At 31.5% G+C, this 121,925-nt stretch overlaps 16 protein-coding genes, 1 long non-coding RNA gene and 3 pseudogenes across 26 annotated transcripts; 10 read left to right on the forward strand and 10 right to left on the reverse strand.

Moving 5' to 3' along the window:
• The first annotated feature begins 1,871 nt into the window (after positions 1-1,871).
• On the forward strand, positions 1,872-3,375 carry LOC114162624 (UPF0481 protein At3g47200-like; annotated as a pseudogene).
• A 2,734-nt stretch (positions 3,376-6,109) lies between these two features.
• On the reverse strand, positions 6,110-7,875 carry LOC114162965 (UPF0481 protein At3g47200-like). The gene has a single exon (XM_028046986.2). The coding sequence runs from the start codon at positions 7,676-7,678 to the stop codon at positions 6,170-6,172; it is 1,509 nt and encodes a 502-aa protein (XP_027902787.1). The 5' UTR covers positions 7,679-7,875; the 3' UTR covers positions 6,110-6,169.
• A 1,686-nt stretch (positions 7,876-9,561) lies between these two features.
• Positions 9,562-15,034, reverse strand: LOC114162676 (uncharacterized). Of its 3 annotated transcripts, none has more exons than XM_028046630.2 (8): positions 14,833-15,034; positions 13,798-14,201; positions 13,141-13,620; positions 12,906-13,055; positions 12,614-12,691; positions 10,875-10,922; positions 10,364-10,806; positions 9,562-10,264 (listed from the first exon to the last, which is right to left on the reverse strand). In XM_028046630.2, exons 2-8 carry the CDS (start codon positions 14,162-14,164, stop codon positions 9,671-9,673), a joined length of 2,160 nt encoding a protein of 719 aa, XP_027902431.1. In that variant the 5' UTR covers positions 14,165-14,201; positions 14,833-15,034; the 3' UTR covers positions 9,562-9,670. The 3 variants fall into 3 exon arrangements, with proteins under 3 accessions (XP_027902431.1, XP_085522431.1, XP_085522432.1); XM_085666305.1 differs by having other exon boundaries at positions 13,798-14,145; positions 14,833-15,016; XM_085666306.1 differs by having other exon boundaries at positions 10,875-10,916; positions 13,798-14,145; positions 14,833-15,015.
• Positions 15,035-16,510: 1,476 nt separating this feature from the next.
• LOC114162766 (14 kDa zinc-binding protein-like) lies at positions 16,511-19,100 on the reverse strand. The gene is made up of 6 exons (XM_028046739.2): positions 18,945-19,100; positions 18,786-18,869; positions 18,190-18,276; positions 17,536-17,683; positions 16,793-16,910; positions 16,511-16,691 (listed from the first exon to the last, which is right to left on the reverse strand). Exons 1-6 carry the CDS (start codon positions 18,974-18,976, stop codon positions 16,624-16,626), a joined length of 537 nt encoding a protein of 178 aa, XP_027902540.1. The 5' UTR covers positions 18,977-19,100; the 3' UTR covers positions 16,511-16,623.
• A 665-nt stretch (positions 19,101-19,765) lies between these two features.
• Positions 19,766-23,115, forward strand: LOC114164420 (UPF0047 protein C4A8.02c-like). 2 transcript variants are annotated; one of them, XM_028049090.2, is made up of 7 exons: positions 19,766-20,060; positions 20,728-20,800; positions 21,085-21,179; positions 21,283-21,316; positions 22,003-22,057; positions 22,151-22,193; positions 22,840-23,115. In XM_028049090.2, exons 1-7 carry the CDS (start codon positions 19,776-19,778, stop codon positions 22,909-22,911), a joined length of 657 nt encoding a protein of 218 aa, XP_027904891.1. In that variant the 5' UTR covers positions 19,766-19,775; the 3' UTR covers positions 22,912-23,115. The 2 variants fall into 2 exon arrangements, with proteins under 2 accessions (XP_027904891.1, XP_027904892.1); XM_028049091.2 differs by having other exon boundaries at positions 19,771-20,060; positions 20,740-20,800.
• A 5,524-nt stretch (positions 23,116-28,639) lies between these two features.
• Positions 28,640-32,273, forward strand: LOC114163053 (putative receptor-like serine/threonine-protein kinase At5g57670). Its single transcript, XM_028047106.2, has 7 exons — positions 28,640-29,069; positions 29,318-29,572; positions 29,747-29,904; positions 30,005-30,084; positions 30,173-30,308; positions 30,475-30,624; positions 31,914-32,273. Exons 1-7 carry the CDS (start codon positions 28,892-28,894, stop codon positions 32,070-32,072), a joined length of 1,116 nt encoding a protein of 371 aa, XP_027902907.2. The 5' UTR covers positions 28,640-28,891; the 3' UTR covers positions 32,073-32,273.
• A 4,104-nt stretch (positions 32,274-36,377) lies between these two features.
• On the forward strand, positions 36,378-40,849 carry LOC114163051 (putative inactive cadmium/zinc-transporting ATPase HMA3). Its single transcript, XM_028047102.2, has 9 exons — positions 36,378-36,653; positions 37,005-37,262; positions 37,377-37,474; positions 37,729-37,984; positions 38,065-38,202; positions 38,336-38,660; positions 38,760-38,962; positions 39,287-39,489; positions 39,668-40,849. Exons 1-9 carry the CDS (start codon positions 36,473-36,475, stop codon positions 40,640-40,642), a joined length of 2,637 nt encoding a protein of 878 aa, XP_027902903.1. The 5' UTR covers positions 36,378-36,472; the 3' UTR covers positions 40,643-40,849.
• A 539-nt stretch (positions 40,850-41,388) lies between these two features.
• Positions 41,389-42,975, forward strand: LOC114163052 (rust resistance kinase Lr10-like). The gene is made up of 2 exons (XM_028047105.2): positions 41,389-41,547; positions 41,659-42,975. The coding sequence occupies exons 1-2, from the start codon at positions 41,469-41,471 to the stop codon at positions 42,855-42,857; spliced, it is 1,278 nt and encodes a 425-aa protein (XP_027902906.1). The 5' UTR covers positions 41,389-41,468; the 3' UTR covers positions 42,858-42,975.
• A 3,190-nt stretch (positions 42,976-46,165) lies between these two features.
• On the forward strand, positions 46,166-48,275 carry LOC114163054 (G-type lectin S-receptor-like serine/threonine-protein kinase At1g34300). The gene is made up of 2 exons (XM_028047107.2): positions 46,166-46,266; positions 46,685-48,275. The coding sequence occupies exons 1-2, from the start codon at positions 46,236-46,238 to the stop codon at positions 47,857-47,859; spliced, it is 1,206 nt and encodes a 401-aa protein (XP_027902908.2). The 5' UTR covers positions 46,166-46,235; the 3' UTR covers positions 47,860-48,275.
• Positions 48,276-48,743: 468 nt separating this feature from the next.
• Positions 48,744-51,271, forward strand: LOC114164104 (LEAF RUST 10 DISEASE-RESISTANCE LOCUS RECEPTOR-LIKE PROTEIN KINASE-like 2.2). The gene is made up of 2 exons (XM_028048628.2): positions 48,744-49,041; positions 49,598-51,271. The coding sequence occupies exons 1-2, from the start codon at positions 48,912-48,914 to the stop codon at positions 50,890-50,892; spliced, it is 1,425 nt and encodes a 474-aa protein (XP_027904429.1). The 5' UTR covers positions 48,744-48,911; the 3' UTR covers positions 50,893-51,271.
• Positions 51,272-52,645: 1,374 nt separating this feature from the next.
• On the reverse strand, positions 52,646-54,019 carry LOC114162625 (rust resistance kinase Lr10 pseudogene; annotated as a pseudogene).
• A 541-nt stretch (positions 54,020-54,560) lies between these two features.
• Positions 54,561-56,093, reverse strand: LOC114164452 (G-type lectin S-receptor-like serine/threonine-protein kinase At1g34300). Its single transcript, XM_028049128.2, has 2 exons — positions 55,977-56,093; positions 54,561-55,864 (listed from the first exon to the last, which is right to left on the reverse strand). Exons 1-2 carry the CDS (start codon positions 56,014-56,016, stop codon positions 54,663-54,665), a joined length of 1,242 nt encoding a protein of 413 aa, XP_027904929.1. The 5' UTR covers positions 56,017-56,093; the 3' UTR covers positions 54,561-54,662.
• A 2,715-nt stretch (positions 56,094-58,808) lies between these two features.
• Positions 58,809-61,075, reverse strand: LOC114164824 (rust resistance kinase Lr10-like). Its single transcript, XM_028049598.2, has one exon. It carries the CDS (start codon positions 60,311-60,313, stop codon positions 58,955-58,957), a length of 1,359 nt encoding a protein of 452 aa, XP_027905399.1. The 5' UTR covers positions 60,314-61,075; the 3' UTR covers positions 58,809-58,954.
• Positions 61,076-61,193: 118 nt separating this feature from the next.
• LOC114164291 (rust resistance kinase Lr10-like) lies at positions 61,194-63,499 on the reverse strand. 2 transcript variants are annotated; one of them, XM_028048898.2, is made up of 2 exons: positions 62,626-62,731; positions 61,194-62,506 (listed from the first exon to the last, which is right to left on the reverse strand). In XM_028048898.2, the coding sequence occupies exons 1-2, from the start codon at positions 62,651-62,653 to the stop codon at positions 61,383-61,385; spliced, it is 1,152 nt and encodes a 383-aa protein (XP_027904699.2). In that variant the 5' UTR covers positions 62,654-62,731; the 3' UTR covers positions 61,194-61,382. The 2 variants fall into 2 exon arrangements, with proteins under 2 accessions (XP_027904699.2, XP_027904700.2); XM_028048899.2 differs by lacking the exon at positions 62,626-62,731 and adding an exon at positions 63,386-63,499 and having other exon boundaries at positions 61,305-62,506.
• On the forward strand, positions 63,362-65,088 carry LOC114164292 (uncharacterized). 2 transcript variants are annotated; one of them, XR_003599525.2, is made up of 4 exons: positions 63,362-63,639; positions 63,757-63,822; positions 63,959-64,222; positions 64,884-65,088. It is a non-coding gene; the product is annotated as an uncharacterized LOC114164292 (long non-coding RNA). The 2 variants fall into 2 exon arrangements; XR_003599526.2 differs by having other exon boundaries at positions 63,959-64,162.
• A 1,164-nt stretch (positions 65,089-66,252) lies between these two features.
• On the reverse strand, positions 66,253-73,733 carry LOC114164290 (adagio protein 1). 2 transcript variants are annotated; one of them, XM_085666239.1, is made up of 3 exons: positions 73,232-73,733; positions 68,342-68,451; positions 66,253-68,237 (listed from the first exon to the last, which is right to left on the reverse strand). In XM_085666239.1, the coding sequence occupies exons 1-3, from the start codon at positions 73,500-73,502 to the stop codon at positions 66,846-66,848; spliced, it is 1,773 nt and encodes a 590-aa protein (XP_085522365.1). In that variant the 5' UTR covers positions 73,503-73,733; the 3' UTR covers positions 66,253-66,845. The 2 variants fall into 2 exon arrangements, with proteins under 2 accessions (XP_085522365.1, XP_027904698.1); XM_028048897.2 differs by having other exon boundaries at positions 66,253-68,451.
• Positions 73,734-74,715: 982 nt separating this feature from the next.
• Positions 74,716-79,844, reverse strand: LOC114163200 (adagio protein 1-like). 2 transcript variants are annotated; one of them, XM_028047359.2, is made up of 3 exons: positions 79,421-79,844; positions 76,785-76,894; positions 74,716-76,680 (listed from the first exon to the last, which is right to left on the reverse strand). In XM_028047359.2, the coding sequence occupies exons 1-3, from the start codon at positions 79,581-79,583 to the stop codon at positions 75,289-75,291; spliced, it is 1,665 nt and encodes a 554-aa protein (XP_027903160.1). In that variant the 5' UTR covers positions 79,584-79,844; the 3' UTR covers positions 74,716-75,288. The 2 variants fall into 2 exon arrangements, with proteins under 2 accessions (XP_027903160.1, XP_027903161.1); XM_028047360.2 differs by having other exon boundaries at positions 74,716-76,894; positions 79,421-79,803.
• Positions 79,845-84,646: 4,802 nt separating this feature from the next.
• On the reverse strand, positions 84,647-87,383 carry LOC114164362 (Tetratricopeptide repeat (TPR)-like superfamily protein). Its single transcript, XM_028049002.2, has one exon. The coding sequence runs from the start codon at positions 87,205-87,207 to the stop codon at positions 84,712-84,714; it is 2,496 nt and encodes an 831-aa protein (XP_027904803.1). The 5' UTR covers positions 87,208-87,383; the 3' UTR covers positions 84,647-84,711.
• Positions 87,384-90,231: 2,848 nt separating this feature from the next.
• Positions 90,232-93,891, forward strand: LOC114162629 (homogentisate phytyltransferase 1, chloroplastic-like; annotated as a pseudogene). Its single transcript, XR_014984471.1, has 12 exons — positions 90,232-90,343; positions 90,461-90,731; positions 90,886-90,969; positions 91,145-91,219; positions 91,334-91,417; positions 91,624-91,713; positions 92,052-92,153; positions 92,317-92,412; positions 92,489-92,560; positions 92,643-92,741; positions 93,413-93,517; positions 93,749-93,891. The product of XR_014984471.1 is annotated as a homogentisate phytyltransferase 1, chloroplastic-like (transcript).
• Positions 93,892-97,535: 3,644 nt separating this feature from the next.
• LOC114162799 (lysine--tRNA ligase, cytoplasmic-like) lies at positions 97,536-103,638 on the forward strand. 2 transcript variants are annotated; one of them, XM_085666364.1, is made up of 16 exons: positions 97,536-97,648; positions 97,732-97,807; positions 98,327-98,392; positions 98,496-98,661; positions 98,751-98,844; positions 99,413-99,498; positions 99,936-100,057; positions 100,142-100,201; positions 101,055-101,180; positions 101,261-101,543; positions 101,649-101,748; positions 101,836-101,992; positions 102,691-102,834; positions 102,917-102,985; positions 103,087-103,230; positions 103,308-103,638. In XM_085666364.1, exons 1-16 carry the CDS (start codon positions 97,590-97,592, stop codon positions 103,344-103,346), a joined length of 1,791 nt encoding a protein of 596 aa, XP_085522490.1. In that variant the 5' UTR covers positions 97,536-97,589; the 3' UTR covers positions 103,347-103,638. The 2 variants fall into 2 exon arrangements, with proteins under 2 accessions (XP_085522490.1, XP_027902575.2); XM_028046774.2 differs by having other exon boundaries at positions 97,559-97,648; positions 98,323-98,392.
• The last annotated feature ends 18,287 nt before the right edge of the window (positions 103,639-121,925 follow it).

Raw genomic sequence — 121,925 nt, forward strand, 5'->3', positions numbered from 1 at the left:
CTTCTATATATCCTAATCTTCTTTCTCTTTGCACTTCTTTCGTTTTCTTACTTCTCACAGTATCACAATCTAAAAGGTAAAAGGTAGTTCAGAGATTTTTTAACAGTTAAAACAACAACAAAAGGAAAGGATTTTGTTGTCGATCGTAAGGAGAAGATGAGAGGCGTCTAAAAACTATATCAGAAAATGGAATAAAGAGGAGTTCGGGATCTATATATAGAACACAAAGCATAATGTTGTCCAAATACTTAGCCACTTAGATCTAACCAATACTGTATTTACCTCCAACATGTAAGATATTCTAAGACCATAAACATTGATTCATTAATCTCAAATAACTAGGGTTAGCCAAACCGACACTAATTCATTACTAAATTTAAAATTAATTTTTGATTAAAAATCCACACTGATATTTTTTTATTTAAAATTAATTTTTAATTAAAATTTGACTCTAGTATTATTTATTTTAAAATATTGATTAACTCACATTAATATAAATATTTTTACTTCTTATTTTTTTTCCTAAAATAGTTAGTATTATTTTAGAATTGACTAAATCTATTTTATTAGTGTCTTTAAAGTAAACGCTATTATTTGACAACTAATTTTTCATTTACTTATGCTGGTTATCAACTTAATAACCAACTTACACATAGTACAAATTAAAATAAAAATAAATTTTATATTTGATAACTTAAAAAAAACACATTTTGCGTCTTAGATTAGCGTTGCTTCTAATAACATCACGTTTTGTCGGTATTATTGTTTTGAAAACTAATTTGCAGTTTTTTATAATGTATATAATAATTTCTAATAAATTTATATCATTAAATTAAATATTTACATATAAAGGTTTTTTAATTTTTTAATTATATAAGCTAGATGGAGGTTTTAATGGTCATAGGCTACCATATAATGCAATGGATCGATACTTCAATCTAGGTTATTGATTTTATCAATAAAGTATTTAATTTATAGAATATTAGTATCTTTATGATGACAGTAGTTTATAATTGTTTAAATCGATAATCTTGATATTTATAATTTTAATTTGGATTCACATAATAACAATTATATATTTTTTATGTTTGAAAGAATTATTATACTTTTTCAATATGAATATATCATATATCGTATCTTATTATTTTTAAAATAAACGTACGGGACATGTCAGATGGGACATGTACAGTATCTAATACATATGTATTGTATTAATGTATGGTAGATTTTACGAAATGTAAAAATTTTGGATTTTATTTACATTAAATATGTTAATAAAATATGTTTTTTATGCTTAACTAGTACATGCAGGGGAAAAAAGAATTTGTGATAGCTTAGGTTTAGATCACCGTTTCCATATTGCTCCTAAACCTACTTTTCACCCTATTATAAACAAAAAACACTCTCCTTGTAACGCACTTTGAACTACATTAAGCTCTCCCAACAACATTGATTTAGCTTATTTGCAATAATGTGATTAACGAAAAAATGTTCTCCTATTTTAGATTTCAACACAAACGGAAAAGGGAAACAAAAACGTGTAGCAGTAGAACAGTTTAGGAAACAGATTTTACGAAATAAGTTTATATCTTTATTTTTAAAAAGCGGAAAATTGTTTTTAGAAACTGTAAACAACCACAACCTGAATCTTAATAACAATGTCGTTCCCTTTCGAATTTCCTTCCTTATATTTGTCTTACATACCCTCACAGTTTTCCGTGTTCTGCTCTATCTGTCACTGTTTTTCTCTATGCCTGTTCTTCACGGCCATAGGACCTTCATTCACGTTTTCATTTCCTTTTACTTTGAGTTTGCTCTGCTCTATATTCTTATTGGAGCTTAAAATTTGCTTCTCATTTTTCTACGATAAAATGGCATTTGCAAAACTCATCACATTGGTTTATCACAGATTCAACACAAGAAAATTTCACGGAACTGCCAACAGAATGAGCTCAAATTGGAGAGATGTTATGAAGAAAGAGTTAGAAAATGGAAACCGTGGAAAGCAAGAAGAAAGTCACCACCCAGTTTGCATATACCGTGTCCCATCTAGCTTACGTCAGGTCGAACCCAAAGCCTATGAACCCAACAACATCTCCATCGGTCCCTATCACCATGGAGCACCCCACTTGAGAGACATGGAGCTTCTCAAGAGAACATTCTATCGCCGCCTCTTCAACAATCATGCTAATCAACCCAAACTAGACCAGGCTTTTAAGTTCCTTGAGGAACAAGAAACCAGAGTTCGAAGATTTTACAACGAAGACATCAAATTGAGCAGCGATGAGTTCCTACAAATGGTGCTAGTTGATGGCTCTTTCATCGTTCAGCTCTTGAGGGATCTATCAGCGTGTGATTTCCAAAATGTCACTCCTTGTCTCAGCCCATGGATGTTGCCCATCATCCGTCGCGAGATGATAATGCTTGAAAACCAGCTTCCCATGTTTGTTTTGAGCGAGTTGTTCGAGTTAACTAGTGTTGTTTCTGCTTCTTCAAGACCAAATAACTGTCTCAAAGATCTTGCTCTTCGATTCTTTTATCCTTTGCTGCAGGTGGATTCCGATTATGCACTGGATACTAAGAAAGCTGGTGAGTTAAGAGGACTTCACTTCCTCGATCTTCTTAGATCAGCCATTAGGCCAGATCTGGAGGGAGAAAAACCAAAAAACTTTCAACCTCACATGATTCATTCTGTAACGGAGCTCATAGAGGCTGGTGTGAAGATCAAAGTAGATGAGAGTAAGCAGTTGCTTAACATAAGCTTTGGGAAAAAATGGGGTTTTCTAACAAGACAACTCACTATTCCTCCTTTGTACATCAATGATCACAGAGGCACTGTGTTTCGTAACATAGTTGCTTTTGAGAACTGTCACAAGGATTGCAACCCTGATGTCACAACCTACTTGTTTTTCTTCAACGGACTCATCAACTCTGCTCGTGATGTCTCTCTTCTTCATTACAAAGGGGTGCTTCACCATTCTCTTGGCAATGATAACACTGTCTCTGAACTAATCAACAACATCACCAAAGAAATTGTTCTTGACAAACATAAGTCATACTTATACAAAGTGGTCAATGAAGCAAATAAGTACTTTGCTTCCTTCTATGCTAGAAACAGAGCCTCCTTAGTGCATCACTATTTAACCAGCTGGGTGGTGGGAGTCTCAACAATTGGTTCGTTGATGGCGCTTTACTTCACTTTCATTCAGAGTGTGTGTGCATTTGCAGATTCGTTCAAAGCCTTTGAAAACCAAAGCCTTGGATCTGTCATTGTAGATATTTTTTGTGTGCCAGTTCATGGTATTCCTACCACTGGTGATGAACGTGAAAACTGAAGATGCTGCAACAAAATTAAAATGGCGAACACAAATTTAAACGTCTGCTTTGTCTTGGTACTGAATAAGATGGCTAGCTGGTTGCTTGAATTGGTCTTGGCATCAATTTTTCCCCTCTTCATTTCAAGAATAAGAACATAGAAGATTTAAATAACTTATAGTAGTGTAGTCCATAGTCTACCTTGTAGTCTTATAGAGAATGTTTTTGTTTTAGCTAGTTAATTAGGATCTTCTGTTATCCTCTAGGTCTATATATTGAGACACATTTTACTCTTTTGGAGTATGTTGTGTTGAGACGAATTCTCTATGTGTAGAACCCTTTGTTATAATAAAATTGTTTTCTTGATTTTATGATTTTCTTATTACCCAACAAAAACAACAATTAGATGCATGAATACCATTCTTCAAAAGATGTTTGGCTTTTAAAAAATTTTGTCGGTAACATATATTGAATTATTTTTTTTTATCGGTAAAATAAATATATTAAATAAATACAATTGATTGTTCTAACTCATATTTACACACAAAGTAATACAAAAAAGAAAATAAAAAAAGAAATAAAAGGCAACAATATAACACTTCCCTATCTATGAAGTATTAATATCTCCCACAAGGTTGTTTAAGATCTTTCTCAAACAAAATGCAATTACCATCTCTACGAAATGGTGTAGAGAGTGTTACAACGAAAATATTTTATTAGTTAAACTATAGATTTGTATATCTATGTAATATACTGTAGTATAATTAGAACTTTTTTAGTCTTGATTGATTTGTAGGAGTAAAATATTACAAAATTAGTTTTTGTATATACAAAAAAATACGAATGAAAGTCATAGAATAAGTTTATTTTTCAATTCGATATCAAAGCTTAACAATTTTGTGAGACTTTTTCTTCCATCATACAGGAAGAACAATGACTCTTGATATGTGTATTATTTTTCTTCGAGGAAATTCATCGGAGAAAGATTATACAAATAAGACATGATGCTAACTTGTATAAGGTATTATCTACATTTAATCCAGAAAGATTAGATTTGTGAATCTTTTATTTTTATATAGTATTTAATTTTATTATTTTTATTCAATATAAAATTTAAACTAATACTTGTATTATATTCTCTCCATTTATTATGACATCGTATCATGAAAGCTCCGGGGGGAGACAATACAAAAGTAACAGAATATGAGAGAACATGAAACATCGTATTGATGAAGGGAAGATAATTTTTTCGGTATATGATCTCAATTCGAGTGATGACTAGGGAAATGTAATCATCCAGGTGTAGTATCAGTGAGAGAATTATGAAGAATGGGCGTGTGCAATAAGGACTTGATTGTGTGTTAGAAGAAAATGGGGATTTGTTGATGAAACAATTTTCCAATAGAAGGAATTGGATCGTCCTATATGGAGGAATATGGTGGAAATGCAACCTTGAATTTGCCTTCTGCATTTTCTTATACGAAGAATGTCAAGGACTCATGAGAAGACAAAGGAAGAGAATGTGATATGCAGAAATTGCAACAGAGAGAGACCTAAAATTGAAGAAAATAATAGCGCACGATGCAAGGCAGAACAATTGATCTGAATAGGACGCTAAAGAGTAGGAAGTGTCTTTGCTAATGTTACCGAAAATGAAACAGCGGGGAGCACGAACACACCCTTCTTCCATGCAGACAAAGAGTGGTCTTACTAGACTAACCACTTTCTCGTCATTAACAAGGTGAATATGAATAAAAGAAAACTTCAATGAGTTTTTCATTTAATAATAAAGAGAACCTCAATCTCAATATATAAGATATAGTATAAAACTTTTTCTTTATGCTAGCTGATGGATTAAATTTTTTTGTTATGATTATAGAAAGATTGTGGATATATATATATATATATATATATATATATATATATATATATATATATATATATATATATATATATATATGTATTTAATATTATTTTTATTTCAAAATCTTAACACAATGATGTTATAGATCTTTACTCTTATATAGTTTCTAACTTTGTCTATTCCGTGTAATATGAGACTTTGACTCATATTTATACTATTTCCAACACTAATTTCTCTACAGATTTATATATGATAAATTAATTGCTCGCTTCTCTATCATGCATATTATTTATTCAGTAAGGATTTAATTTGAATTTTGATTTCACTTGTTATTTGTTAATTTTTTTATATTCCCAAAACAACGTTAAATACTCTCGAGACAATACAATGTAATTAAGAAACAAAGTTATCTTCTCCTTATACTGTTTCTTTGGCTAAACAAGAAGAATAAGTACAACAAAACTTTGATTCTGTCTCAAGGTGCTCTCAGACTACAACCAATAGTACTAATGCTTTAGATTCTTTTAAATTGGTTAAAAAATTGTCCAGAAATTTGGAAGATCCAAGTCCAAATCTATGGCTTCCTTGGGAAAAGATCGCTTCAGTGTATAACATGGGAACTTATCCTATGCATATTTTAAAAAGTGCTAACTACTGTGTGGTAGGCCTGTTAAGAAGAACCACGTGGATCTGCTAACAAATTTTTTGTTGTTTTATGATTTATTTTTATAAAATTTAGTCATTAGGAAAAAGATTACCATGTTAAATAGTATAACTGTACGCCGTGAAGTAAAACTAATAGTAGTTTCAAAAACACGGGTGAAAGTTAGAAGCTTTTTTGTCTCACTGCTATTTTCTTTGATTTCTCAGGACCACTAGATGAACTTCTACTCTTTATTAGATCAAAACTAGTTCAAGCAATTACAGAGTTATCTTATTCAGCGCTACAGCAAACTTCCTTGTACAAATCTCAGATTTTCCTTCAGAGGTTTAAAATTGTGTTCCCCTTTCTAATTTTGTTGCAGCATCTTCAGTTTTACTATTTTCACTTTTCCTATCATTGGTAGGAACGCCACGAACTGGTATACAAAAAACATCTATGAAGGCAGATCCAAAGCTTTGGTTCTTAAACGCTTCGAATGAATCTGCGAATGAACACACAGTCTGAATGAAAGTGAAGTAAAGAGCCAACAACGCACCAATTGTTGAAACCCCCACCACCCAGCTGGTTAAATAGTGATGCACTAAAGAAGCTCTTTTTCTCGCATAGAAGGAAGCAAAGTACTTATTTGCGTCATTCACCACTTTGTACAAGTAGGACTCAGTTTTGTCCCGAACAATTTCTTTGGTGATGTTGTTGATTAGTTCGGAGACAGTGTTATCATTGCCAAGAGAATGGTGAAGCACCCCTTTGTAATGAAGAAGAGAGACATCACGAGCAGAGTTGATGAGTCCGTTGAAGAAAAACAAGTAGGTTGTGACATCAGGGTTGCAATCCTTGTGACAGTTCTCAAAAGCAACTATGTTACGAAACACAGTGCCTCTGTGATCATTGATGTACAAAGGAGGAATAGTGAGTTGTCTTGTTAGAAAACCCCATTTTTTCCCAAAGCTTATGTCAAGCAACTGTTTACTCTCATCTGCTTTGATCTTCACACCAGCCTCTATCAGCTCCGTTACAGAATGAATCATGTGAGGTTGAAAGTTTCTTGGTTTTTCTCCCTCCAGATCTGGCCTAATGGCTGATCTAAGAAGATCGAGGAAGTGAAGTCCTCTTAAATCACCAGCTTTCTTAGTATCCAGTGTATAATCCGAATCCACCTGCAGCAAAGGATAAAAGAATCGAAGAGCAAGATCTTTGAGACAGTTATTTGGTCCCGAAGGAGCAGAATCAACACTGGTTAACTCAAACAGTTTGCTCAAAACAAACATGGGAAGCTGGTTTTCAAGCATTATCATCTCGCGACGGATGATCGGCAACATCCATGGGCTGAGACAAGGGACTTTTCCGAATTCAGAAGCTGATAAATCCCTCAAGAGCTGAACTATGAAAGAGCCGTCAACTAGCATCATTTGTAGAAACTCGTCACTGCTGAATTTGATATCCTCGTTGTAACATCTCCGAACGTTGGTTTGTTGTTCCTCTAGGAACTTAAAAGCCTGGTCTAGTTTGGGTTGATTAGCATGATTGTTGAAGAGGCGGCGATAGAATGTTGTCTTGAGATCCTCCATGTATCTCAAGTGGGGTGCTCCATGGTGACAAGGACCGATGGAGATGTTGTTGGGTCTGTAGGCTTTTGGTTCGACCCTCCGCATGTTATGTGGAACCCGGTATATGCAAACTGGGTGGTGAGTTTTTTCTTGCTTTCCACTGTTTCCATTTTCTAACTCCTTTTTCATAAGATCTTTCCAATTTGAGCTCATTCTATTGGCAGTGCTGTGAATTTTTCTTGTGTTGGACATGTTATAGGCTAATCTGACGAGTTTTGCACATGCCATTGTATTGTTGGAGTGAGAAATTGAACTGGTTTTGCTCTCTGCAGAGAAAGATTTTATCCTTTTTCACTTGCAGTTGGTCAATTTTTCATATTCAGGTCAAGTCTTCTGTTATAATATAAATAAATAAGACTGCTTGCAAATGAGAAGCTACTTGTGAGCTTCAATACATAGAAGAAAGGAGGACAAACTCAAAGCAAAAAGAAAAATGAAAAATGAAAGTGTGAAAATCAATGAAAGTCCGAGGCACGTGAAGAACAAACAACTATATAAAATAGAGACAGATATAGGAGAGAATATGGTAAACAGTAGGGTCTGTCGGAAAAAATAATGAAAGATTTCAAAAGGTTACAAGATTGTTGTTTACTGTTTCTGAAACAATTTCTGTTTTCTAAAATTATAAAATAAACTAACTTGCTTTATAAAATCTGTTTTCTGAAATTCTCACTGTTATTTATAAGTTTTGTTTTCATTCTCCGTTCTCCGTGTTGAAACTTGTTTTCCTTAATCACATTCACATACTTGTATATAAGCTTAACCAGATATTGTTGGGAAATTTTGGTTTAGCTTATAATAATGTACTTTGAATGTTCAAAGTGTGATAGAATAAAGATGTTGTTTGTTACTAGTAGGTTAAAGGCTGTTTTCAGAGCAATAACGGTGATCTAAACATTAGACGTTGTAGAGCAAAAACTTTGTTCAGTTAGAGGAATCACCAGTATATACATACAAATTATGGAATGGCATCGTTCATAATATATTTTTTTTTTAAATAATAGTACTATTTTAACTTGTGTTACACTTTTTATTGTTTTTTTTATATAGAAATATCTTTTTATTCAAATGGTTACTATTATAAGTTGTTTTTAGAAAGGAGAAGTCATTATTTTTTATTATTATTTAATCATTCTATTTGCTGTTCTAAAATTATTACACCGAATTATATATTATTACTAGTATAATATCATATAAAAAGTATTTTTAAAGTAGATACCACCAAAGTTTATGATGTAATTGACATTACCATAATTCTGTTTTAAAAGCAATATTAATAGTATAACATTTTTTAATTTTAATAACAATGCATGACAATATAAATTGAATGAATTTGATATGAGCACAACCACTAGTTGAATGAATAATTAACTTGTGTTAGTTATGTTGGAAATAGTGAGTCAAGAAGATAGAATAAATAAAATTAAACATACGAATAAAAACTCATAACAATGTTACTTTAAAGTTTTGAGCAAAAGTAGTGTGAAATACTGTATATTTGTATAATCATATATATATATATATATATATATATATATATATATATATATATATATATATATATATATATATATATATAGGAAAAATATATATAATCCAACAAATTTTATATATATATTCTATGAAAACAAAATTTAATTTGTTGGTAGAACAGAAATTCAGTGAATGAAAGGTAATTCGTATAAATCAGAAAATCAATTGGTCAAAATTTAAAACAAAAGCAATAAAACTAAAACTAGTTTAAACGAGTCAATGAAGAATATGTATTCAATGTTACAATTTCAAGGAATACTAATCTAACTAGGTATCTTCTTTTTGTTTCATTATTTTACATATCAGATATATTGACCTCTCTTTTCTCTAAAAAGTTAGAGTAGCTGCCAGATTTTTCGAAAGCCACAAAGCTTGTAGTGCTTTCTCAGTGATTTGGTTTTCTACATTGACTTGTAATGCACATCTATTTTTTGAGTAAACTTGAGAAATTGGATGGTTTGTTCTTCCTACCTACCACGCTCTTAAGCAATAAATTTTGCATAAATATCGTGCAGCCATTTCTAAAGGGAAAAATGAAGAAAATATAAAATAGAGTATTTCAGGAACACCAGCAGAAATAAAGCAGAGGCAGAGTTAATTAGCAGGCATAAACTAAGACTTCAAAACCAAAATGAAAACTAAAACTGTAGCTAATCACCTAGGATGAATAGTATTTACCAAATTGTCTCAACGAGCAAATACACCAGCTCCGTAAGTACAAGAGATTGTATCAACAAGAAGAGGAAACTGTAAAAAGGCGAACAATATTGCTGGGATACATGCAACAAGGGTTGTTGGAATGAAAATCCATGCCAATTGATGGCCAAGTACAATGAAAAATGTTGCACCAAAAGCTATGAGCATTGTGATGATGGAGAAGAAAAGGGTCGCAATGCCAACACTCAACCTTTTAGGCAGTGACACAAGGAAATCCTCCTGTGCATACCTTGAGGTGAGTATTGACAAAAACATCAATATAGATACTACTGAGGAGAATAATCCAATAGCATCTGAGAGAGCAAAAACTTTGAAGGATGTAGTGTGCATAAAAATAGGATATCCATTATTGTTGTTGTTCCCACCTGGTACCGTAAAGATTGCTGCAAACATCACAGTGGTAATAAGAGTTGAAACCATCATGCATGATGAAGCAGTGTTCTTCAGCCATTTTTCCCCTTCTTTGGCCAACCCCTTGTGTTCTTCGGTAAATAGCATTTGAGGCGTCCTACCTTCAGAATCCTTCGTCTCCTTCAATAGAGGCTGTATGATCTTTTCCACCTCCTGTAAATTCAAGAAATTAAGTGTTTCAAAATAACCTTAAATACTCAATGAGCAACTAAACTGAGAAATCTGACTCCAGAATGAGGATTGAACAATGACCTTGAACCACAATAATTCCCTTTGCATCTGCAGTGCTGCACCAGATACAACATGAAGCTTATCTGAAGGTGCCAATTTTCCAGCCAAATGCAGTATGTTGTGATTGTTATTGTCTCTGTAAGAAGTTATCAGATCCTTATGTGCCCCTATTTCATAAATCAGGTTAAATATTTTTTCCTGACGATACACGATTGCAATGTGAAAAAGACTTCTATTTTGGCTGTCAACTTTCCAAAGTAGATCGGGATATGAGTGAAGAAGCTCAATTACAATCTCAGGTATTCCAAATTCAGCAGCAATAAATAGGGGCCGTGACAAAGGGCTTTTAATCAAGTCTCCATATATTTCGTCTGATGACTCTATTAGTTCCCAAAGATGTTGCACTAACTTTAAAGCCTGTGAGTTCAATATCTTTTTCTTCTGAACTGTTTCAAATCCTGGCACTATAGGTATAGCAAAATTAGCTCAAGTCAAACTAAACTAAAGTAAGACAATCAAGTTGGCAGCATACCAAGATATTTTACAGCACGACAGAGTCCAGTCACCAATAGGTCTGCAACTTCAATCCAATAATACATATATTAGCAATGAATCACATGACAAATGTCCTGATTTATAGACATAATAGAGAAGCAATATCTCATTTATGATGAATATTCATGTCTGTTGGTGACCATGGAAATATCTTGTTGATGTCTATATATTGACCAATATTAATCCATTCCCTGCAAGATTCATTTTTGCTGCTTTTAATGTCATTACTGAAAGAGGTTTGAGAATGATTATCAGATCATTGTTAAATTAATAGGCTGTAAAAGTCTTTTTTTTCTACTATTTAATCATGTTTGCTTATTTCAGTTAGTTTGTTTGTGTCAGTGGTAATATTTTGGCATATATTTACTCTGATTTTGTACATATTTGTACTCTTAAATGTAGAGGGTACAAAACTTTTTGTTCACAGCATGTATAGGTGTGATGATGGACTGTCATTTCTCCTGTATTTGACCTTAGATACAATTCGAGTATGAAATACAGAATGGTTGGGCTTTTGAATCTTAAAAGAGAGTTTGAAATACTGAAAATGGAGGAGAATGAGTCTATCAAGGAGTACACTTCAAAGTTGTCCCATTTGGTGAGTCAAATGAGGCTATATGGTGAGGTTGTAGGGGCAATAAGACTGTAGGAGGAATAAGGTTGCAAAAAAAATGTTGATTAACCTACCCAAAATGTTTGAAGCCAAAGTTGTTTCTATTGAAGAGTCATGGAATCTCAAGAAAGTAATATTTCTGATATGGTTAGTAAATTGCAACTTCAAGAGCAGAGGTTCTTTGTGAGGAAGAATGATTTGATTTGTGTAGAATGGGTTTATAGAACAAACTTACATCCTATAGATTCTATTCACAAACATAAAACGAGACTTGTTCTGAAGGGATATTCTCAAATGGATGGAGTTGATTATGGTGATACATTTGCACCTACTGCTAGGCATGAAACAATTAGATCAATTGTTTCTTTATCATCACAATATGGATAGAAAATCTTATACTTGTTAATTCATCTTTTTTATATGGTGTTTTGGAAGAAGAAATTTATGTTAAGACACCTGTTGGTTGGTTTTATTGTTGCAAGTCATGAAAAAAAAATTGTGGTCTTCACAAAGTCTTAATGAGCTGAAACAAGCTCCAAGGACTCAGTATAGCAAACTTGACTCTCATTTGTTTGCAAAATAATTTCAAAAGTTAAAATGAGCCACTCTGTTCGTGAAAGATTGTGACAAAGTGGGTAGAAAATTAGAGTGTCCCTTTAAGAAAGAAAACTCAAAAATCTATTGTCTTAAGTTTTTAGGTTGAAGGTGGTATCAATCCTTATGTGGATTTGGCTCATTCTCAAGCGGTATCGCAGAGCTCTACTGATGTAATTATGTTTACTTTAGTTTATGTAATTATGTTTACTTCAGTTTGTTTGTTTGTGTCAGTGGTAATGCTCAGGCATGAACTTACTATGATTTTACACAGAAAATAAAGAAGTTGTTTTGTTTCTCTTCATTACTCTTCTCTTTTCATGTTATGTGTTTTATGTTTACATAGTTTAAGCTATATCTTAATTTAACAATCATCTTTCTAGTGATGTATCATGAATGTGATAAAAAAAAAAAGAAAAACTTCCTACAAAAGCTTCCTCTGAATGTGAAAGCTCGTTTCTTTGTGAATGATACCCCATATATTTGGCTGCAGACAAAATATAACATACCTCGAAAGGTTGAAGACGCCTGGGATTGCGAGTTGTTTGACTGGCATTTGTACTCAGTTGTTAGTTTGACTTGGATCCCTTCAACAAGAAATTTCACTGTGTCATTCCTTTGAAAACGGAACATCTTATCGGACTCATTTTCTTTAATGGTATTGGCAGTTCGTCTCGATGTGTAGTGTTTGAATTATAAATACGACTTGCAAAAGACAGACCAAACAATCTTTCTACATAAAGACTTTATAAAGATGACATTCAAAGCAACAATTTCACAATTTCATGGTGTGATACCCACATGGATACATGCATCTTTCCCAGATGCCTAGTTGAATGCCGCTACTAAATGATGAAGCCTTTTTTGCCAACACATGTAAAGCTGTCTCCCCATTCAAGCCATGACAAGTCGCTAATTGTGGTCGACACTCCAGTATATGTAAAGCAAAATCTGAGAAACCAAGTTCATGAATGATTAATTACCACTTCTAAGTCTCTTAAAAGTAGTCATAACATAACCAGTTTTCGAAAGTTACCATATAAATCCGTAGATATAGCAGCAATCAGTAGACTGAAATAGTCTTCTGTTTTTAGAATCTCATGATCGGTCACTGAATAGAGATACCAAACCATGTCCCTTTGGCCCAGTAATGTGGCTATGTAAACTGGTGTTACACCTTCACTACCTCGTATTCCAGGTAAGTTTATATTCCTTTCCACCATTAGTTTTGCTATCTTGGTAACCCCAGATGCAGCAGCAAAACAAAGTGCAGTGTTCTTATCTTTATTTTGAATTTCCAAGTCTGCAATTCTCATTCTTTTGACCAGTTCCTCCACAAATTTGGTGTGTCGAGCACCAGCTGAAATATGAAGAGCTGTTTCCGACCCTTTTGAAATCCTGGCATTCTCCGCACCTGGATGCAAATTTAGGAACTCGTTGGCCTTCTCCCAGTCTCCTTTCAAAGCAGCTCTATATAAGGGCAAATACATGCGAAGATTCATTGGCATTCTATCTCCTGTCATGAAAACATGGAATATCAACACATTTTAACCACCAATTCCTTACCACAGCAGGCAGAGTGCTACACTATTCTTATAAATTTATACTAGAAACAATGAGTACCCAAGATGCTTAATAATGGATCAAGGAGTACAAAACTTTAAATAATGTGCAGCCAGCATGTGGAACTTACGAAAGACAGGAGATGAACTTGAGGGGGATTCCGAAGAACAAACGTGATCTTGATGATCAACTTGAAGAGATGAAATTACAGAAGTACTTGGGCGATCAACTTGTTGATGTACAGTTACAGTATGTTCAAGGGCATTGGAAGGAACAGAAGATGTGGAATTTCTGGGGCTAGGAGCCGCATCTTTTAACAGAAGTGGTTTTGAACCATAGCACTCATGGGCTATGGTTTCTGGCGTGTTACATTGATGGTTGATGGACTGAACGGAGCATGTGTCAAGTCCATTGCTTTCCGCAAGATTTTTGGGTGGAAACAGCTGTCGAATGCTTGGTGCTCGATCGAACTTTTTACCTGAGATTTCCATTGTCATGATCTTCTTCAATGTGCAGGTAAGCTAAGCTACAGAGCTAACACAAATATGAAATAATATCAGTGACATTGTGTTTTCCCGACTTTAATTTCTACCAAGCACAACTCTTAGTACAAAGAAAGATGCATTAATCAATTATGTGGGGGTTGCTCCAGCAAAAAAAAAATATGGGCTAAAATCTGAGTGGATACAAAAGCAGAAAAGGGGTTGACTGGTCTAGGCAAAAAATTAGTCTTTGACTTCTAAATACTCAAGGATCGACATTCTTTGCAACGTTTCAAGGGAAAGAAAACAACAACTTTCACCATCAGCACGAGTTAAACAGATTCCAAGACCAAAGCAGAGTGAGCATTGGAATATGCTCATGAACACAATTAGTAAAGTTTGGGAATGTTTGAGATACTACTTGGCTGCTAAGTTTCTCCCAAAATAGTTCTGTTTTCTTCATAATTGGTTAATGTACTAAAAAGTATGAAAATCATGTTTCATACTTACATGACCAAGTATCACAAAGCAAAATATAAGGCCAGGGACCAAACAAACTTGCCAAATTGTGAACTGCAGATGGCCCCTATTTCATGATCCAATAGGTTACGGGAAATATTGCCAAATACCGTTGTAAGGACACTAAGTTTATAATTTATAAATGGAAAATGAAAATATAGTACCTTGATTTGAGGCAATGCTTGGAAGTAAGCTAAATTTCATGTTGAAAAAAAAATCCTTTGTAATCATGGTTATAAGGATCCCGAAGCTTTTAGTGAGAAAACAGAAGTGATAATGCTTGGCCACTTTTTTATGTGGAAACGTAAAAGTAAACGAATGATGATAAACAACGACTTGAATTGAAACAGTATTGTTGTGACAAGGAAAGAGGAAACTGCTTAAGCAGATTGTAAAGTAGGACGCGGTTCCATGTGGCAAAAAGTCCTGTCTAGGCACTGGTTATAGTTTTCTGGGTGAAAAAATATACTTGTAGGAAGAACTGGTTATAAATGAAAATATGTAAAGTTTCTCAACATGATAACACAATTAAAAATCGAGTTTGATCTTTATAATTTTCAAGGAGAAAGAGAAGCAATGTACCACTCTACACTTTTTTATAAAATCAAAGAGAAAGAGGGAGTTAAGTTAAAAAAGAAGAGAAGTGAGTGTAAGAAAAGGTTAAAAGTAAAATGGTTAGATATGAAAGGAAGGTTTTTTATTGGTACTTCTTATTATTATAGTATTATTAGTACAAAGTATTTACTTGTGAATAAATATCAATTTTTGTTGCAAATATTTAATGGAATTTTTTTTCCATCTTTTTTTTATTTTGAATGTGTAAATAGGAAAGTTTATTTAAAAATTTTGAGTTAAATATCATTTAGACAGATATGTTATTTCTTATTCTAATCGACGAGTAATACAAATTTTGTCCTTTGAATAGAAAATCTGTGACTCGGGTCCAACGAAAAGGTAACGCCAAACGGGAAGTTCTGATCTGAATATAGAAGCAGAGTCAACAACGAAAATATGAAAAAGTCATTGAGCGCGTTAGATTTTGGTGAGAACATTAAGGATTGTATACTTGATTTTCAGTCAGAATTTAACGTTAATGATTGAAGAAATGATTTTCAGTCAGCAAAGGCAGCTATGAAAATGGGGTAAACCTTAAAATTAATCTCCCTAACAGAGCAAGTTAATCCATCAAACATAAAGTTCAGGTCTTTCAGAGGTGGCAAAGAAAAAAAAGCTTCAGTTGCTATTCTGGAACCTTAAAAATGAATAACAAATTGGAAATGCCTTCATGTTGATAACAAATTGTACTCACTACTTTGTGACGGATCATCTCCCAAATTTCCCAAGCCAAAACCATGTTTAACCATAATTCTAAAACGATTTTTACACTTCATAGTAATAACTTCATGTTAATCAGTATTTGGCAACAACGAATAATAGGAACAAAAAAGAAAAATTACAAACATAGAGATTAAAACCCATTTTTTTAGAAGTTCCAAATAAAAAATGTGACATTATAGCACCAAGAATATTTTTAACTTAAAATGGTGACAGTTTCCTACATCAAAATGAGGTTAATTCATGGGCTAAAATATGCGAGAAGCGTTTTTCTACTATTGCAACAAAACAGTCTACTTTGCTTACCACAGAATTAATCAATCACAGTTGAAAACCATGAAAAGTTGATGGAAGTTATGTAATAAAATCCATTCAGAGGCAAGATGGCCAAATATTCTACCTAATAGTATTATTCGAGATATAAAAAGGTTAGGTTTTCCTAGTAAAAACTAACGACCATTTCACCATTTCTATTTGATTACAGATAAGCTTCCGCTGACCAAAAACTGAAGAATTACTTGTTCCTATATTATTTATACGTAGGTCACAAAAGTACAACTCTTGGAGGAGAAATATCCATGAGATTCATCCGAAATTTTCATGTTATAATTTACAAGAATTCAACCTGGTGGCCAATTCATCTGTCTCCCACCTAATACATGCAAGTGCAGATGATACACAGATTGACCTAATCAAATAAAAGAGTGAGAAGAGGAAGTTAGTAGGTTGTGGCACCACTATAAGCAGCTGAAAATAATCAGGCAAATTGTTGACCAGAAACAAACTTACATGCACTTGGACCATTGTTGATGACAACACGAAATCCATCAACTATACCTTCTTTCTCAGCTACTATTTTTGCAGCATAGAGAAGTTGACCCAATATTTCCCCATGTCTACTATCAGCCTGCAAAAGAAGATTTTATATATCACGTAAAAACAGCTCATCTTTTCCTTGCTGCAACGAGAGAGATCAGAGAATATCCTACAGTGTTGGAGTGGCTTTAAAGAAAACAATTTAATGTTGTATATTCAAAATTAGACTACCATGAGACAAACGAAATAAATGTACTCTGGTTATTATGGATAAGATGCTTCACAAATTCAAAACCAACATATTCAGAGGACCTGAAATCTGTATTTTTGTTCTGTTTAAATTCATATCAGTTTTCCTCTTAGACAAGCATGTAAAATTACTGAATTTCAATTCATCAAGACTTGCTACCTTAGGGACCTCACTTACAAGTTATATATTCTGCTATTTCAATAATCCTTCTTATCTTCCACTTGCAGGTCTCCACAAAAACATCTTAATAGACATACAATTTCAGTAAACTAACCTTCATGAGAAATTAGACTTTTTCCAAAAAGCTATTCACCTAAATATTATACATGAAGTTATATACATAATAAATCGTTGTAATTTTTATTGATGTTAGTAGCCAGAATAGGGGGGAAGCAGAAGAATCACTAAAAAGAAGAATCAGGTACAACTTTGCCAGTGGACATGTAGAAAAAGTACGATTATTGACCTTTCCAAGTTGTGTTAATCCATCTCTACGTTTTGGAATGACTAGAACATGAACTGGAGCCTGCGGATTAATATCTCGAAATGCTAGAACCTTTTCATCCTCGTATACAATACTCGAAGGGATTTCCTTATTTATGATCTTATCGAATCTGGAAAGAAAATGGAGATCACAAAATTAACAAAGACAAGAAACGCAACAAAAAGATTAAGCAATTATAAGCTTGCACACATCTGTGTGCATGTGTGTGTGCCAGTGAATCCACAAATATCAAGAAGTACAGATCTTGCATATAGTATGAAGCCCAAAAGGGGTCATACTACACTGATTATATTTACCAGTCCCAAATATTCATATTGACCATCACAATTATCATTTGAAAGGGAAACCAGTATTATTGAGACTTAAAATCTTTACAACTCAGTGAACTCCTTGAATGTAGAACCAATGTCATCATCTTTAACATCATTCTTAGAGTGAGACAAGGGATAAAATTCAATATTGGTGGAATCTTTTCGGAAAATTGATATCATGCAGTGAAATTTGCATTCCGTTGTATTTTAGTTTAATCAATAACCATGACAATATAACTAGACATCCATGAATAAGGAGAAAACCATAATAAAAAAATCATGCTACAGGTGAAAAGGCCGTTACATTGTAGGAGCTTCACTATCAAAGTTAACAGCAGCTGCTTTTGCTGCAGCCTCTTCATTGTTCGTGGCATGAGTACTGAAGCCCAACCTGTAAGCAAGATGTCAAAAAACATTAGCAAGATGTCAAAAAAATCTATAGATCGCATAGTAAGTCCATAGCTAGACTACAGTCTCTACCTAATCCAAATAAGGGTAAATCAAAATTTCGAATAAGATGAAATCAAACATGTATATTTCAAATCAACAGAAACACTAGATTTTAACTCTAACTAATAACAGATGAATCCCAAACATTTGTAACAATGCCCATCATAACACACATAAATCCTTCAAAACAACTGTTAAGAATTAGGTAAAAGAGAAGAGTCCAACACAAATAACTAGTCCAACACATCAAATATTTTATTCCATCCTACATAATTTATCAACATTGCAAAACTCATCCCTCGATGTATTGATTCTCCTTTTGTGCATCTCGCTATGCCACATCATACTCCAAGCAATTTTTATTCCAACACAAGAGCTTTTTAAGACCCACACTTTTAATAAATTAGAAAGTTCAATAAGGATCAGAGAAGGGATGAGAGAAACAGAGACCTGCGTGGTTGAAGAGGGAGAAGGAGATTAAAGTTGGAGGCTTTGCGAGCGACAGGTGTTGCCAGTTTCAATGGCGAGCAGTTCCTGCAATGAATTCGAAGAGAAACCAAAGAGATTAGATGGAAGTGGGAGAAGATGAAAACGAAAGAGAAAGCTAACCTTAGCAGAGAGAAAGGAATTGTCGCTGCCATGGCGAGTAACCGGGACTTTCTCTAGCCCACACTCTCTTTTCAGTTCATCTACACTCACATTTTAAATATTAAACTTTATTTTTATTCTTTTCAATAGTTCATTATCATCATTATTTGATATGAATATTTCAAAGATTGTAGTCATAATTTTTAAAATAATCAAACAATAAAATAGTCAAACAATTTGTAATGGCACTAAGTTCACTACTATCTAAACCTAGATGGCACCCTTCTTGGTCGTAGTAATAAAAGGAAAAGGACTTTAGACAATGGATATAAATAAATAATTTTCTTTCCTATTATTTGTGGAGGTAGTATATTAAAAAAAGGTGAAAAAGAAAGACTAATTTACTATCTATGTTGATATTATTAAGATTAATTGAAATTACAATACTTTTAGAATATCTAAATAATTAAAATAATTCCAATTTTGATGCCATGGATTAAGATTTTAATATTAGACTAAATTAAATGTAAAATTAAGGATAATAATAACAATGATAAAATTAAATGTTATTATAACAAAACATCTAAATTATTTGAGTGAGAATAACTCTTTAAAACATTTTCAAACAATAGAATAGTTTCTAAAAATATTCTGATCAAGATTTATATTTATAAACAAACAAAAACTTTAAGAACCATTTCAGTCTAATACCAACCAAGCAACCAACCAACCATAACCGTTGGTTTCTGACAGCAAATCTAAACATAAATTTGTGGTCAAAAGTGCACCATTATTTGGCAGCACACAATCGCAACCAGTGTCTCTTATATCACAGATTCCACCACCAGTAAAATGCTGATTTCATGGCTCAATAATGAGAGTAATTTGAGGCATAACCCATTCATTTTAGTTCACTCACTCATTCCGTGGAAGCACTTATTTTTTCCATTTCAACTAGAATCAATGATGCAAGTCTCTTCAATCTGTTTAGCAGCTAACGTTCGTGTTCGCCTGAAGTCACTGCACACAAACCCAGCAACCATAAACGACCCTGCTTCCATAGCTGCTCCGAAGTGGTCTCAAAAGACAATAACATTGCCTCCCCTTAAACGTGGGTGTCATCTAGTAACTTCTAAGGTGTGTCAATTCTTGAACTTCTTTGTAGATCCCATGTATATGTTTTTGTTTCTTAGTATCATGTGAAGTTTTCAAGTTATAGAGCATTCAAGAGGAGTTCTTAGCTTAAGATCAAAGATTTATCTTATAAGCCTCCTTGTTAACTCTTTAGATGAATCAGTTAATGGTATCATAAATCTTGATGATCATATACATAATATTTTTCAATCTATTATCATGATTTGTAATGTTGTAGAGAGGTGATTGCAAATTCAACTTATTCTTTTAATGGTTTTGTAAGTCTTCTCATTTTACTAATACTAATCTACAATTTTAATCTCCCCTTCTTTTTTCTCATACACAGTTTTTTGTCCACCCATTTTATTTTGATTACATAATAATCAAATTTAGAAATCCTGTAATCTTTTATTTAATTTTACATACTTTACTTTTTTTACTCTTATTAATTTGAATCATACACCCCATATACCCATTTAAAAGTTCATAATTAAAGCTTGAATAAAACAGATTTTCTAAAATTAAGAGACTAGTAGTGAAAAAAATAAAATCATTAGTTAAAAGGAAATATTACATTTTTTTCCTTGTAATTCAATTTATTTTGTGAATAGTTTCTTGTTTATAACATATAAATGCTTTCAAATAGATGATTTTATTAAACCAATAATAGCCATTGGTTCAGATTGTGAAAGAAGTTGGGCAAGAATTATCTGGATTCAAGTGTGGCCTAGCCCATCTCTTCTGTAAGTAATTTCCTTTATTGGGTCCTTTAATATTCGGCCATTTCTTTCTGCACCCCTATTATTTCTTTTTGCACCCGATAGAGCTGCCACTCCCTTCTGTCGTCTCACTCTTGTCTATGAGTTGTATAAAAATAAAAATGATTTTTTAAGAAAAAAGTGAGAAATTTCATATTTACAAGGGTGCAAATGGAAAATATATGGGTGCAAAAACAAATGCTCTTTGAATTTTCATGATGTTGAATCTATTTGGGTTTGATAAAATGAACTCAAAACTACGCATATAGTGCATCACACAAGTGCTTCTCTCACAATCAACGAAAATTATGACTATGATGTTCGTGATGACACAGAAACATTCCTCAATCAGATAGTTCCAGAGGTTAGTTTTCTGCTTAGTTAGTTCTTACATTAATATTTATAGAAAATTATTTTAATCTACAAAAAGGCCTTGAAATGAATTTTCAAATGTATATACTTTGCAGGGCCCATCTGCGCCATGGAAGCACACTCTAGAGGGTTAGTTTTTTTTTTCTTTTTTTCCCACTTACTAAGGGATAATCTAACTCTATGATAATTGTTAGGATGACCTTAGCAAGACTAAAAATTATCTTAAAATCCGAAAGGTTTATAAAATATTTTTATTAGATGCTCCGACATTTTTCAAAATGGCGTGTCCCGTCTTCGATATATATATCGGATACCGTCATGTATCGGATACCGACATGTATCGGATACCGATATTTGTACGATACTTGTAGGACACATTATGTTCAATTTGTAAGATATTTTTTTATCTTTGACATGATTTTGACAACTAAAATAAGGAACAAACCTAATACTATCACTACTTTTCGCATATTGGATATTAGATAGATATATTAGATTCATTTTTGTGTTAGTTAATAATGTATTAGTTGACAATTTCAAACTTAACATGTATATACACATCGTGTCCCGTGTCCTATATTTTTTCAATTTAATCATATCTTCGTGTTCGTATCCGTATCGTATTCATACCCATTTTCGTATCCGGGCGATATAGGATGTAGTTAAAAATATTAGAATATTATGATATTATTTAATATCTATATAGTTTTGTAAAGTAAGATGATAATGTATTGGTAGTTATTTTTTGATTGTTGACACAGTACCTGAAGTATATAATGCTAAATTCAACAATTTGCACATATACACTTTTGCAGGACCAGATGACATGCCGGCACACATAAAATCGTCCATGTTTGGTTGTTCACTCACGTACGATATATTTTATATATTTTTCAAATTGATTCATTATGCTACAAAAATATATCAGCAGTTGCAGTTCACTGATATATATTGTGGCTTCAGGATACCGATTACAAATGGAAAGCTTAATATGGGGACATGGCAGGTAACAAAATTACCTTCTCTATTCATTTTTATTCTTTCCGCTTTTTTTTTCTACTACAAGAAAATATTTTATTAGTGATCAATTTTAGTGACAAAAAAAAATAATTACTATAGTGACCAATTTAGATATTAATTTATAAATTAAAAGTTATTGGTAATTAAAATAATTTTTATATTGGTCACTGTAATGAATACCAAAATTAATTTAGAAACCAATTAACTATAGTGACTAGAGTTTAGAGACAAATTTAAAAACTATTTTAGTTATCAATAATTTTTAATCTAAAAATTAATATTTGAATTGGTCACTATAATGACTAATTATATTTTATCTTACAGCTACCGACTCTCTTTTAATTTGACTAAATACTAAATATTTCAACAATTAATTAATGCTATGTACTTTAGACTTTGGAAGTAAAAATAATGTCAATCCTTTACATAAATGAACTTTTACATATATATAACCTCTTTATAATGAATACCCTAACAAATAAAAAAAATAGACCCAGAACTGTAATTTAGTAACCAAAGGAACTTCATAATAAACAGGCTATATGCCATTTTAATTTGTAGAAGAACAGTAGGATATGGATTAATTTGGCTTTAAATTATTAATAGAAGATGATATTTTGATTATGTTTAAGGGTATATGGCTTTGCGAGCATCGAGATTATCCTACACCGCGTACGGTTGTGGTCACTCTTAATGGAATATGAGCTCATCTTCATATCATCAACAACACTTTCGTTTCAAAATTTATGAATAGTCTCTCTCGATATTGCATCTTAGGTGAAGTTGAGTACCTTGCTATGAATGCAACACTGAAATCTTTTAATCATTGTTCCTTTAATCTGATAAATAGAAAGTTAAAATGTATAAACTGGTTTTAATTGAGGGAAAAAACTCAATTTATTGTCTCATCTCATAAGTTTTATTTAAGAAGTTTATCAGAACAAGATCTTAGTTATTTGAAGAAATAATCTTGTAATTAGGTAATTGTTTTTAGGGTTAAATATGTTTTTGTCTCTTAAATTTAAGTTAATTTGGAATTAGTCAATTTCGAAACATTGAACCAATTTAGTCTTTCATATTTCGAAATACGTGGATTTAGTCTTTTTAATCAAATTTTGTTAAGTTTATTTGACATTTCAAACCTGTTTCATAATAATATTTGACTTAATATTAATGCAAAAATGTATCAAACAGTATAAATAACTCAAATACAAACCTGAAATTTGTGTACGAAACATCAAATAAACCTAACAAAATTTAATTAAAATGACTAAATTCACATATTTCGAAAGATGAAGAACTAAATTGGTCCAAAATTTTAAAATAAACTAATTTTAAAATTTACTGAAAATTGAGAGACAAAAATATATTTAACCCTTGTTTTTATAAGAAAGACTCAGGTTTTAAGAGTAGTTCAATATATTCATGCGCTGAGACAGCAACTACCAACATCTTTAACTGGGTGCTTGCTGTTCTTTGGTAGCTCTTGTATTTCTTGGAAAGATTAAAAACTAGTACAAAGTGTATGATTGCACGTTCGAACTAAAATTAAGAAAGTAAAAAACATTTTACATTGAAAGCAACAATTTTTTTCCTTCTTCCTTCGATGCATTGGAATTCATTTGGCAATAACAACTTCTTTTGAAATTATAAAATCGAACAACCTTACACATTAAAAAAAAAAAATTCTTGTTTTCCATTAAAGAGGAAACATATTATATTGTCATTCTCTTTGTAATTAACCATATCCTCAAATGAACCATTGAGCCACTATGTGTCTTGCAGATACATATGCATCTTTAGAGAGACATTAAACAAATCACAGTTTGATTCATTGTTATGTTAGAAAAAAAAAAAGTGAATTGTGAAGGTTACAGAAAAAAAAAGAAGAAGAGAAATTAAGAAAACTAAAATAACATGTTGTGTAGAACAGTTTCAATTTTTATGAAAGTTACTTTCTTTCCCAATTTCCAAGACTATATGGTCTAATATGTCTCACGGGTGGCCATACACGCGCCATAAAAAGTCTTGCTGTATTTAAAATTAGTATTGTGCTTCAGCTCGTGACTACACATTGAATTCATAATTTTATATGCAAATCATTTTCTATAATTTTATTTCAAATGTTTTAATCTATTAGTTACCATGTCTATCAAACACTAAGATGGAAAATGAAACTATGAGAATGTGATAACTTTTCTAGAAATGGTGAATACCATTGAGCTTTCGTAAATAAAAAAAAAAAAAAAAGAAAAAAAGAGGAGCATTTGAGTAGAAGTGTTCCCTAATGTGTTCTTTGTGTGACTTTTAATATTTAAATTGTTATAACAATATATTTTTCACTGTATATATAAAAGTGAAAAATGTATTTTAGAAAGTAAAAGAAAATCAAGATAAAGAGCTATTCGATCTCAAATTATCTCTATCTTATTCTAATTTTTTTATACAATTTGTACGTAAGACTTAGTTTCTTGGGTAGGTACCAACATTATATTTGTGGAATTCTACAAGAAGGTGGTATCAAAGTTGCAAATTCTTGCTGCAAAATGAAGTGAAGAATGATTATAAAAAATAACACTTAAACAACTAGCAACATAATTTATAAAAAGTGTTTAAATTCATTATTTGAAAGAGAAAATTATGATATTTAGATGCTAAAAATGAAGATTGTGTTAAACTCTTTAGATGTCTTAGACGTACAAATAAGGTATGAATATTAAGCTACTATAGTTGTAAAACATGAAAAATTGAAGAAAAAAAAATCATAAGTTATTTAGGATAATTCGTGTTTTTAATGACCACGAGGACAAAAACCAAAAAGAAGTGTGTGAAACTCATCAACAAAACTTTGAAGAAGATTCAAAGGTGAGAATAATTAAGGTTTAATATCTTATATTTTGGGAATGAAGAAAAAGAAGAAAAAAAAAAAGAAATTTTGAATCAATAATTTAATAGATTGTTAAAATTGGTGGATCAAATGAAGTCTCTCGAAGAAATCAATGATCGAAAAATGGTTAATAAAAGTTATTATTTGAACTGAACAATCGAAACAACTTGGCTTCTTTGCCCTAAAATTAGAAAATAGAGAGGAGGCTATAATTATGCAAGTGAATGATTTACTCCAAAGGTCCTAAGACAAAGAGGTGGAAGAGTTTAATTAATGTATTATTAAGATTAATGATTATGTGAGAACTTTTAGCCTTTAAGCATGTTCATGCCTTTTGGTGTCTCCACTTGTCTCTATATGCAATACTTATTACTGCATTCAGACAAGAGATTTTGGTTTCGTGGTTTTATAAAAAATTATTATCTACAAAACATGTGTATACAATACACTCTTCACCAGAACCACCAAATCATCATTCAAACTAATCATTCATTATTCCTTCATCTTTTATACATAAACAAATTCATCTGTGAGAACTCCAAAGTTCCAACTATTAATTAATTCTACTTTTATAATAATTGAACAACAATATATCATATTAAATATAGAGATTATATAGATGAGATAAACTATGATCACACCTTTCTATGTGCATGCTTGCAATGAATAAATTATACATAGATCATAGACACTACAAATATTAATATCATATATACTTCTCTTTTACAAACTCGTATATATATAAATAGAAAATTTTGAGGACTAAAATAGAAGATGTTTTTAGACAATAGTCAAGAAAATAAAACAAAAATATTAAATACAAGTAATACGTGTCCTTTTTTAAAGATATAAATAAATGCATTGACTTTTTAAATAATAAATATTACAATGGCTTTTTTCGAAAGTTTACAAGTGTAGAATAATTTGGGTTTTCTGTAGATTCAGCATGAAACTGTTCCATGTGCTTCAGTCCAGATTCAGTTGAAACTTTAAGCACATATGACAAAACCTAACCAAATAATTCTGAATCAAAGCACTGTGACCTATTTATTGTGGAGAAAACAAACTACTTTTATGACTTATCTTCATCAACAAAAACTTCTACTAAAAATAAATAAGAAAAGAATAAAATTAATTTCAATAATAATTCTAAAAACTTTTAAAATATCTGAGAAATCTTTTACAATTTAATTTATTCATGTATTTTTCTTTCTCTTTTATATTTACTTCTTAAATTTTTTTTATGGAAAAATTGTGAAATATATCTTAAATAAAAGAAAAATCTACTTAAAAGAAACGTGAAATGGTACATCAACAAGAAAATCATTGATTGTCTCTTTGAAAGTTGGATGAACAAAGACCTAACCATTCATAAAAGAAAGTACTAATTAAATAAACCACATTTTCACTGTTTTATAAAAATCGAAGTTAATCTCACATATATATATATATATATGTTCAAAGTTTGCACAGAAAACTATTTTCATGATAAGTACATATGAAACTTTCTTTTTTGGGTCATATATAAATATAATTGTAGACCTATATATAAAAATAATTATCAATGGTTACATCTTCTTTTGAATTAAAATTTTAAGTACTCATTTCAACTAGTCATACTTAGAGAGTTACTATATCTACTCAAAATAATTTTAGTTATACATTAATTTTAATTGTAAAATAAAATAAACAATATCGTAATAGGAATTTCATTCCAACTATAACCTAATCCTTTAGGATTTTCATTCCAACCATAACCTAATCCATTGGGAATTTCATTCCAACTATAACCTAATTTTTATATATGTTACTACGTACCTACAAAAAAAGATACTAGCTAGCTCAGAATTTGATTCGTAGATGAAGTTTCCCTCCAAATTATACTTCATTTTAATTCTGAAAAACTATGAATATGAATTGACATTTTGAAATTTGAAGTTAATACGAAAAAAAGAGAAAAAGAAAAAGAAAAGCAAATAAAGAAGTTGGTATTAAAGGTACGCAAATTACGTCACTAATTGATGAACTGATTAATGGAATAAGAATCTCTCACTTTTTAGTGGGGACTCGGATTACAATTGGCGTATAAATCACAACTTTGTTACTATATTTGTCGCAACATGGTTCTACAATCAGAAATTTTACCTAATTCAAATCGTCTTAAGTTGGAGAAATTTATTTATATTCTTAAATCATCATGCTTAGCCATATATAAGTACGTAATCATAAATTAGAAAACAACAATTTGAGTTCTCAATGTCAGATTAACTTTTAATAATTAAGCAATAAATGGAACTTTCTCCTTAAATAGAAGCAAACCTGAAAGTAGGCTCATCATTATTCTCTAATGGAATCTTTAGGTCTGAAAAAGGTAGCTTGACCCAGTTAAACGGACATAACATGAATATTTTGTTTAGAAATATGCGCAAAATGTTAACATGGCTAGGTTACATAAAACATATGTTTTTGTCATGATAAAGCTACTTAACATGATAGGTATTTCAAACGGGGATGACAACGGGACATTGCAGATGGCAGAGATGGTTTTGTTATCTCATATATTTTTGTAAAAAAAATTTATTTATATACTCGTATCTAAATTTAAAGGTATCAAATTTTTGTTTCATTTTTATCTAGGTAACAGGTATAATATCGTACTCATATTTATTTTCTTATTACTTCAATATTAATTTTTATAAAACAATAAAAAATTACAGTAAATTTAAAGAAAACATAATATTATCAAATATTTAATATTAGGAGATGATTATTTCTTCGATTTCAAATACTTTGAAATAAATTATAATTGTTTATATTTTAGATTATAATACCAAATAAAATTTTATGAGGACCAAAATATTTATTAAATTTGCAAATATTAATAAAACTTAGTTGATAAAATTTAAAAATATTTTAAAACAAATATAAAAGGAAAACAAATATATTTTCTTTTTAAAAAATATTTATCAAAAAGTTTTTCAAAAATATTTATCAACTAGAGACATTCTTTTTAAATAAAGGTAGTTTTATTTTTTTTTTCAATTTAAGGACTAAAAGAAAAATCATAAAAGAAATTAGCGAGTCTAATATTTTTAGGGTAAACAAATTATTATTTGATTAATTTTATTTCTTAATAACTAATGTCTTGATGCTAATAGACACATTAATACATATAAAATGTTTTCTCATTAAATATTACAATTAAAATAAGTTGAAAATGAGGAGTCAAGTACATTAAGAATTAGTAGATTTCTCTATAATTTCAGTGAAACACGATCAAAGGGTATATATTTTATATTGATAAATTTAGTATTACTTTTGAGTATTTTAATTTAATAAATAGTCGGATAGAAATTACATAAACACAATTTTAAGATCTGAAAATCAAATTTATCGATACGATTAAATAGGAATCTTGACAAAGATTGTCTAAAATATTAAAACTGAGAACATATTTTTATGGTTTTTGTTTTTTGAAGAATACCTAGTCGTAGCAGTTGTTTTTGTTGGTTGTAGCAATATTTTTTGTCATGTTCTGAAGTGTCAGATCTGTTAGCTTCTGTTGCCATATACGTCATGAACAAGAAAAAAAGAGGCTCTGTCATTCCCTGTTTATACGAGACAGCGCATTTAGTAGTAGCTAACGAACTTCAAAATACACATGCACTGCACTTATTCTCTCTTCACTCTCAAAAAACCGCGTTGTTCTCTTTCATTCACGTCACAAGAACAAAAACTTGTGCTCTCTGTTTCTGCTCTGCGTGAAAAACAGAGTCCCCTGTTTGGTGACTATTGCAATGAAGTATATTCGGGGCAACAGCTTCAAGAGGCTTTTCTCGTTTGGAAAACGCGGGTTTGGGGAAGAAAACGATGTTGGGTTGGTGGCTCCTTCATGTGAAGAGCACCCTCCAAGACCCTCTTGGAAATGCTTCTCCTTTAAAGAGTTGTTTGATGCCACCAATGCTTTCTGCTCAGGTACTTTCAACTTGCAGTTGCAGAGTTAACCTACGGTTACATTTTCATCACCGATATAATGCAAAATTGTAACACATGTTGTGGTCAAGAAACTCCGAAAGTGAAGACATGTTGCAATCTTAGAAACTCTAAAAGCCTTGAAGTTGGCTCAAATGAAGACCTTTGTTCAAAGCCTTGATCTCAGTCTACCATTTTTGCTTGATATACTAAGCTTCTTTGTTTTGACTTTTTTTTTTCTTGTTTTGCAGAGAATTTGGTTGGGAGAGGAGGGTATGCAGAGGTTTATAAGGGAACGTTGCGTGGTGGTGAGGAAGTTGCGGTGAAGAGGCTCACCAGAACTTCAACTGATGAGAGAAAGGAGAAGGAGTTTCTGATAGAGATCGGCACAATAGGTCACGTGCGCCATGCCAACGTGTTGCCTCTTCTCGGGTGTTGCATTGACAATGGACTTTACCTCGTTTTTGAGCTATCCACCGTTGGTTCCGTTGCTTCTGTTATTCACGGTACATTAATAGCATCCAACAAAAATGAAAGGAACAGAAAATGAAAAAATAAAAGTACTTTTTTTTCTTTAACTGTGTTTTGGTCTGCAAAATTTGTCAAATGATGTTGTGTTGCATAAAAGAAAAAAAGAAAGGATCTTAATAATTAGTGTGTGGATGGATGTTCCTGTGTAGATGAGAACTTGCCTCCTTTAGAATGGAAAACAAGGTATAAGATAGCTCTTGGGACAGCACGTGGCCTTCACTACTTGCACAAAGGTTGCAAGAGGAGGATAATTCATAGGGACATCAAGGCCTCAAACGTTTTGTTAACAGCAGATTTTGAACCAAAGGTTTTCAATTTGTACTCTACTTGTGTTCATCAGTTCAATCTGTGTCTCAAAAAGTGATTTTGATAGCTTTACTCTTCCTTTTTTGATTGCATTCTGGCAGATATCTGATTTTGGACTAGCAAGGTGGCTTCCATCTCAGTGGACTCACCATTCAATAGCCCCAATAGAAGGCACATTTGGGTACTCTATTTTCTATTACCTTACGTGATTCATAATTTTTCATCATATAAACATAGTATAAATGTGAATTTGTTACTATCTTTTTTAGGCATTTGGCACCAGAGTACTACATGCATGGAGTTGTGGATGAGAAGACAGATGTATTTGCCTTTGGTGTGTTCTTGCTTGAAATCCTCTCTGGAAGGAAACCAGTGGATGGGTCTCACCAAAGCGTGCACAGCTGGGTATTGATGTTGAAACTCTTGTTATTTAAGCACTTAATTCTAATGGTCGTGTTTCATGCAAAACCAGACATTTTGTTTGGCTGGTCTAGGTTTAGGCTAGACTAATTGTGTTCTTGTTTAGTGTTACATTGTTTAAACATTTTTTCTACTATGACTTGATATGTAGGCTAAACCAATACTAAACAAAGGGGAGATAGAAAAAGTGGTAGATCCAAGGCTTGGAGGGGCTTATGATGTGACACAGTTTAATAGAGTAGCCTTTGCTGCATCCCTGTGCATTCGGGCATCTGCAACTTGCAGACCTACCATGAGTGAGGTACCTCAAACACATTTGTTCCTCAACTTTCGTATCACTTTCACTTTCTTTAAATCTTATGTTTATGAAGCCAAACAAATTTTAATGGGAATTTATCAGAAGATGTGTTTGTATTCAGGATTTTACAACTTTCTATGAAGTTGAATGTGGCTAGAAAAAATATATTAGAGGATTCAAGTTGAATGCTGGTTTCAACTTAAAAATGAATACACTATTTCCATTCTGAATCCAATCCTTATGCTCTTTTGATTCCATTTTTATGAAAATAAGGATGTCATCTGTCTTGTTTTATAAATGCTACATGAAAAAGAGACTAAAAATGGATATTGTCTTATTTATAAAAGACTACAAACATATTTAATTAATTTTCAAGAATAAAATAATCTCATTTACAATATCAGTGTATTCTTGTTAAACTTTTCATTTATTTGGTTAGACTCGGATTACCTTTGTCCTTTTGGCTCAGAATGTCCAAGTCAAAGGAAAGATTTAGTACTGATTCTCAAATTTAACGTTACTAATGTGACAATTACTGGTGCCTGTGGCTGATAACATTTTAATATTGATTTCTTTCATTAGTCATTCTTATGTATGAGACTGACCTGTTATCTAACAGATAATCACCATTATTTTTACTTGTTATTTTTTTTATTGAAACTAATCAATAACTTTGTTTTGTTCATCAGACTAGGATAATAACTGCCACTGGTGTAACCACCACGGCATTGTATAAGTAACACTATTTAATGTTTATAAAAAAACTATATAACTATTATGTATTGTATAATGCTTTTTAGGTAGAATAGTCTGTGTCTGTGACTGGTCCCCCCGCCTTTTTTTTTCTATAACTACAACGAAATTTATCTAAGTCTCATGCTTCAATTAAAACATTGAATAAATAACTGCTATATAGCAGCTTCCTCTCTTGTATTAATTTCCAGAAAATAATTTTGTTACTTACTACTCAAATTAATGCAACTGCTATCCCATATCAAATGGTATAATAGGATAAAGAATTCGGATTCTCTGCTGATTTTTGTGTGTTTTTCTTCTACTGTACCTGCATAATATACTGATTATCACTAATCTTGACCGGAAGAGGATAACATTCAAAAAATTATTAAAGAATCTGAACTCTGAGATAAATGTAATACACTATCAATTAAGCAAGAAAAATTAAATCTAACTCAATTCTATAAAATTGAGTTTTGTTATTAGTTGATATGGGATCTCAATTCTCCTTTAGATGATCCAATTATTTTTGATTATTTTTGTGTGTGTGGTGACAGGTGGTGGAGGTAATGGAGAAGTGGGAAATAGATAAAGAGAAGTGGGAAATGGCAGAAGAGAAGGAAGAAGAAGTGGAGTTATGGGGTTTTGAGGATCTGGAATATGCACATGACACTTCCTTTTCAATGTCTCTACCTGACTCAGTTGGAAGTACTTAGGGTAAAACAGTTTGCTCCAACTTTCATGAACTTGTAGATATATGCATATTGTTACATAAATATGAAGGGGCAGAAAAAGCCTCTTCTGCATTTTCTGTTCCCTTTTAATCAATCCATATAACGTAGTGTTTCTTTCTTTTCTTTTCTGTATTTATGAGGATGTCAAATGTTCATCATAATCCAACTCATAACTTCCCTCCATCTCGACCCTACCCTTTTTTCCTTGTAAATATGATAATAAATACAATATGAATTTCAGATGCAGAACATGACATTGCATCGTCATTTTCTGCTGTGATGATTCACAGAAAAAAATCATCACTACTGCAAGATATACCATACAAGCATTTAACCAAAATGTAACAGTATTAAAGAAAGTGTTTCAGTATTATCCAACAAGCTTTACATTCAATACATCGAAAAAACTGATACTTTTTTTTTTTTTTTTTTATAGAATTTCATAATTTTGAATGGGAAATGTTAGCCAAAATAATCAGAAAGAGGTCTGTCACAATATATATTAAATGTTTAAACATGTGTTTAGTCTCTAAACTTTAACTTTAACATAAAATTGAAATTCATTCTTATTCAAAATATTAATATATTTTGGTTCTTAGAGTTTAAAAATAAATGAATATACTCATTTTAATTTAATTACGTTAAACTTTTGTCTAATGTTTTTCATGATTTGAGTTGTTTACGACATTTGATACATTCTTACTTTATTGTCAGCTGAAAAACGCATTTGACACGTTAAATAATGTAATTAGATCAAAAGGATTATATTTATTATTTTTTAAAATTTGAGACCAAATTATATTGAATAAAAATGAATTGAATTTTACATTAAAATTTAGAAACTAAAAAAAATACTTATATTAAAAAAATAAATAAGAGCTATTAGATATGGTTTTCGTCTTAAGTACCTAAGTATGAGTATAATTTTTATATTAAATAAAAAAAATTGAACTAAAAGGAAAATCTATTGTATTAAGATATTATTTCTCACAAATTGATGTTCTCCCTTTAAAGACCCGTTGCTTCCAACATGTAGCAAACATGTACTATATAGCAATAAAGATACAACTCAACCTTCAAGTTTGACATAATAGTGTATGGGCAGGGATCCATATGCTGAATGGCCCAGCCACCAGCAATTCCTAACCTATTTATGTTTATTCTTAAGTAAGAAACAAGTTTACAATGCACTCATCTTTTCTATGCTCAAATTATGCATATATAATTGTTGAAGACTCGTGATAATGATCACCCACTAATTTCATATCCACATATGAGATGAATATATTTTGGTGTAAAAAAGTGTGTTGGAAGTTCCACATCGACTAAAGATAAGATTGATTCACAATATATATAAGTGAGTGCAATCCTCATCTTATAACTCGATTTTGTAAGATTGAGTTAGTCTTAAAACTCACTTCTAACAATTTATAATATTAGTTTTTGTAAAGATTTAAACTTTAAACTCTAACTTAACTTATTATATATTTTGATGACCTTTTTACATTTACTCCCAGCTTAAAAAAGATATAAAAAAATATGAAAGATATTATGGATATGTAAATTACAAATAAAATTTGGTGAAAATTCTTTCTAAATATTTTGTAAAAACTTTTAAAATTCACATTAAAACAAGTAGAACATTTTTTTTCCATTTTTTTTAAAAATCGTAAAATAGTTCACATAAAATATGTATGTTTTTAATAAATAATAAATAAAATATAAGACAAGTGAATTCAGGATTGTAATAATATTGTCCAGCTTTTTCATACATATATATAGTTTATGTTTTTAATTAGTTCCTTTCACTCTCTCTATATAACGTATGTGTTACATAAATTATGTTATTATCCTTTCCTATTTAAGACTCAAAAAATTGTTAGAGGTTTTCTTTTTTATAGTAATTTTATTATTTTTGTGTCATTAAACGTGCGGAATAATTAATTTAGTTTAAAGTGAAAATAATTAAATGATAATAGTCTATCTTAAGCTTTTACTTGTTAAAATATAAATTATAATTTTAAAAATATACATAAATAAAACAAGCAGAAAATATATTAATTTTGAGTCACCGTTTACTTTAACAGCTGGAGGTTCATAAAAGGGTTAGGTAGTGTGGTGTAGCTCAACCCAGCAAAGACACACAATAATAAATTTATAACGCTATAAAATATTATAATAATATAACAAATCTTATCCTAGAAATTATGAATCTGGTCCAGACATACATCCAAGGTATAAATTATGACGGTTAGGAACAAAGATTCTGTTCAAAAATTGTATTGACTGCTGTATTTATATAAGTAAACTAATCACTAAAAAATTAACTAAAGCTTCAATAATTTTCAAGAGCTTATACTTTTTAACTATTTAATATACCTTTTTTCTCTGAAAAAGTTATTATTGTAATATCTTCCACTTTACAGTTATATCAGACTATTAGAATTCGTTTATTTCCGTTTTCCATGAAAAATAGTTTATTTTAAAATTAGTTTAAAAATATGTGATTTATTTATTAAAATTTGTAAGGTAAAGTTTGCACTTCAATTATATACTAATGACATGGTAGAAGTGAATTTTAAACTTAATTCAACCATACAAAACCGGTTTGTAAGTAAGATTTGTACCTCACTTGTATATTATGAAATTGTTTTATTTTTAATTAATACAAAACTTTCAACATCTGTCTATATATATATAAAAGTAATAATAGCACTAAATTAAAGTAATGGTAGTGGATGAACCAGCAGACATTTTGGACAGGAAATATAGGTTCGAAATGGATTTGATTAATAAAATATTGCATACATAATATGTGGTTGTTTAACTTGCCCCCAAAACATGCCTCTAATTTGTTTAGGAAGTAAGAATCTTAAACAAAAACATGACAAACGTATACCTTTCAAGTTTTGTTTAAAATAATGTATTGAAACTCAGTTTGTGTAATAACTTAAAAAGAAGGTAGGTAGTGATGATAAAACTATTGATAATAATTCGAGTTTTTTAGTTAGTGATTTAAGGATAGTGATATTTCCATTAATTAACTCAGAATATTATTATTTAAGTTATACTTTTTTATTTTTAATTTAAAATACTATTATAAAACTCAATAATGAATTATATTAGAGACTTAATAAATTTAACTAAAATAGATCTTGAATGATACTGATATTACTTTAGTAAATAAATTTATGTTCAATTCAATATCATAAAATTAATTTTAAATGATTTAAATATTGAATACTTTATTGTAGATGACGTCATGAACTATGCGTCTTGTTCAGTAAAGAAGTTTTTTATTTTGTCTGCTAAATGGTAATGAATCACTTTTCTTTAATAATACGTCTGAAGAGAAGTGATATATAAAATAAGTGCAACTATAAAATAATTAATAACATGCTTGGAAAGATGAATGAATCACGCATATCGAACTAGTGGTTACGTATATTTGGTTTTCTTAATTACGTTGGTCAGAGTCCTAAAAACATTATAAATTGAATGTGTTTTATGAGACTCTATCTGATGCTATAATAAACTGTGTACACTTAATTCATATATATAATGTTATTTTTAATGAACTCTAATTTAAAACAACTACAAGATTTTATTGATTTTTTATTTTAAGGTCTCTGGTGAAAGATTTAAAGATGTTATAACAAGAAAATATTTGTTTCATGAGTATGCATATGCTACTTTTAGATTGCATGTCATGCAATTACGTACAATCGATATTGTAAGACTACAAAGAGGACCTGTATATGATTTTTTTATTGGTCTATGAAAGACGTATAATATTTTATTAAGTACAGATGTCAACCAATATCTTTGCAACCAGCAAAAGTCAACCGTTATCTTCTTACGTTGTAGTGCACAAACCATAAACAGACCTAGTTGGGGAAATTAGGTCTAGTAAATGTTATAGGCTTAACATGCACGCAAGTTGGATATTCAGTTGGGTAATTATGTGATCATGAAATTTAAACCCACAAGAAAGTTGAAGGTTCTATCTAAAACAAAGTGTTGGGTATTATCAAATTTTTATTGATTATAAGTCTTGAATTCATACACTACTTAATTTATTTAAAACTTTAAATAGACCTATATATTATCCTATCTAACAATTTTATTAGAAAGCATTTTTTTTAAAATAAATTTAAAATTTAAATTAAACTTTCAAAGGCGTTATAATATCAATATCCATCTATTTGGTCAAGAAGTTAATTATATATTTTGAGAAATAAGTGTTTACTCGTTCTATTGAATAAACTAGGGAGACGTAACTACTAGGGAAGGCACGAACTGCTATTGTGTTTTACTTAGTTTTGAAAGTTTTATGCCCTGTTTTTTTTTTGCTCATTTTGAAACTCATAGTGAAGAAGAAAATGGCAGAAAATATTAAGAGAAGCAGCTTCGAAGTGTTGGGAATGTGCTGTGCTACAGAAGCAGCACTGGTTGAAAGAATTGTGAAGCCTCTTCATGGCGTAAAACATGTCACTGTGATAGTCCCTACACGAACAGTCACTGTTGTCCATGATGTTCTCTTCATTTCTGATTCACAAATAGGTGATTTCTGTACCCTTTTCTCTTCACTTTCCTTTGGTTCTAACAAAGGGGTTGGTCATCGATTTAAATATATGTTATGATCACGAGAGAAGTTGACTGGTTCTTTAATCTTTATGTGATATATAGCTCATAGCTTCCTATATTGCTTGGATTTATGGGGTTTGTTACTATATGCTTTTCTCAGTTCATGATGCAATTTTACTTTTTAAATTCTTCTTGTTCATGTTCACGTTTTTGCTTTAGTCTATTTTCTGTTCCTAAAGGAGGGAAAAAATCTTATAGAAAGTCATTACTTTATTTTCCAGTAATAGACCCGAGAATTCATTTATCTTTGTTGTTTGATTGCATCAGCTGATGCACTGAATGCTGCAAGGCTTGAAGCTAGTTTGAGACTGCAGGGAGAAACTGATAATGAAAAGAAATGGCCAGATTTAACGACAATGGTGTGTGGGTTGTTTCTGGCACTTTCTTTCTTGAAATATATATATCACCCTTTGGAATGGTTGGCACTTGTTTCTGTTGTCATTGGCTTCCCTAAGGTTCTACTCAGGGCCATTGCATCCATTAAGGCTCTTACTCTTAATATCAACATTCTGGTTCTATTGGCAGGTACTTCGGTTTGAATTCTAATTTATTGATTCCTCACTCAAAAAAATAACAGCACTTGTGAGTTTATATGGAAAAAATGTTCTGTTTCTTATGTTTCATTTTTATATCTTGCAGTGTGTAGTACTGCTGCTTTACAAGATTTTTGGGAGGCTGGTGTCATCATCTTCTTATTCTCCATTGCTCAATGGCTTGAGACAAGAGCAACTCACAAGGTTTGGGACATCATTTCCCCCTTTCTCCCTAAATGTTTGCTGCATTTTCTTAATTAAGTAACTCTTCCTACTTGATCATAACTCAATCTTAGTCCATTTGTATATTAACTTATTGTACTTAAAACTAATTATTATTTGTTCAGACTCATAAACACAGATTAGTGCTTAGTGCTACTATGCAAGTACTGATTGAAGAACAGACTCTGTAAGACCTACTTTATGTTAGCGTTTGACATTTTAAATCTGTACTTTAGGCAAAGGTTGCAATGTCCTCTTTGACTAGCATGGCTCCACAAAAGGCTGTTATTGCTGAAACTGGGGAACGTGTTGACGTCAATGATGTTAACATCAACACCATACTTGCAGTCAAGTCGGGTGATGCTATTCCTCTCGATGGAATCGTGGTGGAAGGAAAGTGTGAAGTTGATGAAAAGATGTTAACAGGAGAATCATTACCTGTGATCAAAGAGTTTGATTCAGTAGTGTGGGCTGGAACTATTAATGTGAATGGTCAAGTATCTCTATTCTTTATCTTTCAACTTTCTTTTACCAAAACAAGCTTAACTAATTCTGGTTGTATATCATCCCAGGATATATAAGTGTGAAAACTACAGTGCTGGCAAAAGACACGGTGGTGGCTAGAATGTCAAAACTTGTTGAAGAGGCCTCTAGCAGAAAATCTCGAACACAAAGATTCATAGATAATTTTGCTAAGTACTATATTCCTGGTAAGTATAAGTACATACTTCAGAAACTCTTTTCCTCTGTGAAAGTAAAAAAAATATTGCACCAGCGTTATGCTTTAGACCTACATTATCAGAGCAAATACTGATATTTGTATATTTTTATATCATCTTGCAGCTGTTGTTTTGATTTCAGCTAGCATTGCTGTGGTTCCAGCTGCATTAGAAGTTCCTGATATAAAACCTTGGTTTCATCTTGCAATTGTGGTTTTGTTAAGTGCATGTCCTTGTGCTCTCATCCTATCCACCCCTGTTGCAATCTTTTGTGCTCTCACAAAAGCTGCAACAAATGGGTTACTACTGAAAGGTGGAGATTACATTGAAACATTTTCTGGCATTAAGACAGTGGCTTTTGATAAAACTGGAACAATAACAAGAGGAGAGTTCACAGTGACAGATTTTTCTCTTGTAGATGACATTAGCATTGAAACTTTACTGTACTGGTAACTTATTAATCAAACAAAAGAATGTCTATACACTCTGTTTAGATTGTTCATAGTTGTTCTATGACTAATTTGATTTGTTTAATGAAAACTTTGCAGGGTTTCAAGTATCGAGAGTAAATCAAGTCATCCTATGGCAGCTGCACTAGTGGAATATGGAATGTCTAATTCTGTCAAGCCAATCCCTGAAAATGTTGAGAATTTTGAAAATTTTGCTGGTGAAGGAGTTTTTGGTACAATTGATGGGAAGGATATTTATATTGGCAATAGAAGAATTGGTGCTAGGGCTGACTCCGAAAGAGGTGATTACAAAACCATGTCCTTAGTTTCAAAAGTATTTCTTGTAGTCTTTTTAATCTCGAATATCTGAATGAGTGTGTGTGGCTTTCCATTTTACTAATGTCGTTTCTTTGCTATTTGGTCACTATTTGTGTGGCTTTGAAATTACTAATGAAGTTTCCACTTGAACAATTTTCCATATATTTCCAGAGACTAAAAAACTCAGAAGTATATGTTAAGTACTCTTATGGTACAATTTAAGATTATTTGAATACTATTTGTGCTTCAATGTTCTCATTTATCCCTTGTGATAGTTTATGCACTGAACTATTCTATTGTCTTTGTAGTTGATTGTCACTTGCAATCTCAAAGCCATGAAATTTCTACCCAGAAACGATATTGTGGACCGACTCTGGTTGGAGTCTTCAGCTTAGTTGATACTTGCAGATCAGGTGCTTTGGAGGCAATAGAAGAGCTAAACTTGTTAGGCGTGAGATCTGTCATGCTAACAGGAGATAGCACTCAAGCAGCTATGTATGTTCAGAGTCAGGTATGCTCACAGTAATGTGTACTCTATTTAACCAACAATGTTATGAGAAAATGAAAAGTATGTTTATTATAGACTTTGTTCTCAACAATGTCAATTTTCTTAGGCTTCAGGTTCGGTCATTAATGCTGCTTCTTTTGATCCATATTAAAACTTAGAAAAACTAGCTTATTCTGTGCAGTTGAACCATGCTCTAGACATTGTACACGCAGAGCTTCTACCTGCAGAAAAGGCAGTGATCATTGAGAATTTGAAGAAAGAGGGGCTAACAGCCATGATTGGAGATGGCATAAATGATGCTCCTGCATTAGCCACAGCTGACATTGGTATCTCAATGGGAATATCTGGTTCTGCTCTTGCAAATGAGACAGGCAATGCAATTCTTATGTCGAACGACATTCAAAAGATACCTGAAACCATTCGGCTGGCGAGGAAAACCACTAGAAAGCTCATTGAGAATGTCATTATTTCAGTTGGCTTCAAGAGTGCAATACTTGCATTGGCAATTGCAGGATACCCTATTGTTTGGCTTGCTGTATTGACTGATGTTGGGACCTGTTTACTTGTGATTCTCAATAGCATGTTAATTTTACAAGAGAAACCGAAATATGCAAGAAAATCTGCAAGTTCTAAGTACGGCACCTTCTCGGAAGATCTGACCATGACTCTACTTGACAATGAAAGTAGCAGCATTAAGAAACAAGGGCTTCTTACTGGTGAAAAATGTGGTAAAGGTTGTTGTAAAAACGACACTTATCAAGTAGAAACTACAAGCAAGAATGAATCTTCTGGACTTTTGAAGTTGAGCAAGAGAAACCAAAGCGGAAACTCTGTCTCTATTGAGGTGCATATAGTGAAACCTTGCAATGGTTGTCTAAGAAAGGTAAAAACATTTGACGACTCTGCATGCAGAACAAATAATGGTTCTGGTTGCTGCCAAGAGCAATCTAAGACTGAAAAATGTGTCACTGGCTCTGATGCCAGAGAAGATGCCAGCATTGCTTCCTTGGAGTCTGATTGTCTTAAAGACAAATCAGAGGATATTCTAGAGTTGTCTGAGACAGAAGCGATTCCAAAGTGCTGCAATAAGACATGCTGCAATGATAGTTTTAAAAATATGACTAGCCTTACCCAGCCAGAAATTATTATAGAGTGATCTAAATGGTAGTGATAAAAAGAAAGTTTCATTTATTGATTTATTTAAATCAGAAAGATGAGACTTAAAACTGTTGAATGATGTGTTATATAAGTGTTTAGTGTAGATTTAATACTTACTGAATATCTTTTAGGAGTAATTATAGTATTCAAGGGACTCTTTATATATATCACCTTTAGAATAATAATGAGGTTTCTATAGTTTTGACTTTTGTGTTATATATACAATAATATATATATATATATATATATATATATATATATATATATATATATATATATATATATATATATATATATAATATGATTGATGGTGGGGTTGCAAATGCAGAATCAAACAAAGTGAAGGTAACAAGAACACTTCACACACGTAAACTATAAAGAAAAATTGGGAGACCAAACAACACACGTTAAATATAAGGATAACACTTCGTCATCAACAATCAGCACTGCTAAAAATGTTTTCAAGGCTACCCACATCTTCAAAGTCTTCACCACACTATCATTTAATGATTAATTAATATAATCCCCACAAAAACTCCAGAACACTAATTTCTACATATAAAACTAGAAAAAAGAATACTTCACTTAGTCTTCCCATGAAAATGTATTTAAATCGTTCCAAACATCTTTGACTTCCCACACCATTCCCTAATTTTCAAACCTTTTTTGTATGGTACGCAAATTTTACTATGGAATAACCACGAAATTCAAGAAACAAAAAAAACGCGTTTTGAGGCACTTTATAAGCGACTAACATAATAGATAAACTGCAACCTTGCCCTGTGTTATCAACTGCAGTTTGAATTCTTATTATAATTTTTCCAATGTCCGACACCTCCAGTACAACGACAGATAACAGCAACCATTCTGGCTATTCCGCAATTGTAATTGTCATTGTGATTGGTAGGATTTTAACTGTCATGCTTGTTGTTTTCATTTTCTGTTTTATATTGGTTTATCTGCAACTGCAAGACCTTTTTGTTATGACTGAACGCTCTAATGATCTTAATGCAGTTGTCTTTATTGTGAAGATTAGTGTTTGCTTTTGGGTATTGCATGTATGCCTAAAAAGAAATCAGGTTAATGGTGGTTCTGGATTATTTAAGCAAACAGGAACACCAGATAAACAATTTATGACACTCACTATGGATAAATTTCTGAATGACATGGAAAGGGAGAAGCCAATCAGGTTCACTGATCAGCAGCTAAGGATTGCAACTGATAATTACTCATATCATTTGGGTTCAGGAGGTTTTGGGTCTGTTTACAAAGGAAGTTTTAGTAATGGAACCCTTATAGCTGTGAAAGTTCTACTTGGGAGTTCTGACAAAAGAGTTGATGAACAGTTTATGGCAGAAGTGGGTACCATTGGTAAAGTCCATCATTTCAATCTAGTTCGTCTATATGGGTTTTGCTTTGAAAGACACTTGAGAGCACTGGTTTACGAGTACATGGTGAATGGCCCGCTTGAGAAGTACCTATTCCATGAAAGCACGACCTTATCATTCGAAAAGCTCCATGAGATCGCAATTGGTACTGCAAGAGGCATCGCTTACTTGCATGAAGAGTGTCAACAGAGAATAATCCACTACGATATCAAACCAGGAAATATTCTCTTGGATAGGAACTTTTGTCCCAAAGTTGCAGATTTTGGTTTGGCCAAGCTTTGCAACAGGGACCATACTCATATAACCATGACTGGGGGTAGGGGCACCCCTGGTTATGCTGCACCTGAACTTTGGTTGCCCTTTCCTGTGACTCACAAGTGTGATGTTTACAGCTTTGGCATGCTGCTCTTTGAAATCATTGGAAGGAGGAAAAACCATAACATTAACCTTCCAGAAAGTCAGGTTTGGTTTCCAATGTTGGTTTGGGAAAAATTTGCTGCTGAAGAAGTGGAGGAGTTGATAAGTTCATGTGGGGTAGAGGACAAAGATAGGGAGATTGCAGAAAGAATTGTTAAAGTAGCTTTGTCATGTGTTCAGTATAGGCCAGAAGCAAGACCTATAATGAGTGTTGTGGTGAAAATGTTGGAAGGTTCTGTTGAAGTTCTAAAGCCTCAAAACCCATTTCAGTACCTGATGGGTTGGGTTCCACCCTCTCCTCATACCGACACAAATGTGAGTTCTGACTCTTCAGCATTGGTATCCAAATCAGTCCCTGTACTTCCCACACATGGTATGACCCACGAGATTGAATTAGCGTCTGCATAAATTTGTTGTGTTAATCCATCTGTAGGTTCGATGACAAATTTTTTTTTTTTCATTTTACATTTATGAGTTCATCAAATGTATCTATACCAAGTGAATTGCATCTTTATATTTCAAATAAGTAATTGAATAATTATTTAGTTTTACAATCAGTACTAATATATAGAACCCCCGAGAAAAGATGAATATATGACAAAGGTTGGGCGGAGTACAAAGTAAAATAAAACATTGCATATCTGATAGTTTAAAGCATAGAACCTATACAATCATCCCACATAAACTAGATAATCTACTATACAATTTATATAGGACATGTCGTAAGAATCTCCTAACGGTCTCTAATCATTGAACAAATAATTACAGAGAAAATTTAAGAAACAATTCTTAGAGAAATAAAGTGTTTATAATTAATGAAACTCGTTTATTAGATTTCTATTTATATTTAAGACTTCTTAATAATAAAATAATCCACTTCCATTATTTTAAACACTTACTCATTCTAAACTACTATTTTCTAGGTTCTCACACTCTATCTCTTATATCTTTTATACCTCTCATATCTTTCAAAATTTTAAAATTTCCAACACATCTTAGTACCATTAAATTCATAATAAAGAAAGAAGAAAAGGTTTATGGAAGAATATATACAATTGAACGAAGATATGATATTACCAAAGAAAAAGAAAAATAATAACCACAAGCAAAATATAAGAAAATGTAACCTTCAAAAGAAAGATGATCAAATTTGAAATTTGAAAAATATTAATTAAGGCAAGAAGGAATGTTATACTTACTTAATATCTTTTATTTAAATTAAATTCTCGGAAAATTTTCAGTTTTAAAAAACACTTTTATACATAAAGATAAAAAATATATTTATTCATTAATTAGACTTCAAAAATTAATATTTAAATATTGTTAATATTTGATAATAAAATAAGAAACTCTTTCCATAACATATTTCTTATATATTTTATATTTTCGAAAACATATAAATTCTATTAAGTATTTAAAAATATCTTTTTGTGATTTAGAAGAAAAAAAAAACAACTAAAATGAAGCTTGTATTGTGAGTTGAAGCTCATTTCATAGTGGTGCTCCTTTTGACGGGTAAAATGAGCATTAAGCACATTGAAAGGGGTTCTTGGATAGAGTTCAACAAGTTGATGTACGAAATGGCAGAACCGACATCCTCAGTTTTTCTATACTTTTGTCCGATATTATTTTCATTATTCGTACAGAAGTTAATACGGTGGTTGAGGGAAAATAATATATAAAAAGTGCCAAGTAAGATGACAAGAAAGTCAATAGAATGATGAGACAATATTGTTGCTCTTCCAAAATTTATTAATTATAGTTAGATTTAGAAAACGCGGGTTTGGTTTATGTAGTCCACACATGAAACCAAAAGCGGAGAGTTAGAGCTAGAAGGTTTATGTTGTCTATGTTAGGAATCCAAGTCTAAGTGTGAGTTTAAGTCCTACATTAATCATAAATGAGAAAGTAGAGCATTATATAAGAATAAAGGTTCATAAACCTATAGCCTTAAGGTTTTGGGTTGAGAGTGGTGTCAGTGTCTTATATGGTTAGGCTCAAATCTTATTGTGTTGTTCTTCCCAATGAAACCCCCTCTGTAACCTGACAAGTGGTATCAGTTTCATTAATATAGTCCCCACACTCTTTAAGAACTTCAATTTCCATATATAAAACGACAAAAGAGAAGACTTCATTCGGTCTTCCATGATAATGCATTCGAAACTACCATTAGGATCGAGCCCTTTGTTATCCGGTTTTCTTTGTCACAGAACAATTATGCAACTAGCAAGAATGTCTTTTGGCTATAATAACAATCGTTATTAGTAGGCTAAGAGTTAAAATTATTATTATTATTTAAGTGCAACTCTTTTTACTTAAAAGTAAGAGTGTAACAGTCTATATACTACGATTTGATTGTGACCGGACGCAGTGGCGGATCTTGACCAAAAACGTAGGAGGGGCCAAAATAATATAATTTTGAGATCATTAGATTCAATCATTAGTATAATGCTTCAAAAAATAACTTCTTTAACTGAACATTTTTTATCATCAGTATAATGCTTTAAAATATGTGAAGTTGAATATATCTTGTTTTAGTCAATAATTAATTTTTTTTTCATCACTCTTAAACGATTAATTTATTCTTTCATTCTTTATCAATATACCTTTCTTGTAAATAATACCAAAAAATAATTGATCATAATCTAATAAAAAATTAAGACACATAATTATTAAAAAAATATATATATTCATTATTATTAATACATAATACACTATTATTTTTTTCTATATTCATAAAAAAAAAGAATATACAAAAAGCTCATGAGAGTAAAAAAAATAACGTTTTCATTATCAAGTAAGACAAGAGACAGGAAAAAAAGAGGATAAATGAGAAATATAATGAATTTATCTCTAACTTTTTTCTTTAAAAACAAAAAGAAGACATATGAGAGTGAGAGATTATTACAATTTGTGAAAAACTAAAAAGACAATGAAAAGGAAAATAAAAATTATGTTAATAAATATTTGGTTTAATTACTCTTTTTATTCATGTTTTCGTTTAAAAATGTTAAGTTGATCCTCCAATTCTTTTTAGTCTCAATTTGGTCTCGATTTTTGAGAAACAGATGTAATTCGATCTTTTACGATAAGTTTCGATAAATTTCTCAAAACAGATCAATGATCTTTTTATTAAAATTGAGATTCTTAATAGGAATGATTTGCTTTGTTGGTGTAATTAACCTAATCCTAGTGTCAATTTTTAAATAAAAACAGGAACCAAAAGAAAAATTAAACCTACATATTTTTATTTTTTATTATATTTAATTTTATATTTTATTATATATTTACATTAAATGTTATGTTTAAATAAAAGAATTAAAAATTTTAATTTTTATTAATTTTAAATATATATTATCTTCAATTTAAAAATTTTAATAAATTTTAAATATATCTTTATATTATTTATATATATATATATATATATATATATATATATATATATAAATAAAAAAAATCAAAATTTTGGGGGGCCGAGACCCCTCCCTGCTTCCACAGAGCTTCGCCTCTGACCGGACCTACTTATCTTTTGTCATTGAATAATTAATGTCACTTACGACCTCTATCCCACTATTTAGAGTTTCAATGGGGGATTTTCTGTGGAAATTTCATCCAAATTCACGAAAACCGTGTTTCTTGACCTTTATGGTGCATGGCTAACGTATATTAAGAAGTACTCAGTTTCACAAAACAAATAATAAACTGGGAATTACGGAATTCCACTGGTTTATCTTTTGTTCCACTTTGTCGCTTAGTGTAACATATTCAATTCTTATCTATTGCCCAATGAGTACTGTGCTAATCATCATCGGAGGAGGTATGATTTTAACTAACCAAATCTATTTGGTTCGAATTCATCTTTCACTATTAAAATAATTCATATTTTTTGTTAATTTTATTTTAAAATATTTTTTATAGAAAATATTTATAAATTTTATTGTGAAAATCTTTTTTTACAAAATATTTTTTATAAAACACTTTTAACAGCAAATTTTATAAAAAATACTTACAAATTTTATAATTTTATAAAAAATAATTATTTACAAAAAAATTACTTGCCAATTAAAATTCTTAGAAAAAATAACATAAAAGAATTGTTTCTTACAAAACTTATTAACAAATTTATAAGACTCATGTAACATTGAGAATTTTTAGTAATATTCAATTTTGATCTTGTTTTTCGATGGTTTAGTGATGAAGTTTGACTTACTTAACAGTGCTATAATGTATGGCAGGTGTATCCTTTGTGATATTTTGTATTTTTATATGGCTACGGCCCATCTTTGATGTTCGTCAAAAAGACTCACAATTTATGACACTCACCGTGAATAAATTTCTAAACGAGATGGAAAAGGAGAAGGTTATGAGGGTTACTGAAGAGCACCTAAGAATTGCAACTGATAACTATTCTTACTTGATGGGTTCAGGAGGTTTTGAAAAAGTCTATAAGGGAATTTTTAGTGATGGAACCATTGTAGCCGTCAAGGTTCTGCATGCGAATTCTAAAGACAGAATTCAGGAGCAGATTATGGCTGAAGTGGGAACAATAGGAAAAGTTCATCATTTCAATCTGGTTCGACTCTACGGTTTTTGTTTGGAAAAAAACTTCACAGCACTGGTTTATGAGTACATGGTGAATGGTTCTCTTGACAAGTTTTTGTTTAATCCAGAAAATGCCATAGCTTTTGAAAAGCTTTATGATATTGCAATTGGGACAGCCAAAGGCATTTCTTACTTGCATGAAGAGTGTCAACAAAGAATTATCCACTACGACATCAAACCCGGAAATATTCTCTTGGATAGAAACTTCAATGCTAAAGTTGCAGATTTTGGCTTAGCCAAACTATGCAACAGAGAAAATACTCACATTACCTTGACTAAGGGTAGAGGCACTCCTGGTTATGCTGCACCTGAGCTTTGGTTGCCAAATTTTCCAGTAACTCAAAAGTGTGATGTTTACAGCTTCGGGATGCTGTTGTTTGAAATCCTTGGAAGGAGAAGAAACTTTGAGATAGACCTTGCTGAAAGCCAGGAGTGGTTTCCAATGTGGATTTGGAAAAAATTTGAGGCCGAAGAAGCAGAAGAATTGATGGTAGCATGTGGGATAGATGATCAAAATAAAGAAACTGCAGAAAGAATGGTGAAGGTAGCTCTGTCATGTGTTCAGTATAAGCACGAATCAAGACCTGTAAGGAGTGTTGTGGTGAAAATGTTAGAAGGTTCAGTTGAAATTCCGAAACCTCAAAACCCTTTTCCGCACCTTATTCATGAGATTCTTCCACTGCCAGAATCATCTGGCAACACTTATACAAGTACTGTTCAAGGCTCTTCAGGGATGGTAACAGAATCCAGCCATGAACCTTCTTCTCTTGTTGTGACTAAGTTCGAGATTGAATCAGCCTCTACCTAAATCTTAATTCGATGACACAAAAGATCAATCCGTAGAAGTTGTTGGTCATGTGGAAAATTTGTTAGCTTTGACTAAGTCCCGAATTATTTTGTTTCTCTTTTTCTTTTTCCATTCTGTTACCCACACTAGGAATGCTTTGTGAATGATTACAAAGCATTCATATTTTTCTGTAACTCCAAATAATTTTACTTTTTTCTTCGTGAGTTAACATCTTGCATCAAAGCTAGGTGGGGTAGTAGACTTCAGTCTTCTTGAAACTTGTGATTCCAAAATTGAGTGTCTCTTATAAGTATTGAGCAATGCTCATGGAGAACCTCTTCAAGTTAAAAGAGTATTGAAATCTTACATAAGAAAATTCAAACACATCAATTTATTCTATCAAAATTAAGACTTTTAATATATTTCTATTTAGCTTGTATCCAAAAAAATTGATAGGTTATATATATTTCATATAGGTTATGGTCATGGTCATGGCATAGTTATGGTCATTGAGAGATTGTGGTTCTATATGGTTATATGACATTAGTCTTACACATATAAACCATCGGCTCTGATACCACTGCTAGGTTTATATATATTTTCATATATGGTTCTATATGGTTATATGACATTAGTCTTACACATATAAGATCTTAGACACCACTTTTACACCAAAACCTTAAGGCAATGTTGTTATGGGTCTTTATTCTTATATAGTGTTTAACTTTGTCTTTTCTATCCAATGTGGGACTTTTTGACTCACACTTGGACTATTCCCAACAAACACACTAATTACTTTATGTAGCATTGCTTTCATTATCCCCGAAATTCAAAGAAAAAACGCGTTTTCTGGCATATAAGGTCAACTACGCGGAATGAGCCGAACACGAAATATCTTGTGATATTAAATGGTTTAGTTACATCAGACTTGGTCTGAGAGACACTGTTTCTTCTTTCTCTCTGTCTATCCATAAATACTTTTTATATCAAATTTGCATGCTATCGGAGTCTTCTGCTGATCCAAACTCCATCGTTAAGTTTTCTCTCCGGGCTCATAAGCTTAGAGAATAAACATGAGTTTTCGATTTTCTTCTCCTCCTGTCCAGTTTTACGATTTTCAGACTCATCCGCAAGACGATTTTCAGACTCAAGCGCAAAACGAGTTTGACCATTTTATGGAATGGACAATAATAGCGTCTATTGGTAAGTGTATCATAAGTCTTAAATTTATTTGTCTCTCAATTTGAAGTAAGTTTAATTAGTCTTCCAAATCTAAATTTAATGTATCAGTTTATGTTAATCGAAAAAGAACTCGTTTTATTATGTTTGTAAAGATTGTCGATTATGCACTCTTCAAATATTCTATCATATTTGTTCTACTCCCTGTAATATATTCACTTCAATAACTACATATGTTGAAACGGAGCATGACGGGTTGAGAAACTACTTATGTTTGTTTTTTGTTATGAATTGAGATTCGACCCTCTAATGATTCAGTTCAAGTTCATCTCGATTAAATTTTTAGTGGGACATCTTTAATTTTTTTAACTTTGAATCTTCAATTCTTTATAATGGAGTGTTAGTAGCTATATATATTTCCTAGATATAAAAAGAGTCTAAAAATTCAAATCCTGTGGCAAAGTGCTGGTACAATGAAAAGTAGATAGGCTATACAGAAACATGTTGCATATATTTCCACCGCACAATCCACTTGTGGTAGGTTAGAAAACTTAATTTTGTCTTTTATTTCAATTTTCAGCTTCTGGGGTGGTGGGACTCGTAGCTATTATAGCAATAGTATATGCCATTATTCAATGCTTAAAGAAGGCAGGGGAAGCAATTCCTGCATATGCCCAGCTTCCTAGCACAGAGAATAATAATCATAAAACATCAAATTCATTTCCTTCAACCAGAGAAGTTGAAGTAGTGATAACACCAGCTTCCACAGTTCAAAATTCGAAAACTGAGTTTGCAACAATGGAAAGATTCCTGAGCAACATCAACAAGGAGAAACCCATCAGATTCTCTCCTGAGGAACTGGATATAGTTACATGGAACTACTCAACCATATTGGGTTCAGGTGCTTTTGGGGTTGTCTACAAAGGGAAATTGTGCAATGGAGATGATGTGGCTGTAAAAGTTATCAACAGTTTGGACATGGGAATGGAAGAGCAAATAAAAGCAGAGATTGGAACCCTTGGAAGAACCTACCATGTCAATCTGGTGAGGCTTTATGGCTTCTGCTTCCACCGTGACAAGAGAGCTCTAGTTTATGAATATGTGGAAAATGGGTCCTTGGACAAGCACTTGTTTGGTAGCCAGAACCAGGACATTGAGTTGAGGAAGCTTCTTGAGATTGCAATAGGAACAGCAAAAGGAATTGCTTATTTACACGAAGAGTGTCAAAAGAGAATAATCCATTATGATATCAAACCAGAGAATGTTCTTCTTGACATGAATTTGGAGGCAAAGGTGGCAGATTTTGGCCTGGCTAAGCTTTGCAGCAGAGAAAATAACGTTTCGGTAAACACACACTTTAGAGGAACAAGGGGATATGCTGCACCAGAAATGTGGAAGCTTTCTCCGGTGACTCACAAGTGCGATGTTTATAGTTTTGGCATTCTCCTGTTTGAGATGGTTGGAAGGAGAAGGCATTTTGATGATAGCTACAGAGAATCACAACAGTGGTTTCCACAGTGGACATGGGATATGTTTGAGAATAATGAGTTATCTGTGATGCTTTCACTTTGTGGAATTGAGGAGAAAGAGAAGGAGAAAGGTGAGAGAATGTTAAAGGTGGCTCTGTGGTGTGTTCAGTATTCACCTGATGAAAGACCTTTTATGAGTACTGTGGTGAAGATGCTAGAGGGTGAGATTGAAATTTCTCCACCTCCATTTCCCTTCCAAAACCTGGTGTCTGTTAAGCCAAACCTCACTCAAAAAGAAAGTAGTTCTGAAGATTCAGATGCCACCCAGTCATGGGAAACAACATCATACCCGGAATATGCCTCCAAAATCAAGCGCAATGCATTTGAGATTGAAGAACTTGCTTAGTTGTATCATAACAGTTCCGAGATTATTTTGCATTCAAAGAGCAAATTTTGAGCTTTGTTGAATTTACAACTACGAGAGGCACTTCCTGCAATAGCCCAATTTGTTGCCTAAACGAAAACCTCCAAAAATCTGTATCAATTTCAATATAGCAGATGTGAAAGCTTTGTAGTTTATGGAAGAAGTGAAAATAGGAATGCGGTAATCTTAGGAGTTACTCTTTGTAATCTTTGTAAACACTGATATCCAAATTGAACTGACATAACAATAGGTAGAAGTAAATCCAGAATTTTTCACACATACATATCACACTATCCCAAATTTTTTTTCCCCAAATGTAAGTTTATTTACCCAAATAACACATTTTTATTGTATTAGTTCATTTTTACTGTATTCATTCAGAATTTCGTTTTCAGTTAATCAAATTTTAAACATATTTTTGATATACTTGATAAAAAATAAGTTAAATTTACTAGTCCAAAAACATTATCGAAATTCCGAACTAAAATAATGCTGATTGCATAAATAAAAACTTATGTTATCTGAAAAATAAAATAAAAATCTATGCTATTTGTATGAAAAATTCATCCTTTAATTTTTTTTTTAAAACTAGATAGAAAATATGAATATTATTTGATACTTTTTAATTACAATAAGTTACTTTTGATATTATAATTATAATTTTGAATTGGTGTAATACATATATATATATATATATATGTATACATATATATATATATATATATATATATATATGTATATATATATATATATATATATGTATATGTATATATATATATATATATACATATACATATATATATATATATATGTATATATATACATATATATATATATATATATATATATATTACAAAGTACGATCTTATCTTTGAAAAATTATTAAGGGGTTTTTTAGAGCAGTCAAAATGGGTTGGAACCCGCGAGCTAACCCGGCTCATCACGGGTTTTGGTTGAGTTGGATTAAAATTTTTTTACAAATTTCAATACGGCTTGATTTTTGACACGGCTCATTTAGAACCCGGCTCACTTGGGTTGAACCCGTGGTGAATCGGGTCACCAACCCGCAGATAAAAGAGTCACACAAGTGTTTTTTTTTTTAAGTTGGACTTTACATTTAGGTGATGTTAGGTTGTTTTTTTATCCAACACATAAATAATTTGTATTTTTTTAATTTTGGTTTATATTTGAATTTTCTTAAAGTTTATTTAGATTTTAATTAGAATTACAATTTAGTTTTAATTGAAAAAAAATAAAAAAAAAATTGTATTTTTTCGTGAGCCAACCTGTTTAACCCACCAACCCGCCGTAGACTGGGTCGGGTTCGATTTTTTTTGCTCGCTAAAAAGTGAGTCGAGTTGGGTTTGTTCACTAAATCATCAACCCGTGGTGGGTCGAACCGGGTCGGGTTGGATTACTCGTTTTGACAGCTCTACACTTTTTCATATTTTTAAAATTTCTTTTATATAATATATTAAAAGTCATGCACTGTAAAAAATTAATCATTACTAATCCTTATGTAATTAATAAGTAATATAAAAATGTAATTTTTGTTCACAATATATTTAATATATTTATCACTAATACTTTTTATTTATAAGATGAGAAATACGTATAACTTACTAAACCATCTCGCTTGTGTTCTATTCTACTATCTATAAAAACAAAAATCAAAAGAACAATTAAACATATATCAGAAAAGAAATATCTGATAACTTATTGAAGAAATGCAGAACTTTCATTGTTATTAACCAGCAATGGTAGAGACCAATTCAATATCATTCCTCATCGGAGGAATGTCATATACAATGCTTGGTTCGGTTACCATAAAAGAAGAACTAGAATTGATACTTGTATTTACATCAGTTCGGGATGCATGATCAGAAGAACCCTGAAAAGTTCCTTCTATTATGTGCTGAAACGGGTTAGATGGTTGAGAAATTTCAACTGAACCTTCCAACATTTTCACCACATCACTCATAATTGGCCTTGTTTCTGGCCTATACTGAACACAAAACAAAGCTACCTTCACCATTCTTTCTGCCATCTTCTTATGCCTCTCCTCAATCTTACAAGCATTCATTAACACTTCCAATTCTCCAGCATCATATCTCTTCCAAGCCCACACTGGAAACCACTCTTCGCTTTGCGGAAGGTTAATGTCAAGGTTTCTTCTCCTCCCTATGATTTCAAACAACAGCATTCCAAAGCTATAAACATCACACTTGTGAGTCACAGGAAATGGCATCCAAAGTTCAGGTGCAGCATAACCAGGAGTGCCCCTTCCTCCTGTCATAGTTATATGAGTATTGTCCCTGTTGCAGAGTTTAGCCAATCCAAAATCAGCAACTTTGGGATTGAAGTTCTTGTCCAAAAGAATATTTCCTGGTTTGATATCATAGTGGACTATTCTTTGTTCACAATCTTCATGCAAGTATGCAATGCCTCTCGCTGTCCCAGCTGCAATCTCATGAAGCTTTTCGTATCCCAGAGTCTTGTTTTCGTGAAACAGATACTTGTCAAGAGATCCATTACTCATGTACTCATAAACCAGTGCTGTCAGGTCTTTCTCAAAGCAAAATCCATACAACTTGACAAGGTTGAAATGATGAACTTTTCCAATTGTACCCACTTCTGCCATAAACTGTTCCTTGATTCTCTTGTCAGAATTTGCACGTAGAACCTTCACAGCCACTGTTGTTCCATCACTTAAATTTCCTTTGTAAACTTCTCCAAAACCTCCTGACCCTAATGATGTAGAGTAGTTATCTGTTGCAATCCTTAGCAGCTCACCAGTGAACCTGATTGGCTTTTCTCTTTCCATGTTCCTCAAAATATTCTCAATGTGGATAAAATTCATTTCGGACAACCCTTCACTTTCTCTTTTGGACGCTTTACAGAAACAACCCAGGCTGAGAATCACGAACCACGCTAACAGAACTGCAATACCAACACGTCAGAAATTTAGCGAAAATCATTTAAAACCAACATACAAGAAGAAAAGAAATATATACATATATATGTGTGTGTGTATGTATGTATATATTTTGTGTTTGAATCCTACCAGCTACACCTATGAGAGCCCCAGCGTCCATGTTTGATTTATGTGAAAAATCAGATGTGACAATGAATATATATGTACATCTTCGGAAGTTTCAAGTTTCAGATATCAAATGATTGTTACATTACAGGGTCCCTATATCCATGGATATTCTATTCTTGATTGAATAAGCTGGCTAGCAATCTTACTAGCCGGCTTAAAGCAAATATGTTTGAATTCAATAACGACAAACACTAAGTTTAGCATTTCCATTTTCCTAGCACCATCCTCCTACGGTATTGTTAATTAAATATAAAAGAGTTCATGATTATACTAATGTCATGTATAGAGTAAACCACATTTTGTTATCTATTCGATTGAGTAATTGACAAGGAACTCCATGACGGAGAAACCAAAAAGATGACAACGACCAATAAGAGAGAGTTTCCTAGCAACCCACTTTCCTGAGAAACTCTACCACTTCTTGCTTATTACCAAAAACAAGAATCAATAGGAAGCTTTATGATTGTAAATTTCTCGTCTTCAAAACGTGTTTAGAGGTAAGACAGAAGCTATATCATAACAAGCCCTGAAAGTTTGATTAGAAATATACTACAATAAGATTAGAAATAAAATAACTCCATAATCGATTACAAACACAAATGAAAATATTTTACAACTTGATTCATCATGTAGCTATAAATAATCTGCATCACACATTGCTAGAGGCTAATTCAATGCCGTACTTCCTCATAATAGGAGTAGCACATACAATGCTGGAGTTTGTTACCATAACAGAAGAAGCAGATGAAATACTTGCTGTATTATAGGTCTGTGAAACTGGAACTGGATGAGCAATGGCAATCCCACCCATGAGGTGCTGAAAAGGGTTGTCAGGTTCTGGAATTTCCACAGAACCTTCCAGCATTTTCACCACAACACTCATTATTGGCCTTAATTCTGGCCTATACTGAACACACCACAAAGCTATCTTAATCATTCTTTCTGCAACCTTCTTATCTTTCTCCTCTATCCCACAGATTGATATCAACTCCCCCAGTTGACCAGCATCAAATTTTTCCCAAACCCTTATTGGAAACCACTCTTGGCTTTCAGCAAGTTTGATATCAATGTTTCTTCTTCTGCCTATGATTTCAAATAGCAGCATGCCAAAACCATAAACATCACACTTGGGAGTTATGGGAAAGGGCATCCAAAGCTCAGGTGCAGCATAACCTGGAGTTCCCCTACCTTTAGTCATGGTAATATGAGTGTTGTCCCTGTTGCAGAGTTTGGCTAAACCGAAATCAGCAACTTTAGGGTTGAAATTCCTGTCCAAGAGAATATTTCCTGGTTTTATATCGTAATGGATTATTCTTTGTTGGCACTCCTCATGCAAATAAGCAATGCCTCTAGCTGTTCCCACTGCAATCTCATGAAGCTTTTCATATCCTAAGGTCTTCTTTTCATGGAACAAGTACCTATCAAGAGAGCCATTACCCATGTACTCATACACCAGTGCTACCAGGTTTTCTTCAAAGCAAAATCCATGGAGTCTTACAAGATTGAAATGATGAATTCTGCCAATGGTTCCCACTTCTGCCATAAACTGCTCCTCGATTTTCTTGTCTGAAGTCCCTCGCAGAACCTTCACTGCAACAATGGTTCCATTACTGAAAATTCCCTTGTAAACTGTTCCAAAACCTCCTGACCCCAACAAGTTCGAGTAGTTATCAGTTGCAATCCTTAGTTGTTGATCAGTGAATCTGATTGGCTTCTCCCTTTCCATGTCGTTAAGAAATTTATTTATAGTCAGAGTCAGAAATTTTGAACCAGGAAGTACTGATCTATCATTCTTCTGATTTCTTTTTCTGCACACACAGATCAAAATACCTATCTTCACCAAAATCACCACTGCAAATTTTTAATCTATAATTAGAAATCCTGTGAGTAAAGCTTGGAAAACAACCATTGAAGAGAATTGAATTCGTTGAAAAAAAAAAAATACCACAGGTTAAAATCTTACCAACTATGATGATGACCCCAATTACTGCACCAGTTGACATTTGACAAGATAACAATTCAAACTACCAAAGTGATTTGCAGGAATTGTTTGAAGGAAAGGAACACAGTAGTTAAATTTATATGCAAAATTCCATGCATTTATCCACTACAAGACAATTAACTTTCATAGATTCATATCGGTCAAAGAACGGATGCAAGTCGCCTGATAATTTATTTTATTTTTATTATGAAAACTACAAAAAATTTCATTAATGTCAGTGAAGCTACATTGGACTTCAAATTCTTTATTGGCTATTTGTATTATCACATTTAAAATACACTGATCTTTTGCATATTTTAGTTTTTTTATTTTTATTATTTGTTGAACAAAGAAATGCATAAAATTTTGTTTTTGATTAATTAAAAAAAAATAAGCTGACCTCAAAGTAAAAATATTAAAAATTAATGTTCCATAATTCCAATTTCCTAGTATATACCATTCTCCTATAGGGTACCTATAATAATATTCATTTTATGTTTGTAGAATATTCTACTCCACGAAATAACGACATAATAACAGTAACACATGATAAATTATAATTAGCCAGAAGAGATGAGAGCGACTAATGAAGCCAGTGAGAATTTTCATTGGAACGTTATCAGGAATCTCTTGTATGCTCATTTTTATTCCTCTTAACACTGTCAGATGCGTAAAAAGCAAGTAAAACTTTCTTAAAAAAGTTTTATATGCTTCTAGAGAAAACAAATATTTGTGTTAATGGACACAAGAATTTCTTCATTGAGTATTTGAAAATTTTATGGTTGGCGCTTTTGGCAAATGTTTAGGTTCAACCATTTACATACTAGTTTGGTTAAGTTGGCTCTCGTACCTCGTACTAAACGATTTTTAATGATATAGTTTGGATGAAACCTATAGAAGTTTCAACAATTAAGAAATGAAGAAAACAAAAACAAACTGTGGCATAGTACTTTGAAACTAACTAGCTAAATATCCATTAGAAGTAATAACTTGCTGACAGCCCGTGTATATATATAACAGGTTGAATTTAAAGGATAAATTCTTGTTTCCTGTCGCTTTTAGGTTCATTTTCCATTCACCAAATATATTGATGAATTATATCATGTTTCATATTCTGATTGGTGTTTGTGTCTAACCATGTGTTTACAATCTTTGTATTTTTAGTAAATATTAGGCTCTTCTGTTTAGGTTGGTGGTGGACTCATTTCTTATCCCTGTATTAGTAGACTGTTATATTATCTGATGGGGTGGGAACGTGAAGGTAATGTTTTTTGATTACAATAGGTTCAGAATGGAATTCTATCTGTATATGTGTTGTGTTGCTTAAGTCTTGTTTTGTTTTTGCATAGTAAAAACTTATCAGGATAGCAAGAATAATTATATTGACATGACTTGTTTTTTTTCTGGTATTGGAATCTACACTGGTGTGTGGTGTTCTGCTTATGATTCTATGCAGGATCCATACTGACATTAAAAGTGGTAGATCAAGTTCATGCTCTAGTCTCCTTTTTTATTATACGGTTTTCTTGTAATTTGGTGGACAACAGTCATAGGAGAGAAAGAAATATGGTTCAGATTTGTTCTTGTTGTTTTTTTCTTCTTCTTTTTCTTCCTACTTTGTTTTTTTTTTTTATTTGGGTTGGGGTAACCCTATTGTCCCTATATATATATATATATATATATATATATATATATATTTGTTATTGCTGATAAAAAAACGATTTTTATGATCTAATTGGTCGAAGCATCTTTTAAGACTATCTATAACATAACCTATGGAGAGAGGTGAAGTTTTCTATGTTGATGACCCTTTGAGGAGCTTCGGATGAGACTGTGAAAGAGGATCAACATGAGAGTGAAGTAGCTAAAAGATCTAAATTGAATGAGAAAGCTGAAATGGGAGCTTTCCTAGACCATGTTGCAAGCTCCATATATAGATTATAAAATGTAAAATCTCTAGTCAAAATTTTGTTTCACTTGCTTGTTAAAAATGATAATACAGATGAAATTCCCTTACTTAAACATGTTGCAAATTTTTTAAATGACAAATCTTGGAGGGATGAATTATTTTTCAAGAATGGGAATGCATCAATTATAATGGAATCTTTTTCCTAAGAAAGTTATACCAAAAGGTACTCCAAATTCGGGTATTTTTTACTCCAAAGGAGGTTATGTTTACAATGCACAATAATGTGTCGTTAAAGTGTTTGTATATGCATATTCAATTTTAGTTGTGATTATAGGTGAAATGATTTAAATTCATAAAAATTATGATTCGACTGTGACTTGACTCAGTTACAATTCGTCAGTAATTGTTTCTTTGGAGGCTTTGATACTAATGGTTTCATCAAACACTTATCACTAAGCCAAAATCAATTATTCTTTCAAAGTACCACACTTTCTACTTAAAAGTCCTATAGTTGAAATGTTACAATTGGATTGTCACTTGAGCGCACTTGATTAGTTTTCATTTGAGATGATCACTGTTCGTACAAGTGTTAGAATTTTGGATCACATATATATTATTTAAATGTGTTAGAGTCATTATGTTCTCGATCAAAATTATAAAGTTATATTAATATTAAGTTTAATACTAAAGGCATAATTAGGAGATTGAGCGCTCTTGATTAGTTTTCATGTGAGATGATTAGTTTTCAAATTATTGCTATTATAAAATTTACCAGTCTGGTAGTATAACCATAACTCATTTTATTTACTAATCAGTGCAACATGATGTTGCAGAGTCATGTGCTCCATTTTTTGTCACTATATAGCTTCACTTCTGAGACAACAAAGTTGTTTTTATAACTCTAAACAGTTTAGGGACAAAAGGAGAAGAACATTCTCACCTTAAATCATGACATGTATATGAAATGGATACATTTGAATTCACCAAAGTAGAATATTTAACAATTTATTCATCCCATGGAAAACTTTCATCAAACAGCATATTTCATCCATCACAAAGTGGCAGGGGCTATTTCAATCTCATACTTGCTCATTATAGGAGTAGAACGTAGCATGTTGGAGTCAGTTACCATAATAGAACCAGACAAAGTAGTTGTTGTATAAGTCTGTGATTCTTGAACTGGATGTGCAATGAAAATCTCACCCATCATGTGCTGAAATGGGTTCATAGGTTCTGGAATTTCCACTGAGCCTTCCAGCATTTTCACCACAAGACCTATTACAGGCCTGAATTCTGGCCTATATTGCACACACCACAAAGCTACCTTAGCCATTCTTTCTGCAATGTCTCTACTTTTCTGCTCTATCCCACACTTTATTATTAACTCCCCCAGTTTTCCAGTGTCAAATTTTTTCCAAACCAACATTGGAAACCACTCTTCACTTTCAGCAAGTTCCTCAACAGTGTTTCTTCTCCTGCCAATGATTTTAAATAGCAGTACTCCAAAACTATAAACATCACACTTGTGAGTCACAGGAAAATTAGGAATCCAAAGTTCTGGTGCAGCATAACCAGGAGTTCCTCTACCCTTTGTCAAGGTCAGATGAGTATTTTCCCTGTTGCAGAGCTTGGCTAAGCCAAAATCAGCAACTTTAGGGTTGAAATTCCCATCCAAGAGAATATTTTCTGGTTTTATGTCATAATGGACTATTCTTTGTTGGCACTCTTCATGCAGATAAGCTATTCCTCTGGCTGTACCAACTGCAATCTCATGAAGCTTTTCATATCCTAAGTTGTTTGTGTCATTCACCAAATACCTGTCAAGAGAGCCATTTCCCATGTACTCATAAACCAGTGCTATCATATTTCTTTCAAAGCAAAATCCATAGAGCCTAACCAGATTGAAATGATGAATTCTTCCAATTGTTCCTACTTCTGCCTTGAACTGCTCTTCAATTTTTTTGTCTGAACTCCCATTTAGAACCTTCACAGCCACCACTGTTCCATTACTGAAAACTCCCTTGTAAACAGATCCATAACTTCCTGACCCCAACAAGTTAGAGAAGTTATCTGTTGCAATCCTTAGCTGCTGATCGGTGAACCTCGTTGGTTTCTCTCTTCCCATGTCATTCAGAAATTTATCCATGGTCAGTGTCAGAAATTCCGAATCTGCACTTAATCTGTTACGAACCTGTTGTCTTTTCTGACACACATAAATCAGAATACCTACCTTCACTACTATTGAAAGCACAACTGAAACAAAACGCTGAGTTAGAAATCTTGTGACAGAATAAAAAAACAAACACAGAATATTAGAATGAGATGAAAACAAAAATACATCTAAGGTTTGAATCCTACCGACGAAGACTAAAGCCGCAACTTCAAATTTATTGAAGATGAGTGTTGACATTAGAGAAGAGATAAGAATTTTAATACACCAAAGTAATGATGAGGAACAACATATAGTATCTAAATTTATACGAAAAATCCAATGTTTTCACCGAAGAAAACCTTCCTAGTACAATTCTCCCAGGCTGGCTTCACTTTTTATACATAAAAACGACATATTAGCAGTAAACATAAGAAAGGGTCCTCAGAGAAAATTTTCTGTTCTTTCCTTGCAAATGTTATTTCAGTATCTAATTTTTAATCAATATTTGTTTGATTGATAGTGATGTTTAGCCTTGTGTAGTTCAAGTATCCATTGGAGGAGTATCACCACCTTGTATTGAAATAGACAAGTTGAACAGTATATAAATTGAGAATGTTATAGATCAATAAACTTTTTGCCTTAACTTTTTCTTTCGATAAAAATATCTATATACATATAACAAAGAAGACTCTAAAACTTATTAGCTTAAGAATTTGAGTTGAAATGATATCAATGTTATCAATCCCTTGTTTGAATTTGACTCATGTCTTGTTGATGATAAACCTTCCAAAATTTTCCTCAAAATGTCCATCAATTGTATGGAAACCAATTATATCAACATTAATTAGAAAAACTCTTACAAATAAACACCAATTGAGAAATATGAAGGATTTCAGACATTTTATTCTTTTTAAGTAAAATTTTACTTTAAAAAACTACATATCTATTATTATTAACATTTCTATTTTTATTTTCTAACCTGTAAGTATTTAAAATAAGAGATAAGAACTAAATAAACTAAGTATTTATTTTCTTATCATACCAAACTATGTTTTGCAAGCTAATCTTATTCTTAAATCTATACTTTGGTATGATAAAAACTAAATAAACTGGGAAACTGTTTTTGATTGCTATGATATGCATGGAGAAAAGGCTAACAGTTTGCTTCACTTGTATACATACATAGCAGTTCACTCATAAAAAGTTCAGAGGAAAATTGAAAAGAACAGTATGGTAAAAGAAACCAAAATAGTACACATGAACAGTTACTTTCAACAGAATCAAAGAAGCAGAAAGGAAAATATTCTACACATCATTTAATACTCCATCAAGTAGTAGCATGTACAATGCTAGAGTCAGTTAAAACAACAGAAGAACCACCAGTATCTGTTGTATGAGCAGAGAAATTCCCATCCATAAAGTGCTGAAATGGGTTCAAAGGTTTTGGAACTTCCACTGAACCTTCCAACATTTTTACCACATCACTCATCACAGGCCTTGAATCAGGCCTATACTGAACACACAACAGAGCAACACTAACCATTCTCTCAGCTATCTCCTCATCTTTCTCCTCTATTCCACATGCTATTATCAACCCCTTCAACTCTCCACCATCAATTTTTTTCCACACAAACATTGGAAACCACTCTTGGCTTTCAACAACTTCAACATCAAGGTTTCTCCTCCTCCCTATGATTTCAAACAACAGCATTCCAAAGCTGTAAACATCACACTTGTGAGTCACAGGAAAATTTGGCATCCAGAGTTCTGGTGCAGCATAACCAGGAGTCCCCCTTCCCCTTGTCATGGTTAGATGAGTATTTTCTCTATTGCAAAGCTTGGCCAAACCAAAATCAGCAACTTTAGGATTGAAGCTTCCATCCAACAGAATATTTCCTGGTTTGATGTCATAGTGTATTATTCTCTGTTGGCACTCTTCATGCAAATAAGCAATTCCTTTGGCTGTCCCAACTGCAACCTCATGAAGCCTTTCAAATCCTATGACATTGTTTTGGTTAAAAAGATACTTGTCAAGAGAACCATTCCCCATGAATTCATAAACCAGTGCTATCAGGTTTCTTTCGAAGCAAAATCCATATAGCCGAACCAGATTGAAGTGATGAATTTTGCCTATTGTTCCCACTTCAGCCATAAACTGCTCCTCGTTTCTCTTGTCTGAACGCCCATGTAGAACCTTCACAGCCACAATGGTTCCATCGCTAAAAATTCCCTTATAGACTGATCCAAAACCTCCTGACCCCAACAAGTAAGAGTAGTTATCAGTTGCAATCCTTAGATGTTGGTCATTGAACCTGGTTGGCTTCTCTCTTTCCATATCATTCAAAAATCTATCCATGGCAAGTGTCATAAATCGTGACTCTGGAGTAAGCACTCCTGGGGGGCATTTGGGTTTTAGCCATATCAAAATACAGAATACTACAAAAAAGACCCCTGCGATATTTTAGCACAGTTTAGTCAGAAACTGTAATAATATATGTGTTACTGTTCAGGCTTAATCAACAAAAATCAGAAGTATGAAAACAACAACATATGACAAGTTAAAATCATACCAATGACGATGATAAGAATGGTTGACATGAAAGAAAGATGAGTTGGCAGGAGTAGAATGAAAGTGAGGAACAAGTTGGAAGAAAAGGAAAAGGTAATGTAATTTATTTGCAGAAAGTCTTGGCATTATTGAAACAAGGAACCACGTGGCCGTTCCACCATTTAGATGTGACGTGATGCCGCGGAAATTCATGATTGATTGATTGAGTTAGGCCCCAAATGGACCAAATACTACGTTTTATATGTCTACTTTCCTTTTACATGAGGCAAAAAATTAAAATTATAGCTGAGGCAATAGGAGGTGGATTGAGTTGAGTACAACACAGAGGAGAGATGGAAATGCAAAGAATTTGATACATAAATTAATAGTTGACATGGAAAAAGTGATATAGCAATGAGATAAAGTATTTCCAAATGGAAGCAGGGAAATTTTGCCTATTTCGAAATTCCACAGAAAATTTTAAAAGAGTAAGGTATCATGTTCGATTCAATTTTGGAAGAGACTTCAAGTCCTACTCATTCACTCGTTTCCTTTGGCCTGGTGTGATTTTGAATTTAATGTTATGTTTGGATCCACCGAAGAAGTACTGTTCACGGAGATACAAAGATAGAAAGTACTGTTCACAGAGATACATAGACAGAAAAACAGATGTGGAGCATGTTTGGTTCAGATGATTTGTATCTAATTGTAAATGCTAATTTACGAATTTACGAATGATGTTGTCCATCAACTCAAGAGATACGCAAGAAAAATCAAATCACCTCGTTTATGTAATTTAATCATTACTCTGATGCTCCTTTTTCTTGCACTCTCTCTTCTTCTCCTTTGCAAAATACACTGAACACATATATATTCTACTCCTGCGTTTTATCTCTCTTTGCCTCACCATCACTCTCTACACAGTACCCTTGATCACTCTCCATCTAAAACCCTTCTTTGCATCTGGAACAAATTCTGGAAGAGTGACTTCAACAGAGCCTCCTGCTATTTCCACTCTCAGCTCCCCTCCTTCTAGGTAAGTCTCCATTTCCGTTTTCGGGTTCAATTCCAGCTTAAGCTCAAAATTCTGTGTTTGTTATGGGTTTAATCAAGGATTCCTTCTTTCTCTATGACTTGGTGATGAATTCTTTAGGTTGAACTAAAGGTTTCTGCATCGACTATCTGAGGTTGATTTCACCAAAGCATTAACCAAAAAAAGGTAAGGGAAGCTAACCTCCTGCTCAATTTTCGGATAAAAATTGTCATAGAGAACTTGGGTTGCATGATTCTGTGTTTGATTGATGCTTGGGATCATTTGTGTGTGATGAATTGTGTGGTTTTGCATGTGAAAACAGGTTGAGATTCAGATGGTTTCGTCCAGGCGAGCAGCTCTTGCCTAAGCGAAAATACTAGAAATTCACCCGTATTGTTGCGTGAGGTCTCGCCTAGGCGAACTGGTTCCGCTTGAGCGAGAGTCACTCTCGTCTAAGCGAAACAGCTTAGCCTGAGCGAGAATTCGCTCAAATTTGGAGTTGCTCTTTTTTTGGGGTCTCGCCCAGGTGAGAGTGACTCGCCTAAGTATGACAACTCTCTAGCTTAGGCGAGATTCTCTAGCTTGAGTGAGTTTCACTGCAGAATTTAATTATTTCTCTGTTTTAAATTAAATGAAGCTATACTAAGTGAATTGATGTGATATTTGTTCATTCTCTGCTTGAGTTTTTATGAATGATAGTATACGTGATGAAATTGTGTGGATTTGGTTCATCAGAGAATGTGATTGAATTAGGATTTTAAGGAAAATTCTAAAAAGGAAGGTTTTTGTGAATATAAGGACATGAGGACTCAGTTTTAGTGGTATCCTAACGCTTTAATAACCATTAAGACTCATATAGAGTATAATGGATTATGTCAGGAGGAGTAGCAGGAGGTCCTAGTCTATGGACTCGATCTGTCATAGACACGAAGGGGACTTACCCTGGGAGTGGTTGGATGATAACCCCTTGTGCCCAAAACTCTGCAGAGTTTGGGAACTGTCACATGTGTAAGCCACCAAGAGCTCCAATGTCTCTTACATAATCCGGATATTGAGTCTAGAGTCATGTATATGTGCGGTGGTTGTGGTGGTTGAATAATTCTGATAAATGTGATAAGCCTTGATTGATGTCTATTTAATAAGTTACATGAATTGTCTTAATTAAGTTAGCTTACCCTTCTTACATATGTTTGCTCTTTTGTGTCTTTTCTCCTTTGCAATGATCGCCTACAATTTGGTGTGAGCAGATAAAAGTGCAGGTAAAGATACACCTCTCATGGACAGGGGTTGATTTGTGGCATGAGCATTTCCAACAATAGTATTTACTCCATGTTTTGCTTAGGTGTGAGGTGTTATATAACCCTTTCTTAGTATAGGCTGTGATTATATACAGTACATGTATGATTATTTTTGGATGACCGTATTGATATTTTATACCAATCTATTCCTATCATATGCTTTTAATTATCATAATATAATGTTTTGTTTGATAGTATAAAAACTATTAAAACGGAATGTTACAATTACAAGTTAACTTTTTATTTATTTATTTAATGAATAATAATATTAACAATAATAATATAATATAATAACAAAATTAATATAATTAGAAATAAATTTAAATTTTCTAATTTCAAATAATAACTTTTCGATTTCATTTTAACGTTATTTTAACTAAAATTTAAATTTATTATCATGAAAGATAAAATTATAATCATACAAGTTTATCTATTAAAAATAAAAATTAAATAAATATTATCAATTATATTATACACTAAAAATTTTCATTCACATCCACTTAAATCACAATATATTTTTTTTAATCCAAACAATCAAATATTCATCTACAAATTAATACAAATCCACTCTCAAATTCATGACTGAATCCAAACGCATCATAAATATCAAAAGTACGCATTCACAGGAGGTCGAAAATTACATAAGGTCAACACTTAATGTTCTGTTGTACCTCAAAAATACAAAAAATGGAAATAAAAAATAAGAAAAAGAAACTAGTAAAAAAACAAATCAATTACTCACGTCGAGGAGATCAACTTTATTTATAAAAACAATATCCAAAATCTAAAATTATTTAATATTTAAATCAAAAATAAACTTTTTATAAACAATATAAAAAAGTATAAAAACAACTAATTCATAAATTTAAGTTTGACTGATATTTCATTACCCTTCATAAGGCATATTGTAATAACGTTCACGTCAAATTGTACCAATCACCCTCAAAACATGTTCTTCCATCACAGTCGATCCTGTATACTGTTAACCAGCCCAACATATTACATTGAGAACATTAGTTCTACGCCTAATAGAAATAATGATTTCATTGAGTAAAATTAATTTCCAGCAGAAGATCCATCAAATATAGATTGTCTTTTTTAACATCATTGTGAGAAAAATATGAACCAAATAAATCCATACTAATATTTAACTCCTCTGAGTAAAGACCGTTAACCTAAAAGATATTAGGATTTGATAGGTTCACTTTGACTAAAAATATATTGATTTATCAAGGCACACGGAATATTCACAGCAGCACCATGAAAAACACAAGAGTTTGGTAGAACATACAACCAGAAAAATAATACACCATACAAATGTTACCATACTCCATATTATAACAAGGGAAAATAAGTACAAACTGCAGGGTTCCCTACCTTATACACCTGTTTGCAGTGTCACAGACCATTACAACAAATTATGACCATGTCAGCAGACCTGTTCAAAAGCATAAAACAAGTAGAGACTTCCATTACATACACAGACCTAATTATATTACTATAAACATTACATTTCTTTTTTTCTATCCTTTGTCATGGTTCAAATTACATAAGTTGAACATAGCAACAGATGGGAAAATCAAGTGAGCTACAACCTAATATATTACCTACTTGTAATCAGACACTAATAATCTATTCAAGAAGAATAATTCATTGTGCATACTGAAGGGCAAAGTCTCACACAACCTCAAAAAAACCAAACATGGTATTGTGTCACTCATTGAAAAGTTCTCGAGCCAGAACCAACCACAAAATAAAATGCAACGTAGAAACAACTTAATACACAAATGTTCTGACCAGAGCAGTGCTTGTCAAGAGTTTTCAGTGACCAACACAAACATTTTCCGCCTTAAAATGATTTCATGATTTTAGCATTCCCCTCACAGCAGCATGCCCGTTTATTGACTGAATTTAGATGACAGAACTTGCCAAGGAAAGTTCATGGAGCTCACTTAGCATCCATTCCTCCCCGGTTTGACCACCTAATACAATAGCTCTTGTCCCTCCAACAACACATGTACTATGTCCCCAAGCAAATCTTGGAGGGCGCCCAGGTACATTTAAGATTCTCCATGTAGGCTTCTCGTCAGTCGGGTCTAGTATGTAAAGCTGGGAAGCAGAATGAAGGCCTGCAACAGACCCACCAAATATAAGAATTCTCCCACCTGGAAGGCTCACAGCCACATGATCAAGTCTAGGAGGAGGAGCTATGCCTCCTGGATTTCCAGCACCTGGCATTCCACTTCCCGTTACACACCTCCAACATGGCTCCTCCTCACTCAAATCCATTGTGAATACATCACTGGAGCGAAATCGCAAGGGCCCACTCTTGGCCAGACCCCCAAACATCAGTATTTTCCTACCACCATAAACAGATAGTGTGTGACCCAGCCGCGAAGGTGGAGTCCATGATACAGGTATCTCTCTCCAGACAGGCTTCTCCATTGAAAGATCAAGAAGGAAAGTATCACTCAAGAGTACACCAGAATCAGCACAGCCACCAGAAACTATCAACTTAGTACCATCAAGGGTACAGGAGCTATGCCAAGATCTCGGAAGTGGGGGTGCCAGTCCAGAGATTTCACGCCAAGTTGGAGGCTTTGCATCCAGGTCCAGAACAAACACATCATTGAGCAAGCCCTGCCTTCCACAGCCTCCAAATACAACCAAACGAGAACCATTAACACAAGAAAGTGTGTGACCCCACCGACCCGGGGGAGGAGAACTCACCTGGACATGCTGCCACTCCGGATTACTTGAGTTGAGATCCAGTACAAAGGTATCATTCATAGGTTGCATGTTAACCCCTTCACCACCAAATAAGACAACCCTATTACCAACTGCACAAGCACTAAAATTACATCGTGAAGGTTCAACAGCCCCTCCAACAGTCAGTTTCCTCCATGCTGCTGCTTCAAGAGTGGTCAGTTCTCTTGCTAGACGCCCCCATCCAAGTCTCCTTGCACCAGGCACAGTCTCTAAAACACGTGTAGTCTCACTGCCCCATGCATTTTGACACACCATTCTCCAAAGATCTTCATTTTTTGTTAGCTCATACAATCGCCTACAAACAGAGCCAACTGATGCAATATCTCTTGGGGTTAAGCGAGCAAGTATCTTGAGAGACAATACCTCATCACTTAACTGCAATATCCCACAAAGTCCACGAGTAACATTTCGGTCCCCTACTGGAAGAGGATTCAACGAGGAAAGCACAGATTGAAACCGATCTGATGATTTTGTAGATTCCTTAAATGTAGAACCCGGAAGGGGACCAAGATCAATGTTTGCCTCTGTGAAGAACTGGATTCCAATGACATGAGTAATCTCATCATCTCCAAATATAGGCGTCAGACGCAATCTGTTCATAAGTGGAGATCCATCTTTCCTAAAGTTCAGCAACTCACCTTGGAATTCAACCCCTTCATCAAGGCATCTCCTAATCTCTGAAACAACAGTTGAGTCCACCAATGGATGCCTTCTCTTAGCAAATGGACCTCGACACTGCAAGAACCGGCTGGAAAATAATTTAAATGATTAGAACAAAGCCACATTGAATTAGAAAACCTAGCAGTACAGACTCAGCAAACACATGTCATAAAGGGCCAGCATGTAGTGCATGATCTTTTGCCTTCTTTTTCCCAGTTATGTATTGCACATGTCACTCATTCTACTTCCTCAAGCAAATTCCTTCAATTTAATACAATAAAGATACAGGTATGTCTACACGAGACACTAATGCACATCAGTCCCAATGAGCTACATCCCCAGAGTGGAGTCCATGTAGTGAGTTTTTAACACCCCAGCTTAGCCATTCTTAGCATGTCTATGCAAACATATGAAATAATAGTTGCTGGTACGATAAGAGTGAGGAAATCAATAACCGAATAATAATTATCAAGAAACTACATCTATTTCTTAGCTTTGAATCTTGAGATTCACCTTAATGATAAAGAATAAGACAAGATAAACCCAACAGTCATAAATATCCACATCCTCGTCACAATAAAAACATTGAAAAGAAAAAATAACCATAATGAACTCCTTTCAGAACTGATATTTGCAATTCACACAATTAAACACATTATCATGCAATACCTAAAGTAACATTCTTAGCAAAATTCTAATATGACTTCTGTTAGTCTAGAAGCCTAACCCACAAATCGCTTGCATTGAAAGATATTTTGAAATGGAAAACCAAAATATGCACTTCTAGTAGATTATCATAATTATCATTATACCATATAGCTATATTTGCATACGTGCTCTCACCTAAACAGACCAGAAGTCAGTCCAGAGTCTAGACTCTATCCATACTTCCATTTTCAAACTAAACCAACAAAGCATCAAATTTAAGTGTTTTCTTATTCATCATTAAGCCGACCAACGACCCTAAATTTTCTAAGAGTTAGCCAGTTATAGAAGCTTAAATCGAGACACTTCTTTCCTACATCACCCATTGGAAAGAAGAAGGCTCTTTGATCAACACACTTCCCGCGTCTAAAAACTTATTCACAAGTGGCTGTCAACATAAAAATGTCAAACAAACAAAAATTAAAGACAGCAAGAGTTCTCTCTAAAAGTTACAGCCATATAAGCTCACAAATGACTATTGTAATTACCCTGTATTTTGCTTTTGCACTTGATCTTGTTACGACATTTTGTTTCGTACTTCTCCATGATATTAAATTACAACCAACGAAGACACAATATCCTAAAGTGGAACGTCTATCTCTTGGTGACCCTATCCAGTTGTCATAAGAATGCCCAACAAGCTGAGTATCTTCATAATATATAAATAAATATAAACCTTATCTTAAAAACCATTTTTTTAAGGTTGAGTTAGACTTAGAGTTCACTTTATAAGACTATATGTCAATATATCAACTTATATTTCATGTAGATTGAAGCAAAATGATGCGAAAACAAGTAATATTATAATCAATTGGAGGAAGTTAAAAGTAATCATTTGATATTTGACCCCCAACCCTCAAAACTCATCCCTAAACCCAAAAAACAGCCAATTTAGAAGAATCATAAAATAGAACATTCAAAGAAAGTTGTCTTTGAGTGTAGAGGCTGACACCTTAAATAGCGCTATGAAGAGACTCCAACCAGAAGCGGGTACTTTCTTGGTGGAGGGCAAAGTGGAGACTATAGAAAAAGACACTGTTTTGGCAAGTTCTCCCAGGGGATTATTACTCACATGTGGAGTGCAAGTGCCCAAAATGATGTTGATAATCTTTCACAAAACCTATCTACTTTATATTGGCCAGTTTGACCAGGGAATTATTACTCATAAGTAGTCCAAATTGTACATGACAACATTCCTTAAAGTAGCTCCAATCCAGTTTTGGTTCTTCTTGTTCCAGCTATCAAACCGAAATTACTTAGATATGAAATACAACCATTCTACCTTGTGATGAGTGCATGAATTAAAAACCAAGTAGGAGGCTAGAATGGAATTTATTTTTTTGTATTCGCCTATTTTAGACTTTTGTAATTGTTTCTATTTTTTTTTTAAATCAGAGACTTTTATCGAAATTATTTGTTAGCCAATTAGAGGGTTAAGGAAGGGAAGTGTTTGTCTACACCCTTCCCACCACACACTTTATATAAGGAAAGCTCGTGTACTCACCTTGACAACTTCAATAATAAAAGTATGTAAGTTCATATTTTGAGTGTGTCATATCTCAAATAGGGAGCCACCCCTCCTTTGCTTATCCTAGAGTGGCACTTCATAGCTTATCTCTTGTGTGTCGCATTAGTGGTTGATAAAAAAGAAAGTAGGAGTGTTTTCTCTTAGGACTACTTATCTTGTGAGCTAGGTCACAAGTGGCAAGTCTCCATATTTGCTTATCTCATGAGATTGAGTGGCACAAAGTTCTTCCCAATTCCTAGCATTATATTGATTTTTTCCATTTTCTTTATTATTTGGTGGAAATTCTTGGTAACAATTCGTCTTCATAGATCGTATGTTAGATCTTTATCACCTTGTGTCCAGAAGTTTGTTGATTTGTAAAAATGTCAGCATTTCAGCCCTCCTCGGGAATCTTCAACCATCCTAAGGGATCTTTATGGCCCTTTTATGGGAAATTCCATTTTGGAAATGCTCTAACCATGGAACCTCCACCCCCAGATGTGAATTTATTTTTTCTGTTTTTTGGACCTCCTGTATGTCCTTGATTACCATTGGTTGTTTCTCCAACTGATCCTTCAATTGTTCCTGGAATTATCACAGAAAGCCCAGTCATCTTTCTTCCTGTGTATATTGCCTAGCTACCTATGCTCCATGAAGTTATCTTACTAAGTTATGTGTCATTGGTGTTGTCGCTTCATACCAAATTGTTAACCTTCATATAGATCAAGTCACAAACCAATACCAGCAAGAATATTTACAGCAACCTATGGCAAAGAAAGAAGACAACTTGTCCTTGACAATGTTCCTCCGTGATTATCATATCAACTCAAGTTTTTTTCCGAAAATAATCTGTCAAGAATATATTCCAATCAGGTCTACCCTTTAAAAGGCGACAAAGATATTTCTAATAAATAGGATCATGGCATGACTAACAATTATCCTAATTGATAAAACCTTTAACAAACATTGAAAGCTTTAACTGTAGAAATTTAACACAGCCCACCATTTGAGCAAGTATCCCCAGTTTAAGTCATTCATAGCTCACAGTTACTCATCACTTCATGTATCAGATTTACATACTCAATTATATCATAATTGCCGTCCCATTTGAAGTTTGGACCATTGAGGATAAGTGTTCTGTTTTCTTAGGGGAGAGGGGGGGTTTATGTAAATATAAATAGGAAAAGAACATTAGTTGGTTAGTTAGTCAAATAATCTTAATTAGGATTTTTGTTGGGAAGATTACTATTAATAAAGATTATTATTGTATATTTTAACCATTGGAAAGATATAATAATAAAAGTACTTATTGATCTCTCAGTTTCTCTCTTGTATCTCTATCCTCTCTGTTTTGTTCTTCATCCCTCTTCTCTTCTTTCTTTCTCTCTATTTCTGTTTCTTTCTCTTTCCAACCTAAATCCCATATCAGCTACCTTCGTGCAGTTTAGGTTTTGTACAATTCAAACTACTTTTTTCATATTACATTCTACTTGCAATATAACATATCCGATCAAAAAACAGTGGCATCGAACAAGCCTTTAGCAAGAACAATTATCAAAAGAATAAGAGCAACTAGAAAAAGGGCATTTCAGCAGTCAGTTTCAATTTGCACAACCAAGCACACACTAGCAATTCAAAGTGAGATATAAGAATAAATTGCATAACCATATTCCCGAATATATGCATTTAAGATAATGCCACAAAATATCTGACTAATAAACAATTATAAGACAATTTTATATATGAAAGAAGTTGCGGTAAAAATCAACTAATTCTTACTCTTAGCTAAGTGAAATGCTTTCAATCCTACAGAACCAAAATCCCAGCACTAATAACTCCAATTCGAACTATGGGAAATAAAAAAGAAAAAAAAAAACACCAGTGGCACTTTGGAGAACCACTTATTCTTCAACCTTTCCCAGGTTTGTGCTTCTTTATTTTCTCTATTGGAATTTATTTCCCATGAAAAGGGAGAAAATTTCAGGAAAATAAATGCCCAGACTTTCTTTTCATGATAAATTTTAGAAGGAAACACATCTCGTTATGTAGAGAAATATTTGGAAAAGTCTGCAGCGGAGACTCTCATCATATACACTATAATCTAAAAGAAAAGGAATAATAAATTTTAGGCTGGTCCTAATCATATTTGACACACTTTGTTCCTCGTTTAGCAAATTAACCAAAACACCAGTTCCATAGCCTGAACGGATTGTTGATTCATGTTTTAACAACTATGATACGTGGTGTAATGATTTCTTTCATGCAGACCATATAATTCGAACCTCACCACTTTCAATACCAATTTAATTTCCCAATCCCTAACCTGAACCAGTTCTCCACCGTACAACAACACAGTGCGGCACTCAACACAAAGGCTATCACGATAAAAGAAATACCAAACAGGAACACGTTCACTCCGTGATTAAATTACCATTTCACGACAAACAAATCCAAATCCCTTCATAAACCCCAAACACGCACAACACAATTCCAAATTCGAGCGACTACAGCATTCAGTACGATGAGCATCATATTACATCCCACCGTAACATTCCTCCATCTAAGTTCCAACGATTTCCTAGGGTTTCGAAGGAGGGCGAAAATGCGAAGCGAAAACCTAAACCTAAGGAGGAGAAATCTGGAGAGAGGCACTAACCAGTTGCGACCGAGAACTTCTTCTGCACGGTAGCCGGTGACCATCTCGAAAACGGCGTTGACGTATATGATAGGGTGGTCGGGCTCGAGCGCATCGGTGACGACAAAGCCGCAGGGCGCGGTTTGGAGGACGGGAAAGGGGAGGGGCCCGACGACGTCGTCATCGTCGTCGTTGAGGAGGAAGGAAACGGCGTCGTCGTCGCCGCTGAGATCGGAATTGCTGTCCCACTCCATTGAAGGGAAACGGAATCGCGGCGGACGTTGAAGTTCATCCCATGGGGCGCGCGTGGAGAAGGGAGCGGTGAGAATCGGAGAGAGTGCGTGTGAGAAGTGATGGTTGAAGGAGCGTTGCGTTACGTTGGTTAGTCGGTGTTGTTGAGAGAGTGGAAGAGTGGAATTCGATGATGAGATTGAGAAGGCATAAAACGAGTGGCGAGCAATTTAGCTGAGAAAGGGGTGAGTTGAGGTTGTTCCAGAAAAAAGAAAGTAGATGACGCTGTTCTTTTTATTTTTTGGTTTACTTAAATTTCTTTCTAACACTATGTTAGGGAGATGTGTCTTGGATCAATATTTAAAAAAAAAAAATGTTGATAATTGTCAGGAAAAGTAAAATGGTACAAATATCTTGTGGATTTTAAGGAAATAGTATAAAAATGTTGTAGATTTTAAAAACTTTTACACTAATGAATTAAAAGATTTAAAATAAATATGAATTTATAAGATATGAAAAATATTTAGAAGTTTTAAAAAATATTTAAAATTATAAAAATCAATAAAATTATAGTTTAGATAAGAAGAAAGTAAACTCAATACTTTTTTTATCCTTTTTTAGTTAAGTGGTTGAATTTCAAGTAATAAATAGTATATATGAATACTTTTAGAGAATAAATAGATTGATGAGTAGCAATTAAAGAAAGAATTTGGAAAGTCTCCTTGAGAAGAATTATTTGATTGTTCAAGTGATATTTATATATCATTTTAGAAATGTCTCATTAAATCTGTCAAATTCTTCATGAAAAACACCTCATTGAAATTTATATATTTTTTTAACGAGACTTTGTATAAATTATGCATTTTATTTGTATGCAGTTTCTACGTCCTAAAGAAATATAACATCAATTTCTAAACAGCCAAAAAACATTACTCGTAAACTGATATAGAACATACACTCATCAGATTCTACGTCATGATATAGAACATACGTGATACAGCATATAACTATATTAAATACATAACCAATATTGAATTATAAAATAAATAAATAATAAATAATGGCACACAAATACAAATTTTATATCAGTTATAGTCAGCAGAAAAAGTGCTCCTTCTACATCACTCAAAGTTTGATTAGAAAGTGTATTGCGAACTTTTAACTCGTCTCTAAGTAATGATTATTTAATGGAAAACCAATTGTCTGGTTCACTTTAACTCGTACCTAAGGATCAGCAATACCATCAAAAATAAATATGGCAAGAAAAACAACAATAAAGCATACAAAGGTTACCACATTCCATATTATCACAAAATAAAGGAAAATATGTACAGACTACAGATTCCCTACCTTGTACACCTGTTTGCAGTATCACACTTCATTACAACCAATTTATGACCATGTCAGCTGACTTGTTCAAAGCATAAGGAGAAACTTTCATTACATACAATGGACCTAATTGTATTAGTATGAACATGAGATTTTTTTTCTAAACGTTGTCATAGCAACCGACGGGGAAATCAAGTGAGCTACAACCCTAATATATTATTACCTACTAGTTACCAGACACTAATAATCTATTCAGGAATAATAATTCATTGTGTATACTGGAGGGCAAAGTCTCAACCACGTAAAAACAAGGCATGGTATGTGTCACTCAATGAAAAGTTCTCAGGCCAGAACTAACCTTAATAAAATGAAACCTTGAATCGACCTAATACACAAATGTTCTGACCGGGTAAGAACTTCTTAAGTGTTATCAGTGACCAACACAAACCTTTACAGCCTTAAAATGATTTCATGATCAACATTACCCTCGCTATACCATTCCCGTTTATTAACTGGATTTAGATAACAGAGCATGCCAAGGAAAGTTCATGGAGATCACTAAGCATCCATTCCTCCCCAGTTTGACCACCTAGAACAATAGCTCTTGTCCCTCCAACAACACATGTACTATGTCCCCAAGCAAATCTTGGAGGGCGCCCAGGTACATTTAAGATTCTCCATGTAGGCTTCTCGTCAGTCGGGTCTAGTATGTAAAGCTGGGAAGCAGAATGAAGGCCTGCAACAGACCCACCAAATATCAGAATTCTCCCACCTGGAAGGCTCACAGCCACATGATCAAGTCTAGGAGGAGGAGCTATGCCTCCTGGATTTCCAGCGCCTGGCATTCCACTCCCCGTTACACATCTCCAACAGGGCTCCTCCTCACTTAAATCCATCGTGAATACATCACTGGAGCGAAACCGAAGGGGCCCACTCTTGGCCAGACCCCCAAACATCAGTATTTTCCTACCACCATAAACGGATAGTGTGTGACCCAGGCGCGAAGGTGGAGTCCATGTTACTGGTATCTCCCTCCAGACAGGTTTCTCCATTGAGAGATCAAGGAGGAAAGTATCACTCAAGAGTACACCAGAATCAGCACAGCCACCAGAAACTATCAACTTAGTACCATCAAGTGTGCAGGAGCTATGCCAAGATCTCGGAAGTGGGGGTGCCAGTCCAGAGATTTCACGCCAAGTTGGAGGCTTTGCATCCAGGTCCAGAACAAACACATCATTGAGCAAGCCCTGCCTTCCACAGCCTCCAAATACAACCAAATGAGAACCATTAACACAAGAAAGTGTGTGGCCCCACCGACCAGGAGGAGGAGAACTCACCTGGACATGTTGCCACTCAGGATTACTTGAGTTGAGATCCAGTACAAAGGTATCATTCATAGGTTGCATGTTAACCCCTTCACCACCAAATAGGACAACTCTATTACCAACAGCACAAGCACTAAAATTACAGCGTGAAGGTTCAACCGCACCTCCAACAGTCAGTTTCCTCCAAGCTGCTGCTTCAAGAGTGGTCAGTTCTCTTGCCAGCCGACCCCATCCAAGTCTCCTTGCACCAGGCACAGTCTCTAAAACACGTGTAGTCTCACTGCCCCAAGCATTTTGGCACACCATTCTCCAAAGGTTTTCGTTTTTTGTTTGCTCATACAACTGCTTACAAACAGAACCAACAGATGCAATATCTCTTGGAGTCAAGCGAGCAAGTATCTTGAGAGACAATACCTCATCACTTAATTGCAATATTCCACAAACTCCACGAGTAACATTACGGTCCCCAACATGAAGAGGATTCAATGAGGAAAGCACCAAACGAAATTGATCTGATGATTTAGTATATTCCTTGACCTTAGAACCTGGAAGGGGGCCAAGATCAATGTTTGCCTCTGTGAAGAACTGGATTCCAATTACATGAGTTATCTCATCATCTCCATATATAGGTGTCAGATGCAATCTGTTCATAAGTGGAGATCCATCTTTCCTAAAGTTCAGCAACTCACCTTTGAATTCAACCCCTTCGTCAAGGCATCTTCTGATTTCGGAAACAACAGTTGAGTCCACCAACGGATGCCTTCTCTTAGCAAATGGACCTCGACACTGCAAGAAACGACTGCAAAATATTTTAAATGATTAGAACAAGTCAATTTCAATCAGAAAAACTCAGCGGTAGATACTTAAGGAAGAAAGAAATGTCATAAAGGACCAGCATGAATTGCTTATTTTCTTATGCAGGATACTCTTTTGCCTTCTTTTATTTCCTTTTTTCCCCAGTGCAGTGCACAGGTTACTAATTCTACTTCCTCAAGAAAATTGAACCAAATTTATTACAACATTGAGTTATAAGGGTTATAAGCTAAGACCTTCAATAATAAGCTTGTTCATAAGTACATTTAAGAGAGAAAAAATAAGATGAAATAAACTTATCCATAAGCTAAAATTAGTTTATGTATAAGTTGAAAATCATCTTGAAGAAAAGATGAGATGGAAGAGTGTCTAAAAATTAATTTTTGCGTAAGATAACTCTAGTTTATGGAGAAACTTATTCTATTTTTTCTTCTCATTTCCTCCCTTAAAAAGTTCTGATGAAAAAAGTTGTCCAAACAGACACCTAAGTTTGTCAACATGAGACACTAATGCACCTCAATCCCGACAATCTACAAGCCAAGAGTAGTAGAGTTAATAAAGTAATTTTTTAACACCACAGCTTACTCATTCTTAGCAAGTTAAAACACAGAATACAACACTTGCAGGACGAATAAAAGACAGAGAGAACGAATCTCCAAACAAACTACTGTTAAGAAAGTACAACCATTTCTTATATTTGAATCTTAAGGATCGCATTAATTATAAAGCATAAAACAAGATAAATCCAACAATTATAAATATCCACATCCTCATCACCATATAAATGCCTTTTAGAACTGATATTTACATTTGATAAAACACAACCACACAAATTATCATGCAATACTTAAGCTAATCCTTTAATTAGCAAAACTCTAAATTTTAGAGAGAATAAATAGCCAGTCTTTCTTTTCATGATAAATTTTAGAAGGAAACACAATTACGTTGAGCAATATTTGGAAAAGTATGAAGAAGAGACACTTATTATATAAACTATAATAAAAAAAACGAAGTAATAAGTTTTAGTCTCGTCCTAATATATAAACTTTAATCTCAAAGAAAAGGAGTAATAAATTTTAGTCTGGTCCTCAACTTGTTTGAGACACCATTTGTTACTCGGATAGCAAATTAAAACAAAACATATGTTCCCCAGGCTGATTTGATTGTTCATGCTTGTTTTAACAACTATGATTTGTGGTATAATGATTTCTCTTAAGGAAGCCATATAACTTGGAACTCAATATTCAGATTGCGGAGCACATTATATGATTTAGTACAATGAGACAGAATCTGTGTTTTAAAACATATATGTTTGGTATGGTGGATAGGGAGTATAGGAGGAAAGAAAATTTTGAAATTTGAATTGAAAGAACAAATAGAATGAAGGAATATTATCAATTTCATTCTTAGAAGACAAATTTTCTCTCCCTTTTCTTTTCATCTTCTCTTCAACCAAACAAAAAGAAAATTCATCATCATTTGTGTTTCCTTTCTTCTCTATTTCTGTCCTCACATCCAAACATACTATAAAAGAGATACAAGAAAGGAACCACCATGTCTACAATTAGTAATTACTAGGCCTGTGGTGGCCACACTATACTCTAATCAATTCATGTTGCCTCTCTAGTTCTAGTGATTTCAACTTTAGGACCTGAAAGACAAGACCTGGCAAGCATAAATGTTCGTAATTTTTATACACTAACAAGCAGTCAGTACAACAAAACCCTAATAGGAAAGAAAAAATCCAGAAAAAAGAGGAGCACAAAATGAATATTTAATCGGAAGACATTAGATAGGCCTGGCCCTAATAAAAACCAATACCATTTCCTCGCACCAACCAACCATGCAGACAAGTTCATTACACAGAACTTGATTCCTAAACCCCTTCAATCAAAGGACCAAAATAATAATGAGAATCTATGTACTTCAAACAAAGTAACATTCTTTACTCAGGACACCAATCTGGAAATGACCATTTTCACAATATGTTCTTACTTAGTACCCACAATCATTCACAGTTTCCAAACCACTGGAGTTTCAGGGCTTATTGCAATTCAAAAACAGAAAAAGATAATCGAAAACCCTCCTCTAAAATGTTCTTACTAACTCTCCTACTTACTAAACAAAGAAACTATTCTTTTGAAGTTCCTAATAAATTAAAAATGTATGTACCTTTTCATTTATCACTTTTAACCATCCTTAATACCCGAACCAGTTCTCCACCATAAAACCAAAAAAAAAAAATGCACCACTCAACACAGAAACAACAGAATTACCATCATCAAACCACCATTTCACGACACACAGTAAAAATCCGAACCCCTCAACAAAACCCCAGACACGCACAACACATTTCCAAATTCGATCGACCAGCAGCATTCAGTACCACGAGCATCACATCAACATTCATCCATTAACATCCTAACATGGTTTCCTAGGGTTTCGAGGCAGAGCGAAAATGCGAACAGAAAACCTAAACCTAATGATGCAAAATCCCGACAGAGGTACTAACCAGTTGCGACCGAGCACTTCTTCTGCACGATAACCGGTGACCATCTCGAAAACTGCGTTGACGTATATGATAGGGTGGTCGGGCTCAAGCGCGTCGGTGACGACGAAGCCGCAGGGCGAGGTCTGGAGGACAGGGAAGGGGAGGGGTCCGGCGAAATCGTCATCGTCGTTGAGCATAAAGGAAGCGGCGTCGTCGTCTCCGCTGAGATCGGAATCACTGTCCCACTCCATTGAAGGAAAAACGGAATCGCGGCGGTTGAAGCTCACAGCATGGAAACGGGAGCGGCGGTAATCGGAAAGAAAGTGGGTGGTGACGGCGTAAGGAGCGTAGCGTTGTTCAGTGGGCGTTGTTGAGAGAATGGAAAATTGGAATTGGATGATGAGATTGAGAAGGCATAAAAGGAGTGGTGAGAAATTTAGCTTGGAAAGGGTTGAGTTGAAGGAGTTCCAGAAAAAGAAAGTGGATGACGCTGTTCTTTTCTTTCTCACATGTGGACTTGCCACACACCACTCTGGTGGGCACTCACCGTTCCCAATCGCGCTTTCCAAAGTCGCAAAAATCTCTCCCTTATCTTTCAACTTCTGGTCAATGAGTAAACAAAAGTTCCACAAAAAAAAAAATTAAAATTAAAATTTGTTAAAAGAAATTAAAATTGTTTTTCTTGAATAGAAGTGGATAATTTGGAAAGGTGGTGCATGTGCCCACTTTCTACTTTTTTTTCCTTTTAAAACTAAACCAACTTTTTGCAACTTAAATGTCAAAACGTCGTTGCAGAAAGATGCTTATGTGGATCATTGTAGTGTTCGGCATACAATCACTTTTGTTGTTGCACGCGAACTCTTTAGAAATGCAATTTTATAAGTGTGGAAATAAAAATTGATATTATAAATTGTCATAAGTTAATACTTATTTATTGTATGATATTGAAATTGTCAATTTTAATATTTTTGGCTTTTCAATAATTGATTCTTGGAATAAACGAATAGGAACATGTCGAATTGATATTCAACTAATAATTTCATGTAAAGGTGAAAGATCAAGAAGTGATGTGATATATGTGTAACGTGATATGTCCACGTAGTTAAAATCTACGGTCTATGTATAATGTAGATATTTTAAATTTATATGATTTTAAAATATAAGATATTTTTTTTAAAATAGTACATATATATAATTAATTTGCTTGTGCTTTAAATATATAAACCATAAATGTCAAATTCAGCTTAAAATTTTGAATAACACAATGTGTGTTAATTTTTTTATGATAATAATAATTATAAAAATAAATATAAATATTTTTTATTTATTGTAAATCATGTTTATTTGTTTAATTTTAAAATGATTAACTTTAAAGAAAATAGTTAAATAAAAAAATATTAAATTCGAAAAATAGTTGATAAAATTAGAAAAAAAAATGTAGATATTAAAAGGAGATATTGTCTTTATATCTTTATATATAGATATATTTTATAATAAAAAAGTCAAAAACAAAAATATGTATTGTTAGAATTGAGACGGAAGATACTCGCACGTGATTCAAAGGCTGGTTCATGTAAATCTAAAACATAAAAATGGACCACCTTTAGATAAAAAAAATGGTATTTAACATATAAAAATATAATTATATAAAGGATTAATTATGTTTTTGGTCTCTTAATTTTTAGTGAATTTTGAAATTAGTCTATTTTAAAAATTTTGACCAATTTAGTTCTTCATATTTCGAAATACGTGAATTTAGTCTTTTTAATTAAATTTTGTTAGGTTTATTTGATGTTTCGTATGCATTTCAAGATTATATTTGAGTTGTTTATATTGTTTGACACATTTTTGCTTTAATGTTAAGTCAAATATTATTATGAAACGCACTTGAAATGTCAAATAAACTTAACAAAATTTGATTAAAATGTTTAAATTCACGTATTTCAAAAAATGAAGGACTAAATTGATCCAAAATTTTGAAATGGACTAATTCCAAAATCTACCGAAAATTAAAGGAAAAAAACATATTTGACCCTTATATAAATAAGTTACTAAAATATGATTTAAGTTGGAGAGAAAGATGGGGTTTTGAAAGCATTATTTTTCTCCGTGGTTGGGTAACTTTCAAAAGAATGTCTTGACGTGGTTTTCTACTACGTTGTGTTGTGCTTAGCACAAAAGCACTTTTTCTTATATAGACTTATTTTTGGTACAAATTAGGGAAAAGAGTTGGGACTCTTTTTGCTACTTTTCCCTTGTCTGAGTATAAGTGGCTTAATTTGGAGACATTTGAGTGAAGAAATATGTGGATAGTGAGAATGTGGTGAGTTCAACATTCATAAATAGCACAAAGAAAGTAACTACTGTTTTCAGTCTTTGAGTGCTTAGATATTTGGGTACGTTTTCTCTTAAAATCAGAATAGCGTTAAGATATTTTTATACACACTCCACTGCTTTAGTGCATATAAAGGAAAAGCCATTTTGAAGAAGTAAACCTGCCATCTACTTTTCTATGATTCCATAAGCACATTTTGGTAGCATGTAATTCTTGGTGAACAATAAAGTGACTTGGTACTTATGACAAGATATCACCGAGAACCTAATTTCAATATTGTTTTATTTTTATGACCTTTTTTTCTCAACTATTTTTCCTATATTGTTTCACTCTTAACATTTTAATGTTAATGAGGGAATGAAATTGATAGTTTAATGACTTAGTTATCTTATCTAAGAATAAGCTATGTAATTTTCTTTTTAATATACTCTATCCTTAACTGTAGTATATTTTATTAATTCATGGATGTACAATTCTGTGTTTTTTTTTTTACATTCGCCTTCTTACTTTTTATATATATGCTTAAAGAGTGGAGTGGTCGTAGAGCTATCTTTTCCTTGAATCTTGGCATATAAAATTACTAGAATTAAGTTGAGTATTCTCACTTATATCTTCTTATGAAAAGTTTTTCATTCATTTTGTGTATGTTGTTCAACATAAATAGAAATTGTGTGTAAGACATGATATTTATAGGTTATATGTTTCCATTTTAGTATGCTTAATATAAAGGATTTGTTTATTGAGATATATTCATTTATATACTCGAAAAGAGTTGTTGCAAATATTCATTTAAATATATTTGGATAACAACAAAAAAATTGTTATTTCAAATAAATGATTAATTTGGGTAATAAGATCGCATTTAAGGATTATATATATATATATATATATATATATATATATATATATATATATGAGAGAGAGAGAGAGAGAGAGAGAGAGAGAGAGAGAGAGAGAGAGAGAGAGAGAGAGAGAGAGAGAGAGAGAGAGAGAGAGAGAGAGAGAGAGAGAGAGAGAGAGAGAGAGAGAGAGAGAGAGAGAGAGAGGATCGATCATGTTTTAATTAGGGTGGCAATGCGGGTCACTCCGGTCTGTTTAGGCCCGACATACACTTGGATCGTAAAATGTGGGTCAGACTGCCTGTCTCGCATTTTTAATGTAGGCTGAAAAAGTTTAACTCGTCCCGCATAAGTGCGAGTTAGCCTGTCTATTTTTATTTTTTATTTTTTTAAAAATTTTATCATAAAGATTTCCATGTTCAACAATTTAAGAAACTTTAACAAATTCACAAAATTAAGTAAATACTTTGGAAAGCTAAATTGAAACTAAAAACAAATGTAAAAATCAAATTGAGTCATTTTAACATGTGGCACAACTCTGAAGTGACACATGTAAAAATTAAAAAAAAACTTAAAAAAAATCAAAAAAAATAGAAATTGATACGTGAAGTTGACTTTAACGTCGTCTGGTCAAAATTAACGGCAAAGACCAAATTTTAAATCATTTTTAAGAAATACGAATCAAATTGAGACAATAAAAAATTTGAGGACCAAACTAATATTACTTGACAAATAAAGAAACAAAAAAATAATATAACCTTTAATCTATGAAAGAAAATGATAAAAATTTATTGCATTCTCTATGACAGAAAATTTAATTCATTGTGTAACGGATCAACATTAGTAAAATGAGCTTTTCTTAGGGTCTAATGTTTTACATTATAGATTTAGTGATTGGACTGGATTTATTTTCTCTAAATTTAGTTTGATTTGACAACTATGATGCCTATGAAAATACCATTATGTTTAAATACAAAACGAATGATAAGTTCCTGTTATGAAGAATGGACACATGTGGAATCATGAGTGACCATGACTTGCTATGATCTGTTTGATTTTCTTTGGGGGATTTCTTCTCGCAACCCCTATTTTTTCTTCTTGCACCCATATCTTTTGAAACTGTAATTATAGCCTTCTTGAAATTAATAGTATAGGATGGTACAATCCAAAAATATTTCAGATTACAAAAAATTAATTTTACTTATAAATTTATATTTTAAATTGTACAATTCATATGCAAACTTATGTTTCAGATTATATAATCTATAATATAAAATTATATTCTGAATTATACGTTCTGTGATACAAATTTGAAAAATAATTTAAAATGTAATTATATTTTAGATTATACAATCTATAATATAAATATTATAGATTATACTATCTATAATGTAAATTTAAAAAATAATTTAAAATGTAAATCTTATTTTGAATTGTGTAATTTATAATACAAATTTTCATTTCACAATACAAATTTAAAAAATAATTTGAAATACAAATTACATTTCAGGTGCAGGCTTCTGGCAATGGAAGTGCGGCACCGATGCTGTGAAAGAAGGGAAAATATTAAGATTTTTAATATCTTTTTAATTAAGGGTAGTTAAGTCATTTTAATATTTTAGTTATCAGTTATCCGTCAACAATCACCAGAAACAACACCTTTTATATTCAAGATTCGATTCCAAATTTGCATATTCTTCAAATTCAACACTTTTAAAATAATTTTCAGAAATTTATTAGATTTTAAATGAGAAAGTAACTGCTGAATAATAAGATTTCTTTTTTTTAAAAAAAAAAAAACAGGTTTGAACTAAAAAAAGAAAAGTGACTCAAAGATACCCTTGTAATCATGGAAATTTTATTGGAAAAATATTTACAACAGCAACCATATGACAGATTCAGAAAACTTTCTTACACCAAAATTTAGAACCTCTAGTTATTTAATCAAGCAGAGGACTTATTCCTGGTAGGTGGATTCAATATACTTATAACTTTATGTATTGACACAGCTAGTAAGCTTATAGATGTGTAGTATAAATGGATTTCCCAGTGGTAAAGAATTGCAACAACTGATAGCTGAGGAAGTAACTATATGTATATATAAAAAATTAAAGAAAAAGGAAGCCGAAAAGAATAGTTCACAAAACAGACCCCATTCTCTCCCTAATACAAGAACCTAGTCTTTTTACAGAACGATCATCAAAAGAGATATCAATCTCCTTAATCTTAGACACAAAGTCCATAGCTTGCTCATGCTTCCCTGCTTTACAATAACCATCAACTACAATCTTGTAAGTTAGTTCATTGGGTCTGCAATTGTGCTCGATCATAAATCTAATGACTTCAATTGCTTCATCAAACAACTCCATCGCCACATAGCCTGACAAGAAAGTATTGTATGAAACTATTGTTGGTTGAATCCCTTTAGTGGTCATCTCTGAGAGAACTCTAATAGCCTCCTGCATTAGCCCTTTTCTACAAAACCCCTTGATAACAGTATTATAAGACACAACATCTGGCTCTGGACCAGAGTTTTGAATTCCCTTGAGTATTTCTTCTGCTTTCCAACACTCACCCTCTCGGACATACAGATCCATCAAGCAGTTGTAGGTGAAAAGATTTGGCTGCAATCCATTTTCATGAATAAAATGCATCATTTCATGGGCCTTTGAAAACATCTTGTTCCGGGAAAACATTGAAAGCATGGAGTTAATGACAACCAAATCAGGTTTGTATCCATACTTGTGCAATTGATCAAATGCCCTTTCCATTCCCCTAAGGTGTCTGCACTTGTGGTTTGACAGGATAAGGGTTCTCAAAAGAATCCAACTAGGAAAGACATGACCATCATAAATTTCCTTCTCAATGGCCTCTATCCCCTTGACATTCCCAGCCTTGGAGTAACAATGGAGCAACAGTGAGTATGAAGTCTCATTAGGCTTGAAGCCCTTACCCCGCATGTCCATAATGACTGATTCTGCTGCTTTCCAATTGCCTAGCCGAGCAAGGGCATTTAGAAGAGAATTATAAGTTGTTACACATGGTGTAAATCCTGCTTTAATCATTTCCCCATACATTTTTGCAGAATCAACTTCAGATCCGCACCGAGCATATGCACTGATCAATGTATTGAATGTGTCTTTGTCAGGCTCAAATCCAGAGTTTTTCATTTCCCTCAAGACCCTATTAACATGATTGTGCTTACCCTCCTCACTGCATACAGCAAGCATTGTGTTCCACGTAGCGCGATTAGGAGCACATCCATTCAATTTCATCTCAGAGAGAACATTAATGAGATCTTCTGTTCTTGACTTCTTGCCTAGCATGGCAAGAACAGAGTTGTAAGTGTATACATTAGGAGCACAACCCAAGTCCTTCATCTGGCTGAACAACCTCAATGCCTCATCCTCCCTTCCCGCCTTACCATGGGCATCTATTACAGTTGTATACGTAATAGCATTTGGCATTACCCCTTTGCTTGTCATTGTATCAATCACAGCCTTCCCTTGGTCGAGAAACCCAGCTCTTACATATGTTGCCGCGAGCTCATTGTAAGTGACAGAATCAGGAGGACAATTATTATCCTCCATTTCTTTCAAGATGCTCAAAGCCTCGGTGTATATTCCAGCCTTTCCAAAAACCTGCAGCATAGCATTATACGTAACAGTTCCTGGTTTATAGCCATTCAATTTCAATTCAGCGAAAAATTTCCTAGCTTCATCTAGCATACCCTCTCTCCCACAAGCAGAAATCACAGTACTGCAAGTAAACTCATCAAACTCAAGCCCTTTACTCCTCATCTCATCCAACAACTCCAAGATTCTACTCCACGAACGACCCATCTTGCCATAAACATCAAGCATAACATTGTAAGTGACCAAAGTTGGATCAAGACCGAACTCATTCATCTTTTCAAACAACTCAATTGCCCGTTTATACTTGCCAGTGCGAGCATAAGCATGAAGAACAGTGGTGTAAGCCCGGACATCAAGTGAGTATTGCTCCACAGGAATTAAATCAAACAACTTGGATGCAATAGAATGCTGTGACTCTCTCCCCAATATCCGAACCATCAATTCAACAACCTGATTGTCCAACCTCAAATTTTGTTCACTCCCAAAATGCAACCAACCCCATTCAAACAGCAAAAGAGCCCTCTCCCAGTTCCCAGAAAGGTCCAAAGCTTTCAACAGGCTGAGAAAATCAACCTCAAGCAACTCAAACTCAACAGAGTTGAAAAAACCATTCAATTCGTGCAAAGGTGACCCAACAATCGAATTGAGCAACAACTTACCCTTGTCAGATAAAAATCCAAACTTTGCACCATCAAGCTGGTCCTGTTCAACAACGGGGTCAGAAGCTAAAGAGGGTTGCTTTTGCTTTGAATGAAGGGAGTTGTTAAAATGGGTGGTGTTATCCTTGGAAGGAGGCACAAGGGTGAGCGTGGGAGTGGTGATGGGGACTGAAGAGAGATGCTGAAGATGTTGGAGAAGTGAATCCAATTGGAAAGAAGGAGGAGGTGGTGGTGGCGATTGTGGAGGTAAAAAATTTGGCTTGAATTTTGAAGGCTGTTGGATTGGTCTTGTTGCAGGAGCAGGTAAAACTGGTCGATTGGGGAAGAGGGTACCCTCCATTGGCACCAGCAAGTGCAATGGGAAGAGAAGATTTTAGTGGGTTTAGAGTATGAAGTTTTGGCATAAGGATGAGATTGAGGTTTGGGTGTACAAAAAGGAATGAAATGTGTGGAGAAAATGAAGATAGAAAAGGATGACCTTTAGGGAAAGGAGTGACTAGTGTTGAAAAATGATTGCTTCATCACACATGTTTTCATCTAGTGTTCCACCCTATTACATGCCTATGATTGTAATCGAACAATATTTAAGTTCAATAGTTTTATTTTGTTTGTATAATAATATATATATAACTATAATGTTATTTCTTTGAAATAAATATCAATTAATACCATTTAAAAGTTATTTCGTATATAAAGAAAATAAATTTCACAAACATGTTGATGTATAAAAAAAATTATATTAATATTTCATTTGATATTTGATATAATAGAATATGTTTTTAATTTTTGTGTATATTCTTACCTTTTTAGTCTTTCTCTTCTAAATGCCTGAAACTTTTGTTACTACACCGAAAACGAGGTGAAATGATAGTCAAAGACAATTCTGAAAGATTAAAGGTAATCTGAGATTGTTTTGGGGTTTTGCATGCACCCATATGGGATGGTGTTGAATGTTTAATGACATATACTGGTATAAAATATGTATGTTAAATTAGTTCTAGAGTATATGTCAGATCGGTTTTACGACTGATCTAATATACATTGATATAATATGTTAGAGATATATTAGATCGATTTTACAACAACTCATTTAGTATAAGAGTGTCAAAACAGGTTAGTTTGGTCTGTTTTGGCTCGATCCGCTTGTGGTCCGTCAAAAATGGGTCGGGTCGGACTGGCCCGCCATCAATAAACGGGTCGAAAACTGTAATCTGTCCCGTTTTCGGGCGGGTTGGCGAACCCGCGGGCTGGCCCATCTCTCTTCTTTTTTTTACTTTTTCTAATTTTTTTTAACTTTTTTTATTTTTTATTAAAATTTTGTTTATAAATTTATTTATATAATATAAAAAAATTATTATTTTTTAATTATTTTTAATTTTAAACATAAAAAAAACGGGTTGGCGGGCCCGCCCGTTTTGGCCCGCTAAACTGGTGGGCCAGACGGGCCGAGTTGCAGCGGGTTGACGGATTAGAAATTCCAACCCGACCCGCCCTTTTTTGGGCGGGCTGGCAGGCCAGCCCGGCGGACCTGACCCATTTTGCCATCCCTAATCTAATATCCAAAAAAAAACATTTTTGAAACATCAGTGGTATTCATCAACGTCCGTTTTCAAATTTTCATTGTCCTTGTCTTTGATCTTGGATCCTAAATATGCTTCAGATTCGTCAAGAAAAGATGTGGTTTTGCAGAAGTAGTGAAGCTAGATCTAATACCTGGGTTGAAGGTGTGCGGCACGAGATGGTGGTGGTGCAACACATGGCACAACGACAAACCAACGAAGGAGGTCAAGTGGAGCTTCAACAATGGAAGAAAAAGAGATGAAAACGGCAGTTGGACGCGACGATAGCAACGGAAAGCTTCGTATCCAAAATCTTAATGACGAGCGGCGACCATGGTGGTGAAAATGAGAATGAGAGTGCCTGGGAGAGAAAAAGAGAAGTGGAGCCGCGAAGAAGAACACGAAAAAAGGGTTTTCGCGTAGCGATATTAGATCAGTTGTTTATTTAGCCGATCTAATAGTTACATATTAGATCGGTTCTCCTTGGTTTCTTAATTAGTCTCTGATTAATCAATGATCAAATGACCATTTATAATATTTTATTCATAATAGTGATTATTTTAGTAACCAATAATTTTTTATTTTATAAATTGGTCACTACAGTGACTAATAACTTTTTGTCACTAAAATTGATTGTTAATGAAATATTTTCTTATAGTATTTGTTGATAAATTCGTTAATAATTGAATTTTTTAAAATTAATGGATAAATCTATCAGCAAAATAGACGTCAAATTTTTCACTAAATATGTCTTATAAATTGATTTGGAGATGAGTGGGAGAAAGAAAAAGAAAGAGAAAGAGAAGGAGAAGGAGAAGCTTCAAGTGACAATAGTGGGCAGGAAGAGGAATGAGAGAAGGTGAAGGAGAGGAAGAAAATAAGAACACTAGTGAAGCACGAGGAAAAAGATGAATATGGAGAAGGTGAAGGAGAGTAAAAAAATAAAAAAAAAAAATCAAATTGGTATAATTACCTATGTCAATAAATTTTTGTCACTGATAATTATTGGCAGATCATTACTGACAAATTTTTATTGGTCATTAATTACTGTTAGATTCTCTTTATCTGGCAGTAAAAATGAGTATTTTATTGACGAAATTTTTGTCATCACTCTTTTGGCTATAATTTTATTTTACTAATAAAATTTCACTATAACAAACGATTTTACCCATCATAATTTTATTTTATTTTATTTAGTGATTCATGCATTATTAATTACTTCTTTGCATGTTTTTTTATTCGTCTCTTTTTTTTAGTGATTCTTGCATTAGGTTTTACTTACAAACAAAACTGGATAAATCTATCAGAAAAAAAATTATAAGAATGGTTAAACTTTAAATCTTCTTTTATGTAAGTTGTGATTTAAAACACGGTATTATAAATTGTCATTTAAAGCATGATTTATTATTAAAAAAATTATAAAAAATGGTATGTTTACCGAAAAATGAATCAGGTAGACACGACTTTGTCCTAATCAGAATAAATTTGTATGCATCTCTTTTAAACTGTACATTTGAATGCAACATATATGTGAGATATAATTGGAATATGAAACCATCATTGCAAAATCTTGAACCATTAACTAGTATTTCATCCCAAGGAGAATAAATGGAAAAGTATAGCCTTTTAGATTGACTTCGATATCATGTGCTTTTATCACTTAACAGACTTTGAATGTTGAATGGAAATTTACTCCAATAAGAACAAAAATGGTGACCAGGAACTGACTTTTAAATTTAGAAAATAAATTATCATCTGTATACATCATCGTCATCGTCATCATCTAGAGTAAGATGCTGTTAAATATGGTATCTAGTAGTATGAACTGTGCTAGAGAGCCTCTTGAAAACAAATTGCACCCAACCATCAATGGCTTCTATATCTTTGTTGGGTCTTTCCCTGTAGCTTCTTCTTCTGGTGAGCCATGAAAATTGGTCCATGTTTTCTTTTTGTTGTTACAAAGTACTTGGTATCATTTCGAATACTTTTGAGAAACTTCATCCTCTAAATAAAATTTCATATCGGATATTCAAGGTTCTTACGTAACAAAAGCTTCACGGTGCAAAACTGAGAAAATCCAGAATAAATATCATATATCATGAGGCATCATCAGAGTCATTATAGAGGAATTGAGGTAGGATCCACATTTCACCAACGTGGTAGAAGATATGTTGTGAACGCAGCCAGTGGAGAATCATTTGAATCTGCTAAACCTCAACATTTTCAAAAACCCTTTCGGGGCTCTATCAAATATTACTTTGATGCATTTACCAGGTTTTTCAAACCATACGTGCTGATTGCCACAGTTAAGTCGAATCCTTTTCTTTTTCCCTGTAGAACTAAAGTCAATCTTTTATATAATATCAATCATCAAATTCTTTTGCATGAACCTCCTATTTTATAAAAGAAAACGTGTACTGTTTTGAATCATTTTACTTAAGTTGTTTTTCTTTCTACAGGCAATAAGCATAACCTCTATGTCTCTCCTTGCGGTAGAGAAGTTATCAGATATTTCTCTAACATATTTCATTGGCTTGTTCCAGGTGGTAACTTAACTCTGCTGCTCTTAAAAATACCTTATTAACGCAAGACTTTTGCTGCTTTACGTAACTTTTACTAGTACCTGTGAGCATAATATATATATATATATATATATATATATATATATATATATATATATATATATATATATAACTAGATGTTTTATCATTATTTCAGGCCATAGTAGCTGCTGCTTTGATGACCTGTTATGTTACAGGCTTCAATCATTTAACTGATGTTGAAATAGACAAGGTATATATGTAACTTACTAACACTATGGAACAATATGCTAAATACTACACAATAGTCACACCCAATTTTAGTTTCAGGACAGAATAGTGATGTGTGCCACATGTTGTTTTGCAGATAAACAAACCTTATCGTCCATTGGCATCAGAGGAGTATTCTTTTGGAACTGGTGTCATTCTCACTGCATCATGCTTGATTCTGGTATTATATACAACATTCCTTTGTAATGCACACCATCACTCTTATTTGATTTTCCTCGTTTATTATATAACTTCTTTTCTATTGGGTTTAAGGAACCAATTAGTTTCTCATTGATATAAATTTAAATATGTAATTTAGATATTTTCTACTGGGATAAGCTTCGTTGACAAGGTTTAGAAAACTTATCATTTTATTCTCCTTTACAGAGTTTTGGGATTGGATGGATTGCAGGTTCACCTCCGTTGTTGTGGGCTCTTTCCATCCATTTTTTTCTGGGGACTGCTTATTCAATCGATGTAAGTTCATTTGGATGAGGGCATAATTATTAAGGGTCATTGTAAGATTTGTTAATTTTCTGTATCAAGAGTTTTATTATGCTTTATCAAAGTTCAGTGAACATTATGCAGTAATTGACTTCTCAAACACTAGACAATATATGTACTAAGTCCTAATTTTCCTTTCAGGAGGAGAACTTTCTGTGTTAGAGTAAGGTTAAGAATTGAATTTGTGTGACACTTGTTTTCTTTTTCGTTAGTCAGATTTGAAATTAAGCTTCTTGAAAACTTCTGTTAGAAAACTTAGTTTGATAGTGACTACATTCATTTTTCTATAACTCGTGTCGGAAATTTCGCAGTTACCCCTGTTGAGATGGAAGAGAATTGCAGCGCTTGCAGCCATGTGCATGGTAGTTGGTCGAGGAATAACGTTTCAACTTGCCTATTTTCTTCATATGCAGGTGGTTTGTCCTTCTAGAAAGTGCTCTCAGTTGTAATGTATATGTGCATAAATTAACTTTTGTACACATACTTGCAACAACAAATGTCTACCAGAAAAGCAACCCTCGTACAAAGTCAAATGTTTTTTGTTGCTAATATGTGTGCATAATATTAAATCTGCAGACCTATGTGTTCAAGAGGCCAACTATGCTTCCCAGATCATTGATTTTTGCCACAGCATTCTTGAGTTTCTTCTCTTTAGTTTTAGCACTGTTCAAGGTAAAAAGGAGAAAAGCTTCCTGTTTTCTTAAAATATGCATGTGTACCCTTATATTTTGTGTTGACTTTCATAAAGGATATACCCGACCATGAAGGAGATGAAAAATTTGGTATTCAATCTTTGTCGGTGCATTTGGGTCAGAAGCGGGTAGTTCTTCTTACGTATAATCTCAGAAGACTTGGTTTTGCCCTCTTGTATCCTTGATTTACCATAAATAAGTTTCTTTCAGGTATTCTGGATTTGTGTTTCACTTCTTGAAATGATCTATGTTGTTGCCATTCTTGTGGGTGCAACAACATCTTCCTACCCCTCGAGCAGAATGATCACGGTGACTTTTTAATTACTTGTATAAATTATGCCACTGTAATGGTTGGTTTTCATTATATCAAGGTTTCAAGGTTTTGTACATATAAATTATCAAAATTTAGTTACAGTATGCAAAGTCAAAGAGTGTTGCTTCTTAACTGATGCATATATATATATGGGGTGCATACGTTGAAATCCAAGCGTGAATCTAAGTCTTATATTGAATAAAAATGAGAAAGTAGAACACTCTATAAGGACGAAAACTCATAGATTTATTGTCTTAAAGTTTTGGATTGAGGGTAGTGTCAATATCTTATATGGTTGGGTTTAGGTCTCATTGATGTTGTATATTTCCAGTGAAACTCTTATGTAAACCTAACAAGTGATATGAGAACCAATAGTTAAAACCGGTTCAAATGAGTGCAAGTCCCTGTATCAAAAATCTTCATGTCAAGAGTTCGAGATAAACTTCAGAATAAGGATGGTACCAAAAGTGTAAACCTAACCGAATGAGGTTTCTAAATAAGGAAATTCCTCCGTTGCAAAAGTAATCTTTGTTGCATGGAATGTCCATGATTTATGAAATTATCACATACCTTTAAGACGGATATATATCTAGTGAATGTGGACGTGGGTGATGATTTGATTATTTTCGTTGAAGTTTGAAGTTTATTCTCAGTTTCTATGTGTTAGGTTTCTGCACATGCTGTTCTTGCTTCAGTCCTCTGGTATCGTTCTAAGTCTGTTGATGTGAAAAGCAGTTTTGCCACAGAATCCTTCTACATGTTTCTTTGGAAGGTAACAATTAACCCTATAAGTTTTTTTCTTTTTAATAAGTACAAACCTATTAAAAAGAAGCAGCTTTTCTTATTAATTTAATTAATATTTTTACTATTAAAAAACTCCTATATTTTCTTTCTCAGCTTTTTCGTAGGAGACAAAATTAATAAGTAGACAAACATACCCATAAATCTCTTACGGTCTTAATGGGTTGTTGTTTCTAATCTTGATTCTGTTTTGTTCTTGTAGCTACTCTACGCAGAGTACCTCATCATACCTTTTATCAAATAAGAATGCAGTGTCATTTTTCTGACTAAGAAATGCTGAATCCCATTTATGCTTCTGTATCAACTTTTTGGATGATTTTGCAATATGAAAACTGTTTATTTCTAGGTCGTGAATATTTCGTATTGTCTTTTCATTAAAAAAAATTATATTACTTATAGCAATGGTTGGACCAATATAATATAGAATACAAATTTCAAACATAATTTCATGGAATTTGTGACTTTTGTTATGATATTAATGGCAATATACTAATATATTATTGTGTCAAATATTTGTACTTCAAGTGTATTTTTTATATTTAAACATATAACAATTTAAATACTACAATTTATAATTTTAATATGGTTGGTTTATTGCTACGAGACAATTTATGTATTACTTTATAATAAGTGTTACCCGCATGATATTATTTTTCATATATTTAATGACTATGCGAATCACTATTTTACATGATATTACGTAGAATTAATGACTTTCTAATATAATGATTTCAGTGGTTAAAGCATTTGAACACTACAAAAACATATTCTATATGTAAACATGTCATCCTCAACGGATAAGAAAAACAATGTATTTTAAACATCAAATAGTTCATAGATCTAATAATCATTTTCGTAAATTGATGATGAAAAAAATTAATGACGTCAAGAAAATGAATTAATTATAATATTCAAATTTATAAAAAAACCTCAAACTTAATTCAAAATACTATATATATATATATATATATATATATATATATACGAACAATTTGAATAAGTGATTGAAATAACTACAAATGATTATTTATTCATAATTAATAATCAAGCTGGTACTAGACCGGAAAATATATAATAATTTAAGTACTCATATAACAAATTATATATTTTTTTCTATTATGTCTTTATTCTAAACACAAATGCTTATAAATACGAGTTCAGATTTTTTATTAATTTTTTTATGCTATTTGTCATACATTAAAAATATATTATACTTTAAATATCTTTTAAATATATTTTAAAATATTAAAATTAATAAAAATCAGTATATTATAAAAATATAATACAAAAACAGCACATAAAAAATCATCAAAAGAATCCAAATTCTTATAAATACATGTTGAAATGAATTCCTCAACTTTTTTCACTTAATATGTATTATCGATGAAATACTACCAGAATTTCATTTATAATCGACGAAATATTAGCCATCAATTTATTTTCCTACAACCTTCATCCCTAATCTGATGCCTTATGTTTTTTTTTTTTTCTATGGATATTAACTAATCACAAATATATTTGTCAATAATATAAATTTAAGTGTGGATCCAATTTTATAATGGAAAAATAAGTTTTTTTTTCTTGTAGTCTCACTTTTTTTCCTTTATGGCTGTTAAATTATTACTTGATATTGGACTTTATCATGTACACTACACTCACTTTAGTATTCTAAAAGTCAAACAATAATTTTAAGTAATTAAATGATTTTTTTTAAGGAAATCCATATTAGGAAAAATGTGCAGTGTAAATAGAAATAGTTAAAAATTTAGGTAATAAAAGTTAACGCATCTAGCCCATCAATGTGTCTGCTTCTAAAGTGAGGCTAAAGGTGCGGAATAGCAACAACAAGCCAAGTATTAAAAAAATAATATTTGTTTTCATAATATTTAAAAAGAAATCATATTTTTAAAACAAATAGAATATGTAAAACTTTATTCGTTAAAAAAACAACAATACAAAAATACAAAAATACATAAAAGAAAGTCGTAATCCCATATATTGATTTTCATAGTATATTAAAAAATATTTCAGTCATATAAAAAACATTAAATAATTAAAAATACATTAAAATAATATTGATTTAGCAATAAGTATAATCATTAATTACGAAAACTATTTTCAAAAAATGTTGTTTTTATCATGTATGATACAATAAAACAACATAAAATTGCATTTGACAAAAATCATATATACTAAATATGATTTTGATAGAAAAAATATCACTCCAAAAAAACGCTTAATTTTTTAGTGATAAAAAAAACGTTTAAAGACCTACTCAGGAAATAATTTTTTAATTAAAAACTAATTTTGAAAATTAATTCTTTTGATAATCATCAAAGCTTAAGTAGTTATTTATTTGTAACAAATTTAAAAATTAATTCATAATAAAAATATTTTAATTATTAATTTAGAGATTAATTATAAATTTTTTTAAATTATTTTAATTAAGAATAATTTTTAATTTATAAATTAATATCTAAATTAATTATTATAATAATTAATTATTATAATAATTAATTTTTATTTTATAAGTAAATTAGTCATATTATTGGAGATATATATCATTCTATACACACATGATTTTTTCAAAGTAAAAAAAAAAAATTGAACTCTAATTTCTTCGACATAAAATTGACTTTTTAGTAGTCTGACTTACCCATCTTTATATTAAATTTAAAGTTTATTTATTTAAATAATTTTACTAAAGTAACATTAGAATGGTACTTTTTTCGAATTTTGTAACACTTTAAGTGAATCAGTTTAGGAGATTGAAATATATGGTTTATTTTTAGTTTTTACTACACCTTGAGTATTTTTCCAGTATTATATTCTCTTCTAAAATAACTGAGGAAGTTTCGAACTTTACGTCATTTTTTTATTTAAACAAAATATTAAGTAATCTTATATCAATAAAATATTGTATATATAATCTATAAGTAGAACCTTTAACCTAAAAAAAAACATTAAATAACATAATACAATATAATGATATAATATTTTTGCTTGTCTATATTCTATATATGTCATTTTATGTCAACCTTTTCACCGTACATTATCTTTTTCTTTGGGGACTATGGTTTTTATTAAACATTATTCTAGTCATTTTATATAAATTATTGCAACTTTCTTGTTCTTGATACCCAAGTAAAAGCATAGTAATAAAATAAAAGTCACGACTTTGACTACTTTTAGAACCTTCGTGTCCAAGCAAGCAAGAGAGTAAAAAAAAATAAAAATTAAGATCTATAAATAACGGTCACTCACACCATAATTAGCACAAATAACTCGGTGTTTATGTTGAATCATCTTCTATTGTCATCACTTTAGGTAAATGTTTATATATTGGAATTTAAAATTTATTAGAGTTAGAGTTAATTTTCCTTTTGATATAATTATAATTTGTTTAGGGTTTATAACATCCATATACTAATTGATAAAAATATACACATTATAAATTTTTATAATATAAATTTAAATTTAAATTAATCTCTGATATTAACGATCAAAAACTTAATTTTTAAATTATATTAACTAATTTAGAAATTAATTTAATTTATAAATTAATATTTACATTGGTCCTAATTATTATTTTTTAAATTATTTTTTATTTAATGATTTTTCTTCATAATATTTAATTTTAGTTTTCTTGTTATAAAGTATATGATTTAATCATCTATATTAATATATTACTTTACATTTACAATTCATATAATTTATGATATATTAATTTATTATTTTATCTTTTGTTATGGTTAATATATTTAATTTAAATTTATAAACATATCTTGAATATTGGGAATCAGTGATTGTTTTATTTTAATTTTTATTATAAAATTATGACATTACATATATTTAATGATATTCATATTATTTAATTATCATTTTATTAAAATTTGCTAAACCCTGCTTGAATTATTAATTTTGTTCAACGAATAATGTAAATTAAAAATATGTAGATATATATAATCCCAAAAAAAATTATTTTCATTCAGAATCTATCATCCAGAGTTTTAACATAAGTTGTTCTCACTCCTCCGCCACCTATGGAAGTTTCTTCGGAGCCGCCGTCGTCTAACGGCGCCGGCGAAAATATAAGCAAAAAGTTCGAGAATGAAATTCCTTTTCACAGTGTAATTTAAATTTGCCATAATTGATTATTATTATTTTTTTCCTTTGTTTTCGCAGTGCACTGAAGCGAGAACTGAAGAACAAACAGAGAGAAGAAGAAAGGAAGCGCAAGGAGGAGGAGAAAGCCAAAAAGGTACTTCTTTATCCGCAATCCACAATGCTATCACCAATTCTCTATGCAATGTAGCTATCGATTAGCAGCGATGTTTTTTTTTTTTTTTATTATTATTATTATTATTGTTAATTGCATGTTTTTCCACTTACGTATCATCATTTTGCATTTTGCAATCTAATTTTTGTCTTGTCTTGCATTACACAATCTTATACAACATTGTTTTGCTACCATTTTATTGTATGATGTTGCCTTGACTTCGTTTTATTTATTTATTTTTCATGCCATGTTATCACCTTGTTAGAAAATTAATTGCTCATTAATATTTGTGAAGATTGAAAAGTTTGACGGTAAAATGTGCCAAAGTGATGATAATTGAGTGGTAAAATATGTAATTAAGCCTTTCTTTTCTGTACTAATTCAAGTTTTTGTATGTTTTGGAAAGATTTTGTGGAATTTCATTTATTCTCTGCTTTTCGATTTCAGTTTCTGGTCACAGATGGAATTTTATTTATAATGTATTTTTATTCTTTTAGGCAGCTGAAATGCAGCGGGCTAAGGAATAACAAGCCTGCACCTGTTGATGAGGATGATATGGACCCGACTGTATGGCTCCCTTTTTGTTTGTGAAGTGGAATTTATGGCGAATTGCATTCTATGTTTGTTCATCTTTTTTGGTAATTTTCTGGGTGATTTCATTTCATTGCAGCAATACCTTGAGAATAGGCTGAAGTATCTTGCAGTTCAAAAGGCAGAAGGCAGAAATCCATATCCCCACAAATTCTTTGTCACTATGTCCCTTGATGAATACATTAAGGAATATGGAGGTTTAAGTGAAGGGCAGCACCTTGAGGATGTTTCTGTGTCTTTGTCTGGTAGTCAGCAGTTTCTGCATAGATAGTTCGTTTTTTCTGTTGCTGCTTCGGTGGCTGTATGTTGGTTCATTAATGCTTCTGCATTTCAGGTCGGATCATGCACAAGCGCACCTCTGGTTCTAAGCTTGTCTTTTATGACCTGCATGGTGGTGGTTTCAAGGTCCAAGTTATGGCTGATGCGAGGTACCCAATCTTGTTCTACTTTATTCATATTAATAAAAATGATAAGACTTCTTGGTCATGTAGGGTTGTTGTTGAATCAGGTGAAAAAGCCGATTAGTATTGACCATTATTAAACTTTTCTTTTAAATGTTTAAATTAGAGGAATAATCTGAAAAAATATGCATGGCATATAGTCTGTAATAATTTTTAATGAAAGCCCAGTCATGCACATGTTTCCACTCTTTAGAAATATCTGAATTATCCTTTGGGGTCTTGTATTATAATACTTTTAAAAAATACCATAGGATAAATATGTAATGAAGGTCCTAGTGTTATAAAGGATAAATATTTAGGAGGTTGTTACTTTATACTACACATATATAGTATGGTTACAAATTACGAAGTCATGTTCTGTGGCATTCCTTGCTACCTTGGTGTTTGACTAACTTGGATGTAGCTGTTTGTACTTTCGATTTGCACAGTTAGTTTTTAGTATTTTTAATTCTTTCATAATGATATATTTTTCTTTTCTTTTATCATGTCTTATTTTAATAGGACAGATGAAACAACTGATATTTCTTTAATGCAGTAAATCAGACTTGAATGAGGCTGATTTTTCCAAATTCCATTCTAATGTGAAGCGTGGTGACATAGTTGGTATCACTGGATTTCCTGGTTCGTGGTGCCAAACTTATTGTCATTCATATGCATAAAGTCTGTCTGAATTCTATGACCTTGACTATGAATACATATATATGAAAGTATGATTATAAGAGTTTCTTTAAATAAGTTATGTCTAGGAAATAGGTGTAAGCAAAGATATAAATCATGTTTCGATTATGTGCATTTTATTAGATGATTTCTGCCTCAAGACTAGGAAAGTGGTGCCTCAACTCTGTAAATATTAGATAATTGGCAAAATTTAGAATGTTGCACACTTGCACTCTTTATTCATTATAAAGGGCTCACTCTTACTGATCAAAAGCATAAATGTTTCTATTCTGATTCTCCATAATTAGGATGCATTCTACATTACTATTATATTGTGAATTGTATATTTTTCAACTCTATAATCAGCAAATTTCTCAGTTTTCCATTTTTTAATTATCCAGGAAAAAGTAAGAAGGGTGAACTTAGTATTTTTCCAAAGACTTTTGTGGTGCTGTCTCATTGTTTGCATATGATGCCCAGGCAAAAGTCTGCTGCTGCTGCTGCTGATAATGCAAATTTGAAGGTCAGGAACCTTTCTTTTATTTTATTTTTAATGTCGTTTGATGACCATATGCAATGACATTGTTACATCTTTAATGATCTACAGAGAAATCCATGGGTACCAGGAAGTACCAGGAATCCTGAGATATATATTTTGAAGGATCAGGTATCATTGGCATGAAATGTTTACTTTTATAAATATTTTCAATGTTTTTAGTCTCTTAAAACATTTGTAGCGTCTACTCTCATGTTGGAACCAATTTGTGACAACAGTAAGAGGGTGGATGCACTTGTCAAAGTGAAAAAAATATTGAAACATGATTTACCTTACCCTTTGGTGATTAGGGTTAAGCTTAGGAATAGAAATGAGTTAGAGGATTGTCATTATTATTCAGTGTGTTTTTATCTTTTCATTTTGAAATGTATAGTTTTTGTTAAGTACATTCTATGTATGTCTTTATCTATTTATTTATTCCATTTCTCATTTTTATGATCCTCCTTATGAACTAACGTAGTTGCAGCTTAAAGGCCCTTGGTCACAAATGGATTGATTTTCTTGATTTTTGTGGGAAATTGATTTGCGGGTAGTTTTCTAACTATATTTGCAAAGATGAAAATAATTTTTTACCAAAGAGGATCTTTGTCTATGACGAGACTCCTTTTACATACTTGAGGGAGAGCAATTGTTCCTCCTTCATTCTTGAACTTTGAATAAAAAATAACAATAATGTGTATTAATCTAAACAATTAATCTATTCAATAATTAAAATTGCTTCTCAAGTTAGAAGAGCCTCGTCCATGATTGTACAATTTACTCAGTAAATTGCAATTGTGATGCATATTTTTTAATATCCTATGAGTTGTGTTTTGTTTGTTATCATGAACGTGTTTTGATGACTTATCTGCAGAAGCTGTAGGGAAAATTTTCATTTGCATTATCTCTTGTTTGCTTCATCATTCTCTAAATATTTATGTACTGACGAATGTATGTTTTATTTAATTAACTGTTTATGTTTCAGGAAACTAGATATCGCATGCGCCATTTGGATTTGATGCTTAATCCAGAGGTCCGAGAAATCTTTAAGACCAGATCTAAAATCATTTCTTACATTAGGAGGTTCCTTGATGACCTTGATTTCTTGGAGGTTTGTTCTGTCTGGGAATTTTGGTACTGGATGCTGTGGTTTCTATTCTTCCGTTCACCTACTTGTTGCATCACTTTCAGGTCGAAACACCTATGATGAACATGATTGCTGGTGGAGCAGCAGCACGCCCATTTGTAACCCATCACAATGACCTTAACATGAGGTTGTTCATGAGGATTGCTCCAGAACTATATCTTAAGGAGTTGGTTGTTGGTGGGCTGGACCGTGTTTATGAAATTGGCAAGCAATTTAGGAATGAGGGCATAGATTTGACTCATAATCCTGAGTTTACTACTTGTGAGTTCTATATGGCATATAAGGACTACAATGACTTAATGGATATAACAGAGCAAATGTTGAGTGGTAAGAATATATAGATGTTTTTTACTGCCTTATTGGTATTGACTTTCTTTCATGTATCTTTTCATCAAATTAGCTACTTAATCTCATCTGAAAAGCATTAAACAGGTATGGTTAAGGAACTTACAAAGGGAAGCTATAAAATCAAGTATCATGCTGATGGGATTGACAAGGAACCTATTGAAATTGATTTTACTCCACCTTTCAGGTGCGTGGTGTACAATATCTTGTCATTAATAGCCATCATAGTTATATTCTACTTTTGGATGATAGGTTTGGTTTTTAATTGTTACAGAAGAATTGACATGATTGAAGAATTAGAGAAGATGGCAGGCCTCAGTATTCCCAAAGACTTGTCGAGTCAGGAAGCTAATCAATATTTGAAGGATGCATGCTTGAAGTATGAGATCAAATGTCCACCTCCTGAGACAACTGCACGTTTGTTGGATAAAGTAATCTCTTTTTTCTCTGTCTTTTTTATTATCTACTTGTTTTTAAATTATTCTTTCATTTGAAAGATGATCCTTCCTTGTCAGAATGGATCAAATTTTAAAGGGGCCCGTTTTCCTGATATATCTTGTCATACTTATTGTGTTGCTGAATTTCTGATTTAAAACCAGGACAAGAGTTCGTATGTAGTAAGCAAAATATAAAAGCACTAGTTTTGTGTTATGATTGGGATACTGAAGTATCTATGAACGGTAGGATGGGGGATAGAACTTTAGTCCAAACTTTCTAGTCTTTCTCAAATAACAACTATCCATTCCAGTAATATAACTGTAATTTTCAGTACTACAGCAACTATGAATAATGTAGTCGGCACACAGTCAATAAACATTATAGTCTTCGTTAAACAGATAGTCATTCTAGTAATATAACTAGTTTCCACTGCAGAGCTCCAATGTTTCTATATTGTGAATTGTAACATTAATTTCTATAATAATGTTGGCGCAGGTTTAGTGAGGCTAGGTTACAATTATGGTCAACAGCTATTTTTTCTCATTTTGTATTTTACCTCCACTCAGTCTTTTGTTGGTTTTTAATATGTCCAATTCTAATCGATGCATTTTGTTTGTGTCTTTATTCCTTATTTTGGGCCTCTTATGAAGTTTCTGCGTGAAATATAATTTATATTTTTTTCATATTGCAGCTTGTGGGTCACTTTTTGGAAGAAACGTGTGTAAATCCTACATTCATCATAAACCATCCTGAGATAATGAGTCCTTTAGCAAAGTGGCATAGATCAAAGCCAGGCCTGACCGAACGTTTTGAATTATTTATTAATAAACATGAAGTAAGGTCATGACATTTAAGTGGTTATTATTTTAATAAATGTGCAATCATCGTTCTTCAGATCACTGTTTCTTACATTTCAGCTTTGCAATGCGTATACTGAACTGAATGACCCTGTAGTACAACGACAAAGATTTTCCGAACAACTCAAGGTAAGGAAACTTAATACTAATGTAATATGCACTGCTCCAATTGGTAGGTTTTTTCTCTAGAAAATAATAGCGGCAACTGTTTGGTTATTTGTTTTGTGTAGGATCGTCAATCAGGTGATGATGAAGCAATGGCCTTGGATGAAACATTTTGTACGGCTCTGGAGTATGGTTTGCCACCTACTGGTGGTTGGGGCTTGGGTATTGATCGATTGACTATGTTATTGACAGATTCACAGAATATCAAGGTTCTGGTTCTTACTCTTCCTCCATGCTTGCTTTAGTTTCATAAGTTCTTACCATCTGTTCTTTTGGTGTCTGTCAGGAGGTTCTTCTCTTCCCTGCCATGAAACCTCAAGATTGATCCTTCTACCAAAGCCATTTTGGAATCCTCATCATACACAGGTAATATAAGAAATTAAAAGATGGGATTTCAGTTATGAACTTATTGATCTATATCTTTTGATGATTGGATTGACGATTATGTCATCTGCCAGCTGTTTTAGTTCTCAGTTCCTAATCTTCAGTTGTTTTAGTATTTCATTATTGTTTCAAAACTTTGGTTATTTTAGAATTTCAGTTTGTAGTTGTGTATTTTATTTTTCATCATACTCGTATATATAATGGAATAATTAAGACTATCTTTTAATGGAGAATCAACAGATCTAATTTTTTGTAAGGTACATATTAAACCATCAAGGCCATCTCCATCAGGTTGCTATCGTAACAAATATAGTGCCTTTTTGAGGGCAACGTTGGAGAAGACATTGGTTGTTTTGCTCTGATTCAACTCTATTATGACCCAGCAAAGAATTTTCAACAATAAATAATGTTTACATGATAATACAAAAACAAAAACATAACAATGATTTAACAAAAATTAATGTTGGTGGAATACAAAGATGAAGTCGAGACCTATTTAGTAAAAAGTTATTGAATTGGCGAGTAATGTTTAAATTATAAAAGTAAGAATAAATTATGTTAATGCTTAAATTATAAAAGTAAGAAGAAATTATGTGTAATAGTGAGTATAAAATGTAAAGGAAGGATAAAAGGGACAAAAAGGAAGAGTTGTTAGGTTAGAGACGACTTTGATACTCATTATTATTTGCATTGGAAACCCATATTATCATATCAAAGGACGATATAGAAGTTTCATTTATAAAATATAAAAAAAAAAATTACGGGTATTTTATTTCAACTTTTTATGAATTAAATATTTTTTAGTGTGAGAATTCTTGAAAAGACTGAAATATCATGAATGGAGGAGTATTTGTTTGACATTGGAAGCAATAGATTTCTCGTAATCTAAAGTTGGTAATTTCTTCCTTCATCTCTATTTTCTTTTCTTGTAAAACAAAAAAAGAAAATGGTTAGCATACTCTTATTATAAACATTTTAAATTTTGTAATTTGTTAAGATGTTATTTAACTTAGAATACGTTTCTACGTTATTTAATCTGAAATCATATTTCATATTGTGTAATTCATAATCTGAATACAAAAAAAATACAATTTTGAATTATTTTATTTAGAATATAATTTTATATTATATATACTGTAAAATATATTTAAATTAATTTTTAACTATATAATTTGAAAATATTTAGAATTACTTATTTTATAATAAATTTCGAATTGGTTATGAGGTGTTATGGTAGGTAAATATTATTAATTAATTTCTTATATTAAGGTAGTGGTAAAATAAATTATAAGGGTACAGAAAGAAAAGCTCTCTAAATAAAGTTCTGAGGCTATTGTTTCCTACACCCCTAATATTACTAACTGCTCCTCTACAATATCAAGAAAATACCTAAAAACTTTTCACCATTACACAACGTTACCACTGTTCCTGCCTCCACCGCACCGTTGCTTCAGAGGAAGAAGAAAAGGAAAATACTATAAAGCAAGAGAGAAAATGTAAGAAATAACTCATTCCGAAAAACCATTTTGGAACATATTTCATGTATTCTGAAAAACTCTTTTTGAAAGACATTTTGAAAAAACTCATTCAATACATTTTGGAAACTTCTTTTGAAAATCGTATTCTGAAAAAACTTATCATTGAATGCATTTTATGTGTCTCGGAAGTTTTGTTTTGAAAATCTTATTTTGAAAATTATTTTCCAAAAATTTTGGAAAGTTTTTTCCATTTTTTTTTTTGAAATATGTAAAATGTTTATTTTGAAAATTTGATGGTATAGGAAGTAAAAGCCGAATTCTTAGTGGGGTGTAATATGGGTTACTCCGGAATAGGTTTTCAATCACATTCGTTATGGGCTTGTATTAGTTAGGCCTGTGTTGGAAACCAATCAGAATACAATTTTTTTTTTAAACTGTCGTTATTTCATAAATGAAAAAGAATACCAAATTAAAATAAAGTTTTTAAATAGCGAAAACATATTTTTTATGTGTGTTGACCTTAAATTTGCGCGGAGGATTTGACTAACCAGTAAATTAATTTTTTCAATTTTGATGAGTTATATGTAGTTTAGCTTGTAAAGCTCTCAATTAAATTTGACTTAATATTAGGTTTATGAAGCCTCGTGAAGTCTATGAACAGGTGCGTTGACTTTTGATTTAGCAATAGATAGAGCAAGAGTTGGTAAAAGCTAAAGGAACATTGACCTTTTGGTGATGAAACCTATTAATCAGAAAAACCTCATATTTGTCGTTTTATATTGCCTCCATATTTGTTTGACAATATTGGCATGGACCATGTTAGTTCGTAGGGATACACATTATTACTTTTACTTTGGTAGTCCTTTTTTGGGGTTTTAATTTTTCATTAATGAAGTGTGTGTTTATGTTCACGTGTGCACAGCATTTTCTTGGGACGAATATGTGTTTTTAATGTATTTTTTTCATAGATGAAACGTTTTCATTAATGGAGGAGGAATGGATAATTTGATGGTTGTATCTTAGTCTTGGAAATCAAAGAGTTTATTTCTCAAATTGATTAAAAATAGAAAGCAAAGTCTTAAAAATTTGAGTTAAAGATAATGTCAACTCCTTATATGTATTTGGTTTATATTTTATTGGTAGTTTGATAATAATGTAAATTTTTTTCCTTGAATCTTACTTTTATATTAATGTATCAATATTAATTTTATCACATGGTCACCCAGTAAGGTCCCCAATCAAATCAAATAGATTGTTTGTGACAAAATATATATATATATATATATATATATATATATATATATATATATATATATATAATCTTTTATCTTTGAATTATTGAAAATCCCGTAATAATAAGATGTGCATTATTTTTTTTAACAAAACTATAAATCTTTTATATATTTCTTTTTAAATGTAAACCTTTCGATAACACATACAAATACCTAAATCTTCTATATATCCAAGTGATTTATTGAACTAAGGTGACATTTCTACAAATAACTATATTTTTATAGCACTTTTTTATTATTTTGTTTTTTATATTAATCGATGTGAGACTTTGATAAACATTTACTAAACAACCAACATATCCTTACTTCACCAAAAGTCTCACATACGCTCTGGAACAAACATTTAACATAGTATCAATAGAGATTCTTAAATTACTCTTGCCACTAGTGATACACACAAACTCATTGACGGTGACAAGCTTTCTCTATCATCGACCCTCGCCACCTTGCACATCTGACTGGTTGTCAATAACTTTTCGATCATTGTCACTGACAACTCATTGATACCCAAGGTGATTCCATCACCAACACCACATTGGTCAAGCTAGACCCCTCCACACATATCAAGCAGAAAAAAATGATGAGAAACACTAATCTCTTTCTAAGAAGCGCAACATAACATTGACATTGCTCAACATGTCAAAGTGTTCCACAACTTTGATATCACTGTTAGGAATTACACAATAAGAAAATAATCTCTTCAAGAAGAAGTACACCCATAAAATAAAAATATAAATAAAAGCACACAAAAAAATTAACGTGGGTCAACATCTCAAGACCTACGTCCACAAATACTTAATAAAAAACATTATTACTCAATGTACAAGGTACTGGTGAACACCCAAAAAAAAAAACCAACAAAAAATGTATAAATGAGTTGTTTGTATAATATTTATTCTTGAAAAATTAAGGTGTAAAGGTTGAAAGTTGCATAGAACTTCATTAACAATGAAAAAAAAAATACATAGTTTTTTTTACTGGAAGATGAAACATCCTTTGGATGAGGTAAAAGAACAATTAATTTTCCTTTTGCTTGATTTCTTACAGAATTAAATGTTAAAAAGATGCTTATTCCCTTAAAGATTCTTAATATTCAAGTCCGTAAAAATTTAAAATATAATAATAATAAATAAAGATTATAAAGAAGTATTTTTAATATTGATATATATATATATATATATATATATATATAAGTTAAATAATTAAAACTGTTACTTATATTTATATTATGATAATAGTTACTCATTTATCTATGGAGTCATTAAGTAAGAAATACATATTTAGTATTTATATGAATAACAATTCAAATATAAATTTTTTCTTTTATCAGCAATCCCTAATTATTATTTTTTTTAGTGGAACCTATAATTTCTCCTATTCAACCAAACTAGTTCTATTTTTCTAAATTGTTAATATAAAGGATCTAACTCACCAACTTCCACTCTCTTTCCTTTCTTTTAACCATTTGACTATAAGAAGGTACAGCAAGGGTACCATTGCAGTAAAAAAAGTTCCTTGTTGAATAACATCTCACCTATTTACTAAAGACATAGCATAGAAAATGAAGTGGAGGAATGAGATGATGGTGAAAAACAAAAGTTCCTTTAACATTCCCCAAAACTTTGAAGGCGTATTTGGTGCAAAGTATATCCGACAACACATAAAATATGTCTGCAAGTTATGAATAATAGTTGAACACCAATGCACTTCACCACCTTTTCCAGCAACCAAACAACTACACTATTTCCTTACATGGATCCAACCCCAAATGCTGCAATCTTCCAAAATGAAAAAGAACAATGAAACAACAGAAGAGGCAGACACAAATAAGTGGGTACAGAACATCTCTAAAATTCCCTATTTCAAGTGCTTTGCTTTTTAGACCCAATAATTCTTGACAGCTTTCATTTTTATGCCATTCTTATTGCTTCCTTGGATCACAGTTAGTGTTATTTATGCTAACTTTGCAATGCCAGAGAGGTAGAGACAGATTTGAGTGTTAGTTTCTAAAGTGATATTAAATATGTGGGAGATTCCATCTCGACTAGAGATAAGACAAATTTATATTATATAAATGTATGCAAATATTATCTTAATGATCTTATAATGTTAAATTAAGTTTAAAGTTCATTTTCTTAGCATGATACGAGAGCCATAAATTAAAGTTAATTCTAACAAGATTTTTTGTTTTTTAGGCTTATCATATCATTTATTATTAGGCCGCTATAAGATCATTTATTAATTTTTAGTCATATATCACATATAATGTATGAATGCAACAGCATATTGAATACGACACGTATCTGATATATCAATACATTTATTTTAAAAATAATAGAATACGATACGTGATATATTGATATTAAAAAATCTACGATAATTCTTAAAAATATGGTAAATATATTATTGTTATTGTATGAATTTAAATTAAAATCATATGTATTAAACGTTGTCAACATAAAAAATTCTAAACTATTGTTATCATAAAAATACTATTGCTTTTAAATTTGATACTTCATTGATAAGTATCGACAAATTATCCTAAAACATTAGACAAGTATATGTCGGACACATATACATTATCCAAATTGAAGTATCGGTACATCATAATATATCACTAATTAGTATCGCTAATTAATAAAAAAATTATTAATTTTAGGGTCATACAGCATTGACCGTGTATTACCTTAGTAACATAATATCCTTACTTTAAATTCATAATGCTACAACTAACCTAACATATTTAAGGTTAAAGCTGCAGAAAATGGTTTGGTTGTGAGAACAGAAGAATTTTTTTTTTCCGACAAAGGTAGCAAAAATTGAAGCAAACACACATGAGGTTTCATAGAAAGTTGAAGCTTGAAAGAGTGAAAGCGTTTAGTGCAAGGAACCCTAGAATAGCATTTGCGTATTGTTCTCAACAACAACGGTTACATTACATACTCCAATGCGTGTGAACTCTGCACCCTTTCATGTCCCCATGGGATAACATATTTCTGCCCTAATTGCCTAAGTTGACTTCTTTTTATATTATAATATTTTTGTGAAAGGTATGAAACAACGTATGTTACTTTTCCATCGAGAATTTTACTATATTAGACTCTAACACTACAAATTGAATTAGACTCAAACTTATTATCTTATATATTATATTATTTGACAAAATTTAAGATTAAAATTTGAATAAAAGATCTCTTAGGTTTATTTGGACCAAGTAAATATTGTCCTTTTAGGCACCTCAAAAGGAAAAGAAAATTTCTTCAATATATTTTTAATATTTTTTTTCATATATTTGTATATCTTGTTCTTTAAAGTTTTGAGTGTATTTTTTTCAACCTTTCTCCAAAGTTAGGTGTATTTAGAAAGACACATTCATCTTTTAAGATAATTAAAATTTAGGTATAACAATAAATATGTAATTCACAAGTAAGATTTAGGTATGGCAATAAATATGTAATTAATAAATAGTATATATTTATAATATGTAATTGTTATTTCTCACAACGTATTCTTAATTAATTTGACTTTTATACATGTAACACATGCTTATGACTTGTTTATCCCTATAAAAATCTTTAAAGTAGAAATAAATTTTAAATACGTATACGTATAGACATTAAATTAAAAGTAGGTAAGGAGATGCCGTAATAGAATTCAAATCGGTATCGTTTTACCATATAGAAACTTATAGAATGAGTTTTCTTTTTTACGAAAACTAAATTGAGAACATGCTAAGTTATAAACTTTTTTTAATTATTTTAGAAATAAATGTTAGAAATAAAAAACATTAATTAAAGTACATTAATAAATATAATAATAAAAAAAATACACAATTAATTTAACGTGTTTTAACACTTCAAGTTTTATATATACAAATAAACAATAAATATGTTATTATTTAACATGTAATTTATACAATTTATTAAAATGTGATAACAATATACTTAAATTAGTTATTTATTTTTATAATAGTTTCTTACAATTGTTTATATTGTTCAATGGAGTGTTGGTTAATTCCCATTTTAGAAGTAACAATAAATGATAAGTTTTTTAGTTTATTATTTTCTTCTTTTATATTATGGCTATTAGAAAGATAAAAGAAGTTAAATTGATGAACTAACTCAAAGTGAATTGTTATTATAACATTAGCCTACGCGCATGTCTGTACGTAATTTTAAATATATGTTATATTATATTAGTAGGTGATGATAATGTAATGTTATTAAATTAATATATAAAATAAAATTATATTTATTAAAAGTAAAGTGAAATATATTAGAAAAGATGAGAGAATAACTGTTGATAAATAGAGAAAAAGAGAATTTTTATAAAAATGTTTGTAAAAGTAACGGTCAATTTTAAAAAATTTAATTATATTTTAAAGGGTAAAATTGGTATTTTGAAATGTGGACACAAAAGAAGGAATCATCTTTATATATTGTTATAAATTTACCTTCATTGAAAAGTACTCTTTTAATTATTTTTATCTATTTTGTGTGTATCTTTCTTCTATCTCAAAACTAGGGCAAATAAACAAACAACCCTTTGGATTTGTCACGAGTAATGGCTTCATTTGTTTAAAAAATTTGTTCTCCGGTGAAGATGTTGTAGGTTCTTTTGGAAGCTTTTTTGTTGTCTGTGGTGTTCATTAATGATATTCTTAAACAAAGATTAAGAAAGATTCCCAACTTTGCAATAATTTAAACACTACATTATGAGTGAAACAACCACATCTCACTAAGGACTCTGAAACAATCAAAGATTTGATTATGGAATCAATGAAAGATTATGGCTCGTGATTTGAACTTGTATTTTCCAATTAGAGTTTTTATTAATTAATTCTTCAATAAATAAAAAATAAAATTAGAGTTCTTAATAATCAGTGTCAACAATTGTAAGTTGCAAAATCATACTCAGTGCATTTTTAATTTGTCTCAAATATGTATTATTTTAAAAATTTAAATGATTATGGAGTGGTATTTTTTTTCAGTATATTTCACCAGAACGTTTAAAAAGTTTCTTGGTAATAAAATAGTTTTACTGAAAATCGATATTATAGTTTTACATACAGCAACTAAGATGAATTGAGAATTATGATAACAGTGTATTAATAATTAATACACCCTCGATTATCTAAAACAATAATCTCTTAATGTTTTCTACCACACAAATTAAAAAATAATTATTCAATATCAAGTATAATTTAGTCAAAAATGTCTTTTTCTTTTGTTTATTACTTTGATGTTTATTTGTTATGTAAGCAACTCCGTTAATTTCTCTTAATTAGTAATACTGGGAAAAAAAATCTGGTAAAGGAGCTCCTATTATTCTGATAAACAAAAAAAGAAAAATAGACTATTATTTTGTTAATAAGAGTAAACAATGTACGTATTGAGAGTAAATTATTTTTTCCGTCTTATATAATCATTATACCAAATTTCTTAACATTTATAAAAATAGCAATAATATACCAAAAATATTTTGATTTTTTAACTGATATTAAAAATTTTCCGGTACATTTTTTCATTGTATGATATCCTTAAAGACTGGATAGTATTTATCATATTCAAATAAATTCACAAATATATATTATAACTTTTTTAATTAAAAACATTTTCCTTAACAAAATTACTTTTCATAATCATTGTGTAATTAGTTAATTTCTTACATTACTTTAAAAACAACTACAAATTGAAACCGATGGAGTATATATCTTGTGAAAACTTGCTCTTAATATATATATATCTTCTTCATTTATTTTTTATATATTTATTATTTTGAGTGGCTAAAAATCAATTGCATAACAACAATTTTTAAGAATCTTTCTGATATATATATATATATATATATATATATATATATATATATATATATATATATATATATATATATATATATATATATATATAATGCCGAAAAGAATGTAAGATATTTTATGGATCTTCGCACTAAATTCTACTTTATATAAAATAAAGGGTTTTAAGTAAGGGAATATTTTTTCAGAAAATACAAATTCAAAACTACAATGAATTTGAAAAAGAATCTCACATTATTGGATTAAAGTTTTTTTAACATAAAATAATTATCTCCATATAAGTTACATAATTATAAAAAAAATAATGAGATACGGGAATGACATTATTTTAATAAAAAAAAAATTATGTGACATTGATTAATAGAGAGCTTGACACCAAAGTTTACCTGTGATCAAATAATGAGGTTGTTTGATATTGTGAGACTAACGTTTTCAATGATTCAGTGTCCAATATATATCACTTCACATGCTTGCATGTTAGGTCTTAAGACTATATAATATAAATTCTATAATTTAATTATTTGTAAGCTATTGGGGTTATCGACTTGCGTGATACCCTAATAGGTAGCAAGACCTTTTTCACCCACTTAGATACCCACACATTTATTCCAATCATTATTATTATTATTATTATTATTATTATTATTATTATAAAAATATTATACTATATTAAAAACACCACCTTATACTAAAAGAAATACCATATTACCAATAAAATTTTATTACGGAAAAGAATATTTGTCAATAAAATAGCACTTATTTATAGGTTTCACTTGTGTTGAAAAAATTCCTAAATAAAATAAAATATATTGATGGATTTTGTTGGTTGATTTTGGTTGTTTTAATCATTGACAAATATTTCTGTCATTGATTTAGTAGGATAGATCTTAAAGTTTTCCTTTTAGGCCTTGACCATATTAAGGTGAAGTTCATTGATAAATTTGTCTATCATAATTTTTTATATTTTTAAATTTGTTGATAAATTCATTAATAGTTAATATTTTTTTGGAATTTAAAATTAGATGTTGATAATTGAATTTTTGAAAATTTATTGATAAATTTATGGATAATTATCTTTTTAAAATACGTCAATAAATTTGTTGGTAAAATGGATGTCAATTCATTCGGCACTAAATTTGATAAAATATTTATTATAAATTAAATGAAAATATGTGAGAAGAAGGAAAAAAAATAGTATGAGAAAGAAAAGGAAGAGCACGATAAACAAGAAGAAGAGGCAACAACAATAAGGGTGGTAACACAATAATAACAAATGAGAAAAAGGAGAATAAAATTCTAATATCGATAAAGAAATAGTAGTTTGTCTAAATAATATTAAAATAATTGTAAGAATGTAAATGAAAATAAAGAAGTTTTATTAACATCAATGAAATTCCTACTGGACAACCAAAATTAATCATTCCAATGCTGGTCGGAAAAAAGTCTAATTAAGTTTATTTGGAAATAACTTTAACGTACGTTGTCTTGAAAATAATCCTAATTGATATTGGTTAAGAAAATCTTTCGAAGCAACAATTAATTAGAAATTAATGTGCATATACCGTTTATTCCAATGTATATATGTATACATACATTTCCACAACAAAACGTATTGCTGCATACTTTTACAAATGGATAAGATTTATTTAACACTCTACTTCATCGATGTTTTAATTAAACTGCTATGCTGTTTTTGCTATTCTACAATATTAACGAAATACACTAAACATTTTCTATTATACTTTTAACCCTTTATTATGACTAAGAAGATAAAACTTGTACATAAATATTTAATCAACCTATAAAATACAAAAATATACTATAATTATTACTTAAGAAATTAAGAAAAAATCTAATATATTATTTACAGAACATAATTCTTATAAATAAAACCCGAAAACGAAAACAAAATGAGAAGGAACAACTAGGGAAGGGGTTATAAAGAATAGTTTAAAGTCAGCATTTGTGTGTTCAAGACAACCATGATTGGACACTGACTTCAGTGGCCATTCTCAAATTCATAATTACCATCATTGTTCTTTCTGAACATTCACACATGATATATATATATATATATATATATATATATAAATTTTCAATAAACTTGAGTTTGACTAAGAAGAAGAATAATAGAAAAGAAAGGCCCTTATGATTTATGATTTATTTAATTTAAACCACAAAAAGAAAGAGTTTATTAATCGAATTTAGAGTTCTTCTGAAACTTGAATTGGTGCAGCCATGTTGGAACAAATAATTGACCTACAAACCCCATTTGGAGGTGGGAACCTTCTTGGTCATGGTTATCTCTTCTTTTTTATTTTATCTTTTGAGGACAAATAGTTACAATTTGTATATTCTAAAAGTCATTGAAACACTTTGTTTTAGACCACAAATTAATAAGTTTGAGTTTTATTTGTTGACTTTTAAAATTTTCCAAGAGAACATATATACGGCGTTGCTAACTTGTTCATTAAAAACAAAACCACTGGTGGGTTGGTGAAATAATAATAATAATAATAATAATAATAATAATAATAATAATAAACAAATTGAAATATATATGTATATGTGTGGAAAGATTGTAGAAATCGTATTGAAATATGAAGAAAATGACCTACATAACAGCAAATTAAGTTAATCTTTTCTTCGTTAAACAACAAATTAAATTAACCAAATTGCATATAAGCTCCACAGATAATGTTTTCATCGCAGCAATCATGAAAACGAGGCATCATGTATTTGTATGTTGTCAAAACGAACTAGTATACTGAATATTAAAAGGTTTGAGTCATGTTGATAATTATAAGTTTAAAATTTTGAAATATATATTATAATCAGTTTTAATTTTCAAAAATTAGGCTTCTTGTTTAGGATAAATTGTAGTTTTTTTTTTAATTTTAGCTTTAAAAATAAATTAGTAGAATTTTATAAAAATTATATAATTTCACAGACTAAATTAGGGTTAAACTAAAAAAATTGACTAAGAAAATTGAGCCGATTTAGCAAGCTTGATAGGTCAACGGAGCCTAAAACAATTAACTTCAAAAAGTAGAACATCGATATAGTATGATATTTTTGTTTAAGTTTATGTAATTATAAAGTAAAAAGAAAAAAGAAAAAAAAATTGGTCAATTTTAGTTTAGTATGACATGTTAATGTTGATCCGACTCAACGAGTCAACATGCCAAATTAGTAAGAAATAGAAAATTATAATGTACAACATAATTACATTTTTAAAATTAATAAATAAATAAAACCATTTTTTCTTAGTTCTGAAAATAATTATAAAAAATTTGAACGTGAGTAAAAAAAAAAATCAAATCCTGCTTTACTTCTACGAGTCGAGATTCTCTATTAATTTTTTTTTGTGTTGTCCTCTACTAAACATTAAAAATACACTGTGTTGATATTTTAAATATCTTTTTAATATATTTTAAAATGTCAAAATTAATGATAATCAGTGTATCATAAAGACACATTAGAGGAACAACACAAAACAACTCAGCAAGAGAATCCAAATTCTATTTTTACCCACTAACATTTCTTTAAAAGTTACATTTAATAGTAAAAACTCATACCCACCCACTTCAAATGGAAGCTAAACATAAGATGGTTTTGATGCATATTGACAAATATACTCATATGAGAGAGTGTGAAGAAAAAAGTATTCAATTATTTGTCATAAAGCGTGCTGGGTGATTCAAGTCATCATGTATATGTTCCATTTTTTTTTCCCTTTCATTGTTAGATAAACATACAAAACCCTAAATATAAAAATGTGAGAAATATTTGTCTCTTTAGTTAGCAAAGCCTATATATATTTATATCCAAAGTTGACCAATGAAGTGGATGTGAAATAAGAGTAATAGTATATGATAGATGCCATAGAAATTAAAATTCTTGCAGCGTTTACTAGTATTCGTGGACAATGGTGCTTGAAAGAGAAATATGGTGTTTATTTTCATCAAAACAGCATACGTAGTGTTCTTATGAAAATGATTGATTGCAATTTAGTGCGTGAGATGTGACTCATGCAGTAGTTGACAATAAGAACAAAAAAAGATTATTATTCAAGTAGTTGACACAAATATGTAAAAAAATAAAAATAATGGCATAAGAACCAAACCTAATACATGTAACTCTTGATGTAAGTAATAGTGAAGATTTTCTTTGGCATTATTGTTACTATATTAACTGCAAGTAGTGACATCTTTTAAATAATTAAAGTGAAGTGAATGTGAGTTAAGGGTATGGATGTGATCATAGTTCTTTATAACTACGTCCCAGGTTGTGAGTGCATGCGTGGACAATTAAAAATCCATTGACAATTTTAGAAAGTTAATTAAACCATCATTTTGCGTGGAGTGTCAATAGTAACTCAATTTATGTTTATAGAAAGAGTGTGCACACATATAGTTTTCATATAAAATAATTCACCATGGGTAGTTTTGTTGTTAATATACTCTTACCGTTCCACAATAGCATTCAACGTCCTAAATTAATGGAATTCATTGTTAAGTGAGTGTCTAGTGATCTTATAATAGCACCCAGTGCTATGAACAACTGAATATCAAGTGGACGTCTAGGAGTCTTAGTGTACTGCACTTTGGACTTCTGAAACTCATTCTCAAGTGAACATCCAATGTCCTGGACTTCTGAAACTCATTGACTTAAGTTCTCCACTTGGCACCCAACGGTTTTATGGTATTGTCCGACATTATATCTGAAAACATTTCTTGATTTAGTTAAGATTATCTAAACAATTCTAGTTTTTCTTCGAAATAGCAATTTTTAATTCAAAATAGATCTCATGTAGAGCAAATTAGATAATCCTAACATAATCAAATAGTTCCAAAGACAATAATTCTAGTTAGAGAAAGACACTTATCTTGTGTTAATTCAATTAAAATCATTAAAATAACCCTAATTGTCATATAAATACAAAATGAGGAGAGTAGAAGCTATAAAAAGTGGAATTTAATATATTTATGTTGGCTTGCAGGTAAAATGAAAGAGATTGAGAAGTTTGTGATAAGCCCCAAAAGTTGTAGCTCTACCAGAAAGATGAACTGAAAAATTCAAATTTGAAGTCTGCAATTAAGGAGCGATATTGGCGTTGAACCACATTTTAAGAAACCTTCACCACAAGGAAATCTCAAACTCCATAATGAAAGTTGAGCATCAAGAGAAAACCTCTATTCTTGATCACCAATGTGACTGCCCAAGCTTGGGAGCAAGCCCACTCGTGAAGGAAACCTTCATGAATGATTGTCAAGGATGGAACATCACTTGATTTTCTATAAACAAAGGACATGTATATGTGATTCATATGTTGATTTTGTAAATCATTTTAGAGAGAGAAACTCCCTAGTTAGCTTTAGTTCTTATTATACATCTTTGTAAAGTTATGGAAAGAAGAAAGTTACTCCATGTTCTTATTATATACATCATCATGAACAGCTAACTTATTGTCTAGTTGGGATTGAATGTAATAACCTCTAAACTCTTTCTGTACTACACTTGATTATATATTTATTGTGTTCTTGTTTTACGTGTTGTGTTGGTTACTTAATTTGTATTGATTGCTTTGGTGACTTAGTCGATCATCATACCTCATTAGCACTAAATGATTACACTATTTGCTCTAGTGTTTAGATTGAGTCAAGTCTCCTAATGATTGGCATATACCATGTAAGGATACTATAATTACACTAAAGTCACTAAAATTACTTTAATAATAATAATAATCTAGAATTCACTTATTTATATTTATTTTATTTTTTGTATAGAAAATGTATATTGATTTAATAAATATCCAAATTTAAATAAAAATTATTTTTTTATATGTTTCAGAAATAAACTAGCATTGGTGTTTCCATATTGGTTTATAATTCTTTAAGTTTATTGATAACTATTAACTTGGTTATTTTGGAAATTTTCACAAGTCTAATTATTATGTAGTTCAAAGCTATTTCTTATCTACAATATTAACTAGGAGATTTTATTTTTAATTGTTTTGAAACCGATTCTTTAATGTATATATTTTATTTTTAATTTTCAACTTATCAATACAACTTATTTTATTATTTATAAAAAAATTATTTGCGAATTCCTTCATTTCTTCGATCTCCAATCATTGTAATTTAAAATCATTATACATGAAATTGAAAATAATATAAAGGTATCACTTTTTAAAATAATTTTACTGAAATTTTATTATTCTTTTCATAAATGTATTATTTTTAGTTAAATTGAGGACATACTAGAAAACAAAAACAAAAAGTTAATAATTTATTGAAGGATAAGAATATTAGTCAATTTAGACTTCTTTTAAATAGTTAAAATTACATTCGTTATCTAGACACGAGGAGATAAACTTATTTTTTTTTTCTGATCTAGTATGCATTTTGAATAAAAATTTATTTAGATATATTAATTTTACGCATAATTACCTATATAAGTGTTTGAGAGATTTATAACTAGTTTATAGTTTTTCGTAAATTGATGTTTGTTGAAACATACTCAAATCATAAAAATAGATGTAGTTTTTCATGCTATGTGTGTGAGATTTCTTTCATAAGGACTTTGTTGTTGAACTAAATATTACATTCTATTATATTAACCGTTGATTTTTTTAATTAAAGATTATTATTTAATTTTAACTTTTAAAGTGCAACCTCTTTACTTTAAATTAGTCAAATATTATAAATAGTAATCAATTGATTAAATTGACCATGTTAAATATATCAGTTAATAGATTGTGTCACTAATTAATATAGAAAGAATTATGAACAGTAGGTGTATCTTTTAAGTTTAACGTGTAGGAAACTATCTCATAAAGGATAAGAGAAATTGACATTAAAGATGGTTAAATCCACTCCCTTATAGATCAATTTAATAATTAGGTTGATGGCATTTTCTACTTAGGATAGGTGTAATCACAAGATATTTTTGTAAATATTTAATTATTTGATTTATGACTATATAAGTAAATTTAAATTTTATATTGTCCGGATGAAAAAATTGAATATTTATATAAAAAATATATATAAATTTATTGTCTTAAAGATTTGGGTTAATTGTACATGAATTGAATTCAAGTTTTATTTTAATGTTATACTTTCTTGATAAATTTTTTAAAAAAATCTATCGATATCTTCAAAGTTTATGGTTCATCATTATGAATCTTTTCTCAAAAAATCTATCACAAAGCATAATTAATCTCTCAAAATTAAATAAAATAAAAAACAATTGTTGATAAGGAATCTGGTCCAAATAAGTAAGTTAAATTTATTCACATATATATTAAAGTTGGTTGATACATAATGAGAGTATTAAAATTTATTCAAATATTTTTTCTTTTACTTTTCATTTGACTCCACGATTGAAGTTCTCTGTTAAAAAATAAAAAACATCGTGCACAAATCGAGTAAAAATATTTATAAAAGTAAAATTCTACTTTAAAGTGTTTAAACCTGACTACATATCTAAAACTCAAATGTGAAACCACTAGGTTATTTTACTTATTTCAATTGATCTGCTCCTTGGTGGTCTTTGATTTTATTTTTATCTGAGTTTTAATGCCAATTTTCAATTAATACGTAAAATAATTAATAAATACAAAAGGAGATTTGAACATGAAATTAATAAATTATAGGTGTGCAATATTTGAGAACTACTTTATGAGTGATAACTTAATAAAAAATTATAAATATAAATTTTTAAAGATTAAAGTAATGTAATTTAATCATAACTCAATTTCATAAAATAATCACTTATTTGATGACATCATAATCTAACACATTTGATTAGAGCACTACAATAAAATCTCCATATGGTAACCAATTTTTAGTGACAAAACTAATCGATGATTGACTAATTTAGATATTAGTTTATAAAATTTATTGGTTACTAAAATAGTAATTATTAGATTTAATTAGTCGGATATTCACTTTCGTTCGGATGTGTCACTTTGGTATCTCTTTAAAAAAATGTGTCAATTGAGTCTCAACTTTTGGAAAGATATCTCAATTAGGTATCTTTCAGACAAAGATTATTAATGTCGTTAACAATATTAATATTTAAAATAACCTACAAACTTATGTATTGATATTTATATTAAAATTTAGTGGTAAAAGTTATGAATAAAGTTATGGGTGCTAATAATTTTTTTTTTTTGAAAGGGACCTAATTAAGACACTTCTTCAGAAGTTGTGACTCAATTGACACATTTTTAAAAGCGAGTTACCAAACTGACCATTCAAATGAAAGTGGGTACCATTCGACTAATTAAACTTAATCATTATGAATAAAAAATTATAATTGGTTTGTGAGTTCTCTAAAAAGAGTTACTAAAATTCTGACTACCAAAATATATAATTTATAAATTGACCACTAATTAATTTGAGATTAGTTTAGAAATTAATTCCTTTTGTAGCTAATTTTAGAATCAATTTACAAACTTATTATAATTTTTTATTCATAGAAATAAATATTTTAATAATCAATCATTTTTAATCTTATAAATTGGTATCTAAATTAGTCACAAAATTGATTATCATATAGAGATTTTCTTATAATTAAAAAAGTTACAAATGATTATAATAATTTCCTAATAACTATATACAGTACTATCTTAAAGAAATTAAAATTTAAGTTAAACTCAACGTAACAAAATGAATTTGGTAAAATGATATTTGAATATAGTACGTAAATATATAACGATAAAAGATATTTTTAATTTATTTAGTGATTATTTCTTTCAATTCAAATAATTATTTGTAATAATAAAATCATTTACACAATAAAAAAATATTTATTTTTATAATAAATTTTTTATAAAAATATTTTATAAATTATTTATATTTATATTTTAATAATTAAAATTTTTATAATTTAATAAAAAAAGTTCAACACACACGCGCTACACTAATTTGTAATAATGTCAATGAATAGGACATTAATGATGTGTCGGTCCATAAGAAATCCTTTAATTGAATTATTTTTTATTCAATATTATTATTATTATTATTATTATTATTATTATTATAAGTAATACTAATTTTGCAAACGTATGACTGAAGTCATATATCTGGTGTAAAAGCAAGAAATATTTTATATTAGAATGAAAGAATTATGGTGGAGACTCTAAATTGAAAGTTTATTTGACTCTTGTAATAAATTAATTAATTAATATTAATTCTTCTTATTCCCATAAGATTGAACACCATGAGGATTTGAATCGTGTTTTGTCATTTTACAGAAAACTTGTTATTTCACTACACCAAACTCGCTTTGCTATATTATTTCGTTATTAATTTAAACGCAACGAGTCAAACGTAAATAAAGTGGCAACAATAATTCAAACAAACTACAGTGAGCTTCGACCAAAATTGCTTTTTGACAGATTAAAATAAGTGATTTTCGTTAACGTACTTGACATGTCAGATTTTGTTGCATGGAAATTTTATTTAGAGAAATTTTAATTCTTATGTGCTATTTATTATGACTTTTGTAGTTAACTTTTCTTTGTTGGAAGTTACTTGTTTGACCATGGAAGTCATATTCTATCTCCTAACCATCCTCTTTTGAACCGACTTTCATGCATGATAATTAAGAAATTTTTGTTGGTTTAAATAGAATCACTTTTTTTGGAAGATCGATGAATTTATTAATTAAATATTTTGTTTTATTGTGTTATAGAATATAAGAGCATGCTTTGGTGAAAAGGAAAGGAGTTATATGCAAAGTACAATAAAATAAAAAAAACAACTTGATGGGTTATCTTGTTATTCGCACCGTTATACTGAAAATGTATCTCATGGAGCACGAAGCATGCCAAGAGAATCATTGGTGATTAACATAATACACAATAATTTATGAAATCAATATTTAAATGAGAGCCACATGAAAGTTGTAAAAATAACAAATGAGTT

Source organism: Vigna unguiculata, chromosome 9, assembly GCF_037176805.1.
Source record: "Vigna unguiculata cultivar grain cowpea cultivar isolate G323 ecotype 2 chromosome 9, ASM3717680v1, whole genome shotgun sequence".
Classification (NCBI taxonomy): domain Eukaryota; kingdom Viridiplantae; phylum Streptophyta; class Magnoliopsida; order Fabales; family Fabaceae; genus Vigna; species Vigna unguiculata.

Bases quoted from the DNA above. Each gene is read 5' to 3' on its own strand.
- LOC114162965 (XM_028046986.2), bottom strand. From the start codon at position 7,678: ATGGCATGTGCAAAACTCGTCAGATTAGCCTATAACATGTCCAACACA.
- LOC114162676 (XM_085666305.1), bottom strand. From the start codon at position 14,899: ATGATTACAAAGGATTTTTTTTTCAACATGAAATTTAGCTTACTTCCA. The intron at 13,056-13,140 runs GTAACTTTCGAA...TTGGTTTCTCAG, and splicing joins TATATCTACGGATTTATATG to ATTTTGCTTTACATATACTG. The intron at 10,807-10,874 runs GTATGCTGCCAA...CTATACCTATAG, and splicing joins TCGTGCTGTAAAATATCTTG to TGCCAGGATTTGAAACAGTT.
- LOC114162766 (XM_028046739.2), bottom strand. From the start codon at position 18,976: ATGGCAGCGACAATTCCTTTCTCTCTGCTAAG. The intron at 16,911-17,535 runs GTCAATAATCGT...CTTCTTTTGCAG, and splicing joins GATTAACACAACTTGGAAAG to GCTGATAGTAGACATGGGGA. The intron at 16,692-16,792 runs GTAAGTTTGTTT...TTATTTGATTAG, and splicing joins CAACAATGGTCCAAGTGCAT to GTCAATCTGTGTATCATCTG.
- LOC114164420 (XM_028049090.2), top strand. From the start codon at position 19,776: ATGCTGATTTCATGGCTCAATAATGAGAGTAATTTGAGGCATAACCCA. The intron at 20,801-21,084 runs GTAAGTAATTTC...CTACGCATATAG, and splicing joins TGGCCTAGCCCATCTCTTCT to TGCATCACACAAGTGCTTCT. The intron at 21,180-21,282 runs GTTAGTTTTCTG...TATACTTTGCAG, and splicing joins TCAATCAGATAGTTCCAGAG to GGCCCATCTGCGCCATGGAA.
- LOC114163053 (XM_028047106.2), top strand. From the start codon at position 28,892: ATGAAGTATATTCGGGGCAACAGCTTCAAGAGGCTTTTCTCGTTTGGA. The intron at 29,905-30,004 runs GTTTTCAATTTG...GCATTCTGGCAG, and splicing joins CAGCAGATTTTGAACCAAAG to ATATCTGATTTTGGACTAGC. The intron at 30,625-31,913 runs GTACCTCAAACA...GTGTGGTGACAG, and splicing joins GCAGACCTACCATGAGTGAG to GTGGTGGAGGTAATGGAGAA.
- LOC114163051 (XM_028047102.2), top strand. From the start codon at position 36,473: ATGGCAGAAAATATTAAGAGAAGCAGCTTCGAAGTGTTGGGAATGTGC. The intron at 37,985-38,064 runs GTCAAGTATCTC...ATATCATCCCAG, and splicing joins TGGAACTATTAATGTGAATG to GATATATAAGTGTGAAAACT. The intron at 38,963-39,286 runs GTGATTACAAAA...TTGTCTTTGTAG, and splicing joins TAGGGCTGACTCCGAAAGAG to TTGATTGTCACTTGCAATCT.
- LOC114163052 (XM_028047105.2), top strand. From the start codon at position 41,469: ATGTCCGACACCTCCAGTACAACGACAGATAACAGCAACCATTCTGGC. The intron at 41,548-41,658 runs GTAGGATTTTAA...ATCTTAATGCAG, and splicing joins TGTAATTGTCATTGTGATTG to TTGTCTTTATTGTGAAGATT.
- LOC114163054 (XM_028047107.2), top strand. From the start codon at position 46,236: ATGAGTACTGTGCTAATCATCATCGGAGGAG. The intron at 46,267-46,684 runs GTATGATTTTAA...AATGTATGGCAG, and splicing joins GCTAATCATCATCGGAGGAG to GTGTATCCTTTGTGATATTT.
- LOC114164104 (XM_028048628.2), top strand. From the start codon at position 48,912: ATGAGTTTTCGATTTTCTTCTCCTCCTGTCCAGTTTTACGATTTTCAG. The intron at 49,042-49,597 runs GTAAGTGTATCA...TTCAATTTTCAG, and splicing joins GACAATAATAGCGTCTATTG to CTTCTGGGGTGGTGGGACTC.
- LOC114164452 (XM_028049128.2), bottom strand. From the start codon at position 56,016: ATGTCAACTGGTGCAGTAATTGGGGTCATCATCATAGTTG. The intron at 55,865-55,976 runs GTAAGATTTTAA...AAAAATTTGCAG, and splicing joins TGGGGTCATCATCATAGTTG to TGGTGATTTTGGTGAAGATA.
- LOC114164824 (XM_028049598.2), bottom strand. From the start codon at position 60,313: ATGTCAACACTCATCTTCAATAAATTTGAAGTTGCGGCTTTAGTCTTC.
- LOC114164291 (XM_028048898.2), bottom strand. From the start codon at position 62,653: ATGTCAACCATTCTTATCATCGTCATTG. The intron at 62,507-62,625 runs GTATGATTTTAA...AAAATATCGCAG, and splicing joins CATTCTTATCATCGTCATTG to GGGTCTTTTTTGTAGTATTC.
- LOC114164290 (XM_028048897.2), bottom strand. From the start codon at position 73,464: ATGGAGTGGGACAGCAATTCCGATCTCAGCGGCGACGACGACGCCGTT. The intron at 68,452-73,231 runs GTTAGTGCCTCT...ATTATTTTCCAG, and splicing joins GAAGTTCTCGGTCGCAACTG to CCGGTTCTTGCAGTGTCGAG.
- LOC114163200 (XM_028047360.2), bottom strand. From the start codon at position 79,650: ATGGAGTGGGACAGTGATTCCGATCTCAGCGGAGACGACGACGCCGCT. The intron at 76,895-79,420 runs GTTAGTACCTCT...AATATTTTGCAG, and splicing joins GAAGTGCTCGGTCGCAACTG to TCGTTTCTTGCAGTGTCGAG.
- LOC114164362 (XM_028049002.2), bottom strand. From the start codon at position 87,207: ATGGAGGGTACCCTCTTCCCCAATCGACCAGTTTTACCTGCTCCTGCA.
- LOC114162799 (XM_085666364.1), top strand. From the start codon at position 97,590: ATGGAAGTTTCTTCGGAGCCGCCGTCGTCTAACGGCGCCGGCGAAAAT. The intron at 101,749-101,835 runs GTGCGTGGTGTA...TAATTGTTACAG, and splicing joins GATTTTACTCCACCTTTCAG to AAGAATTGACATGATTGAAG. The intron at 102,835-102,916 runs GTAAGGTCATGA...CTTACATTTCAG, and splicing joins TATTTATTAATAAACATGAA to CTTTGCAATGCGTATACTGA.